Here is a 144,179-nt window from a genome sequence, read left to right as displayed (position 1 = left end):
TATAATTACATATCATGAATGTCCACTGATTCATATACACACTCCCACGCTAAAATTCTGCAAATAACCTAACGTTTATCCTCAACTTTCATGAAAAAACACCGACTGAACACGATCACAACAAACCAAAACAAACCCACGTTTCCAACAAATTCGGCTACTCGATTCGCCATCTTTGAGCAATCGAGAGTAGCATTAAGGTCTGAGGATTGGAGTCGGTCTTGCTCGGACACTCCCGGCACTAAAAGCCATACGCCATTTCATTTTTTACAGTCACCAGAATTTAGATTGATCAAATATTTTAAAGTCAATTTTTACTTATTTCATAGCAATTTTCTATAAATTTAATGACATTTTACTGATCATTTTCAGTTATTTTAATGCTCAAAACATTTCTTAGCGGACAAAGTAGGTCACATTTCTACAAAAAACGCAAAATTAAGAATTTTTCTCAATTGTGCCGAAAGTTGAAGAGCTAAAGGCCCCGAAAAAGTTTCAAATTGTGAGTCTTGAATAGCTCTATCAAGATAAAAGGACGAATTTCGAAAATCACTTCCGGCCTAAATGCAGTTCCGGAAAAACAGCCTAAAATCGCTTGTTTCTTTACTCTTTTTCTTCTTTATTCAAATCCTAGCCAAATTAATTTATTTACATAATTATTTCTGTAATGAATTCATTGGTTCATTACCCTCAGCTGTTTTTTTAACTTTTTTGAAAAATGCCCACACCGAATGTAGTTACAAGGGCTTGAGTGAAACTCTGCATTGACTCACATTAGCGCTCATAGTGGTAGAAAAAGGTAAACTGCTCATCTAATCGACCGGATAACGATGATTAAGAAAAAGTTTGCAATTTTTAGAATTAAATAAATAACATATTCTCATACGTTATTATATGTTTTCGGGCCGATGACCTTCGATATTAGGCCCCTTTAAACAACAAGCATTATATGTTATTTACGTAAAATTCGTAGCTCATATCCCTAGGACATTTCCAAAATAGAGTTGCCTGAAGACTTTTTTAGGTCAACGACATCCGCTCCCCCAGTCACGAAGAACTCCGTAAGTCTCGCGAATCCTACTATCGTTAAGATCAGAAAAAGACGAACTTGTCAAAGAGAAGACAGGTAAGAATGATGACGCAGAACAATCCGGCACGAGTAGAAGTAGTTCTAGACTTAGCTTTGGTCAATTTTCGTCACTGCACGTCTCACGAGTGCCCTTGATGCTTCAAGTTCCCGTCATGAATCGACGACAAACAACAATAAAACCGCAGCTGTTGAAATAATAACAGGAGCGAACTGGATAACCTCTTTGCATTATCTGTTGATGCTGACCCTTGAATGAGGTCATATCTGCGCATTTCATGCCTTATTTTCTGTATCTCAACAGGCTGTTTCAAAAATCTTAACATATTTGAATTCGATGGATGGGCAGAGTAACGAAAGATGTGGTGTTCGCTAAAGCAGAGGAATCGAGATGTCTTTGGTGTTAGATTCAGATTACACGAGACCGACTGGTCTGCTGCGCCAGTAGCGGCGATTGGGAATTTAAAAAGTGGGGGTAAAAGAACATACAGACAACAAACAGTAGCCGGGTTTGTGGGAAATAGCGGGCGCGGGGTGGGGGCGTATATATATATATATATATCAAAACTAAAATAAAGGCTACAAAATGGTAAGTTTTTAATGCTCTCTCATCGAACTTCGACAGAGAGGTATCGGTTGACAGTTTACCAACTTAGGTGCGGTAATAATAATTTTCCGAAATTTGGATTCAGCACTGTACAATAAAACATTCACGAAAGGAACAATATTTCACATTTATTACAATTAAAAATAAATACGGCGTGATTATACAATTTAAATCATCCATTTGACTTCACACTAAAAAACTAACAGACGCTAAAGAGACAGCCAGACAGAGGAATGCGCGCGCGCGCGGCATACCCCTGCTACCCTTCTTCACAGCATAGGCAAAGTCTCCACTACTTGTTGTGGCGCTATACAAATCGGTTAGCCGGGACGAACGACATTTTGTGCGTATTTTCGCAAAAAATGTGTTTATGATTCAAGAAAATAAACGAAAGAATTAGCTGATAAGACAAGAGGGCTTGTACAAATTGCTTTTTTTAAATAGTTTCTTCTGGCTAAAATGGAAAAATATGTAATAGTTTCTTCTCAAAGTGTGGGGGCAACTGCCCCCCTCGAATCCCCCTAATCACCGCTACTGAGCTGCGCCATGACACGCTGATAACAGGAGCGGAGGGTTGCATACACCAGAAGAAGGAAATCGGCAAAGAAGGCCGCATTTGGAATACATGGGCCAGATATGAAATATACAAACAACATGGAACAGAAAAGGAAGCCCGAAAGAAGAGAAGAATGGAACACTGCTGCATATCAACCTATCGGTTGAGAACCGAAGAAGAAGAAGAAGTTGTTGTAGAACTACTGCTCAGGATTTATGAATTTGAACAAAATGTCCTTAGAATGACAAGGTATTCATAGAGTCACGAATTAGACGTTCAGACATGTACAGGTTGGACCAAGACAACGTGGACCGGGCGTATGAGCATTAGGCTCATTTCACAACGCGCGGTTTCGGCCGTGCGGCAAAAAAACCGTACGGCTCTTTGCCGTGGAGAAATGGTTTTCACCCTGCAAAGGTTTCTTGCTGTTGTAAGCCCAGTGCATGTCTTGATGCCAGTCGTACAAGAAAGTATTGCAATGAACAAATAATTGTGTTATGGTTATTTCATTGTTGTCGAAAGAGACACAGACGAAATCCCCATCTTTGGGTGCATCGTGTTAATCAGAGGACAGAGGAAGCGGGATTATTTTACAATCGTTTCTTAAGATCTCATGGACAGTGAAAAATGTCTAACTGCTTCCGAATGTCAGTTCCCACAGCACACGTCTGGCTTGGACCAGAGTATTCAAAACTTGAGAATCAACATCAGCCATTTTACAAAATCCAATGCCGGACTGAGTGGCTCAGACGGTTGAGCCGCTGGCCTTCTGACCCCAACATGGCAGGTTCGATCCTGGCTCAGTACGGTGATAATTGAACGTGCTCAAATACGTCAGCCTCGTGTCGGTAGATTTACTGGCACGTAAAAGAACTCCCGCGGGACTATTTCCTGGCACCTCGGCGTCTGCGAAAACCGTAAAAGTAGTTAGTTGGACGTAAACCAAATAACATTATTATTAACAAAATCCAACAATAAATCCAACAAATCAAACCACTGAACATTTTACCAACAAAGTATAACACTACGCTTCTGTGGTGTACTGGTTAGTGTGATTAGCTACCACCCCCGGAGGCCCGGGTTCAATTCCCGGCTCTGCCACGAAATTTTAAAAGTGGTACAAGGGCTGGAATGGGGTCCACTTCATCCTCGGGAGGTTAACTGTGTAGAGGGGGTTCGGCTCCCCATCAGCTAATGTGAGTTTTCAATGAATTCCCACTTCTCCTCCAGGCAAATGCCGGGATGGTACCTAAATAAGGTCACGGCAGCTTCCTTCTCTATTCCTCGCCTACCCCTTCCAATCTTCCCATCTCCCCACAAAGCTCCTGTTCAGCATAGCAGGTGAGACAGCCTGGGCAAGGTACTGGTCATCTTCCCCAGTTGTATTCCCCGGCCCAATTTTTCATGCTCCAGGACACTGCCCTTGAGGCAGTAGAGGTGGGATCCCTCGCCGAGTCCGAGGGAAAAACCAACCCTGGAAGGAAAACAGATTAAGAAGAAGCAAAACACTGCAATATTTATACCAGGTGGCTCCCGAACGCCATACTTTTTACTTATAAATGTCCCGCATGCACAAATGATGAATGGGATATCTACGAACTGATTTTCACAGGGGCACCACTGCCAGCGGACAGATTACGTCAGATTATGAAGAGATAAGAACAGCACTGTCACTCGGAGCATGTTACTCGGCGCTACCCGTCTAAATGCACCCCTTTTATTAGTAAGCCTTGTTTTCCACCGCATAGTTTTAGGCTGGTGTATGGTACAGCCGCACTACATTTGCTGTCTGCATATCGGCAATGGCTAGTGTGTTCAGCAGCGACGAATACACAGACATTATTTTAATCTGGACAACCTGGTCGGAATGCAGCGGAAGCTCCACACGTATTTCGTCGAACAGTATTAGTTTTTGTTTCATACAAGCAATTCTTTTTTCGAGTGGAATGTCTACACGTGTATAAATTAATAAGTTATTAAATTTCCTTTTCTGCATCTTTGGCGTGTTTACAAACAGTAGCGGCGATTAGGGGGTGGGGCGAGGAGGGACCGCCCTCCCCCCTCCACTTTGTGGAGTAAACATTACATTTTTATTCCACTTTAGCCAGGTGGAACTAGGAATTATTCTTAAAAATCTACTTCGTACAAGCCTTGTTGTATTGTCTGCTAATTCTTTCCTTTATTTTCTTTAATTATTAACATAATTATTGGCGGAAATACGCACAAAATGTCGTTCGTAGCAGCTAACCGATTTTTATAGCGCTACGGCAAGTAGTGAGGACTGTGCCTGTGTTGTGAGGAAGGGTAGTAGGGGTACATATTTTTTTGCCGAGGTCGTGGACACTGAGTTATAATTCACCCGCTTGCTGCGCGCATTCGTCACTCTGGCAGTCTCTTTAGTGTCCGTTAATTTCTTAGTGTGTATTCAAATACTACATGATTTTTAATTGCATAATCATGCCGTACTTTTATTTAAGAGTACCGGGCGAGCTGGCCGAGAGGTTAGGGGCGCGCAGTTGTGAGCTTGCACCCGGGATATAGTGGTTTCGAATCCCACTATCAGCAGCCCTGAAGATGGTTTTCCGTGTTTTCTCATTTTCATACAAGGCAAATGCTGAGGCTGTACCTTAATGAAGGCCACGGCCGCTTCCTTCCCACGCCTAGCCCTTCCCTGTCCCATCGTCACCGTCCTATCTGTGTCGGTGGGACGTAAAGCCAATTGTAAAAAAAATATATATATATATATATATATATATATATATATATTTAAATGTAATTGCAATATCAACGGGAGTAATACCAACCTTACATTCATCTCCCTAAATGATTTCATTTGTGTTATGTTATTTATTATGTAAATGTAATTAACCTGCCCCGTGGTTTATTTGTAACAGGTTTTTTTTTTTTTTTTTTAGATTTTGATTCAATGCTGTATATTAAAATTTTCACCATGTCTCACAAACAAACCACGGAGCAGGTTAAATACATTTGCTTACTAAATAACATAACATAAAAGAAATCATTTAGCCCGGTAAAAGGAACTTTGGAATTATCTCCCACTGATATTACAATTACAATTGCATATTTTATTTACAAGTGGCTTTACGTCACACCGACACAGATAGGACTTATGGCGACGATGAGACAGAAAATGGCTACGCGTGGAAAGGCAGCGACCTTGGTCTTAATTAAGGTACAGTCTCAGCACTTGCCTGGTGTGAAAATGGGGAACCACAGAAAACCATCTTCAGGGCTGCTTACAGTGGGATTCGAAACCACCATCTCCCGGGTACAAGCTCACAGCTGCGAGCCCCTAACCCCACGGCCAGCTCGCCCGGTACAAATAAATATAAATACGGCATGATTATGCAATTAGAAATCATTTAGTACTTGAATACAAACTAAAAAACTAACTGGCACTAAAGAGACTACCAGACTGACGAATGCGCGCGGCAAGCGGGTGAATTACAACTCAGTGTCCACGACCTTGGCAAAAAAAAATATGTACCCCTACTACCCTTCCTCAGAGCACATGTAAAGTGCCCACTACTTGCCGTAGCGCTATACAAATCGGTTAGCCGCGACAAACGGCATTTTGTGCGTATTTCCGCCAATAATTTTGGTAATATTTAAAGAAAATGAAGAAAAGAATTAGCAGATAAGACAACAAACCTTGTACAAATAGCTTTTCAATAATTCCTAATTCCAGGCGACTAAAGTGGAATCAAAAAGTAACGTTTACTTCACAAAGTGGGAGGGGGTCCCTCCTCGCACCACCCCCTAATCGCCGCTACTATTTGTAAACACGCCAAAGATGCAGAAAAGGAAATTTAATAACTTATTCCTTTATATAGACCGAGCTCGATAGCTGCAGTTGCTTAAGTGCGACCAGTATCCGGTATTCGGGAGATGGTGGGTTCGAGCCCCACTGTCGGCAGCCCTGAAAATGGTTTTCCGTGGTTTCCCATTTTCACACCAGGCAAATGCTGGGGCTGTACTTTAATTAAGGCCACGGCCACTTCCTTCCCACTTCCAGCCCTTCCCTGTCCCATCGTCGCTATAAGACCTATCTGTGTCCGTGCGACGTAAAGCAACTTGCAAATATATACGTGTAGACATTCCACTCGAAAAAAGAGTTGCTCGTATTAAACGAAAGCGAATACTGTAAGGCGAAATACGTGTGTAGGGCCTATAAGGCATACGTCTGTTTGGAGCTTCCGCTGCATTCCGACCAGGTTGTCCAGATTAAAATAATGTATGTGTTTTCGTCGCTGCTGAACACACTGTCCATTGCCGATATGCAGACAGCAAATTAGTGCGGCTGTACCATACACCAACCTAGAACTATGCGGTGGAAAACGATGTTTACTAATACCAAAGACTTTAATATTACTTATCTAGACTCACAGAGCGCGCTGATACTATGCGGAATATTGAACACTTTCGCGCATCGCCATGTTGCGGGCGCTTCAGCTTCGAATGCATGGCTAGCACGTGGTAATGTTTACAGGCCCTGACATGTTTTCGATTTGAATCATGCCTGTTAGTGGATCTGTTTTAGTATTATATGTGACGGAGTAATAATAAATATTGACAAATATTTTCAAGGAATGTGGGAGCTGATACATTACAGCAGTTTCGGCAATATTAGGCCCAAAGTTAGGCCTTACTTGTGGACTGGAAACATATTCACGAGGGTGAATTCGTGTGCAACCTTTATTTGTACAGGTTGCTATCGGAAGGGATCTGGTATTTCTTTTCACATGTGAGTAGAAAAATGGAACTGTTATAAAATAACTTTCAATTACTATAATAGAGACCTAAGCAGGTTATAGGGTGGTTGATTCAGAGAACTCATGGACATGAAGTTTAGAATATTTTGGCTTCTTTTTTTGTGCCTTTTTCCAATTCATCGGAGATAATTGTTTAGAACTAAATAGCTGTTCTGAAAAAGGCTACATATTTTTCACACAAACTGTGTTGCGGTATTACAAATTTGATAAAACTGGGCCTAGAATTCGTAATATATGATTGATACAACTTGATAAAACCTTTTAATATTAGGGTAAGGTATTGCTTCAAATTATCAATTATCTGAAAAATGATTTATTAGTTTCGTATGTCTTCATTTCTCCAATTTTTTCCCATTTGCTTTATAATAAAAGAATACAATTGTTAATACGCTATTCCAGAAAAATCTGACAATGTAAAGTCTAAATAAAGCTCATTACAATCTTGTCAATCCTAGTCTGCAGTAGAAAACACTAATCAAAATAACTGTTCACTATGATATTAATCTTTTTCTTTGTAAGTTGTTTTGGTGCTCACATTAGAGAAAAATTAGAACGCACTTTCAATTTTTATGTGCTCAGATAATATTAATTCAGAATGAGTTTGTAAAACCAGTATTATTTAAGAATATAATAATATGAGGAGGGTTGTACATCTTAAATGATAACATTCGTACTTAAGCCTAACCGGGCGAATTAGCCGTGCGGTTAGGACCGCGCAGCTGTGAGCTTGCATCCGGGATATAGTGGGTCCGACCCCCATTGTCGGCAGCCCTGAAGATGGTTTTCCGTGGTTTCCCACTTTCACGCCAGGCAAATGCTGGGGCTGACTTTAATTGAAGCCACGGGGTCTTCATTCCCATTCCTAGGCCTTTCCTATCCCATCGTCGCGATAAGACCTTGCTTATCTGTGTCGGTGCGACGTAAAGCAAGTTGGAAAAAATAAAACTTAAGCCTAAACCACGCAGAGAAACTCAAACTAGCCATAGACATTCAATTCATTTTAAGAAATACACAATAGAAGACTAGCACCAGTGTAACAAATGTCAGGGAGCATTTTCATAAATCCAAATAACTCAATAATGATAACTTAACTTCTGCTCATCCAATTACGTTATTTCATATCCAAATCAAACCAAACCCCATGGCACAACAGGCCCGAAAGGCCATGGCCTACCAAGCGACCGCTGCTCAGCCTGAAGTCCTGCAGATTACGAGGTGTCATGTGGTCAGCACGGTGAATCCTCTCGGCCGTTATCTCACCGTCAGATAGCTCCGCAATTGTAATCACGTAGGCTGAGCGGACTTCGAACCAGCACTCAAATCCAGGTACAAATCTATGATCTGGCCGGGGATTGAACCCGGGGCCTCCGGGTAAGAAGTAGATATGCCACCCCTACACCGCAGAGCCGGCATTTCATATTCAGAAAATGATAAATATGTGTCTGATTGTTTTAGAAAGATTTCTGCAGTCATGTACTTTTTAAACAGTGTGTTCAGAGAATTGAGTGAAATTTCCTGTAGGCCTAATGACTTATCAGAGAGGAATCGTAAGCTATGTTACCTTTCATAGAAAGATTTTATTTCATAGGTTTCCTTTTTTGTTGATATTGAAGATTATTGTTATCGGTACAGGAGTTTGTAAATATTTAATTTATGTGTTCTCCAATCTGCTGAGAGACAGGCAATTTTTATCTCACGATATGTAATCACACTTAAGTTGTAGCCTGTTTTTTGAACATGTCTTTTGATTTTCAATAGAGCGAAATTGTAGAGTCTAGGTTTCTCAAGAAACAGATTGTCACGTGATCCTCGTCCTTTGAGTCTGGCCTTCTTGCCATACATACAATGTTCAAACACATCAGTTACAAACATACCCTTATATTAAAGTGAGCGACATGATCTTTTTCGAGGTACCGCTAGTGTATTTTTGTAGTAGTGTATTTTTCAGTTTTCTTATTCAGTCTGCTAAAGGGTTTTTTTTAAGTGCGCCACCTATGGGCTATCCAAAGGATTTGTGTAGATTGTTCAGTTTTTTTACAGAAATATATTTTAATATTACCACAGTATATTTATTGCGTGTGTACACGGTAGTCGGTGTAGGCTGTCATTAATTTTGTAGGGCGGATGTTTTCATGTGTGCGAAATTTAAGTTAAAACACGAATTCTATACTATCTCCGCGTCAAGCTGAGGAGCGCCCGCAACATGGCGGTACGCGGATGGACATGTCTTCTCCAGTCACACGCTTCTGCGCAGCCAGCGGTGTGGGGCCTTGACTAATACAAGGAGTGGATTTGACCTGTAGGGCTGAGTAACATGCTGCGAGCGACAGTGCTGTTCTTATCTCTTCATATTCTGACGTAACCTGCCCGCTGGCAGTAGTGCCCCTGTGAAAATCAGTCGGTAGATATCCCATTTAACACTTGTGCATGCGTGACATTTATAAATAGAAAGTACGGCGTTCGGGAGCCACCTGGTATATGCCTACAAACTAAACTAAACACAAGTTATATCTCGCGTGCGACCTCCTCTATTGTTGGTGCACGATTATAAACCATACAGTGTGAAAGCACGCATTTGGTTACGTGCGCCACTGAGTCAACGGCAGCCGTCCCTTCCAGTGGCAATGCACGACTGTTACTGAAAGGTGTAATGCTCTTCTTCACTCCACTACAAGAATATCACTTTAGAGGGTTGATCATACGAGTACTAATAAATCATTTGAGAAAATTGATTCGATATTTCGCGCCGTTGTCATTTTAACGGCTGATGAATTTAGCCAATGAGATCACTCCGCAGGCAAATTCAAATGGGCTTTGTGAGGCGGTGTTGCTATATCTGCACGTGGCTTAAGACCGGCTTGAGAGTCAAAATCAGATACTCGTGGGATTCAGCGGCTGTCATCATAGCGTGCGATCCTGTCAGCTCCCCTGGAGAAGTTATTTTTTTCCATTGGTACTCTCAAACCAGTTGAGCAATATAGATACTTCGGCTCCCTGTTCAGGGAGTGACATGCTACCTAATACCCGTGTTCGTGTCGGTGCGAGCTGGCTGAAGTGGAGGAAAGTTAGTGATGTCTTCTTTGAGAGCAGAATATCCCCCCACCCCCACCCACCTGAAGGCCAAGGTTTACAGGAGGACCGTCCTCTATCGCTATGAATGCTGGCCAGCATCCGTTAAACCAAAGACTTTAATATTATGTGAACAAGCCGTGCACGTCACGGAGATGCGCAGGCTGCGTTGAGCGCTCGATCTGACGCGACTCGATCGTATCAAGAACTGTAACCCCGGGCGATGATGCATGGGAGCTGCAGAGGCTCATCTACGAAGGGTACGTTCATGGAATTCCACAATGTAAGATAGACTGGTGAGGAAGCAAGCCGCCTCTTTCACCGAACAAGTATGTTCCGATAATGTAAGCCTGCTTAGTTCCGCAAAAATATGCTTTAGCTCATTCCATGTTAAGAAAGCAATATTGCTCTTGTGGACCTACAAGGCGTGAACTCACCCCCTCTTAGACACTCATAATTCCTTGCGATTAAGGAATATTATAATGCACATAATGCACTTTATATTGTGTTATAAAAGAAAGAATGGATGAGACATATTTTTGCCCTTGATTTATAAAATAATTACTTAACGTTCTTTATTTAATAAATACGTTCGCAAGGAGGGAACACAATGGGGGAAACACCCATCGCTTTGTTGCCTTCCTCTATTTCCCTTCTGAGTTGCTCTGGTACGGTACATGTTACTCGTAATCCGTTACGCTGTGAATCGCCGGTAGCTTATCTCTCTTGTAGAGAAGTCATCTATTTATTTATGTGTATGTTCTAATATTCTTGTACTGTACGGCAGTTGTCACTGAAGATGCTGAAGCTGTGGTGTGCAGCGATACATATGGCATGAGTTGTAACCTACTGCAGTGGCGGTTCGTGACATTTTACTCTGCCAAGACTGTGCCACCATCTCTTTCCCCTCCCCAGTCGGTCGAGTTTTCACTGACCAGCACCACGATACTTTTATGTGAATAATAATAATAATAATAATAATAATAATAATAATAATAATAATAATAATAATAATAATAATAATAATAATAATAATAATAATAATAATAATAATAATAATAATAATATTTAATATTTACCGGGCGAGTTGGCCATGCGGTTAGAGGCGCGCGGCTGTGAGCTTGCATTCGGTAGATAGTGGGTTCGAATCCCACTGCCGGCAGCCCTGAAGATTATTATTATTATTATTATTATTATTATTATTATTATTATTATTATTATTATTATTATTATTATTATTATTATTATTCCTTTCAGTATAGCTCTTTATTATTTATTTATTGAATTCGCTTATACTCCAGGGTTGGTTTTTCTAGCGAACTCAACGGGGGATCACACCTATACCACTTCAAGGGCAGTGTCCTGGAGCGTGAGATATTTAGTCGGGGATACAACTGGGGAGGACAACTAGTACCTCACCCAGGTGGCCTCACCTCCTGTGCTGAATGGGGGCTTTATGATGGCTGGGAAGATTGGAAGGGATAGGCAAGGAAGAGGGAAGGAATCAGCCGTGGCCTTAAATTGGGCACCATCCCGGAATTTGCCTCGAGGAAAACTGAACTGAACCCTCTCTATTCAGTTGACCTCCCAAGGCTCAGTGGATCCCGTTCACGTCTCATTTTTAAAAACCATCCGCATGTTAATTTTGACAAATCACAAACACTTGGAACTGGACACCTCGGGATTCTTTTGAAATTCACTCGGAGTTTTAATTCGATAGGCCTAATACGTGCTTCATCAAATCGACCGCGTTGACAGACCGTGCTAGATGAAAATATTTCTTAAATTGAAACATGGGTTAGAGTTCTGAGGATCCAGGGGTCCTGGCGGACACAATCACCGCAGGTTCACAGAGGCTTGCAATCTTTGAAAACTCAGAGCAAGACTAGTAATTAGACAGAAATGAATAAGCCGGAATTCACAGGCTACAAACAGGACGAGCGAAAACGTCAAGTAGTTGTTTTGCTCATGAGCGTCTTAAATTACTACCCGGTACCAGTTCCGAGAAGCAATTTACTTCTCACGCCGCCGCAGGACATAGTACAAGTTGAGCAGCTCGAAAAATATCTCTGCATTCTTCCAGGCTTTTATGCATGTCATTGTGGACTTGGAAAGTGATAAAATTGTATTCGCAAGCATGTTGTCGTAATTAGGGGCTTACTAAACTAATGGGGAGAACTCATAATTGTGGACATGGATCAAGCGAAAACAAGGACATATAATTGATTTATCGTGCAACTGTCCGCCTCCGTAGCGTAACGGTTAGTGTTATTAGTTGCCGTCCTCGGGGGCCCGGGTTCGATTCCCGGTACTGTCAGGAATTTAAGACTGGCAGGAGGGCTGGTATGTGGTTGAAATGGTACATGCAGCTCACCTCCAATGGGGGTGTGCCTGAAAAGAGCTGCGCCACCTCGGGATGAGGACACGAGTTTACGTTTTTATCGTCCAACTAACTAATTTTACGGCGGGGTGCCGAAATGTTGTCCCGCTGGAGTTATTTTAAGTGCCAGTAAATTTAACTACAAGAGCTGGCATATTTGAGACTATGGAGTGGAACGTGGTACACTGGAAGTGAGATTTGTAGATCCTAATAATTGGGTAGAAGACAGGAATCTAAGCTCAGACGGCCTTCAGTTGAAGGTACGTATAAGTTACGAGGTTTGTTTGTCTGTTAGGTCATCAGCCCAGAGGCTGGCTGGATCCTCAAATAGCACCACCAAAGGTTATGCGGTTATAAGGAAACCGCAAAAACCAATGGCAGCACCAAAATGAGGCGTACTAGGCAAGACGAGGAGTGAGGTTGTTTGCCGTTGCTTTCCTCACTGGGTCAGAAAGTGCTATTGCAGCACGACTGACCCTATGAGCAACACCTTTCATAACACTCAGATGGACTAGTCGTGCTCTGAATGTCATTACTCAGCACCACCCATACCCCAGCAGCTTCCATATTGTCACAGCCATGGATGAGACTGGGACTTCGGTGGAAGCTACACTTTACTCTGGCCTGTGCTAAGAGATGGATACAAAAGTACTGCATCCAAGGAGGGTTAATTATAGGGAGGCATGTTCATGGAAATGGAGAGGGTTAGGGATCTGTATTAAGGAATATGAGTACAGGGAGATGGAAGTCAGAAAAGTGACAAAAAGTTGTTAGTGGTCGACTGTAGAAGTAGTATATAATATATATAGTATATAGTATATAGTATATAAAATATATAAAATAAGAGTTTTGTCTGTACATTACTCAGAATTTTAAAAGAATGGTATTTCTGTATCGGTCATGTCCACAGTAACAAGGAAATGCACGTTTTACTTTTCCGTAATGTCTGTCTGTCTGTCTGTCTGTCTGTCTGTCTGTCTGTCTGTCTGTCTGTCTGTCTGTCTGTCTGTCTGTCTGTCTGTCTGTCTGTCTGTCTGTCTGTCTGTCTGTCTGTCTGTCTGTCTGTCTGTCTGTCTGTCTGTCTGTCTGTCTGTCTGTCTGTCTGTCTGTCATCTCCGATAAATAAGATTGCTGCTGCGTACCGAGTGTAATAGCCTGTCTGAATATTGGCGGGAAATAGCTGGGGAGTTAGATTACTTTCTTCTTAAGCATGCCATTCCTCTGGTTCATACATTTTCTGATACCGTACTGCTGGTACATAACACACTGGCTCATCATAGTATTCCAGCTTTTCGATCCCTACTCTGACGCGCTGATTGGAATGATCAGTGTTCACACTTAACGGAATAATGGCAGAAGCTCACTTATGACCTGGTCTAGAATTACAATTTTGGTCTATTCCAAATTATAGCACCACGATTTACTAAATAACTCAAAACGCAACCCTGAAAGATGATGATGATGATGATGATGATGCTTGTTGTTTAAAGGGGCCTAACATCGAGGTCATCGGCCCCTAATGGTACGAAATGAAATAACAAAAAATTCAAATTCATCCATAATATAAATAATATAATATAATATAATATAATAATATAAAAAATAAAAAATGTCATGAAGAATGAATGGATGGACATGAACCCTACAAAAAAAAAAAAAAACAGTGGATCAGACTCAAAAAGAAGGTAGTTAATTAGAGTATTACTGACCAAGGGACCATTTATAAAGCACAATGATGTTTGATGTCTGAAGGGATGCTAGATCCACGTCTAAGGCTCCACAGAATGGTACATGTCGCGAGTAAAGTAGAACCATGGTATTTGTCATTTTGGGGTACTGATCAAAAGTAGCGAAGACTCACGGTGGTCCACTCAAGATGGTACTACTCACAAGTATTGCAATTCGTACAGGGAACGCAGACCTATGGTGTTTCTCACACAATGGCGCCACTCATAGCCAACGCAAACCGGTAAGGTTCCTCACCTAGGTGTACTAGTCACGGGCGCCGGTATTCCCGTGGTGTTCTTCACATAGTGGGTACCAATCAAAGGCAACGCTGACGCACGGTGCCGCTCATATAGCGGTACAACTCACAGGCTACGCCCAGACCCGCGGTGTTGATCACATGGGTACAACGCACGGGTACTGGAATCCACCAGGCCAGGCTTTTTACTGCAACTTATCACAAACCTATTTCGTACCAATTTAGTGATACTACTCGCAAGTACATGCAACCCATGGTGTTCCCCGCATGGTGGTACGAATCAAGAGTAGTTTCATGGTTCTAATTCAATCATCCCTTGGCCGCCCCTTGTAGTCGCCTCTTACGACAGGCAGGGGATACCGCGGGTGTATTCTACATGTGCGTCCCCCACCCGCAGAGGGTAGTGTGTTTGGTCCGCGAGAGGTATTTTATTTCCCTCAAGTCCGCCGGAAAGCCGGTTAGGGCCCCCCTATCCGCCACCTGGGACGCGCCTCGTGGGGGTATCACCTCTCCCCGTGCTACGCCTGCATAACAGGTTCGTGGCAACCCTGAAAAGAGCCGTTTCTTAAGAAAACCTTTTTCCTCTTCACTTTTATTAAATTCTACATCCATTTTCTTACAAAAATTAGCAGCGACGAAAGGGTTTCTCCTCTGGCTTGGAGGAAAAATATGCCTCCAAGTCAAATAGTTTTTCCTCTCGCCAGTGTAGTGAATTGAGATTTTCCGACTCATCGGGTACTCCTATTAAACATATGAGGAAAAGGGCACAGATTTTGTCCTGGGACTCTACACTATTCACATCCCCCCCTCCGAAATTAAAGAGTGCTCACGGCTGTCTGTGGCCTGGTCATTCCAGCTCTGGAACTTTGGACTGGTTGATCGGCAGCGTAGTACTGTTGATTAAAAGTGAAGAAAAGTGTGGTTTTTCATTTGATGAAGTATTTCATATGATGGCATTACTTTCAATCGCGACATTCCTAGTAGCGTCATTATAATGACCTATGTCGATTTCAGTTGGGAAAACCACTAAGACAGTCTTTCTGAGGATGTAAAAAGGCCGTTGGAGAGTGAGTGTATGCCACATAATGATAACTCTCCAGCGTGATTGTGATTGGTGGTAGGCAAAAGGACCTACCATTGCAATGAAAATTCCCTAACCCAGTCTTCACATAAGGAAAGACGTTTGGTGACTTCCCCATCGCGTTTCCAGGGTAACGTTAAGAACTACAACCTTTAAAAAGTATATTAATGACAATATTAGAATTGTCTGCTAACATGGTGAAATGTTTGGTCACTTTTGCCGGAATCCAACTCGGTCCCGTCGCACGAAAATATTACGTGTTACACAGATTTTTCCGTTATTTTCCTATTCAGGAGGTTCGACTTAGTTGAAATGACCAAATGTTGAACTTTACTGACCAGTGTAATGTTTAATGGGGTAGGGAGAGACTGAAACCTGGTATCTGCACATAGCCTACTCCTGTCTCCATCTCTACTTGACAATATTATGCAGATTTGTGTTATATGGATACCGATTCATTTATATATATATATATATATAAAGCAAGATGTCCTGACTGACTTACTGACTCACTCACTCACTAACTGACTGACTGTCCTCACCAGGGGTGATGTCGCGGCCAGATAGATTTAGGATAGATTTAGTATATATTCATGTAGTAAAGTAGTTAGTTTAGTTAGGTGGTGTGTTGCATGTGGAGCTGGCGATCCGCCCATGTGCAAGATGCTACAAAGTAGATTTAGAAGTAGTTAAGTAGTAAGTAGTTAGTGCCTAGCTATAAATAGTCTGTAACTGACTGACTGACTGACTGACTGACTGACTGACTGACTGACTGACTGACTGACTGACTGACTGACTGACTGACTGACTGACTGACTGACTGACTGACTGACTGACTGACTGACTGATAATCAACGCACAAAAGATGACCACCTCCCATATGTAAAGATTGAGGGACAGGAATGTCAAGAAAGAGGGTCACAGCAGAATTTTGAGGGAGCAGCACAGAATAAAAATATGAAATCATTCACTCTTCTCTTCTCTTCTCTTCTCTTCTCTTCTCTTCTCTTCTCTTCTCTTCTCTTCTCTTCTCTTCTCTTCACTTCTGTTTCCGCCTTCCTTTTCTCTTCTCTTGTTCTGTTTCTTGTTTTTTCTTTCTTCTATTCATTTCCCGTTTCTTTCTTTCTTCTGTTTTCTCCTTCTTTATCTATTTTCTTTTCTTCTCTTCTCTTCTCTTCTGTTTCCGTCTTCCTTTTCTCTTCTCTTGTTCTGTTTCTTGTCTTTCTTCTATTCATCTCCCGTTTTTCTTTCTTCTGTTTTCTCCTTCTTTTTCTCTTTTCTTCTCTTCTCCTCTCCTAGACATAGAACTGGTTTTACTATGTAAAGGTAATAAACTACAAAAAAACAAAAATGAATGTTTTACTTATAAGCTTACTAACAAATATTGTTGTTTTCATTTCTCACTTACGAACTGTAAGTGCACAACGGTTTCTTAGTTTTACAAATACTTCCTGATTTACTCTCCTTATCGCTAGCATTATTTTCTTTGGAACTAAAGCCATCAGAATATTTTTGTGCGTCCATTTTCACAAAATTATAGCATTGACTGAAGCGTTAGTTTAAATTTTACAGTGCCGAATGCCAACAACACCACTGTGCTAACTAATGCCGCCGACATTAATATTTTGATCATATATCCATATGGTGAATTTTTCTACTCTATATTGTAGCACTGACAACGTATTTTCATCTATTATCGAAACCATCGAATACCTTCGATAGAGGTAGGCACACGCGGGTAACTAAAAATGAAAATCCACAGGCTGTTTCCAGCCATCTGACAGGATCAGAAATGGAATAAATGAAGCCCCATCTAGCGGCGAGGATAGGAATTGTGTCGGCTGCCGAAGCCTGTCGCTCTCCTCTAGGGCAATGATTAATGACTGTTAGATGAAATGAAATGATATTGGAGAGTGTTGCTGGAATGAAATATGACAGGGAAAACCGGAGTTCCCGGAGGAAAACCTGCCCCACCTCCATTTTATCCAGCACAAATCTCACACGGAGTGACCGGGATTTGAGCCACAGAACCCAGCGGTGAGAGGCCGGCGCACTCTTGGCTGAGACACGGAGGCTTCACGCGAAGGTAACTATAAGTTGTAATTAACTGAAAGGTTTCGCCAAGGCTGCGGCCTTCTCACTCATCTTAGATCGAATAACCAGGAAGGCAGGGGAGGGGAAACGTAGATGTTGAAGACAGCTCCCTTTGAAGACCTGGCAGCAGCTGTCGGGCTTAAGTTGAATGCTGCAAAGACAAGGGAGATGAGAATCAATGGTACCGCAAACAACCAGCTCACCATATCCGACACGCAAATAGAGGAAGTTAGTTCTTTTGTCTACCTTGGGAGCACAATGACGAAGACTGGCGTGCAGAGGAAGACGTCAAGGTTCGACTATACCGGTACCCTATTAGAAGTAGAACGCAGCCCGGAAGGCGGTTTCGTTGCGCAGAGAGAGACAGAAGTATGAGGTGCGGTGATGCCAATGTGGCTACTCATAACAGCATGTATGTGTAAACATTTTTTTCATCCAGTTATATCTTTAATTCCAAAGCGATGACCTATACTTTTTTGGGCTTAAAAGTTTCCTGAAAATCCAAGTTAATTTTTAACATCAAACCCCGAGAAAGTGTTGAGGGTAATTTTCGAGATATTAAAGAAGTTAAATGGAAGTTGAGAGAAATGAAGGCGAAGTGCAGAGAGCATAACAGCATTAATGTGAAATCTACTAAACGACATACATGAGGCACTAAGGCACAGAGGAGGAAAATTTCACGTTGTCTTCATTGATTATACGAAAGCCTTCGATTTCCTGAACAGAACCAAGTTAATAAAGAAGCTAGAACATATGATTGGACAAAACAACCCTCTGGTCACTGCAATAAATAATTTGCTAGCATTCAATTTCGTTGAAATCGAAGACGGTGTATCAACCTCGTCCCCCATCACACAAACCAATGGGGTCCTCCAGGGTGATCCAATAAGCCCAATCTTATTCAATATCGCCACAGCAGATGTAACGAAGATAATACAGAATTCTCCAGTCGTGCTATACGCCTATGCTGATGATATGATACTAGGCTCAAGAAACAGGGAGGTCCTCCAGGAAGCAATGGACAAGTTACAGATCTGGGCTGACGAAAATGACCTACAATTAAATAAAGACAAAACTGTTTACATGACATTTCGAAAAGGAAGAAGAGTTGCGGCACAAGACACAATCACGTTTTCAGGACAGACCTTGAGAAGAGTAGGAAATTTCCGATACCTCGGCATCACTCTTCAATCTAATGGTACCTCTTACAGAATACACATAAGAGAAAGAACGGCAGCAGCCATACGAGGGATCTACGACATTGAAAACCCCACCATGATCTCACTAGAAACAGCAATGCTTCTCTTCCGCAGCAAAATTCTCCCTACTCTCACCTATGGTATTCATCTCATTTGGGACCACCTTACTAAGACCGACTTAGAAACCCTAGAAAGAGTAAAAGCCAGATTCCTGAAAAGAATACTGGGGATAGCAAAAACAGCGCCGTCAAGACTAGCGTATATGCTTGCAAAAGAACGCTCTTTCATAGAAGATATGAGGTACATCCTACAGCTACCATCTACACCACAAGCAGAAGTAGTCCTTAGGAAAAGAAGGGAAAAACAAGAAGAAATATGGCCGGAATTTTTCACGACAGAAGCCATGCTAGACAGAAAATGGAGTGAACCAAACCAGGTTTTGCGTAGTGCCATTACTAGACTAGATGTACATGGATGTCATCATAAATTGTGCATGAAAACATACTTCCATGACCCAGATGAAGACTGCTTATGCAAACTATGCAACAAAGTGTGTGAGCGTAATCATTTTACAATTTGTACACAGAGACACAAGACTCTAAAGGAATACAGCAAAGAATAGTGTATTTTGTATCTGTTTGATCAGTGTATACTAATTTTATGCACGTTTGTGCGCTCTTTCCTTAATAATAATAATAATTAATGTGTAAACATTTTTTCATCCAGTTATATCTTGAATTCCAAAGCGATGACCTATATTTTTGTGGGCTTAAATGTTTTCTAAAAGCACAAATTAATTTTTAATATCAAACCCCGCGAAAGTGTTGAGGAAAATTTTCGAGATATTAAGGAAGGTAAATGGATATGCCGTAGGATATTCGCCGTTTTTATACATATCAAATATTGTTGTACGCAGAACATTTTTAATGAAATCATCGACGACCGTCACTGGCTTCTTCCTCTAAGGGTTCTTCTCTGGCGACCTGAACACCGCATTATTTTTATTTCCGAAGCTTGTTTTATCCTCTGCACTGTTTACAGGCCGATACCACACGCGAGTGCTGTCTTCTTTTGAAGCGTGGCAACATGGCGTTCCTCACCTTCTCCGCCTATGAACGCCTGCTGCTGCATGCTTACCAAATACAAATACTATTTCCCTCGCCTGTCGACGGAATACTTGTCTTTTTGCTCTTCCTGGATCTATCGTACACACGCAAATAGTTCCCTAAATTCGTTGATTATGATATTTACAAATAAAACTCGAAACATTCACTCGTGACCCGCACAAACAGGCACCTCTTACTGAAATGATTCTATTGGCTCAGCGGAAAACACGTCTTCTTCTTCTTCTTCTTCTTCTTCTTCTTCTTCTTCTTCTTCTTCTTGTTCTTCTTCTTCTTCTTCTTCTTCTTCTTCTTCTTCTTCTTCTTCTTCTTCTTGAAAGGTGTGGTTGGACTCATGTGTTATCGTCCAGTCACGAAAAGATTAATTACTTTAACACTGACACATGTATCACTCGTATTGTACTTTAAAATGTAAATGATAGAAAAAACATACCATACGAGTCACACAAGAAACGATGATAACATATAGACAGAGGGTAAAGAGATTTATATCCTACCAAAATTATGATAAACATTTTGCAATGGAAGAGTGAGCATAAAGAGACTGTCAGAGGATTATAATATAATATGTGCATCATCAAGAAACTGATTTATGCTGTTCACAAGAGTAGGAGTTAGAGAGGATAATAAACACGAAATACTTGTGGGGAAGGGGATGCCCATGTTAAGCAAAGAGGATAGGAAGCGCTGGCGGGGAACATCAAAAGCAGGACATTGTAACAGAAGGTGATTACTGTCAGTATCAGACAAGCCACAAGCACATGAAGTTAGGGGAGGAAGATGAAAACGATTTTTATATTGGGGAGTAAGGGCATGATTAAAACGTAGACGTATTATAGATGTGATATGGTGCCGAGAGTACGTACCATAATAAAACCACGGTTTAAGAGGAATAACAGGTTGTAATTGATGATAAAAACATCCCTTTTCTCGTGACGTTTCATTCCAATCGGACTGCCAAAGTCGATATGCTATATCCCGCACTTCATGAATGAGATCAGAAGGGGGGATCGCAAGAAAAAGAGGGGGGATTGTTGTGATGCTCGTTTAGCTGCCTGATCAGCAGTCTCATTCCCCATGATACCAGAGTGACTGGGAACCCAAACTAGAGTTATATAAACACCAGAACGAGTAAGGATATATAAGAGATAATTAACGCTATATACGTACCAATTAGGGGAAGAGAGAGGCGAGCATAAGGCATGCAGAACATTTTGTGCATCCGTGAAAATCGTAACCTTATCATAAGCATGTGACCTGATGGTAATGAGGGCTTGTCGAATAGCAAACAATTCGGCGGTAAAAACAGAAAAGGCAGAAGGGAGGGAAAACTCAGAGAGAGTATACGGTTGGGGGATATAAAAGGCTGCTCCAACGCCGTGTGCTGATTTTGATCCGTCAGTAAAAATACTTACTTCCCTTATGTAGAGGGAAAGTCGAATACGTTTAGTTGCAAGAGGTGAAAGAGGAGTAGAATGTGTTAGACAAGAAAATGATTCAGAAGAAGATATAATTACTCGAGGACAAAAGGACTGACTGTCATAAGGGATATAGTATAAAGGCAATGTGGGTAAACGGAGGAGCTCAAATTCTCTTGGTATAAGAGAACGAAATGCGGTATATAAAGTAGGGACACGATTTACACGGGGAGATTTGGAAGAATAATAAGAATGTAAAAGTCGTAGCTTGGGGATAAGCTGAGACCGGGTGACAGTAAAATGTTTGAGGACATACTTAGCGGCTATGGTCTGTCGCCGAATCTTTAAAGGCTGTTCACCGGCTTCTATTAATAAGGCATTGGTTGGTGTAGTTTTAAGTGCTCCTAAACAGACACGTAGTGCGCGGTATTGTATTGCATTGTATTTAAACGTGCAAGGGTAGTAGCAGAAGCGGTGTCGATAAAAAGAGCACAATAATCTAGTAAGGATCGAATAGTTGCTCTGTAAAGGAGAATAGCTGTAACGGGGTCAGCGCCCCAACTTCGACGGGTGATCGTACGTAATATAGAAATAAAACGATCAGTTTTACGTTGAAGAGAGACCACATAAGGAGTCCATGATAATTTGTGGTCCAATATGACTCCAAGGTAGGGATGTTGATTAACAAAGGGGATGGTAAGACGATCAAGAAGGAGAGGAGAACGGTTAGGTGCGCGAGTATGGGTAAATAGGATTGCAGCACATTTGGAAGGCGAGAGTGAGAAGCCATGTTCATGTAACCAGAGAGCAACCTCATGAAGGACACACTCTATTTTTCTCCTACACACATCAACACTATCATGTGATACGTATAAAACATAGTCGTCTGCGTAAGCTAAAATTCGTGCGTTCTTTGTAATTATACGTTCTAAATCTCGCATATAAAGCGCAAAGAGGATACCGCTTAGTATATCACCCTGTGGGACTCCATGCGAAACGTGTCTTCCTGGAAACGGGGGGTAGGGGGATTTGAGAATGAGAGTACGAGAAGTATATATGCGTTCTAATAGAGAAATAAAAGCAGAGGGAAAGCCAAGCGAATCAAGGCAAGACCATAATAGGTGTAAAGGAACGGAATCATAAGCTCCTTGAATATCAAGAAAAACAGTAATAGTGCTATGTTTACGATGTCTAGCTAGTAGAAGATCAGTCAACAAAATATTGAGTGGATCTTGTGTGCTACGTCCTTTAAAAAAGGCATACTGATATTTAGGAAGGATCTGATGTTTCTCCATAACCCAGAGAAGACGCCGTAGTAGAATTTTTTGAAAACGTTTCCTAACACAGGAACTTAAAACAATGCCACGTCATACTACAAAGCACGCGAATGTTACTGCGCAACCCTCTTCAAACCGCCTTCTCGGCTGCGTTCTACCTCTCACGGAAAACTATCAGGCTTTTCAGTATAAACGTTATAAACGTGAAGTCCGTTTTCTCTAAAACTGTGAATCATGGCCACCAAACAAATCACACTCCAACTCCAGTTCTGCGGCGTATCATCAATATAAGATGGCCGGATGTGATGACGACGAGAACATGTGGAAGGAAATAACTACATACTCATTGGCGTAGAAATAATGAAAAGAAAGTGGGAATGTATAGGACACAAATTAAGAAAACAGGACATAACAGTTGAAAAGTCGGTCTTAGAATGGAACGCAAAAGGAAAGCGTGGAAGACCGAAGAACAGTTGGAGGCGAACAGAAACTCACTGCTAATGGGAAAACATGACATGAAGTAAAATATCTGACTTCAGAACGTACCGAATGGAGAGCTTCCCTGCATGTCCTTTGCTCCACAAGGAGAAATAGGAATTATATTTGCCGAGCAACCCGTGGAAAAATGTATGGAATTATGGAACTGTCCCGAAATTGATGGGACCATGCAAAATAAATTTGCAGCAAAACAGGCTTCACCCACGAAGAGAAAAAGGCCTCGTCTGCCTGCTTGGTGGCAGACATTCTCCCGCAATCAGCACTAGCGATTTGATACGCAGTCACAGAGTTAGAAGAGATATTTTATCTTAACCACCCGTTATCTAAATATTTCTCAATATATTAATATATTTCCTACAAGTCCTCTAAGTAATCTTTCCTCATAGTGTACTTTATTAGCAACTCTAACACAAAACGGCCTTGAGTTCCCCTTGTAAACAGGCTCCCAAGTTTTGCCGTTGACTACGTCAACATACAATCGAACCTGAGAGTAACGAAAGCATGTGATCACTTTTTGGTTTAAAGTTTCAGAACTAAAGATTCGATTCAAATGGTTGAGGTACCGTTTGGTTGGAAATATGACACTTGATGGGCCTCAGTTAAATACACAGGATACGGACGGCTTTAAATAAAGTGACGACTTTTATGTACCGTCGAACCTGCCCATAACGAAACCTAGATTAAGGAGAAACCTGTCTTTATGGGACTTTTTGAGGTATGGAAATTGTAAATTAACTTTGATTAAACAGAAACGACGTAGAAACAAAACGTAAAATCGGACATCAAATCATCATCATCATCATCATTATCTGTTTACCCAGGTTCGGTTTTTCCCTCGGACTCAGCGAGGGATCCCACCTCTACCGCCTCAAGGGCAGTGTCCTGGAGCTTCAGACTCTCGGTCGGGGATACAACTGGGAGTATGACCAGTACCTCGCCCAGGCGGCCTCACCTGCTATGGTGAACAGGGGCCTTGTAGGGGGATGGGAAGATTGGAAGGGATAGGCAAGGATGAGGGAAGGAAGCGGCCGTGGCCTTAAGTTAGGTACCATCCCGGCATTCGACTGGAGGTGAAGTGGGAAACCACGGAAAACCACTTCGAGGATGACTGAGGTGGGAATCGAACCCACCTCTACTCAGTTGACCTCCCGAGGCTGAGTGGACCCCGTTCCAGCCCTCATACCACTTTTTCAAATTTCGTGGCAGAGCCGGGAATCGAACCCGGACATCCGGGGGTGGCAGCTAATCACGCTAACCACTACACCACAGAGGCGGCTCCCTACTATTGTTACCGCACTTAAGTTGGTAAACTGTCGACCTTTATACAGAATGAAGCGAAATTCGCGCACTTGGGCGTTGCAGCGCGACTCCTCACATGCCAGCAATAAAAAAATGTATCTCACAAAAGTTCGTTTTGCGAGTATATCCGGGAGAAAAAGGACGTTGTTGCGTGGCAATCTGGCAACACTGTAACCATAGGTAGGGTAACTATCTCTGTCAACATTTAGTACTCGTGTTGTACAGTTGGTGCAGTGGATAGAGTTTTGGGTTAGTGTGCAGGAGGTCGAGGGGTCGATCCTGGGTTGAGGCGTATGTTTTTTATTTCGTGAATGTAGTCCAGGTGGTATGGTATCTGGCATCTTAATCGTCAACAGCGATTGCAGTGGGTCCTCTAGAAACCATTTCCACTTACATACTACGATCCTAGAAATGGATGAACATTCGTATTCATTGGTCAGCTTTGAAAGACGCCCTTTCCACTTCGTGGACGTGAATTTATTTGCACCACTTCATCTACTGGATGCGTTACAACGTGTTCAGCGTTACTAAATTTTGTAAATGTAGGGCACATGTGACCTAAGAATCGGTGTCTTACTGTATTACAGTATGTAATGTCCGATGGAAATTAGCAGACCCGGGTGGTACTTTTTGTTGTCTGTACATTTTTGTGCCTCCCCACTTCTTATTGCCAATCGCCACCACTGCTGATCCCCACGCTGCAGTCGCTTAAGTGCGGCCAGTATCCAGTATTCGGGAGATAGTAGGTTCGAACCCCACTGTCGGCAGCCCTGAAAATGGTTTTCCGTGGTTTCCCATTTTCACACCAGGAAAATGCTGGGACTGTACCTTAATTAAGGCCACGGCCGCTACCTTCCAACTCCTAGCCCTTCCCTGTCCCATCGTCGCCATAAGACCTATCTGTGTCGGTGCGACGTAAAGCAACTAGCTGATCTCCACGAAGTACTTTCACCCCATCTACACGGTAATTAAAATTGTTGAAACTTACAACCTGACTTTTCATCCCGTTTAGCCAGCTGCCTCTGTGGATCAGCGGTAGAGTGTCGGCCTCCGGATCCCAAGATAGCGGGTTCAAACCCGGCAGAGGTAGTCGGATTTTTGAAGGGCGGAAAAAAGTCCATTCGACACTCTATGTCGTACGATGTCGGCATGTAAAAGATCTCTGGTGACGCATTTGGTGTTTACCCGACAAAATTCATTAAATCTCAGCCATAGACGCCCAAGAGAGTTTCGGTTTACTCGGTCTGCCATCTAGTGGGGACCTAGAGTAAAACGGAACGTCGAAATTGACGAGCAGACAGCCAGATGGCGTCAAATTGAAATGTCTGCACACGGTAGCTGAGGCCATACGATTATTATTATTATTATTATTATTATTATTATTATTATTATTATCCCGTTTAGCCTATCATCATCATCCAACATCTCCATCTCACAACACTGTCATCGATTTCTTCTCGGAATACAGCAACGCATGGTGAGCCATCTGGTGACGAACGACGGTATCATTTCATCAATAGAGCACGCCCGAGAGGATCCCTCGCTGCGCTCGGAGCTAGCTAAAGCGACGCATCAAGTCGGCCGTGAATAGATCAACGGTTCAAACATTTCATCATTAATAGAACAGGCGCTATCAGGTGAGTTTCTATTCTGAGAATGCGGAGCGAAGATTTCGCGAAGCGTAAAGATTTCTACAGTTTGCCTCTTTCACACAGCTGAAAGTCAAAAGATATTTCTTCTTCTGTTTACTTAATTGTCATCTCATCCAGCGAGAAATACCTAGAAGAAATGCTGTCTTAATTCGCAGCTATTTTCACAGGGGTGGGGATTTTTATGTTAAGAGGAAATACAACTTGTTACAGTATTCTTTTCAACTAATCGGAGAGAAAAATGGAAGGTCCGTCTCTTTAGCTGAATGGTCAGCTTTCAGGCCTTCGGTTCAGAGGGATCGGGGATTTTAATCACTTCTGATTAATTCTTTTGGCTCGGGGATTGGGTGTGTGTGTTTGTCCCAACACTCTCCTCTTCATATTCAGACAACGCACTACACTACCACACACATTGCTTTACATCGCACCAACAGATAGGTCTTATGGCGACGATGGGGTAGGAAAGGGCTAGGAGTGGGAAGGAAGCGGCCGTGGCCTTATTCAAGGTACAGCTCCAGCATTTGCGTGGTGTAAAAATGGAAAACCCCGGATAACCATCTTCAGGGCTGCTGACAGTGGAGTTCGAACCCACTATCTCCCGAGAGCAAGCTCACAGCTGCACGACCCTAACCGCACGGCCATTTGTACGGTACTTCGAAGAATGAAGGTATCGGCAAAAATAAGGTAAGGGCCACGAAGGGCATGTAAATGAAAGACCTCCTAAGATTCGAAAATCTAATACCGTCGGCGTCGGAAAAGAACAAGACTTGACCAAGCGAGGTCGGATAGGATAGGTGAAACTGAGGAGCTTGACGCAATTAAGTGGGAAAATGCCAAATTCAGCTAGATGCTCCGTGGTCGCCAACACACGCTCCCACTTCTAGAGCCTCTGGAGCCAATTTTAGCCACCTCTTACAACAGGCAGAGAATACCGTGGGTGTATTCTACTGCCCCAGCAACAGTGGTGTTTGTGTTGAAGGGTAGTAACGACCTGTCGAAACCTCCGAATTGTTGTTGTTGTGCTATTTGTTTTACAGTACACCAACGCAGTGAGGTCTTACGGCGATGACGGGATAGGATTAGGAAGGAAGTGACCGTGTCCTTAAAATGTATACTCTCTGGTGTGAAAATAGGATATCATAAAAAGCCACTATCAGGGCCGCCTACAGTGGGGTTCAAATCCACCATCTTCCGTATGCAAACTAGTAACTACGTGACTCAGACCGCGTAGGCAACTCTCTGGGTCCACAGAAAATCAACTTTTGCGGTACCAAGAGAAACACCAAACTCAAGAAGTCACTTGGATACCGTGGAATTACTTTATATTTATTTTTTATTTTACAATGTGCTTTACGTCGCAGCGACAGATGGGTCTTGTGGCGACGGTGGGCTAGGAGTGAGATGGAAACGGCCTTAGCCTTAATTAACGTTGAGCCCCAGCATTTGCCTCGTGTGAAAATGGGAAACTGTCGACCCATTATCTCCCGAATAGAAGCTCACAGCTGCGCGACCCTAACCGCACGGCCAACTCACTCAATACGATGTAATGAGATACCCCTTTATGTTCAATGGAGTATCACGCGGTCAAAATGGTGTAGCTATCATCCTTCGACTTTCTGAACTAGTTCCACTATCACACAGTACCTCGACTAGTCCCAGGAGGCTAAGCGAATGCTATTCCTTTAATCGAAAACCCTTGGATGAAACTGGAATTGAATCCGGAGCCTCTGGGTAGACGGCTGCTACACCGACGGGTTAGCTACTGTAAGGTAAAAATTTCCGCTGCGGACAGGATTCGAACCTGTGCGGGCATAGCCCATTGGATTTCGAGTCCAACTCCTTAACCACTCGGACACCGCAGCGCCGACAGCGCAGAGTTCGTATCTTCACTCACTCAGTACACATACCATTCATTTGGAATTCCCGTTGGATTCAATACGTCACAGTCTTTACCGGTACTGGGAGAAGTCCTACTACAGTTTCCGACGCTGAGACTGGAATATCACCGACACTCTTATGTTCTCCAGAAAAGCAAGAAGAGGAATTTCTGAAACCGGGCGTATATATGTATCTCTATTGCTATGTACAGAAAAGTAATGCGTGCATGGGAAACAAAACATACGAAATCTATGTCAAACTAAAAAAACGTTCTTTCTTTACCTACTTACCCTCCAGGGTTGGTTTCCCTCGAACTCGGCCAGGGATCCCACCTCTACCGCCTCAAGGGCAGAGTCCAGGAGCGTGAGACATTGGGTCGGGGGATACAACTGGGAGAATGACCAGTACGTCGCCCAGGCGGCCTCACCTGCTATGCTGAACAGGGGCCTTGCGGGAGGATGGGAAGATTGGAAAGTATAGGCAAGGAAGAGGGAAGAAAGCGGCCGTGGCCTTAAGTTGGATACCATCCTGGCATTTGCATGGAGGAGAAGTGGGAAACCACGGAAAACCACTTCCAGGATGGCTGAGGTGGGAATCGAACGCCCCTCTACTCAGTTGACCTCCCGAGGCTGAGTGGACCCCGTTCCAGGACTCGTACCACTTTTCAAATTTCGTGGCAGAGCCGGGAATCGAACACGGGCCTCCGGGGGTGACAGCTAATCACACTAACCCCTACACCACAGAGGCGGACTTACAAACTGTACATGACAAAATATTGCTTAAAGATCAATCAATCACTACCGATCTGAATTTAGGGCAGTCGCCCAGGTGACAGATTCCCTATCTGTTGTTTTCCTACCCTTTTCTAAAATAATTGCAAAGAACTTGGAAATTTATTGAACATCTCCCTTGGTAAGTTGTTCCAATCCCTAACTCCCCTTCTTATAAACGAAGAGGAGAGGCTTGGGAATGGTAGGGAAGCGGCCGTGGACTTAATTGAGGTACAGCCCCAGCATTTGCTGGTGTAAAAATGGGAAACTACGGAAAACCATCTTCAGGCGTGCCGACAGTGGGATTCGAACCCACTAGATCGCGGATACGAGCTCACACCTGCGCGCCCTTAACCGCACGGCCAACTCGCCCGCTTCAGCGTTATTTAAAGATTGTTGGTTACAAGGATAATGTCCAGATAGAGAAGGTAACTAATACTAAAGAAGTATTAAAATTTAGTTATGATAACAATAACATTTAGAGTAAGATACAAAAGTTGAAAACTAGAAAAAGCAGCTGGAATTGATAAGGTTTCGGGAGATATACTAAAGACAATGGGTTGGGATATAGTACCATATCTGAAGTACTTATTTGATTATTGTTTGCTTGAAGGAGCTATATCAAATGAATGGAAAGTTGCTATAGTAGCTCCTGCGTGTAAAGGAAAGGGTGATAGACACCATCATCATCATCATCTGTTTACCCTCCAGGTTCGGTTTTTCCCTCGGACTTAGCGAGGGATCCCACCTCTACCGCCTCAAGGGTAGTGTCCTGGAGCTTCAGACTCTTGGTCGGGGGATACAACTGGGGAGTATGACCAGTACCTCGCCCAGGCGGCCTCACCTGCTATGCTGAACAGGGGCCTTGTGGAGGGATTGGAAGATTGGAAGCGGCCGTGGCCTTAAGTTAGGTACCATCCCGGCATTCGCCTGGAGGAGAAGTGGGAAACCACGGAAAACCACTTCTAGGATGGCTGAGGTGGGAATCGAACCCACCTCTACTCAGTTGACCTCCCGAGGCTGAGTGGACCCCGTTCCAGCCCTCGTACCACTTTTCAAATTTCGTGGCAGAGCCGGGAATCGAACCCGGGCCTCCGGGGGTGGCAGCTAATCACGCTAACCACTACACCACAGAGGCGGGCCGTGATAGACATAAAGCTAAAAATTACAGGCCAGTCAGTTTGACATGCATTGCATGTAAGCTGTGGGAAAGCACTCTTTCTGATTATATTAGACATGTTTGCAAATTAATAACTGGTTTGATAGAAGGCAGTTTGGGTTTAGGACAGGTTATTCCACTGAAGCTCAACTTGTAGGATTTCAGCAAGATATAGCAGATATCCTGGATTCAGGAGGTCAAAAGGACTGCATCGAGATTGACCTATCTAAGGCTTCCTTTTCGCGATATTGTGCAAAATGAGACTGACCCCATCGCTTACATTTCGCTTTAATCATTTCTTAAAGTTATTCGTCATCATCATCATCATCATCTGTTTACCCTCCAGGTTCGGCTTTTCCCTCGGACTCAGCGAGGGATCCCACCTCTACCGCCTCAACGGCAGTGTCCTGGAGCTTCAGAATGACCAGGCGGCCTCACCTGCTATGCTGAACAGGGGCCTTGTGGAGGGATGGAAAGATTGGAAGGGATAGACAAGGAAGAGGGAAGGAAGTGGTCGTGGCCTTAAGTTAGGTACCATCCCGGCATTCGCCTGAAGGAGAAGTGGGAAACCACGGAAAACCATTTTTAGGATGGCTGAGGTGGGAATCGAATCCACCTCTACTCAGTTGACCTCCCGAGGCTGAGTGGACCCCGTTCCAGCCCTCGTACCACTTTTCAAATTTTCGTGGCAGAGCCGGGAATCGAACCCGGACCTCCGGGGGTGGCAGCTAATCACGCTAACCATTACACCACAGAGGCGGACGTAAAGTTATTCGTAAAAATTTAATTCGTGAGATTTGTGAATTATTTGAGTGAAAGATAGATAAATAAAGAGAAGCATGATTGATAATCATTGACTATTCCTTATATAGTCTTGATTAGAACTATAATATAGCCCTAATCAAGATTACATAACAATTACCCTTCCACCCTACATGACCATAGCTTTCACCCTATATGGCCATACTATTAAGAGATTTTATAGAATATTAATACAAAGAGATGCTTCTGTCGAAATGAGAAATCCTTATTCTGTCTTCTATTTCCCTTCACACACGTTATATTGGAATAGAATTTCAAGATCGATAATTTCCACGAATTTCGCTGCATTTTCGCACTTATCACAAAATAAGTAAATTTTGTTTTAACATGGCCTTTTCGCTGTAATTCGCGAAAACAAATCGGTAATTTCTTAACCAGAATCATGTGAATCGTTAAGATATTTCAGAATCGTTTCAAAATATCTTTGTGGCGTTTGTTATTAATGCGAAACACTCATACCTCTAATCATGGGAGACTACTGGCAAAAATGAGTGCAATTGGACTTGACAAAAGAGTGACTGTTTAACTCAGAGAATTAGAGTAGGCGAAGTATCTGTCCCTGTAATAATTAAGAGGGGAATTCCTCATGGCAGTATTATTGGACCTTTATGTTTTCTTGTATATATCGAAGATATGTGTAAAGAAATGGAATCAGAGATAAGGCTTTTTGCAGATGATGTTATTCTGTACAGAGTAATAAATAAGTTACAAGATTGTGAGCAACTGCAAAATGACCTCGATAATGTATGATGATAAACGGGGTTAACAGTCAGGCTGTGAGTTTCACAAATAGGAAAAGTCCCTCAGTTTTAATTACTGCGTTGATGGGGTGAAAGTTCCTTTTGGGGATTATTGTAAGGAAGATCTACATTGGGGCAATCACATAAATATGATTGTAAATAAAGGGTACAAATCTCTGCACATGGTTATGAGGGTATATAGGGGTTGTAGTAAGGATGTAAAGGAGAGGGCATATAAGTCTCTGGTAAGACCCCAACTAGAGTATGGTTCCAGTGTGTGGGACCCTCACCAGGATTACTTGATTCAAGAACTGGAAAAAATCCAAAGCAAAGTAGCACGATTTGTTCTGGGTGATTTCCGACAAAAGAGTAGCGTTACAAAAATGTTGCAATGTTTGGGTTGGGAAGACTTGGGAGAAAGGAGAGGAGCTGCTCGATTAAGTGGTATCTTCCGAGCTGTCAGTGGAGATATGGCGTGGAAGGACATCAGTAAACGAATAAGTTTGAGTGGTGTCTTTGAAAGTAGGAAAGATCACAATATGAAGATAAAGTTGGAATTCCTCTTTTTCTTAATCTGTTTACCCTCCGGGGTCGGTTTTTCCCTCGGACTCAGCGCCTCAAGGGCAGTGTCCTAGAGCTTCAGACTCTGGGTCGGGCAATGAGCTATAATTATTTATTCTAGCTGGAATTCAAGAGGACAAATTGGGGCAAATATTCGTTTTTAGGAGAGGGAGTTAGGGATTGGAATAACTTACCAAGGGAGGTGTTCAATAAGTTTCCAATTCCTTTGCAATCGTTTAAGAAAAGGCTAGGAAAACAAGAGATAGGGAATCTGCCACCTGGGCGACTGACCTAAATACAGATCAGTAGTGATTGGTTGAGTGATCGACGTAACACACTGGTTCATCATAGAATTCCAGCTATTCAATCCCTACTCTGAGGCACTGACTGGAAAAAGCGGGGTGCATATTTAACGGAATTATGGCGGAGGAGTGTTCACGACAGTCTGGGGCCTGGTCATTCCAGCTCTGGAACTTTGGTCTGTTAAATCAGCACCGTAGTACTGTTCGTTAAAATTGAGAAAATATGCCTTTTTTCTTAGGGACGATTCACTTCTACCGATGCTTCATGAGGAATAAAGTCTCACGCCAGGCACTGTTGAACGCTCTCCTAAAGGGAGCAAAGAAGAAAGGTAGGAGTGAAATCCACTGGACGGAAGAGACTGTAGTTATTGATGATGGTTATGTACTTAAATGAATAATAGAAAAGGGATGGTGTATTTATTGTTTTGTTGTTGTTGTTGTTGTTGTTGTTGTTGGAGAGGTTATGGGCTCTTATATTTCAGCCAGCCACTACACTTATTATCGTAATATTACACTTAATATGCGAAATCACACGCAATTATTCACACTACGAAGGTCACACGCAATGAGTCTCACTACAAATGTCACAAGAACAAAGTTGAGCATCATGTCTATGTACACATCTTAAATAGCGCATAACATAACAAAGGTAGTGCATAGAAGTAAAAAGCAGTGGAAGCAGGAGTATGTAACCGAGCGAACAATAAAAAGACAGTAATTTACAAATGAATATAAGAGTCATCCAAATATTGATTGATAGCATGTATTATAGCAGTAGACATATCGGTAAGCAAACAGGAGACATTGGTGGGGAGAGCTTTCTGAAGACTGATAAGACGAGAAATAAAAGCCGGACGAAAAAAATCATACACAGTGCATTGGAATAATAAATGATTTACATCAGCATTCGGAGTAGCACATAGACAGGAGGAATGGGGGGGAGGTTAAAACGATGTTTATACAGAGGAGTAAGGGCATGATTAAAGCGAAGACGAATAATGTTGGTAATGTGACGGCGAGAATAGTTACCCTTCAAATACCAAGGATAGGGAGGAATACAAGGCTGAATATTGTAATAATAGCGACCTTTATAAGAAGCTGATCGAGTCCAATCTTCTTGCCACTGACGATAAGCGGAATGTTTAATAACAGGGTAAAAATCGGGTAGAGGAACTGCAAGTTTAAGTAGGGATTTTCCATCACGAGCAGCTCGCTTAGCAAATAAATCCGCCTGTTCATTCCCATAGATACCTATATGACTAGGGATCCAGACAAAAGTGAGAACCACCTCAGATTGATGCAAGGAATAAATTAGACTTCTAATATGATACAAATACCAGTTAAAAGAAAGGTGAGAGGACATGATCGATTGAACGGCACTGAGAGAATCCGTATAAATAGCTGCTTTAGGTATACAGTAGAATGATGCTTAATGTACATGAGAGCTTGACGAATAGCAAAAATTTCCGCAGTGTAGATAGAAAAGTCACTGGGTAAACGATAGAGTTCAGCAACATTGGTATTGACAATATAGAACGCTGCTCCAACACCAAAAGAGTTTTTTGAGCCGTCTGTATATATGTTGACACCACAATCACTTAGAGCAACACGTAGTTTTTTAAAAGGAGGGCCAGTCAACGAAGAACCAGGAATAGAAGAGGAAAAAGAAGATGTAGGGGAGATAATGATAGAAGGGACAAAAATTAAACAGTCAAAATGTACTGAATAAAAGGGAGAAGAAGCAGTGCGTAAGATAGTATTTTTATAGGAGAGAAGAAATTGATATGCATACAACAAAGCAGGCATCTTACGACGGCGAGCCTGTGAAAGAAGAGAGTATTCATCTAATAACTGCAATTTAGGAAGCAATGGGTGTTGAGCCAGGGCAAATCTTTTTTAAGTAAATATTTAGATGTTATCATTTTACGGCGAACTGGAAGAGGGAGCTCACCGGTCTCGACAAGGAGAGCATTAGTAGGGGTAGACAACAATGCTCCAACACAAGTTCTCAAGGCTTTAAATTGTAAAGTATTTAAGTGGTTAAGAAAAGAATCCGGCGCAGTATCTATAACATGCGCACAGTAGTCGAGTCTAGAGCGAATAGTAGCGGAATATAACAACTGAGCTGTGCCAGGGTCAGCACCCCATGATCGTCTAGTAACCGCTTGGAGAATTTTAATATGCGTATCAGAAGAATTAAGTAACTGAGTAATATGATGTTTCCAAGATAACGAGCGGTCTAGCATGACACCAAGGTATTTATGGGAGGAACAAAAAGGAATGACATGAGAATCGAAAACAAGTGGCTCAGAGTTAAACCTATGCTTAGAGGTAAAAAACATTGCACAGCATTTGGAGGTGGAAAATTGAAGACCATGAAAAGTAAGCCATGTAATGACTTGCTCCATTAGCTGATATATATGGTGACGACACACATCGACATTACTATGAGAATAATAAAGAACTATATCATCAGCATAAAAGAGAATGCGAGTTTTTAGTGTAACCAATTGTTCAAGATTACTCATGTACAGGGCGAACAGCAGACCACTTAAAATGTCCCCCTGAGGAACACCAATCAATCAATCAGTCAATCAATACTGATCTGCATTTAGGGCAGTCGCCCAGGTGGCAGATTCCCTATCTGTTGCTTTCCTAGCCTTTTCCTAAATGATTTCAAAGAAATTGGAAATTTATTGAACATCTCCCTTGGTAAGTTATTCCAATCCCTAACTCCCCTTCCTATAAATGAATATTTGCCCCAGTTTGTCCTCTTGAATTCCAACTGTATCTTCATATCGTGATCTTTCCTACTTTTATAAACGCCATTCAAACCTATTCGTCTACTAATGTCATTCCACGCCATCTCTCCGCTGACAGCTCGGAACATACCACTTAGTCGAGCAGCTCTTCTTCTTTCTCTCAATTCTTCCCAACCCAAACATTGCAACATTTTTGTAACGCTACTCTTTTGTCGGAAATCACCCAGAACAAATCGAGCTGCTTTTCTTTGGATTTTTTTCCAGTTCTTGAATCAGGTAATCCTGGTGAGGGTCCCATACACTGGAACCATACTCTAGTTGGGGTCTTACCAGAGACTTATATGCACTCTCCTTTACATCCTTATTACAACCCCTAAACACCCTCATAACCATGTGTAGAGATCGGTATCCTTTATTTACAATCCCATTTATGTGATTACCCCAGTGAAGATCTTTCCTTATATTAACACCTAGATACTTATAATGATCCCCAAAAGGAACTTTCACCCCATCAACGCAGTAATTAAAACTGAGAGGACTTTTCCTATTTGTGAAACTCACAACCTGACTTTTAGCCCCGTTTATCAACATACCATTGTCTGCTGTCCATCTCACAACATTTTCGAGGTCACGTTGCAGTTGCTCACAATCTTGTAACTTATTTATCACTCTATAGAGAATAACATCATCCGCAAAAAACCTTACCTCCGATTCCACTCCTTTACTCATATCATTTATATATATAAGAAAACATAAAGGTCCGATAACACTGCCCTGAGGAACTCCCCTCTCAACTATTACAGGGTCAGACAAAGCTTCACCTACTCTAACTCTCTGAGATCTATTTTCTAGAAACATAGCAACCCATTTAGTCACACCGACAGATGACAGACGACAAGGAAGAGAAGAATAAGTGGATTTAAGTGAAAGTTTCCGATACGTAAACAAATTACGCAAGATGTGGAGAAAATGAGCAGGAAAACCTTTCTCTGCGAGATTAGTCCAGAGAAAATGAAGTGGTATGGAGTAAAAAGCTCCTCGTATGTCCAAAAAAATAGCAATACAATCCTTACGAATTTGCGCTAATAAGATATCTATAATTAAAATGTTAATAGCATCTTGAGCACAACGACCTTTAAAGTAGTCGAATTGATATTTGGGAACCAAATTATAATATTCAAGAGACCTCAGTTCACCTTGAGCCACCGGCGAGTGCAGACGTACGGAGTGGAGGGTCCCTGGAGTGGGAGAAGGTAGTGTAAGTGCGGAGTGCAAGAAGGCAGCGAGGTGCTTACAGGCAATGATTGGTGTAGAACAGTACAGGACGAGCATAGGAGGTTGGGAGGGAAGAAAGAAGAAAGAAGAAGTGAAGACAAGAGGATGTAAAATAGAACTGGATAAAATAGGAGAATTAATGCTTTCTGCAGTGGTGATTTTGATATTGCTTTGGATAGGTGGAGTAGAACTGAACTCAGGTCCGACTTCCAGGGGAAATTTGAGCTGGGAGGACATGGAAACAATAAAAGAAATCGTAAAAGAGGTGATCGCGGAGGCATGTCCCTTCGAACAAATCAAAAACATGATCAAGGAACAAACGAGGGAGTTTGAAAAAGTGAAGGGGTGGTTTCAAGAAAAGGCAGAAGACACAGCTTCACAGGTGAGAAAAAATGGCGCGGAATTTCAGCATTAAGAGAGGAGATAGGGAGATTAGAAGAGGAGATGTCGAAACTGATAGCCGAAGTAGTTGCTAACACTCGAAGTCGCAGAAATAAATGCCTATTTATATATGGAATACAAGAGGGGAAGAAGGAAGATAAGACGAGTATAATTTATAAAGTAGTGGACATAATTCAGGGGAAAATGAAAATAAATTTCAGTGAAGTGGACACAGATGATGTGACAAGAGTGGGAAGATTTAGGGGTAGTAGGCCTATCAAAGTGCAACTATTTTCTACATTGATGGCCGATACAGTGGTGCGTAATGCAGGTAACGTGCAGAGGGAAAAATATGGATAAGGAGGGACATGGGAAATGAAGCGTGGAGGAATGAAAGAATTCTTAAAAAACACATGATACGAGCCAGGCAGCAGGGGTTGAATGCAATCATCAGAGGACAGGGATTAGTGGTGTCAGGCAACAACTGGAGGAGAATATGGTCGGTGAATAGACTGATGGACCTGGAACGGAGGATGAAACAAGATGAAGAGGCAAAGAGAAGTGTAGAGAATAATGGGGAAGATAAACGAGTGAAAGATAATAGGCAAATGAAAGATAACGAGGGTAGAAGTGTAATTATCGGAAGTAGTACTGAAAAGTGTCAAGAGAGTCAGAGAGAGGTGCTAAGTGGAAGTGAGTGTATGAACAACGACAAGGAAAGAACAGTGGACGGACAGTGCAGTGGAGAGGCTGAAGAACAAACGGGTGATGGGGACAAGGAGAGTGAGCAACAAGAAGCTGGGAGAGCTGAGTGTAGTGGTGTAGTGAGCAACAGAGGTGCCGAGAAGATTGAACAGCAGGAAGGTAAAACAATCATGAGTAAAGGAAGAAATAAGAACTCAAATGACTTCTGGGGAATAAATACAAGGAGCAAGAACAGAGGGAGAGACTTAGAAGAGAGAGAGGGAAAGTTATAACTATATTGGAAAATAAGATGTGTGAATATTGAGGGGGTAATGAATAAATTAGGGAATAAAAAGGTACGGGAAGTAATAGAAAGTTTCGATATTGTGGCACTCTTGGAGACGTGGCTGGATTCAGGGAGGGAGATTTCATGGAAGGGGTTTGTGATAAAATATAAATATAGAAGAAAGGAGAAGAATAAGGGCCGCGCCCCAGGAGGGATGATAGTTTTAATAAGGGAAGAAATTAGCGATTTGGTAGAGGATATAGAGACGGATATGAAAGAAACTATATGGCTGAGATTGAATATGGGAAGGGTTGAGGGAGAAAGGAAGAATATAAATCTAGCTTTCGTTTACTGCCATCCTAGTAGTTCACCATATACAACTAAAGGCTTTTTAGAAGAGTTATTGGTGGACATTAGTAGAATAAGAGGAAAGTTCCCAGGAGAAGAGGATATGTTGTTATTCGGGGATTGGAATGCGAGAATAGGGGAGCAGAGCCCTGTATATAGTAGGGAGGATGGATTGTGTATGCGGAAGAGTAGGAGGAGTGAGGATAAAATTATAAACAGTTATGGGGGAAAGCTCCTTGAGATGTGCGCTGTGGGGAATTTCTTTATTCTGAATGGATGGATGGAGGGTGACAGTGGGGGGAAATTGACATATGTTACTGAGAAGGGTGGTAGTGTGATAGACATGATCGTTCGGAAGGAGTGATTGAGGATATTGTGAGAATGGAAGTAGGAGACTGGATAGAGTCACACCATTTCCCAGTGTGGGTTATGTTGAAAAGAGGGGAAGAGAAGGGTACAAGGAAGAAAGCTGGGACGAAGGATAATCACGGGAGTAGATATAATAAGTACAAATGGACTGAGGAAATTGGACGGGATTGGGATAGGGTAGTAAAGGACGAAGTACAACTTCTGAAATATGGGTGGGACGGTGCGTTAGAAGAGAATAAGATTGATAAAGCCTTAGAATTGCTACTACATCCGATAATGATGATAGCGCAGAAGGTGCCAGGTGGAAAGAGAAAGAAGAAAGAGGGAGAAGCATGGTTTAATAGAGAGTGTGAAGAAATGAGGAGAAAGGTGATGAGTGCGTTAGGAGAATACAGAAAGGTGGGGCCAGGAAAGGGAGACTTTCTACTATTTGAGGAAGGAGTATAAAAATAAAATTTGTGAGGTAAAAAAGGCGTGGTTGAAGGAACAAATTGAAACTATTAATAAGGAGTGTAAGTCTAACAACCTTGAGAGAGTATGGGATAAGATTAATAGAATAATTAAGGGTGGAAGGAATATAGAGAGAGTGAGTATAGAGGATGTTCAATGAGTGAGGCACTTTGAGGAATTACTGGGGGAGAAGGGGGAAGGAAGATGGAGAAGGGCAGGGGAAGAAGTAATCTGGAGATATAGGAGAGTGGCAATATATGAACTGGACAAGGAAATTACAAGAGAGGAAATCCTGGGAGTTATAAGTAGAGTTAGAGGAAAATCGGCAGGAGGATGTAATGGGATAAATAACAAGTTCTGGAAAGAAATTAACAAAAATGAGACTATGATAGAGGATATAGTCAAACTATTTAACAAGATCTATGAGGGAGGTAAGTACCCGAAGGAATGGGAAATAGGAATTGTATGCCCAATATATAAAGGCAAGGGTAGTAGGAACAGTGTGAATAATTATAGAGGAATGTCTCTGTTAGACTCCATAAGTAAAATATACAATGGGGTGTTAGCGAACAGATTAAGCAGGTGGGCGGAAGAAAATGAACTATTGACAGATTTCCAAGGGGGATTTAGGAAAAAGAAGAGAACAGTGGATAATATAATGATAGTGATAGTGATGACTGTCTTAGGAAAGCACAAGAATATGGCTAGAAGTGCGGTTTATGTGGCAGCAATAGATTTTGAGAAAGCGTTTGATAAGGTGAATAGAGAGGCCCTAATACAGAAATTAGGCAGGTTGGGGATTTCAGACAAGATGTTGAAGGCAATAGAGGGTATATATGGGGTTGTCAGGTTTTGTGTAAAATTGGGAGATGAGAGGCTGAGTAGACCCTTAGAGTCCAGGGTGGGTTTAAAGCAAGGTTGCAAGTTATCGCCTATATTATTTATTTTATTTGTTAACGATATTTTGGAGGGGCATGGGGCAAACAACTGGGCTGTGCCGGTAATTAATGGCCTAGAGGTACCGGGTCTGATATTTGCTGATGACGTGATATTGATGACTCTAACTTCAGGGGGGATGAATAGGGCTCTAAGTGCAGTGTCGTTGTTTGCGAGAAAATGGGGCTTGAAAATTAAACTAAATTAACTAAAATATTAGTTGTTCAGGGAAACAAAGGAAGAAAGATAGAAAGGAAATGGATACTACAGGGAGAAAGATTGGAACAAGTTAATAAGTTGGAATATTTAGGTGTTATTTTTAACAGTAAAGGAACGTAGAAAGACCAGATTACAAGGATGAAAAATAGAGGTTTGGCAGCCCTAGCCTCAGTCAGAAACTTGATAGCCAAATATCCGAGTATTACTTATAATACTTTGAGGCTAGTGTTAAGATCGGTTATTTATGGGAGGGTATTGTATGGCGTGGAAGTATGGGGGTTAGATGAGAGAAGAGGGGAATTAAGAAGTATTATCAGTAGTTTTGGAAAGATAATAATGGGTTTACCAAGGTGCACAGCTAATATAGGGGCGGAATTGATGTGTGGAGAGGATTTAGAATCAGAGGGTGTGAAAAGAATAGTTAAATACTGGATGAATTTAAAAAGACAGGAAGGTGGGAGGGTATTACAGGCAGCGTATGAACAACAAAGGAAGAGCTTGTATAAGGGTGGATGGCTAGATAAAATTAAGGGATATTTGGAGATGATAGGATTAGGGCACCTGTGGGGGGAGGTATGGATGAAGACAGACGTTAGAGGGGTGAAGATCCTTGTGAGGAGGATCAGAGATATAAATAGGCAGAAATTAATAGGAGAAAGTAGACTGAGAAATTCGTTGAATGTTTTGACGAAAATAGAGGAGATAGTAGGGATGAATATTAGATTCCATGGTAGGTCAAAAAGGTATGGGATGATTTGGTGGATTTTAGGATTGCATAGAAATAGGGGGTAGCTGCAAGGGAGGGACAAGACTGTGTGTATACTCTGCGGGGCAGTAAATGATGATTTTCACTTATTAAGTGATTGTGAAGAAATGAGTAAGATAAGGCAAAAATTATTGAGTGCTGAGCAGAAGGAACTATTGGGAAGGGGGGATGAGCAATCAATTCTGAGATGGATTATTCAGCAGTGGGAAAGAGGGGGTGAGTGCAACAGGTATTTATGCGCGGTAAAAAAGTTATGTGAGAGCAGATTGAAGGAGGGTGAGTTAGAGTGATGACAGAAGTTGAAAAGGGATGAACAATGTGTAGTTGGTGGAGTGTTATGTATTGATGAAATATATGAGTGTTACGAGGGAGTAGAGTTAGGTATGTGGAGGTTGAAATGTGGTGATGGAGAAGTGATGTTGTAATTGGAAGTATAATAAAAAATAACCTGTGGAGTGTTATTTGTATTGAATGTTAGTTGGTAATAGCTTTTGTGTTTTGTATGTTGTTTATTTAATGCTAAATAAGTGAGTGTTGAGAGGGAGCAGAGTTATGATGGTGGAGGTTGAAATATGGTGTTGGTGAAGAGATGGTATATGAGTGTTTGGTATTTTGAAGAGAAGATGGCTTAGTATCTAGATGGATTATTTATGTCGGAATGTAGTGTGGAGAAGTGGTGTCATTTGGTATATTTAGGTTTGGGATATGTTGAAATATGGTGCTAGAGAAGTATAGAAAAGTGGTGGTGTATTTATTGTTGTAATAAATGATTAAAGAGTGAAGTTAAATGTGGTATTGGAGAAGTGGTGGTATAAGAGGGTTGAAATGTGGTGATGAAAAAGTGATATGTAGAGTTATTGAGGGCTTGGTATTTATGATTATGTGTTATGATTAAGTTATGATGTGTCATATTGCTGAAATGAGGTGGTGGAGAACTGGTGTTATAAAATGGTTGTTGAGGATTGTGTTATATTGCTGAAATGTGGTGTTGGAAGTTATTGAGGGCTTGGCATTTATGATTATGTGTTACGATTAAGTTAGGAGGTGTTATATTGTTGAAATGTGGTGTTGTAGAAGTGGTGATATAAGATGGTGGATGGTAGAAGGTGAGTGTTATTGTCGAAGAAGTAGAGGTGGTATATGTTGAAATGTGGTGTTGGAGAAGTATGGAGAAGTGGTGGTTTACTCATGAGTAAGTTGTAAGTGAAGGCGGATTTGTATTTAATCTGATTATTTATAACTGAATTTTTTGGATATTGCTGAAATGTGGTCTTGGAAAGGGCGGAGATGGATAAGTTATTGAGGGCTATTGCTGAAATGTGGTATGGGAGAAGTGGTGGTATAATATGGTTGAAATGTGGTGATGGAGAAGTGATAGGTAGAGTTATTGAGGGCTTGGTATTTATGTGTTATGATTAAAGTTATGATGTGACATATTGCTGAAATGAGGTGTTGGAGAAGTGGTGGAATAAAATGGTTGAAGTTATTGAGGACTAATGTAGAAATGTGGTGAGAAGTGGTGTTATTTTGCAAATTTTAGAGTTTGTAAATCTTGATTTGGTGGTGTATCTGAAATGGAAACTGTGTCGAGTACTTAGTTAAGTATGTGGAGTTGGGTAATGATTTGGGATTGCATGAAGGCAAGGTCTTTCTGTTTATGTTAGAGTTGGTTGGAATGCAAGTGCTGAAATGCTGAGTGTTGTTGTTTGGAGTATTGATTTGGTGTGCTAGTGCTGAAATGCTGAGTGTTGTTGTTTGGGGTATTGATTAGGTGTAGGTCAGGAACAATAATGTGACGCAAGTGCAGTGCGCAATAAGGACACTTGATGAGTATGTTTGAATGCTATCATATATATATATATATAATTATCTTTATCATTATTTCTTTCTTGATTCTGGGGTTTTAATTCAACGGAATGAGGGGCATGGCACGAGGTTCTGAGGATGACTGCTGTGGTGACTCCATTTTGGGGGTTGTACGTTTCCAGAGTATCCAACGAACCTCATGGCATGCCCAGGGGATACAGTAATTTCTTTCCTTACCCTTTTTTGTGATAGGAGTTGTCCATTATTATTATTATTATTATTATTATTATTATTATTATTATTATTATTATTATTATTATTATTATTATTATTATTATTATTATTATTATTATTATTATTATTATTATTATTATTCTTATTCTTATTATTATTATTATTATTATTATTATTATTATTATTATTATTATTATTATTATTATTATTATTATTATTATTATTATTATTATTGAGATTTGATTATTCTATTTATTGTTGTGAACGTTGTGGCTTACGATTAGGATTGGAATGGTGAGAGGGTAAGCATTGTAATCTGGTTGGATCTTGGGGCCTTCAGGAGGTCTCCGCGGGAAGGGCCGGTCGAGTCATCATTGGGTTGGCGGCCTTCCTCTCACCAGGGGTGATGACTCGGCCGGACGGTAGGTTATTATGTGGTGTTTGTTCTGTTTGTGTTTGTTTATATGGTGGAGTGTGGTGGCTTAGGTTGGATTATTTTATTGTGAACATGTATTTGGGGCTGAACGCCTGTTATGTTCATGAATAAATGAATGAATGAATTCAAGAGACCGCAGGATTCGTTGAAGGAGAATTTTTAAAAACGTCTTGCGGATACACGAACCAAGGACAATCCCTCGAAAGCTGTTAGCGTCAGTGTGAAGTTGACCAGGTTTGGGGATAGGCACCAAAAAAATTCATTCCAAGAGGTAGGAACAGAAGTAGTCATAAGTATATTATTATAGAGAGCTAATAAATCTTGTTTAGCACGTAGAGGGAGGATCCGGAGCATATCATATGATATATAATCAGGGCCTGGAGACGAACCCTTTGCGTTACACAAGGTGGCCTCAAGTTCAGAAAGGTGTATAGGTTGGAGTAATACAGAAAAACGGGAAGAGCATGGAGACAGGGGGATAGTAAAGTCGGGCACAACATAATCAGGAGTGAGTGAGTTAAGAAAGATAGATAGAATCTGTGGAGGGGTGACAGAGGGTGGAATGTATTGAGAAGCTCGGGTAAGTGAGCGAATTGCACTTCATAAATGAGAAGACGCAGTGCGAGCGTTTAGGGAGGAAATAAAGGATCGCCAGGCAGCACGGCGTTTAGAAAGAAAAACTCGTCTAGCGTAAGCAATATGTTGTTTAAGACGGAAATAATGATGGGGGGCTAGTGTTTTCCTATATATCCGGAATAAGCGATGTCGTTTAAGAACCACATTATGGCACTCTGAGTCCCACCATCGTAAAAAGGAATAGGGACGAGAAGAGTGAGAAGAAATAGGTTTATAGGGATGGTAAAGATCGAGATAATCTTGTATAAATTGAAAGAGAGTAGAAAAGGACAAAATAGTATCCGAAATAAGCTCAATACGATGGGTAACATAAGAAATAAAAGATACCCTATCAAAGTGACGGAGGGAGCGAACATTACTGATACATGTAGGAGTGGAAGAAGAACTAGGAAACCTACCAAGACCATACGTAAGAATAATAGGGAAATGGTCGCTAGAATGTGTATCAGAAAGACGATACCAAGTTACAACCGAAGCCATTGCAGGACGACATAATGATAAATCCACAGCACTGGGAGGAGAGCCGGGGGAAGTGAGGCGCGTGGGAGAACCATCGTTTAAGATGACAAAGTCGTGCGATTGGGGAGCAGTGAGGAAATAAGAACCCAGGGAAGTATCACTACTGCTTCCCCACATAGAATGATGAAGATTGAAGTCCCCTAAGAGGAGAAGCTCGTTATGAGAAGAAAATTGCTGCAAGAATCGACACCATTGAATATAAGAAATAGAAAGATTTGGAGGGCAGTAAAGGTTAATAATGGAAAGGCGATTATATGAGATACCGATAACAAACGTATGGGGTAGACAATACGAGATATGAAGACGTTGATAGGATAAACTATGGTGAATAAATAAAGCAACACCACCATAACCAATACCATCACAACGCTCAACAATAAAGCCATTTAAATAAAACTCAGAGGATGGGGAAAACCAAGTCTCCTGTAAGGCTATAATGAAAGGGGAAATTTCGTTTATAAAAAATTGTAACTCATTCGGTTTAGAAGGAATGCTCCTAGCATTCCACTGCAGGATACGTAGCATCTAAAGAGAACATAGTGTGCACACAGTCACGAAGCTTATAAAGTGTATGTGCAACATGTGGCTGGTCCCCAAATAATTAAATAAGTTGTAGAAATAGTTGATGAATACCACTTTGGAGATGCGCCTTTTGGCGTAGCACAGGGGAACTAGACGATTGAGAAGAAGCTGAAGGCAAACACCGAGAATTAGGGGACGTAGACGGAATTGGGGACGGGGAGGATGAAGATGAAGTGGATGGAAAGACCGAGGTATGTGAAGACACTGGAGTGGGTCTGATGAGATTAAGATACCCAGACTTATCAAAACCAGGTTTTGGAATGGGACGGGACTCCTTCATAACCACCTGAGTAAATTTACGTTTCCTGGGGGTTTCCACAGGTGAAGAGGAACTAGTAGAAGGAAGAGGTGGAAAATGATGGGTATTATTGGACATGTCAAATTGGGTCGAGTGTTTTCTAGCAGACGCCTCGGAAAAGGATAGATTCTCTGTACACATAAGCATTTTAAGAGCAGTTTGCTGTTGATGAGTAGGGCAGTTTGATGAGCCAGTATAATGTTCCTGCTGACAGTGAACACATCGGCGAATATTTTCCTGACACTCAGATGTAAGGTGATGTAACGCACAATGCCCACATCGGGGATTATTATTATTGTTACGGAGTTATCCGTGGTAGTTAGAGGTGAAAGAAGGTGCTGGGATGAATAGGTCTCAATCTACGAAATTAAAGTTAATTTAAAATTTAACAAGGTTATATTTTCCTTTTAAGATCAAGAAATAACAAATATAACAGGTACTCAGTAGCCTAGCAACAATTCGAGAATGTACATTTACAGTGTTACAGGATTTGGGCTCCGAGAGCCAGACACACAATTCTTGAGCAATTAGCCCAACATTACTTATATACAAGATTCCACAAAGGGGCAGAACACCCCAATCATGCCCAGGAGCACTTGCTCCCCATTACACGGTGAAGCCTCCTCGAGGCACACAGAAACCAAATTTTAAGAAAGAGCAACTCGCTCTCAAAGTTCAAGCCCATCAAAGGCCACACCAAACTCCACATTCAAGCTGTCCTCCAAGTACAATAACACAGGGGTAAAAGTACCCAACCTACTGTGGCCTATTAAGTAAAGAAACAGGTCAATGACATGGCCCCAAAATACCAATTTGAGTGGAGGCGTACTTGCACTACTAATACACTTTATTAAAACCTAATTTGGCCCTAGGCCGCTTATGCAAGGGCTAATCCCATTCTACGGAGGTGACGCGATAGAAAACTTTATGACATTACGAGTAGAAGGGAAACTGTTATGAAAACGTAGTCACCTCAAAACAAAATGAATGGGAGCTCGAGAGGGTTAGGCACACTCTATCCCAATTTGTAGTTGAAAGAGACAGAATTTATACCAAGAGTCTTTTACATTTTAGAGGAAAGTTACATGGTAAAAGGTATCGAACCTGCCCCTAGAGTTAAAACTGCTGAGCTAGCAAGAAAAGAAGTTATTAAAAGGCCATTACCTTATTGAAGAACCGCTGCCCGACGAAAGAGGCGCTTCCCGCCCCCTGCTACATAATTTACACTATGATAGATGTTACTGAAGTGGCGCAGAGACCCGAAAATCAGCAGTTTATATACCCTCGCGGAACATTCGAGACCTTTCATGAATGATAACACCCGCCCACAAGCATTTTATGGGACGACCAAAAGATTACATGTCCAGACTGAAGAAGAAAACCAGGATTGGTGGAAAATTAATTACAAAAATTACTCATTGGTCGAATTCAAAACTGGCGGAAAGAGAAGGGTTATACAGCCAACCTAAACAATGACTGAAATAAATTTAACAAAAAACAAACTTATGAACACAAAATTTCTCCAGAAAACAGTTCTTTCACTTCGCACTAGGGTGCACAATTGTAGTCCTTCAGTAGTGCCACCTAGAAGAGAATGTTCACACTTCTTACTACAGGGAAAACAAAAATACATCGAAAACGACCCAGTTCAGAACACTTCAAAATTTACAAGTAGGGACATCTTCTGAGAAACTTGAGAATTAACACGGTAGTTAAAGTTCAGGCTTCCTCCAGTAGAGGAGTTTCAACTGGCGCAATGTTTGAATTAGCGGAGCGGAGGTGTACCGCCCGGTACAATTATTATTAGCGTATGGTAACGTACACAAAACAATACAAAGATTAAATATAAATGAACAGTAAGCACAAACCATTATATACATAATTATAAGATATACACATAACATTGAAAACAATCATGCAAGCAAAAGGGTTCAAAGATTTAGATCTAAATTCTCTAGCCATTGTATGGCCTCAGCAGAAGCCACCACAAAGTCCTGGCTAGATCCACCGAATGCCCTTCCATTGCATTCGGTGACGATTTTTCGATAGTCTGTTTAACTGCACCACAGTCACAGGCTGGGGAAGATCTCATACCCCATTTAAACATCATTGAACCACATCTCCCGTGGTTAGTACGGACTCTGTTGAAGGCTACCCATGTCTTGCGGGGCAAATCAAAGCCAGCTGGAAGATTCTTATAATTGAACAATGCCCGCCATTGAGTCGGAGCTACGCTGTTCCACTCTTGTTGCCAATCTGTTTTTGGATTGAAATCCCTCCTAACAAGTTCCTGTGCTGTTTGAATAGGAGGAGATCTTGATTTGCGGCGGCTGAATCTGACGATAGCATCTTCATGGATGGGGAGATCAGGATTGGTTAATATCTTGCTGTATTCTCTAAACAAGTTGTTCAATCTTCTAATTCTAGGAGGTTCTATGTGGCTCAGCACTGGCAACCAGAAAAGAGGAATAGAATTTACTGTGCCACTTATGACACGCATTGTTTCATTCAGGACCGTGTCCACCTTTTTAGCATGAGAGCTGTTGATCCATACGGAAGAACAGTACTCAGCTGTGGAAAGCACCAGCGCCATAGCTGAAGTACGCAAAGTAGATGCAGAGGCTCCCCATGTGGAGCCAGCAAGTTTGTGAATGATGTTGTTGCGTGACCTTAATTTGGCTGCTAGGTTGGTTAGATGTTTCCTGTATGATAGCGTTCGGTCGAGAGTAACTCCAAGATATTTGGGGTTGGCATTGTGAGGGAGAAGACTTCCATTAAGTGACACTTTCAAGGTGATATTCGCTTGCCGGTTATTTAAATGGAAGAAGCAGGTTTCCCTTTTACTAGGGCTTGGTTTCAAGCACCACGTTTTGAAGTATGTGCACAAAACATCCAGATCTGCATTTAAAGTTCTCTCTATCACATTAGCATCCACATGCTGACTAATTATTGCCAGATCGTCGGCATAAGCAAACTGACGAGAGCTCGTGACAGGTATGTCTGCAATATACAAGTTAAACAGTAATGGAGAGAGAACAGATCCTTGAGGTAAACCATTGTTAAGTACCTTTATTTTGCTGTGATTTGTATGCATGACTACCTGGGTAATTCTGTTTGAGAGCATATTGTTAATCAGACGCGACATTTGACTGCACTTTGTCAGTTTAAAGAACTTATACACAATACCTTCTCTCCACACTGTATCATATGCAGCTGTTAGATCAATAAACACTGCACCACTCTTTAATTGCTTTTCAAAACCTGTCTCAATATGTGTTGTCAATGCAAGCACCTGATCTTCACAACTACGTTGAGGTCTAAAACCAGCCTGTTCGATTGGAATGATTTTAAAAATTAGAGGACTTATTCTATTGTAGATAAGCCGTTCCAAGAGCTTAAAGCAGACACTCATTAAGGCAATTGGTCTATAGCCTTCGACAGAATCCGTAGGTTTACCAGGTTTTAAGATAGCTAGTATCTTAGTTCGTTTAAACTCTGAAGGGAGTTGACTTGTTCGGAGTATGTTTGAGAAAAACTGCACTAACCAGTTCCTTACATTTTCTCCACAGTGCTTCAAAAATTCTGCGTGTATACCATCAAAACCCGGGGATTTTCCATTTTTCAATTCATTTAAGGCAAGCAAAAGCTCTTGCTCAGTAAAAGGAGCAGAAATGTTGGAAGAAGTAGTGTACTCCTTTTTCAAACGAAACAGTTCGTTTTTTATAAACCTTTTGTGTAATTTGTCTGGCTTGGATTTGGACAAACTGGCAATGCGACTGGCAATATGATTAGGTGAAACCTCTGGTTTCAGCTTTGGACTGTGAGGTATTCTTCCCAGCTTCTTTAGAAGGCTCCAAGCTTTTCTACTTGAGTATCTGAAGTCCAGTGTATCTATGGTTTCCTTCCATCTGCTTCGTCTAGCTTCATCTAGTTTATGAAGGAGCTCGTCAGCTACATCTTTTTCACCACTCTCCTGGAAATCCTCATAAAGTACTTCACAAGCCTCATCCCACCCTGGAATAAAGTCCTTTCTCACTCCGCGGGGAATATGTCTTTTAGCGCATGTTAGAGTAGCTTTCACAAACCTAGAGTAGTTACTAACCTCAGGAGGAATCCATCGTATGGTACTGTCAAGATCAGCTGAATAGCTCTCCCAACTAGCTTTACTAAAGTTCCAACGAGGGAGAGAAGATCTTATAATAGGAATCTGCATTCCAGTTTCCAGAAGGACAGGTCGATGTTGACTATGTGGAAAGTTCATAAGAACTTTACGAAACACAGGTAAGCTGGATCCCTGACAATCACAAGAAGCAAAGCACAAGTCAGGATTGGTTTCTGAGTCCCATCTTCCTGACTTGAATGTACGTTTGTCTTTTGGATTGAAAGTCAGTTGCATGTTACAAAGCTCTGCCCACTCTATAAGTTTTCCTCCACACTGGTCACTATATCTATAACCCCACAGAGTATGATGACTATTGAAATCACCCACATAGATGGATGGGTGAGAGATTGTTTGAAGAACACTGTTAGGCCACTGAATTCCTGGAGGTTTATAAATATTTATGATTGATACATCATTAACTTTTGTAGTGATGTTGAAAATGCCTGAATCAGAATTAGCTGAGACTAAATAATAGCAGGCGATGGAATTTCGAACAAATTTTGCAGTTCCATAAGACTGATGATAAGTAGGTCCCAGTAACTTATATCCAGGAATGTTTCCTCTTGAACGAAGCTGAGATGGATCAGAGGCATGAGTTTCCTGAATGCATATTATATCAACATTATTTTCCGATGCCAGTTTGGAAAGGTAGTCACTTTTAGATCTACTGATTCCTTCGATGTTGATTTGAAGGACTCTCAGAAGAGTTCCCAAGGGCTTTGCAGATTGGCTCTGAAAAGAGCTAGTATAGTTCGTTTCATGTACCATTAGCCAGGAGATCACAAGTGATAGTCTGGCAACCAAAAGCTGACGTTCAGTTCAGTACTGGCAACACAGTTACCTGTACCTATCCAGGGGCACCACGGGGAGGAATCAGCATCACCCCCACATCGGGGAGACTTAGCCTGACAGTTTTTGATCGTGTGTCCATATCGCTGACATTTTGAACATATAATCGGAGAGAATATGAAAGGGTGAACTTCTAAATGCACTTGAAACAAAGAGACGTATTGAGGAAGAGTCTGAGAGCGAAAAACAATCTTAACTGTTCCAGTAGGAACGTACGTCACTCCACTGGGCTCCACAACCTTACGGTTAAGCCGCTTGACCGATTTGACCCGAACATCAGATTTGAGGTATTTAAGAATGTCAGAATCAGAAATATTATTTTCCACACCGCGTATAAGTCCAACACGAAAGATATTGGAACTGGGAATATATGCTTTCAAAGAGTGAGTTGCAAGTATTGAATAACGTAGAAAGGAATTAGCTTGGATCGCGGAACTAAATTCCACCAATAATATATTTCGTCCTTTGGGCGTTATACCTTTCACAAAAATATCATTATCGTAAAACAGACGCCCAAGCGCCATGGGATGTAGCCAACCAATATTTTTCGACTTAGTTTATTCAACAAAGACAATAAATGGACCAAAATGAGCCTGTTGATATACCTCCAACTCTTCAGGAGGTGGAGGAGGTGGCTGAGCGTCATTAGACTGTTGAGGTTGTAAAGGCTGCTGTAATGAATTCATATGTGAAGTGAGATGAATCAAATTGGCTTGCATCGGCACAGTTTCTTCACGACCAACATTGCCATTGGATGAGGGATCCGGTGCCTTATCTCCTCCACTATCAGTATCCATCGCCAAAGCTTACACAGACACACACTCGCCAAACGTTCACACACTACTTATCACCGCAGGCAAACACCAGACTACAACCAAAGAACGATCCGCACCGTACAAAACACACGGACGGACTTTTCTTGTATGTTGTTGGGCTTAGTTACTATTATTTGTGATTTATTTGAGAGAATACTTTTTCGCGAATATTTCGAATATGGCTGCTGAACAACAATCATTTATGTGTTTTAATTAACACTCCGAGTATCGTGGGGACGAACGTAAAAACATGAATAATAGTCAGAGAGAATATACACTCATGCTCATAAATTAAGGATATTGAAGTGCCAGACAACGTGGCACTACACAAAACTGGCCCTAATAGTATAGGCACATAGTGAACACAAGCGAAACATATTTCTAAGTCCACGGTATTGGGGATTAGTTGAGAAAATCGTCCCAAAACACATGTGCTACAAAACGACAATGTTTCCTGCGCATGTACCCGGAAATCAATATGGGATATGATCACCATTCACACGTACACAGGCCGCACAACGGGTTGGCATACTTTGGATCAGGTGGTCAAGCAGCTGCTGGGGTATAGCTTCCTATTCTTGCACCAAGGCCTGTCGGAGCTCCTGAAGTGTCCTAGGGGGTTGAAGACGTTCAGCGATACGTCGACCGAAAGCATCCCAGCCGTGCCCGATGGGGTTTAGTTATGGAGAACAGGCAAGTCACTCCATTCACCTGATATCTTCTGTTTCATGGTACTCCTCCACGATGGCAGCTCGATGGGGCCGTCCGTTATCATTTATCAGGATTAAGGTGGGAACCACTGCACCCCTGAAAAGGCGGACATACTGGTGCTAAATGACGTCCCGATACACCTGAGCTCTTACAGTTCCTCTGTCAAAGACATGCAGGGATGTACGTGCATCAATCATAATCCCACCCCACCCCATCAAACCACTACCTCCATACAAGTCCCTTTCAAGGACATTACGGGGTTGGTATCTGGTTCCTAGGACCACTGTTCCAATGACCATGCACTGTATTCTTGACACCAGGCTTTACGGGCTCTCCTGTGAACAGGGGTCAGTGGGATGCACCTTGCAGGTCTCCGGGCGAATAAACCACGTCTGTTCAGTCGTCTGTAGACTGTGTGTCTGGAGACAAGTGTTTCCGTGGCTGTGGCAAGTTCCCGAGCAATGCCGTCTGCAGGCACTGATGGTGAGATATCGGTCTTCTTGTGGTGTTGTATACTGCTGACGTCCCGTACTGTAGCGCCTGGATACGTTTCCTGTCTGCTGGAATCGTTGCCATAATCTTGAGATCACACTTTGTGGAACGCGGAGGGCACGAGCTACGACCTGCTGTGTTTGACCGGCCTCCAGTCGCCCTATTATTCTACCCCTCATAAGGTCATCAATATGTGTTCGTTGAGCCATTTTCACCATGCAGTCACCATTAGCACGTCTGAAAACATCTGCACACTTACTCGCTGCACCGTACTCTGACATGCACCAACACACCTCTGCGTATTTGGACTGCTGCCAGCGCCACCGTGCGACAACCGCAGGTCAAATGCACCACATGGTCATACCCTGAGGTCATTTAAAACCGCAAACTGCCCACCTTAGCGTTGTTTCACCATGTATCAGCATTATCCTTAATTTCTGAGCATGAGTGTAGATAATATTAGAAGCACAGAACATCAATATATATAATTCTTCGAAACATAACAAAGTTCAAGGAGTTTATAAACATATATGAGTTTATACACATATATTAATACTCGAGGCCGCCACACACTCCCTCCGCAGTGACAGCGTCCATGTATTTTCGAGGGAAGGTGACCCTTGTTGCGGGTGTATTAGGTTGAGTGCTGCCTATCTTCTTGAAGGTTGAAGTCTTTGGAATGGAAATCGACCGAATGTCCAGAGTAGTTTCTCCAGATATGTCTTCCTTGTTGTCCGATGATTGGTCTGCCGGAAGGAAGGCAGGTTTCAATTTGTCAATGCTAATAGTTTGTTTCCCTGTTGGCATGTCCACCTCGAAGTGTTTGTCACTGCGAGACAGGGCTGGATATGGGCCGTCATATGGTGATTGAAGAGGTGTTCTGACCGCATCATGTCGAACGAAAATGAACTTGCTCGTCATCAGCCGTGTGTGAACAAAGATCTTTTTGCGGTCGTGGTGTTCTGTTGGGACTGGTCTTAGGTTCCTCAACTGTTCCTTCAATTTGAAAACGAAGGTTGGGATGTCAGTTACTAGTTTCTGTTCGTTGAGAAATGCTCCTGGTAACCTAATTGTTGAGCCGTAAGTCATTTCCACTGGCGAGGTGTTGACTTGCGGAATTATGTAGGAACGAAGTCCTAACAAGATCAGAGGAAGCTTCGAAACCCAATCATCAGACATCTGTGCCTTCAAAGCAGATTTTAATTGACGGTGCCAGCGTTCAATTTTTCCATTTGCTGCCGGATGATATGCTGTCGTTTTAATGTGGACGATGCCCAGTGTGCTTGTGAGGCATTTGAAAAGTTGACATTCAAACTGCCTTCCGCGGTCAGTAGTTATGATATGAGGCACGCCAAAACGAGATATCCATGATGAGACAATGGCAAATGAAACTGCTTCTGCTGTGATGCCAGCTAATGGAACTGGTTCTGGCCATCGGGAGAAACGATCAATAATTGTTAGTAAATAGCGATATCCTTGTGATGGAGTTAGTGGTCCAACTATGTCCACGTTAATGTGACTGAATCTTGCTGCCGTTGGAGGATAATGTCCCACTGCACTGTTAATGTGTCTCCAGAGTTTACATCGTTGGCAAGGAATACATGCTGATGTCCAGGTCTTTACGTCCTTTCTTAGTGATGGCCAAATGAAGTACTTTTTTACTAAATTAGTGGTTGCTTGAATCCCAGGGTGAGCTAGATTGTGTAGTGAGTTGAAAATTGCTTGTCGTAGTTGTTGAGGTACATATGGGCGAATCATATCTTCAGTCATGTCACAAACGTGTCCTTTACCATTGGGCAACACTATTGTTCGAATTGCAAGTGACGTATTCTTAATGTGTAGAAGTTCTTCGTCACATTGTTGGCTTTCTGCTATTTCTTCCATCGTAACAGTTGGAGGTATAGTGATTGAAGCAATTCGTGAACAAGCATCAGCTGCGATGTTCTCCTTCCCAGTAGTGTAACGTATGTCTGTAGTGAACTGTCCGATGAAACTAATGTGTCGGATCTGACGTGGAGAAGCTTTGTCTGAACGTTGCTTGAACATGAAAGTGAGTGGCTTGTGGTCGGTGTAAATCGGAAAATTACGTCCTTCAAGCACGTACTGAAAGTGCTTCACAGCTGAGTAGGCAGCGAGGAGTTCTCTGTCGTAGGTTGAGTAATTCCTCTCTGTATTTGTCAGTTTCTTGGAGAAGAATGCTAATGGTTGCAGATTGTCTTTGATTTGTTGCAATGATGCACCAATAGCATAATCTGAGGCATCTACCATTAAAATTAGTGGTAAATTTGAAGATGGATGAGCTAGAAGTGCTGAATCGGCCAAGCTATTTTTAAGTCATTAAAGGCTTGTCGAAGATTTTCTGTCCTATTAATTTTTCTGTTGTCATTTTTCTTAGTCTCGTGGAGAAGGTTCAAAAGCTCTGCCTGTTTACTGGCTGAATTTGGCAGTGCTCTTCGGTAAAATTTAATGAGGCCAAGAAATCGGCGCAGTTCTTTTACTGTTGTGGGTAGCGGATAGTCAACAATGGTTTGTACTCGCTCTGCTAGTGGTCTGATTCCTTCTGCAGATATCACATATCCCACGAAAGGTACTTCCGTTGAACTGAAAGTGCATTTGTTCAGATTGATTCTGATGTTGAACTTACTGAGGCGTTCGAAAAACATTTGAAGATGCTTCTTGTGCTCTTATTCATCTTGTGATGCCACTAGGATGTCATCTATATAACAGTACACGAAATCGAGGTCTCTGAGTATACTGTTGATATATCTTTGAAAAGTTTGAGCTGCATTACGGAGTCCAAATGGGAGTCGCAAAAATTCAAACAAACCAAATGGAGTTATCACTGCTGTCTTAGGTACATCGTCCTGATGTACAGGGATGTGATGATAAGCTCTAATCAGATCTATTTTTGAAAATATTCGTTTTCCATGTAGTTGGCTGTTAAAATCTTGAAGGTTAGGAATAGGATATCTGTCAGGCTTGGTGATGTTGTTGAGAGCACGGTAGTGTCCGCAAGGTCTCCAGGATCCGTCTTTCTTGGAAACTAAGTGGAGAGGACTTGCCCAGGCGCTCTTTGACGGCTGGCAGATTTTCATATCGATCATTTGTTGGAACTCTTCTTTAGCTGCTTTGAGTTTATCTGGTGGTAGTCGTGGTGCCTTTGCTGCTACAGGATGTCCTTCTGTGACAATGGTATGAAAAACAGAGGTATCTGGGATGTCGAAATGGACGTTTTCATGGAGCAAGTTGGGAAATTTCTTTAGAATGTCAGCATGTTTTTGATCTGGTGGCATTACATAAACTGTTTCTATGCCCGAGACTTTAATCAATGGGCCAGGTGTTTCTGCTGACGTTAATGGGTCAGTGAGTCCCCTGTTCTTTAGATCTACTATAAGGTTGTAATGGTGAATGAAGTCGGCTCCGATAATCGGTGATTGCACATCTGCAACTACGAAATTCCATGTGAAATTGCGCCGTAAGCCAAAACTGTGTACTAGTAGACGTTCTCCATACATATTAATACCAGTGCCGTTTGCTGCATAAAGTTTAAGATCTGTTTTTTTTGGGGGGGGGGGCTATCACTATCCGAAGGCGGAATCACAGAAATGTCAGCTCCGGTATCGATTAGGAAACGACTTCCGCTACTTCTGTCTGTGAGAAATAGGCGGCGTGAAAAATGACTCCGATCACCTGCCGCCGCTAGTGTGGAGCGTTTTAGTTTGACTGCATGTTGGAATTCTGAGCGGAAGGTGGTTGATATGAGCATGGACTCTGACATTTCTTTGCTCTGCTGCGATATTTAAAGCGATACCAACATAGTGTTCCATTAAGATTAAAAGAATGGACTGATCGGGACCTGTCTCGTGACCTGCTTGGTGAGGAACGAGATGATCGTGAGCTGCTACTTGAAGAACATGACAACGTTCTCAATTCATTGATTGCCAGTGTTAATTCAGCGATCTGTATTTCTAGTCTTCAGATACGATCGCTACTGACATCATTTATTTTATCGACTGCAATGGTGGGTGGTGCCTGCGCGGTTTGAGCAGAAACATTTAATCCCGGTTGTGAAATTTCAACAATTTTGTCGGCCATAGTGGCTATGGTGTCCAGATCATCTCTACTCGTAGCTAATATAGAACGTGCGGTACAGGAAGCCTCTGCATAAATATGGTTTTCAAGAAATCGTCCTTGACTTGCATACCGACTAAAGTTCGCATCTCACGCAAGAGCTGAGTTGGATTCTTATCACCTAATTCTAATTCTGTTAATAATATCGTCACTTTCCTATTCTCTGATTCTTCAAATTCCTGAATTAGTCTTGCTTTAAGCTCTGTGAACGGAGTGGTAGATAATGGTCGAGATAAAAAGTCGGAAATTAATTCCATAATATCTGCTTCTAATGACGAAATAACATGATTAAATTTCGTGGTTTCGTTAGTGATACCCAACGTAGTAAACTGTGTTTCAACTTGAAGAGACCATACCTTTATGCTTTTCTTCCAGATGGGCGGAATATTCACTGAAATGCGAGCAATACCCGCTTCGTTCCATACTGTTGTTGGCGGTGGATTTGTTTCGTTGCTGGCATCGGTCATTTTCACACTTGACTAACCGCAAAATGTGTTCCGCGCCGTATTTTAATATCACGTCGGGAGTCACCAATGTAGTTATTGATGATTGTTATGTACTTAAATGAATAATAGAAAAGGGATGTTGTATTTATGTGTTTAATTAACACTCCGAGTATCGTGGGGACGAACGTAAAAACATGAATAATAGTCAGAGAGAATATAGATAATATTAGAAGCACAGAACATCAATATATAAAAGCCTTCGAAACATAACAAAGTTCAAGGAGTTTATAAACATATATGAGTTTATACACATACTCGAGGCCGCCACAAGACTACTACTCAGTTCGAACAACGTAAAGAAGGACTAGTAAATGCTGCACAATTTGTCGATGCCTCAGATATCGCTGCTGGAGCTGCACTGCAATTATGAGATGGACACGACTGGCAGGTATTAAAGACAATGGGGTGGTACATAGTGCCTTATTTAAAATTTCTCTTCGACTATGTCATAAATAATAGTGTAATACCAAAAGAATGGAAGGAATCTATAACAATACCAATTTAAAGGAAAGGGTGATGAAAGGAAACCAGAGAACTACAGACCAATCAGCCTGACCAGTATAGTTTGTAAAATACTGGAGAGTTTAATAGCAAAGTACATCAGAGGGATATGTGATGATAAAAATTGGTTCATGAGGAGCCAGTATGGATTTAGAAAGAAATTTTCTTGTGAGACACAATTAGTAGGATTTCAGCAGGACATATCTGATCAGTTGGATTCAGGAGGCCAGTTAGATTGCATAGCCATATATCTTTCCAAAGCCTTTTATAGAGTGGAACATGGAATATTATTAAAAAAATTGGAGTGAATAGGATTGGACGTAAGGGTTATACGTTGAATAAAAACATTTCTAAATTCAAGGGTTCAGAAAGTCAAAGTAGGAAATAACATATCACAGGAAGAGAAAGTTTGGAAGGGAATTGCACAGGGTACTATAATCGGTCCGTTACTTTTCTTAATATACACAAATGATTTAGAGAACAATATAACATCAAAAATAAGATTGTATGCAGATGATATAATTGTTTATAGGGAAATAAACAACATCGAGGATTGTTCAGAATTACAAACGGACCTTGAGATTATCCAACAATGGGTTTAAGAAAATAATATGAAGGTTAATGGAGGCAAATCAACTGTTACAACTTTTACAAACAGGAGCTTTAAAACTGAATTTGAATATACTTTGGATGAGGTAGTTATCCCAAAAATGGCAAGTGCAAATACTTAGGTGTGAGATTTGAAAGTAATTTGCACTGGAAGGGTCATGTTGATGACATTGTTGGGAAAGCATACAGATCGTTACATGTCATAATGAGGCTACTTAAAGGATGCAGCAAAGAATTAAAAGAAAAAGTTACTTAAGTATGGTTCGTCCATTATTGGAATATGCAAGAATACCTAATAAAAGAAATAGATAGTGTGCAGAGGAAAGCAGCAAGATTTGTAACAGGGGATTTCAGGAGAAAAAATAGTGTATCAGATATGTTAGAGGAACTTGGGTGGGAAACTTTAAGTAAGAGAAGGGAGAAAACTAGACTTACAGGATTATATAGAGCCTATACAGGAGAAGAAGCATGGGGAGAAATCCGTGAGAGGCTTCAGTTGGATAATAATTATTTCGGCAGAACTGACCATAAGTATAAAATTAGAAGGAATTTTTGCAGAAGCGATTGGGGTAAATTTTCATTCATTGGGAAGGGCGTGAACGAGTGGAACAGTTTACCACGGGTAGTGTTTGATCCTTTTCCAAAATCTGTACAGATATTCAAGAAGAGAATAAACAGCAACAGGGAAAATAAATGTTAGAGGGCATTCGACCAGTGCAGGCTATTGTAAATAAAAATGTGTGTGAAAAAATTAATTCCATGTCCTGGTCCACGGAGTTTGGACAGCCAAAGTAGGGAACTGCCTGTAGGGGTGAAGTACAGTGGAGAATTCGAGGCCCTGGGACCGCTACGGTAGCTGTGAAGGCCGTTCAGGAACTCTGAAAAGTGGTGGCAAAAGGGGCTCTGGTTAAGATGCAGCAGGTCGTTATGCTACTTAGGTTCCAAAATGGGTAAAAATGTAAATAAATGCAATGTAATTTTTAATCTTATACCAGTTGCATAGTATTATTTGAAGTAATTCCACATACTGTGTATGAGTTGACTATGTTTGTAAGTATAGGAGATATTATAAGTAGAATTTTGTAAAGAATATACATGAGCTGTTTGTTTAATAGAAAAAATTGTTAGCGTAAATTGTATATTATTGTATTCTAGAAAAGTTTCCTTCTTCTCTTGTTAATTTAAAATTTAGTGCTTGACAATAATGTATTTTAGTGTACCATTTGCCACCGAGGTTGACATCTCATTTACAAATAAAGAGTTTTTGATTTGATTTGATTTGATTTGATTTTATTTGATTTTATTTGATTTGATTTGATTTGATTTGATTTGATTTGATTTGATTTGATTTGATTTGATTTGATTTGATTTGATTTGATTTGATTTGATTTGATTTGATTTGATTTGATTTGATTTGATTTGATTTGATTTGATTTGATTTGATTTGATTTGATTTGATTTGATTTGATTTGATTTGATTTGATTTGATTTGATTTGATTTGATTTGATTTGATTTGATTTGATTTGATTTGATTTGATTTGATTTGATTTGATTTGATTTGATTTGATTTGATTTGATTTGATTTGATATAGAATTATTTTCAAAGAAATCTAGTAAAGCTCAAAAGAATTACTCTACTTACGATCGAGAACTTTTTGGTATTTATCGTGCTATCGAATATTTTAGATACCTCTTAGAAGGTAGACCATGCACAGTTTGCACAGTCGATAAGCAAAGCAAAATAATGAGAAAGCATCGCCAAGCCATTGAATACATTGACAATTCATCTCTCAGTTCACAAATGATTTTCGTCATATTTCGGGGAAAATGAACCTAGTCGCCAATCATCTCTCAAGAATAGATGAAACTGCACCTATAGATTATGATGAAATTGCTAGAGCCCAGTCGAAGGAAGATGAGCTCAATATTTTTCGTTGAAGCCCTCATACTTCGCCGAATTTCAGAACTTTCATAACCACAGCATGCAGTACATTATGGTGTGATATTTCGACAGCTACATTCGTCCATATATTCCAGAAATGCACAAACTGTCTATATTCCGCCACTATCACAATTTTTTTCACATCCAGTAAAAAGAGAGCAACTGTGAAACTGACCTCATCAAAGTTTATAGGGAAAAATATTAAGAACGATGTTGCACTGGGGGTAAGAAATTGTCTAGCCTGTCAAAGAAGTAAGATATCAAGGCATACAAAATCTCCAATCGGGTCTTTTCCTCCGGGTGATGAGCGGCTCAAGACTATCCATATTGACTTAACTCGAACTCTGTCACAATCCAGTGGATTCTCATATAGCCTGACTTGCATAGGCCGATTTTCAAGCTGGACAGAAGCAATTTCACTTCAAACTATCACGGCAAAAACTCTGAGAAACGTTTCTTACGAAAATTGGGATCACAGAATTTGGGGCACCCATGCAGGTGCTAACAGATCAAGGAAAATAATTTCAGTCCTATTTCTGTCGAGCATTGGTGAAGATTTGTGGATGTAAACTTGCACGAACCACTAGTTACCATCTTCAGACTAAAAGAAAGTCAAAAGATTCCATCGGTCACTGAAAGCGGCAATCCGCACTCTCTCTCCACCATAAAATGGACTGATGTTCTACCGACCATTCTCCTAGGAATGCGATGCACAGTGCGGGAAGATTCTCAGTCTTGAGTAGCCGAAATGGTTTATGGAAACCCATCAGGTTGCCAGGTTATTTCTTCGTGGAACATCACACTAAACTGGACCCAGATCTGTCGTCATTTCTCATCCAGCTACGCCGCAACATGAACATATTGAACTCCATCAAGCATAAGCACAACAAAAAACTCACACCATTTGTTTATAAGATCCGCAGGTCTGCAGCAGTCTAGACATGTATCCGTGAGAGTCGACAGGGTGAAGTCATCACTGGAGATATCGTATGATGGCCAATATTCAGTGCTCCAAAGGTCATCAAAATACTTTACCGTGATCATCAAGGGTAAGAACGTCAGCATTTAAATTGATCCTCTAAAGCCTGCCTACATACTGACTATCGGAAGTGAACAACATCATCTGGAATTACTAGATCCTCAGACGAACTCCCAGGCTAAGCCAGCAGAGGGCAACCTGCAACAGAAGACTACTACTTTTGGGAGAACTCTCCATTTCCCTTCTCGATATTTAGATGTTCTGAAGGGAGAGTTATGTGAGAAACCCCATGCGATTTGGTAAATATTCATTTTGTAGGTTGACATCACAGCTAAGCCCTATATTCAACTTAGTAGTGTGGAAAGAAGGACCAGTGAAAAGAGAACAGTTGAAAGTCTTGAGTTAAGTCAACGATTCGTTATTTGAATTGTAGTATAATATTACGAATGAAGATAACATATTTCTGTAAATAAAACAGGTACCGGAATTGTTCACATCGGCTATACTTCTTTAGTTTCACTTCGTCAAATATTAATATTCATAACGGTTTGAGAAATGGCACTGACTGAATGATCTGTCTATCGTACGGCTTTCAGTGCCGGGAGTGTCCAAGGACATGGTCGGCTCGCCTGGTGCAGGTTTTATTATTTGACGTCCATAGGTGACCTGCGCGTCTGGATGTAGGAATATGTTGTTAATGAAGTAGGGAAAAGGTAAAATCCGTTGCCGGCACATAGCCTACTCCTGTCGAATAACACCAAGGGGACTACTCAAAGCTTTTCATCCCCATCCGACTGATGAATCACCATTAACAGGATCGTATTCCCTCACTCCATATGAACACTGCGAGTAGAAGATTCTCATCATAACGCATGACTTTTGAACTTTTAGTATTACACTTCTTCAGTGTGGTATCAATTATTATCTTCTGTTTCCTACTTAGTCTTTCATTAGAAGTATGGCAGCAACAGCGTGTATCACAGAATTTTAATTGTACTCCAGCGATCTCTTTGGGAGGAGAGAGTGTTCTTTGTTTCTGTGTGTAATCTTTGTATCAATCCTGTATTTTAGAAGATCTGTTCATGTAGATTAAATAAAAAGGATAAAGAGGATATCTGATAACTGGTTAATCGTAGGATTCGGGGACCGTGACAGGACTGAAATGGGATCGTAAGAGTGACAAGCTCAGTCTAATAAATCAGTTGGTGGGAGAAAGCTACTCAGGTGGGCTGTCTTACAAAGAGGAACGTTATCTCCACGATACAGAGAATATTCGACCCAATTGGCTTTAGTGGACCTGCAACTCTGAGTTTGAGGTTGATGTTACAGAACATATGGGGGAAGAAATTGGACTGGGACGACCCTATAGATGATTAAAACGAAAAGATATTTAAAGCTTGGCTTCGACAAGTTCCTCTGCTTAAAGTAATAACCATCCCTCGAAATATTGGGACGTCTCATAATCGTTCACTGCACTTTTTCGATGACGCAAGTTACGAGGCGTATGCTGCGTGCGTATCTTTGCACAGTGAAAGTGAAGAGGGAGATGTCAAGGTCAATTTGGTGCTGCCTAAGTAGAGGGTTGCGCCATCCTTGAAAATTATGATGTTACGATTAGAGTTGATGGCAGCTAACATGGGGGCGAGATTGCTGAATTCTGTTCGAGATGCCATTGGTTAGACCACCGAACCCATTCATGCATGGAGTGATTCGAGCAAGGTGCTTGCCTGGATACGAAGAGAAAAAGAGTGGTCTGCCTTTGTCAGGAATCGTGTCAAGGAGATACGAAAATTAACTCAGGGGGTTGAGTGGAAGCACATTCCTGGACCTTTGAATCCAGCTGACCCCCCTTCTAGAGGATGTACAATTGAGCATCTCGTCGCTTTACATTGGTGGGATGGGCCCCCATGGTTGAGACAGCATCACGATTCTTGGCCTCTGTCCTCTTGTACATACGTTGAGGAAGAGGTGATCAGTGAAAGGCTTAAGAAAACTACTGCACTCCTCGTTGTGCACAGTGACCACGGCTGGTTGTATCGCTACGTCAGCAAATATGAACAAATTGTTCGCATGGTGACCTGGATTTTTCACTTCAAGCATAATGCCCGTTGCCGGAATGAGAAGAGGCATGGACCATTGTCAGCAGAAGAAATTCTATTCGCTGAGAGTACTGTTAGGAGATTTGTACAAGAAGTAACTTTTAATTCAATAGATGACCACAGGATCTGCAACCTTTCTCCCTTCAAAGGATGAAGCAGGTCTGATACGTGTAAAGACGCGGTTGACGCAGGGATGATGCCTGCTCATTTGCCACTCCTGTCGTGATTCCTCATGACCACCCTATTGTGAAGCGTTTCATTCTCCATCACCACATAAAGGAAAAGCATGTTGGTGCTCTTAAGCTGTGGTCAACTTTAAGAGAAAATGTGTGGATACTGAAAGGACGTCAGGCAACACGTCAAGTAGTGAGAAAGTGCGTTATCTGTCGTCGCCATGCTTGTAAGAATTTCGACACTGATTCACCGCCACTCCCTGCATCCAGAGTAAATGACGCCGCAATTTTTGAGGTGTGTGGGATAGATTACGCCGGTCCTCTCATTCTGAAAGGCGGCCAAAAGGCATGGGTAGCCCTGTTCACGTATGGAGTCTACAGGGCGATACATTTAGAGATTGTCACGTCTCCAAGTACCGATTTTTTAGCTCTGCGGCGATGTATTGGTCGTAGAGGAAGAGCGAATTGTGATTTACTCTGACAATGCAACTTGTTGAAAGGATTCAATGGAAATTCAATCCACAGACTGCCTCATGGTGGGGAGGATTCTATGAGAGGATGTGTCAAACTATTAAGCAGGTTCTTCGACGAATCTTGGGGAGAGCATCATTGAACTTGGATGAGTTGTATACCGTTCTCTGTGAATGTTAAAGCATTGTCAATTCCAGACCAATCACTGTTTCATCGGAAACCAATCAAGATCATGTTGCCTTGACACCGGAGATGTTCCTCAAATACACTGACTGACAGTGACAATGCAACACCAAGGAGGAGTGGTTCGAAAGGGATGAACGTTGGGGAAAAAACAGAGACGGCACGGACGAATAATTGATGTTTATTTCAAACCGATATGCAGGTTACACAATGCGCATGGCATCGACACAGTAGGATGTAGGACCACCGCGAGCGGCGATGCCCGCAGAAACACGTCGAGGTACAGAGTCAATAAGAGTGCGGATGGTGTCCTGAGGGATGGTTCTCCATTCTCTGTCAACCATTTGCCACAGTTGGTCGTCCGTACGAGGCTGGGGCAGAGTTTGCAAACGGCGTCCAATGAGATCCCACACGTGTTCGATTGGTGAGAGATCCGGAGAGTACGCTGGCCACGGAAGCATCTGTACACCTCGTAGAGCCTGTTGGGAGATGCGAGCAGTGTGTGGGCGGGCATTATCCTGCTGAAACAGAGCATTGAGCAGCCCCTGAAGGTACAGGAGTGCCACCGGCCGCAGCACATGCTGCACGTAGCGGTGGGCATTTAACGTGCCTTGAATACGCACTAGAGGTGACGTGGAATCATACGCAATAGCGCCCCAAACCATTATGCCGCGTTGTCTAGCGGTAGGGCGTTCCACAGTTACTGCCGGATTTGACCTTTCTCCACGCCGACGCCACACTCGTCTGCGGTGACTATCACTGACAGAACAGAAGCGTGACTCATCGGAGAACACGACGTTCCACCATTCCCTCATCCAAGTCGCTCTAGCCCGGCACCATGCCAGGCGTGCACGTCTATGCTGTGGAGTCAATGGTAGTCTTCTGAGCGGACGCCGGGAGTGCAGGCATCCTTCAACCAATCGACGGGAAATTGTTCTGGTCGATATTGGAACAGCCAGGGTGTCTTGCACATGCTGAAGAATGGCGGTTGACGTGGCGTGCGGGGCTGCCACCGCTTGGCGGCGGATGCGCCGATCCTCGCATGCTGACGTCACTCGGGCTGCGCCTGGACCCCTCGCACGTGCCACATGTCCCTGCGCCAACCATCTTCGCCACAGGCGCTGCACCGTGGACACATCCCTATGGGTATCGGCTGCGATTTGACGAAGCGACCAACCTGCCCTTCTCAGCCCGATCACCATACCCCTCGTAAAGTCGTCTGTCTGCTGGAAATGCCTCCGTTGACGGCGGCCTGGCATTCTTAGCTATACGCGTGTCCTGTGGCACACGACAACACGTTCTACAATGACTGTCGGCTGAGAAATCACGGTACGAAGTGGGCCATTCGCCAACGCCGTGTCCCATTTATCGTTCTCTACGTGCGCAGCACAGCGGCGCATTCCACATCATGAGCATACCTCAGTGACGTCAGTCTACCCTGCAATTGGCATAAAGTTCTGACCACTCCTTCTTGGTGTTGTATTTGCTCTGTCAGTCAGTGTATATTCGCAATAGTGGAACCGGAGATATCGACGAAATTAAAAAGAACCATTTCGAGCGTCGTTTACGTTATCGACACAAACTCAGGGAGCAGCTGAGGGCTCGATTCCTTTCAAAATATTTAGGCTCACTGAAGTGGATACATCGCAAGAAGACTCGTCTGCCCTCAGTAGGAAAAATCGTGTTAATTGGTTCAGATGTTGTTTCAGATGATACCAAAAGAATCTACTGGCCACTTGCACCAGTAATAATTCAGGGACGTGATGGTAATATACGAGTTGTTCAGTTGAGAACTGAAAAGGGAACAATGACTCGCCCGCTACAAGGTGTGTTTCCTTTGGAGATCGAAGGCCAGTCTAACAAGGATAGTGAAGAGTGTTGGACCCTGTTGCGGCTTCTGTTTCGTATTCTAGTGATCATACTGAGTCACCCAATGTCGTTCAGATACCGCCAGGTTTCAGTACTGACCCTCGAGTTACTCGATCTGGATGACTGGTGAAAGTGTCGCATCGTTTAGACTTGTAGTGAAGGAAGATGCCTTGTCACTATGTTCAGTAATTTTCATTTCAGAAAATTAGGTGCGAGGATATGGCAGCAAAAGCATGTATCACAGAACTTTAGTTGTACTCCAGGGATCTCTTTGGGAGGAGCAATCATTTTTGTATCAAACCTGTATTTTAGAAGATCTGTTCATATAGATTAAATGAAAAGGATAAAGGGGATATCTGATAATTACTTAATCGCAGGATATATGACAAGAAATATTTACCTGTTTATTAGATTATTGAATTTCTTGAAGTCCCCTTTCTAGTTCAGTATTTTAATGTTGAAAACATCTCTTAGCAAAGTACGTGTCCCCATACTACGAAAAACGTAAAATTAAGCAATTTCCTCTATTGTGCCGAAAGTTTCCGGTAAGGTTTCAAATTGTGAGCCTTGGAGAAATCTGTCAAACTAAAAGAAAAATTTCGAATATCACTTCCTGTCTAAAATCGTTTGTTTCTTTACTCGTTTTCTTTTTTATCCAAATCCTAGCAAAATTAACCAATTTACATAATTCGTTCTGTAATGTGTTCCTTGATTCGATATCCTCAGGCGTTTAGGGATATTTTAGTCGCCTTGACAAAGAATTCTGCAATGTATTCGAAACGTCGGCAAACTGTACGTAATGTACAGAAAACAACAACACGGTTCAACCCGGGTAATAAACTAAATAATTCTACGCACCGTGGAAGCTTCACCTCTAAAATAAACATTCATTTTTGAACTGGTGAATGGAGCTATTTGTTCATCTTCCCAAATTGATATTGGTGGCTGATCAAAGGTAAGCTTGGTGTAATTTCTTTCCTGGGCTTTACTTATGATTTTGGCATTCTCTTTGACAACAGCATTTGCCATGACTCTAATCTGACTGAAATATGATGTTAAGGGTACTATCACTTAAAGGCAGATCTTCACGTGGGATAGCGTTCGACCACTTTGGGAACAGAGTGGGATGTTTTGAGGGTGGAAATAAATGTCGTATTTCATTCAAATGTTTATCGTATCCCGACTTAAAACCCGGGACATAGCAAGTTGTAGGCATATTCACATGCGGTAATAAATTGAGGCATATTCGGAAGTGTACGTACTGTTTCTCAAATGCTTAATATTTTTCACTTTTCAGTTCACGAGAAGTTAACACCAGATATTTTGCACGTATAAAGCTCGAGAATGTATAAAACTACCGAAAAATACCACAAACTGTTTACACACTTCCACATTAAGCCGAAAAGATGCGCGCGCAGTTGGACTTTTTATCGACAGCAGCGCTGCAGGTGGTGGAGAACATGTACACCGTGTCTGTTAAACTATTCATTTCTATTCGTCCTGGTTATATAGCGAATTTGACTGTAAAAAATCAACTCGTTTTCTTACGCCTTCCATGAACACGCCCCCTATGCACTGCACTGCCGTTAGATTTCATTCATTGTTCATCGAGTGTTCTGGAAGAGTAAGGTTCTCGTGTGTGTGAGTGTGTATTGGAGTTTGGAACCATACTAGTGTCCTATTTATTTCTGGCATTTGATTTGTGAAACAGAGCCCTTCTGTGCTGTTTTTAGAAGATGGATTCCGAAAGTGGAGGTGGTGCGACCAATAGACCGCCGAATCTCGTCATGGAACGCGAAGAAGTAGTAGATACCAGTTCTAACCTCAATCCCACTACCACGCCTCCTACTAATAATTTAAGTAATACTGATCAATCTATCAATATGGATCAAGAGAATAATCCTCCAGATGTAGAACCGGAAATCTATCCCCGCACGCATTTTTGTCCTTACTTGGTACATGTTGATTCCACGGAAAATAAAAAAGTTGCCGGCCTACATCCCATGGCATTAGGAAAGCTCTTTTACGATACTAAAATTCCTGGCATTAAAATGATTGTAAGGAAAGGGCGAAATAGAGCCAGGTTGTCTTTAAACATGCTAATCAAGTAAATGAGTTTCTAAATCACCTCATATTACGTACCAATCATCTCAAAGCCTATATTCCAACCTCAAATATATTGAGGGTTGGATAAGTAAGAGAAGTCTATAAATCCTTGACCATGCAAGAAATTCAAGAGCACATTGAGTCGATTTTTCTAGTGAATGAGTCCAACGATTAAATCGCCGAGTTGTCACTGAAAATGGCATTGAATATTTGCCAGCGGGTTCCGTGAAGGTGACCTTCCTTTCTCAAAAATTACCTCATATTTCCCTTTTCAGTGTCGTTTTGGACGTCCAACCCTTCATTTTCAATCCACTAATATGTCAAACTTGCCAACGTAATTGGCATTTGGCTTTGCATTGTAGAGCAAAAACCCCTCGATGTGAAAGATGTTCCTCTCCACACCTCACTAAAGAGTGTCAACAAGACCTACTACTCTGCCTTCATTGTCAGGGTAACCATAAAGTAGGTTTTCTGGAATGTTCTATGCATGAATATCAGGTCAATGTAAAGAAACTCATGTGTACAGATAACATTTCCTTCAAAGAGGCTAATGAGAAATTACATCCTTCACCGTATAACACCCAACTCCACACCCAACACTTCCCACTCCATTCTGCACCGGACCCACACTCATCATTTGAAACCCCTAGGAAAATAAAATTGACTTCGGTCATCGTTCGGGAACCTCGGCCAGTACCCTGGCCAGGTTATGATAGAGAGGGATATCTAAGCACCCTTCGTGATAATAAACAACATGCATCCAATGCTAGTAACCTAGTGTCCTCTGTTAACAAAGTAAATCCCACATCTCCTAGAGAGGCTTCTTCTTCCACTCAATCTGTTCCAAAGCCTACCAGAGTGCCATCACCCTCATTCTTGAAACAAAACACTGATATTCAAACGGAAATCACTAATACTGTATTACAACTATTACAACTTCTAGGGCCCAACAATCAGTGGTCCCATATGTTCTACAAGCTAAGGGGTAATGTAACTAGTTTCATCCAATTATATGATAAAAATCCTTCAGTGGAATAGTAGAAGTATCCCCCCAAAAACTGAATTACTCTTATTAATACCAGAATATTTACCAAATATCATAATCTTATAAGAGACATGGTTTCATCCTACATCACATTTTCATCTTCATGGCTATAATATTGAACGACTCGATGGCAATGGCTATGATGGTATAACCACTTTGATAGCATCTAATTTGTCATATCAGCTCGTCTCAGTCCAGCATCATATACCCAATTTGTATGTCTTCGCTGTCAATCTTTTAAATATGTGTTTGGTAAATATATACTGTCCACCTGACCTTTACCTCACTAGACTGCAGTGGAATACACTTCTTAATCAATTTGCAGATTATCCATCCTTAATCATTGCAGGAGATTTCAATACACACCATACTTCCTGGGGTTGTGCCTTTGACTCCTCTAAAGGTAACAATTTACTTAATACTGCCTATGACCACCAATTATTAATATTGAATGATGGTTCACCCACAAGGTGAAATGCTCCTCCAAGTGCAGTAGATTTATCCATGTGTAATATATCATTAGCTCATAACATATCCTGGAAAGCCATCAAGAATGCCCACCTGAGTGATTATTTCCTCATCCTACTCACAGTCGAAGTCAGTAAACCAAATCATATTAAAGTGTATCAATCATATAAATCCTATCATCGAACATTCAAAAACGTTAGTCCAGATACTTTTCATAATTATATTTTGTGCTGTATGCCACATTATGGGGATGCCCCACTAGCATATATTCAATTAATGACCCTCATCAAACAATACTTAGATCTGTATCATCCTGTAGTGGTGAGTATACCAAAATTTGTGCATACCACAACAAAAATACATTGGTGGGATAATCAATGTCATCAATTACTTAAGATGAGAAAGCAGCTTTTTCAAGCCTATCGTTGTGACTTACCACCGCAAAAGTATTTCGCTCTTAAGAAACATACTGCCTCCATGCGACGAATTTCTAATAATAACCGGCAAGAGGCTCGGAAATCCTACATTTCCAATTTAACAGTGGATACAAATTCCAAAGTAATATGGCAGGCCATAAGATCCTTATCTCATGTTCATCATAAAAATGGAACAGCAATCTGGATCAAGAAACCCTTCAGGAGCCCTATCATCAGTTAACGCCAGATACAATTCTTCATATTTCCCCGCAAACTCCTCAGAAATGTAGTTCTCAATTTAGCACAATACTGCAACACACTTCCTTACGGGAATGGGAATTGTGTATTGCTAAAAAATCGACAGCCCCTGGTCCCGATTATATCACTTACTCTATGATACATGCCTTGCCTCTACAAGCTAAACAAATTATTGTAAAGTATTTCAATCATATTCTGGTTACAACTCTGACCCCTCCAGAATGGAATTATTTCTTTTTACTTCCCATACAAAAATCAAATATACATCCCATGACTCCAAGCAAGTACAGGGGAATTGTTTTGGGTTCTTGTCTCAGAAAAGTGTTTTTGAAGATACTATTAAATCGTCTATTATGGTGCCTGGATTATTACAATCTATTATCTAAATATCAATATGCCTTCATACCAGGGCGAAGTACACAGGGTGCCTATAATATTTTTATTACGGAAATTCTGCTTGCAAAGTTTAGAAAAAATAATTTAATAGCAAGTGTTTTAAATGGACAAGGGGCGTATGATAATGTTATGATTGACCTTCTCTTACGAAAACTCCATTCTCAACACCTACCCAATTACTTCCTCACCGTAGTGCGCAATTTATTGATTGATCGCCGATTAATTGTCAAAGCACCCAGCCTTCCAATGCAAACTAGGTCTACGTCACAAGGCCTGCCTCAGGGAGATATACTGAGTGGCCTATTTTGCATTGTACTTGCAGGACTTGGAACGTTTGGTTATCAGCTAGAATCATCACACATGTAGCCACAATTTAACGGCCACACTACGAGAGGTCAATGCCTGATTTTTGGATAATGGTTTTCAGCTTTCCCCTACTAAATATTCCTCGCATGTCTTTAAATATCACAGACAGTATGATACCTCTCCTATCATGATGGATAACTTAGAAATTGCGATTGACCGGTCTAAAGCATTTGATAGGGTGGATCATGGGAGACTACTGGCAAAATGAGTGCAATTGGACTAGACAAAAGAGTGGCTGAATGGGTTGCTATATTTCCAGAAAATAGATCTCAGATAATTAGAGTAGGTGAAGCTTTATCTGACCCGGTAATAATTAAGAGGGGAATTCCTCAGGGCAGTATTATTGAACCTTTACGTTTACTTATATATATATAAATGATATGAGTAAAGAAGTGGAATCAGAGGTAAGGCTTTTTGCAGATGATGTTATTCTGTATAGAGTAATAAATAAGTTACAAGATTGCGAGCAACCCCAACGTGACATCGATAATGTTGTGAGATGGACAGCAGGCAACGGTATGTTGATAAACGGGGTTAGAAGTCAGGTTGTGAGTTTCACAAATAGCAAGTCCTCTCAGTTTTAATTACATCTCCCAATTGGTATGTTTACAACGTTAAACAATTAATTTATGACATTGAAAAGGCTGGGCACTATGTATCACTGGTTTGGATACCGGGACATAAAGATATTATTGTTAATGCCATCGTTGATCAATTGGCAAAAGGAGCGGTCTCCAATACAGCTAAATAATTGACATAGCCCAACCTTTCAGTGATTTACTAACCTCAATTAACCATGACAGGAATAAGCAGTGGAATAAACTTTGGCGCGATAATACCAAATATATGGGTCACTATTATTATGAACTTCAATCCTCTGTCGGCACGTAACCTTGGTATTACACTGGGCATTATTCCCGTCGCCATATAACAAATAGTATCCGTTTACGATTTAATCACGCACTTACACCACAATATAAACACAGGTTCCATTCCCAAACCTCTCCTATGTATTTATGTGGCGAGGTAGCGAGTGACGCAAATCATTTTTTACTTGCAAATGTCTTGATGTACCTCAAAAATATTTGTAATAGTTATTACAATTACGCATTCCGTTTCCAACGAGTATAACATGTTTGCTACATCAACCTTCTACGTCCATCGTTAATGTAATTAATCACTTTCTTGACCAAGCTCAGCTTATCGTTTAGTTAGGTACTACCAAATACAGTAGATATAATACGCAGCACGTGTATTTGTGTGTGAAGTTTTTGGTGTTATTTATGCGTTTTCAGTGAGTTGACATAATTAAATAGTAGGTAGCGTGTGTCATTCCTTGATATCTCCTCTCAACATGGGAGAAAGGTATGTGCTGTGTTTGGCTGCAGTAACTATGAAGCAGAGAAGAATGCGCCATCTTTCTTCCGTTTACCGGTACCTCGTGACAAGAAAATGTAAGTAATATTGTGTTTGCATATATATTCTACCTGTAACAAAGAGATTTTTATAGTACTTCATAATCGTCTGACCTGCTCGACCCATATTTTAACTGGCTTAAAATATAATACGCATATTTTATTGTATAGTGCAGCAGTTAACCTTCAATACCGATGTGTTGTTGTAGGTGTGATATGTGGGTTTTGAAATGTCACAGAAGTGATTTGGATAAGGTGTACAAGAAAAAAAGGACATTGCGCTTATATAAAAATTATAAGTTATGTTCAGATTATGTTCAGCCCAGCGACTTTAGAAATCCTCGACTATACAGTCAAGGGTATGTTATATTTTTACTCTAATTGTACGTAAATATTCCTCAAAGCATCACTATCGACAACATTTTCATACTTTTCTTTCTTTTATCCTTCTTCTCAGATTAAAGCCGGGATTTTATAGATTTCTGCCAGTAGGCTTCATGTTAAGAGGAAAATTGTCCAGCTTTTAAATATTAATTCATTGCATCATGTGTATAAGGAATGTGCCGATATTTTATTGACAAGTGTCTTACTGTGATGATACACTGTTTTTAAATGAGAAAAAAGACAAATGTAGCCGTAAAAGTTCAGGGAGGAATGCTAAAGCAAAAAAATAATGCATAAATGAAATGCATTTCACATCTTGTTTATACGTCTAATTTCAGTCTTTGAATAATAATCTTTTAAATAATTCTTCATTAATTTATCCAGAATTGCTTTAGAAACTTCGAAGTTAATATCTCAAAATACTTTCTTTCTAGACGTAATTTATTTATCCATTTTCGTATATGCATTTCCATTGATATTTGAATTTAGCGCTACTTTTCAGGTCAAGTCACTAGGAGCGCCACCGTCGAATTGTCTCCCATTTTAACAAGGCTAAATCCGTAAGTGTTGCGTATTGTCTCTACTGTATTTGGTGCTACCAATATACCGACAACAAATAGCTAAATACATAAGGTGTTTTTCGTCATAGCGGATTTATAAAGATCCCTTGTAGAGAGGCTCTTCACCGTTTTGTTTTATATTTCAAGAGAAGGTCCTCGAACTTCTCACACTGGTTTTTCATTATATTGGTAACCCTTTATTCCGCCTCCATGTTTTGATATTTTCCTTCAGCATCTATCTCCCATCATTCCTCTCTTTTGTAATATCCTTTATATGTCGATCTGGTCCAATTTGTTAAGTAGAAAGACGCCGAGACGGATCACTCTGGCGTGAAGATTTGTACCCTGTGTCCCTGTATTACCTTGTGTACCCCATTCAGATTTTGTATTATTCTCATCCCTAATTGTCGCAATGACAACACAATTATGGTCTACCACCGGTGTATATTGATTGTAAATAGTCCGTGTCTTACGAGTATTTATCCTTATAGGGAGCGTGCACGGTACTAGTAACAGAGCGCTCTGGCGGAGTTCCTAGAATTAATACGGTGAGAGTGCGTTCTGCTGAAGTGAAGACTTTCGTCATATTTACGGCAAAAAATATTGTTGCATCTTGTCGCCAAGATATGAAATAGTGCTATAGAAGTTGTAATACAATATGAGTTTGAGTACATGCACTTCCAAAATAGTCGCAAATCAACAGTGAATAAAGCGCAGAAACTAGTTGACAGTGGCCATGTGTTACAGTTTTACGTTCTTTATTATTGGTGGCAAGAAATTTGCTAGTACACAAGTTACGTAAATAATGTCGATGATATACGGAAACAGATCTTTAGGAATATTTTTCAAGATTTTTAAAATTTTCACCCTCTGTACGCATCTTTCAACATAAATTCGCACACTTGCTACACTCTGAGTTTGTAACACTTCATCTTCTGTAAATCTCCCATTGTAAAGAAAAGGCGCCATAACAAGTAAAGAATGCGGTAACTGTGTTTTAATACCTGGGAATTTGTCGGCTAATATAACGTCCCCTTCACTCAAAAGATTTAGGAAGCCTGAATTGTTAACAATAAAAGTACGGTATCACTAGTTCCGTTTGCGGCCACAGCTAATAAAAATTTAAATGTATGACATGACTTTTACGAAGAATGCATGTAAGATCTCTCCTCTATTCTTGTTGACGTTTTGATTTCATTTCTGTGCAATCTATTATAACTCGTGCGTCAGAATAAAATATTTTAAAAGCGCGAGGCAAAGTGTTTTGCCCGGATAGTTTGCTAGGCTAGAAAATAAAATTAGAAGTGCGTTTCTTGGCTACTCCGCGCAGCAGTAGTTCTATGTACATCAAGTATGACTGCCAAGGCAGCAAAGGTTATACCCAATTTTATTTTCATTAGAAAGGGTAAACAAACATCGTTATTACTTATATGGATACTTCAGAAACAAAGAAAGAAAGTAAAACATTGAATGTTTTAAATGAAATACTTGTTAAATCCTTCAACTATGCTTCACATTTTATGCTCTGGTATCCATGAAATCCTCTGCATATGTCCAAGGGGTTGTTGGGAGCACAGCTTTTATCCACCTACTCCGAAATAGTTGGAGGTACTGTGTTTGAGTTGCACTGTGTGCATATATCATTCCCACAGAAACACAAATGAATTCGAAAGTCGTTGCTTCAATCTCAAATGCTGCTTGCACCGACTTATGTAGTTTTCTCACTCATTTTTCAGAATAAATTCATGCGTTTCCTGATTAGAAGGTGTATGCATATTTGAGCATTATTCCGCCTGAGGGTATATAAGTTGCGGCTTTTCAAGTTTCCTTGTCTCTTGATCGTCGTCTTTCTGAGTGTGTGTGTTAAGGCATGAGGCGGGACGCCTCATTCTTCGGCAGGCAGTACATCAGCCAGGTAATGGCCACCTAAATTCTCCTATCTGTAACTACCTCCGCAGACTTACCCGAGGGAGAGATCCGAATTCTTAACTATGTAACAAAACTTTTCTCAAATGTAAATTTTCTTTTACTCGCTCTTTCAAACCGGGATACTTCACATTTTCTTCACCCTTTCGCCTTATATCTCTCGTGAAACACAGATGGTATACCTCAACTCCGCACATCAAAATAAGCGCCTTAATGAACTCCTCTACTGACCAAAATGTGAAATTGCTACTACATAAAGTTGAGACTTTAATCAGAAGATGTCACTACTGAAATATTAAGTAATTGTATTATTGTGAAGTTTCCCAAACTGATTGGATTTCTCTTGGTTTTTGCCGTACATCAAGAAATTTGGACATTTGTCCACTGATATCACTACCAAAAACTATAGTCATGCATTCTGGTGCCAGGTAAAGGAAATTGTTATTGAAAGAAATTTTGTGTTTATAGGTTTTCTCAACTTTCATTTGTTTCTTATGTAATTCTAGGTTTGCAACACTTCTGTCTCATTTCGCCAGTTTTGAATCTGGCCAATGAAAATTTTCTTTAATTAATTTACAGCCTATCACAGGCTTCTTGATCGGTTTTGAGTGTAACTTTTGGGTTCAAACAATAAAAATGAGAGGGTGTGTCCGGATTAGCCCAGAATCCTCTCGAACCTTCCCTGAGGGTATATAAGTTGCGCCTTTTCTCAAGTTTCCTTGTATCTTGATCGTCGTCTTTCTGAGTGTGTGTTAAGGCAGGACGCGGGACGCCTCATTCTTCGACAGGCAGTACATCAGGCAGGTAATGGTCACTTAAATTCTCCTTTCTGTAGCTACCTCCGCAGACTTATCCGAGGGGAAGATCCGAATCCTTAACTATGTAACAAAACTTTTCTAGAATGTAAATTTTCTTTCGGCTAATGTAAAACTTCATAAAGTCTTTAACTGTAAGTTGGGGATAGAGAGTGAGTTATCCTCTCGAGCTCCCCTTCATCTTGGTTTGAGGTGACTACGATTTCGTAACTGTTTTCTTACTGTAATGTATTAAATTTATTTCCATGCGAGTCACCTCAGTAGCTTGGGACTAGCCCCTGTTTCGCCGGGCCCCGAGCCCTGTTAGTGTTTTAATATTTCATTATCTAGGAGCGCAAGTGTACGCCTCCATTCAGTTTGTGTTCGGGCCATTTATTTAACCTGTTCTTTTTCCGCAAAGGCCCAGCAGGTTGGGTATTAGGTACCCCTGTGTAAAATGATTTCCATTTGTAAATCGTGCCTTGTGAGGTTAGAGAGTCTAAGACTTGAATGTAATGTTGCCTTGAGTATGCTATAAGAAATTGAGAACATGTAAGCTCTTTCATAAGTTTTGGTAATAGTTAGGGGTGTCTCTGGGAGGCTAGAGATTGTAATTTCTGGAGCAAGTGCTCTTGAATTGGGGGATTTCTGCCCTTGACTAAATTATTCCTCATTTTGAATTGTAAATTTTGTAAACTTGAGCTTGTAGCTCAGAACTTGTAAATCGAGAATTTGAAGCCCAAAATTGTTAAATTCCCAATTCTGGGATTTTCCATCCTTGTTTGGCGTTGTACCTGAGATACATTGTTATTTTCACCAAGTGAAAAATTGTTAAGTTTGTTATTTTTGAAGAAATACAACATTCAGTTCAAATTTGTAATTACTTTTGGTATTGTAGATAGACCCATTCACCCCAGCACCTTCTTTCACCTCTTTCTGCTCCACGGATATCTCCGTAACAATTATTTATTATTATTATTATTATTATTATTATTATTATTATTATTATTATTATTATTATTATTATTATTATTATTATTATTATTATTATTATTATGATTATTATTACTATTATTATTATTATTGTTGTTATTGTAAATATTCGTCGTAGTGAAGACACGTGCACATGGAAGGACATGAATGTAAACGTACGAACCTGCTACAATGCATACTTGAAATGAAATGCACTAGGTATTTCAAAGTGTACTTAAATGAAAGTGTTCTTGACTTGACATACCTGGTATGTTTGAATTGTATGATATGAAATGTGTTTCTTACGCCGCAAATGTAATAAGGTACTGTACTTACTTTCTTCTTCCCACAGCCGAAATCCACTTCCTGCGTCTGTCCGATTCCCATGGACGACCAGGAAATATGTGAAATGTAATTCCTTTTCCATGCGAGTTTCTTTGTGTGGTGTAGCAGTTCACTGCACAACAGTTTCTATTTGATTTTGGCATTTTGATACACTACTACTACCACAATTTCACACCCACAGTTACACAGCCTGGACTGACCGGTCAAGACAGGATCACCAAGACGTTGCCGATTTCTTCCACTAGAGGCGCTAAGAGCGGCCGTGAACGCTTCCTATAGTCTTGTCGATCGAGCAGAGTATCAGTGGACCCAGTCTACCATTCTTCTATTACAACTATACGCAGTGATTTAGTTGGAACAAAATATTTACAGGAACTCACCTTATTAATTCAGCAATTTCCAAATGGACTCGTTTTGGGTGTCAACATCAGCGGCCTCATGTTTCCGACAAGTTGTTTCATCAGCCGAACGTCTCCCCACATATGGTTGTGGGTTAAATATATGCACAGGAGGTCCAACGCTCCTTATGAAAATAAGTCCGCTTGATCAGTCCGCTTGATCTTGCAACCAGGAGCCTATTTCTCTTTTCGGTGTGGATCTCATTCACGGTACTGAAAGCTATTTCAGCTTCTGCTGAAGAGATGGAAATAGACTGTGGTACAGTCTTGATTAAAGGCATCAGCTCCACTGGAATTTCCTTTCTAAATGCATTAATGTACCTCCTCTTGTATGACATGTGGAAAAAGTCACAATGGTTGCCAACACTCTCATCACCATAGCAGATATCCAAAGTAGAAGTGGAGGGCCAGTTATTTTTGTATAGTACCTTTGAATCACTGCTAACTTTTGTCATTCTCTCATGTCTCTGCTGACTAGAGCTGGAACGATGATGAGATGATGTGGACACATTTTCCATAAGCCTGTTATTTAAACTGTCCACAAGACTTCTAAAAACTGCTTTCTGTTAATTTTTACAACTTTTTTAGAATCATGTAATCCTATGTTTCTAAACTTTTTTGTTTTCTGCTGCACCCATGACGTTTCAGCGCTATGTACAGATTATAAGATTTTCTTACTGAATTTAAAAATGTTACGTCATTCTAAAGCGGGTAAATATTTTCCGGAACGGCGTTCCGGTCCGTTCCGGTTCAACTAAACCACTGACTATACGGGAAGGTAATCTAATCTAATCTGTGTGCATGGTCTAAAGAAAGAAGAATACGAAGAAGAGGAAGATGAAGAAGTGCTAACATTTCTAGTGATCTCATAATGTGATACTACCCTCCTGAACACCCAACTTACAGTTATAGATCATGTGCCACAGTTTATCCCTTTATCCTCATATACCACAGTTTACCCCCTTTATCCAGGCTAACTTAGGGTCGTATTCATGAACGAGACTTTGACTTCGACTTACGTAAGTTTACTTAGTTGAGTTTCGTGGAAGTCTGTTTCATAGACGCAACTTTTACAAAGTAGACTCTGGCGTAAGTAGACTTTAGTAAGGTACGATGTGAAGAATTAGATATGAAGTTGGCAATGAAAACAATGGAAGAGCACTGTAGCATCTCCCATCACTCAATGTTTTTTCTTAATAAAGAGGCAGAAGAAGAAGAAATTCAGCTGTTTCCTGCGTTATAGATCGCGTTATAGACTCTAAACTCAATCCAATCCAGTTAATACAGTTAATTTTTATTTCTCGACGATGGATGGAAAGAAAAAAAATTGCCAGCCTTCAACAACTATGAAAGGGAGGTGTTACTAGAACTAGTGAAAGAGAAGAAAGGTAGCCTATAGTTGAAGTCGAAATCAATAAACTTCATCTCGTGGTTGACTATGCCCTGACATTTGAAACTAAAAATCCCTTTCCTATTACGGAATACCTCAGCATGGTTGCCACCTGGACTTATTATTGGTATATGGGTGCAATCTATAGCTCCAACCACTCCAGGGAAACGGGATCTTTCATACACACGTCGCGCATTATTTCGACATTCAGCTTCATTTGGGAACGAAACAAACTGTGGTCTCTTTCGGGCAGTCAGGATCGATATTCTTCTGATTATTCTACATACTGAGGGCTGGCTTACTCCTCGTAAAGCAGCGGAATCAATTTGGAATTTACCTGAAAACCATGGAAGTGTGTGAAAGGCTATTGTATTTACCATAAGAATGCATTAATCTGTACTGATCATCCCTTAACCTAACTAGATAACACGATGAGTAGAAAGTGCAAAAACTGTGCGCTATAGTAACAATAATTTTACTCTTACTTGTAGCATAATATCTTAACGACTGGGCGATTTGTCCGTGCAGTTAGGGGCGCGCGGCTGTGAGCTTGCATCCGGGACATAGTAGGTTCGAATCCCACTGTCGGCAGCCCTGAAGATTGTTTCCCGTGGTTTCCCATTTTCAAACCAGGCAAATGCTGGAGGGCTGCACCTTTATTAAGGCGACGGCAGCTTCCTACCCATTCCTTGGTCTTTCCTATCCCATCGTCGCCATAAGACATCTGTATCGATGTGACGTAAAGCAAATAGCAAAAAAAAAAAAAAAAAAAAATCTTAACGAAATTAGCAACTGTATCATTGGAGGTATGAGTGATCCTCGATTATTATGTTTCTGTAATTCGACTTCAAACATCGTTAGTACATCTAATACTGTACGTTTATCGAATCTATATCGTTTTCTGAACTCATTTTCTGTATAAAATTGAACTGGGTTTCGTGCATCTCTTATAATACGCCGAGGATTAGGCACAACGTACTGAATAATTTCGTGGATCTCTTCAATTTCGTCTACAAAATTAACTGCATCGGCAATATATCTGCCATTTTATTATTTTTCTGATCTCAGAGTCTACTTAAGTACGGAACATCGGCGACTTGGAAGTAAAGTCGCCATCTAAGTTTACTTACCTCCAAGTAGCGATCATGAAATGGAAATGGCGACTTACCGCCTTCTAAGTCTAAGTCTAAGTCAAAGTCTCGTTCATGAATACGACCCTTACTGGGCAAAATAAAATTAAAGCCCCATCAACTTCATCAAGGAGAAGTTCATTCTTGGAGACCAAAGGCAACTCCTTGTGTTCTTTACTCCGTGTGGAGTACATTCCAAGATCCGGAGACCGACGAACAAGCCCGATCCTTTTTTACTATAGATCATTTTATACTCTTTGCTGCCGATGGAATGCAGTGCGACTTTTGATGGAACTATAATATAGTGTATAAAGTCCGATTTGTCTGCTGAAGAGGAAATTTATTGGTAGTTAATAAAAGCCTATTTACTCAATTTATTAGGACTGTTCGAAGTTTTATGAAAAATGGCATTATGTATTCGGTAAGGAATATCAATTATTTATATTTGGACCTTACTCATAGTCTCTATAGCGGTTAGGATTTTATTTTTGTATTTCCAGTTGAATGCCAGCTGGTGAATAAAGATGTTTTGTTTGATAATCTTGTTTAAATAACGATTTGAGTAATTGCACTTCGTATCCTTACTTGTTGCAGATTACTGAGCCAGGCACAGTTAAATGGTCGTATCTTCAGTAGCTTGTACCCGACCACGTATGTATTTCCAACTAATTTGTAATGGTAAAAAAATAATGTTCAGTGCTCCAGTAAAATAACGCACAGCAAATTATAACTGAATTTCATTTTACCAGTTTGAGCATGTTCACTCATTTTATCTTACTCAGTGAACTTTGGTAAGGATGCAGTGATGGTAACCCTCGAGAACTTCTGAAATAGACTTTAACACATTAATACATCAGCATAGGTTTGATTTGTGTCAGCAGAATGAGTTTTGACTGTTTATTGCCACGCCAATAAGATATTGAGAAGGAAAAAAAAAATCTGTAGACTATATTATTCTATACATGCACTCTAAGAATGAAATATGCTTGCAAAGAAGGGTTTTTGATGGGGAGAAATGGTTTAACAGAGGTTCATCATCTTTTTCCAACTCCTGTTTCCTTGGTGTGGTGGTTAAAAGAGGTTAAAAAGAGTAAATTATGTAACAGCTTAGGCTTTCACTGCTTTCTCAAGGGGTGTTTTGTTTATAAAGGTCAGTAGTGGGCTGTGAATTCCAAATGCAGTTTTCAATAAAACATTTGGAGAGTTTCAGACCTTGCTGGATCACTACCTACAAATCGAGAAAACTCTTATCAAAGTAAGTTGTGTGTTCAAGGATTTCTGCTGGTGTGATATAGAAAGATCACTACCGCATCTATATTGGAACTTTGAGTTTGCTTTACTCAAATTTGTGATTTTCTTCTTGTATACATACACATCCGAGCTTGGTACGGCAGGTAAATCTGTCCCATTGACACCAATGAAATCCATACAGTTAACTTATATTATGACATATATATTAGGCCTATGAGGTGAAAGTTCCCTTTGGGGATCATTGTGGATCAAGGCCAGAATTCGCTGGCACAGCTATGACGACATACTTACAGGACCTCCTGGGCAGGAGGGGTTTCGGGTGGGGAGAACTTAAAAGATACTGAAGAACTTTCACCTTGTATTTCCTCTCCCCTCACTTTCTTTCAGCCCCCGCCTGTACTTCACCGGCATCCATTTAACCTATTTTATACGTAGTTATTCCACTTATATATTCGCATACTAATCTAATTTTACTTACCTGTTATAAATTCCTGGCGACAGGCCGTGTTGAACCAGCGATCTTCAACTCCGTAGTCCATCAGCTTATCCACTCAGCTAACATGTTACTTGATAATTCGAGGTGTAAACGATGTATATAAAGATACATATAGTACATTACCAGTAATAGAGATGGCATTGCAATGTAATTGATATTTACCCCAAAAGATGACTCTTTCGTCTCTCTGTCTGAACTGTTGCTAACTTAACTTTTATGAGGAACAAAAATACACTGACTGACAGTGACAATGCAACACCAAGGAGGAGTGGTTCGAAAGGGATGAAAGTTGGGGAAAAAACAGAGACGGCACGGACGAATAATTGATGTTTATTTCAAACCGATATGCAGGTTACACAATGCGCACGGCATCGACTCAGTAGGATGTAGGACCACCGCGAGCGGTGATGCACGCAGAAACACGTCGAGGTACAGAGTCAATAAGAGTGCGGATGGTGTACTGAGGGATGGTTCTCCATTCTCTGTCAACCATTTGCCACAGTTGGTCGTCCGTACGAGGCTGGGGCAGAGTTTGCAAACGGCGTCCAATGAGATCCCACACGTGTTCGATTGGTGAGAGATCCGGAGAGTACGCTGGCCACGGAAGCATCTGTACACCTCGTAGAGCCTGTTGGGAGATGCGAGCAGTGTGTGGGCGGGCATTATCCTGCTGAAACAGAGCATTGGGCAGCCCCTGAAGGTACAGGAGTGCCACCGGCCGCAGCACATGCTGCACGTAGCGGTGGGCATTTAACGTGCCTTGAATACGCACTAGAGGTGACGTGGAATCATACGCAATAGCGCCCCAAACCATGATGCCGCGTTGTCTAGCGATAGGGCGCTCCACAGTTACTGCCGGATTTGATCTTTCTCCACGCCGACGCCACACTCGTCTGCGGTGACTATCACTGACAGAACAGAAGCGTGACTCATTGGAGAACACGACGTTCCGCCATTCCCTCATCCAAGTCGCTCTAGCCCGGCACCATGCCTGGCGTGCACGTCTATGCTGTGGAGTCAATGGTAGTCTTCTGAGCGGACGCCGGGAGTGCAGGCCTCCTTCAACCAATCGACGGGAAATTGTTCTGGTCGATATTGGAACAGCCAGGGTGTCTTGCACGTGCTGAAGAATGGCGGTTGACGTGGCGTGCGGGGCTGCCACCGCTTGGCGGCGGATGCGCCGATCCTCGCGTGCTGACGTCACTCGGGCTGCGCCTGGACCCTTCGCACGTGCCACATGTCCCTGCGCCAACCATCTTCGCCACAGGCGCTGTACCGTGGACACATCCCTATGGGTATCGGCTGCGATTTGACGAAGCGACCAACCTGCCCTTCTCAGCCCGATCACCATACCCCTCGTAAAGTCGTCTGTCTGCTGGAAATGCCTCCGTTGACGGCGGCCTGGCATTCTTAGCTATACACGTGTCCTGTGGCACACGACAACACGTTCTACAATGACTGTCGGCTGAGAAATCACGGTACGAAGTGGGCCATTCGCCAACGCCGTGTCCCATTTATCGTTCGCTACGTGCGCAGCACAGCGGCGCATTTCACATCATGAGCATACCTCAGTGACGTCGGTCTACCCTGCAATTGGCATAAAGTTCTGACCACTCCTTCTTGGTGTTGCATTTGCTCTGTCAGTCGGTGTACATCAAACTCAAATCACGAGTTTCATTACCAGCAGTGTGATTATTGTTTGAAGAGGGAGTACAACTAGACGAAAACAAATCAGTCGTGTGTCCAGCTATGTGTTATAGTATTGATTGCTATCTTAAGAGGAAGTAGGCCTACAACTAGACGAAAAGAATCGAGTTGTGTGTCCAGCTCTGTCATAGTCGTAATTATAGTTTTAAGAGGAAGTATAACTAGAGAGAATCTGTCGAGTCGTGTGTCCAGCTCTGTGATAGTCGTGATGATTGTTTTAAGACGAAGTACAACTAGCCAAAACAATTAAAACTCCCATTCAGTGCTGCATCCATACTAGTAATTATTATTTCAAGAGGGAGTACATCTACGCAAACGTAAGAAGTCCATCTACTGTCTACTCATGTGCCAACTTTTGGTGAGTACCCATAAATTCATATCCTGTCTCAGTGATTGCAATATACTCGTATGTATAGTGTTGCTTTCCCATTCGTGATGTCATCACCAAGAGTGGGGTACGATGCGCATTGGTATCACCCAAATATCACTGTAAAATTTGTCACAAATGGAACATAATAATTACTTTTACACATATCAAGTGAAAAATCCCTGGCAAATTAAGAAATACCGTCGTTATTTGAGAAATATGAAAACATACTTAAGGCTAGTAGACAGGACTGGTTTATGACGTACTGCGCTGCTGGTGCCGTCTTTTGTTACTTTCTTCAGGTCCAGGGCTAGCTCCGTGGAATGGGAGTGCTATGTCTGTAGATTCTCATTATCTTTGCCCATATGACTAGAGCGGCCATGGTTCAAACAGCAAAATGGAGGTTAACAGAAAAATAGCATGATCCCTGGACCAATAAATATTTTTATTTCTGTTCGAACGAAAGTAGCTCGATCCCTGGACCAATAAATCACTAGTCCACTGAATTTTTCTTATGTACATTGGCCATACCATTTTGTCGCCTATTAAATATTGCATATCGCGATACAGTTCATGAAATGATGATGTTTGACAAGTGAAGCAATGAAACGAAAGCAAAGAAAAAGCAAAGAACTTCAGTGAACACAGATATCACACACAAAATCGTTGAAAGTGTAAGACAAAAGACATACGTGTGTCGCTGTGAGCGCAACACCAAATGTACTTGTAAAGTGGTAAAGTACGCATACATAATATTCTCCAAAAATCAAATATTTCTTAATTTGCCAGGGATTTTTCACTTGATATGTGTAAAAGCAATTATTATGTTCCATTTGTGACAACTTTTATAGTGATATTTGGGTGATACCAATGCACACTATACCCCAAAAGTGTACTTCCAACAACAGTCACACCTAACTTAACGTGTCACTACCAGTGGTTTTCAGTGGATCACAACCTAACCTGTCACTATCAGTGGTTGTCGGTGGATCACAACCTAACCTGACACTATCAGTGGTTTTCGGTGGATCACCCCGCTAAATTAGTAATGCTGTCGCACCTAACCGAACCTGTCACTAGCAGTGGTTTTCGGTGGATCACAACCTAACCTGTCACTATCAGTGGTTTTCGGTGGATCACCCCGCTAAATTAGTAATGCTGTCGCACCTAACCAAACCTAACCTAACGTGTCAGTACCAGTGGTTTTCGGTGGATTACAACCTAACCTGTCACTATCAGTGGTTTTCGGTGGATCGCAACCTAACCTGTCACTATCAGTGGTTTTCGGTGGATCACAACCTAACCTGTCACTATCAGTGGTTTTCGGTGGATCACAACCTAACCTGTCACTATCAGTGGTTTTCGGTGGATCACCCCGCTAAATTAGTAATGCTGTCGGCAGCCCTGAAGATGGTTTTCCGTGGTTTCCCATTTTCACACCAGGCAAATGCTGGGCCTGTAGGCCTACTTTAATTAAGGCCACGGCCACTTCCTTCCCATTCCTAGGCCTTTCCTGTCCCACCTATCTGTGTCAGTGCGACGTAAAGCAATTAGCAAATAAGTGGTTTTCGGTGAATCACAATTGCTTTCGTAAGGGATGCTAGAGGCTGTTGGCCGCTTCGCGGCCCTAACCTGGGGGCGTATGCCCTCAGGCCCCCTTTTGCTTGTCTCCAGACTAATGGTTTTGCCACTAGCCGGACTTAACCAAACCAGATCAGTGCTTTTCCGACTTGCCGGACGTACTTAATATTCGTAAAGTTTTTGCGAAATCAAGTCAGCCCCATCATATCGCGCCGTTAATATCTATTTCACTTTACAACTAGTCAAGTTTTAACCCAATCTAGTGCCAATCTAGTGGCTGTGAATTGTGTTACGCAGTCTCAAACAGCTAAATATACCAGACCATTAATTGATACATTTAGCGGCTGCTACAAGTTCCTTCGAATTATCCGCCATGTTTGCAAACATCAACTCGCTAAACACGTCATACATGACATCATATAGACACACGAGCAGCAGCCGCAGAGCCCGTGCTTGCCCGTGCCGGCGGATCTTGGACTTATACCATCATTGTAAGTACGTAGGTGTTAATATAAGGAAGGATCTTCATTGGGGTAATCACATTAATAGATTGTAAATAAAGGGTACAGATCTCTGCACCTGGTTATGAGGGTATTTAAAGGTTGTAGTAGACGTAAAGGAGAGGGCATATAAGTCTCCAGCAAGACCCCAACTAGAGTATGGTTCCAGCGTATCGGACCCTCACCAGCATTACTTGATTCGAGAACTGTAAAAAATCCCAAGAAAAGCAGCTCGATTTGTTCTGGGTGATTACCAAAAAAGAGTACCATTACAAAAATGTTGCAAAGTATGGGCTGGGAAGACTTGGGGAGAAAGAAGAAGAGCTGCTCGACTAAGTGGTATGTGATAAAGATGTTGATTCCCATAGGGAACCTGAAATATTTGTTCCAAATGAGTTCCCTATGGGAATCAACCAGTCGTCTTTGAGACAGCAAGGAGTGCGGATGTGCTGAGTAGTACCAATATAATGGTCCGTTATTGGACATTATAAATTTTCCAGCCTGCGTTTCGCCCTCGTGTGCTAAGTTAGGCTCGTCAGTTGGGACTTAGCACACTACCCAAGATGCAAGGCTAGTTAGCTAGTTAGGACAAATATTTTAGGTTCCCTATGGGAATCAACATCTACATCATGTGCTGAGTAGTGCGCGGAGCAATGGGTAATACATTGACACAGTACAGGATAGCGATTGGTAGATGGAACGGCATAAACGGAAGTAAAATGGAGACAAGAATGGAGCTGAAAAGTGAAAAAAGAAGGATGGTGGCTACTCTACTGGTGGCGGCGGTGGTGATGGTGCTGTTGATAATAGGAGGAGTGGAAGTTAATCCTGGCCCAGGTCCAGTGGGTTCCATTGGATGGGAGGAATTTGAAACGATAAGAGAGACTTATCAGACGGAGCAAATAAAAGAAATGTTTCGAGAGCTATCCAATGACTTTATGGACCTAAAGTTGAGTATTAAGGAAGACGTAAAGAGGATATTAGAAGAGGAAGGATGTAACAAAGATGAGTTGGACGTATTGAAACAGAAAGTAAGAAGTTTGGAGCGGGACCTGAGAAAAACTAAGAGACCAGTAGAGAGGGGCGTGCAAGATAGGGTGAGAAAGAATATTTTTATATATGGTGTCCAAGAAGAAGAAAAAGAAACAAAAGTGGAACTAGTATACAAAGTGGTTGAAGTGGTACAGAATAGGATGAAGATCAATTTTAGTGAAGTCAATATAGACGATGTGCATCGCGTGGGGAAAATTAAGGGAGAAAGGCCTATCAGAGTGAAATTATTATCCACGCTGATGGCTGACATTGTGATAAGAAATTCGAGCAATTTGAAAGGAGAGAAAGTGTGGATAAGAAGGGAGATAAACAGGGAAGCCATCGAGAAGAACAGGATCCTGAACAGACACTTAAGACGCAAAAAAACAAGGCCTTAAAGCATATATCAGAGGACAACAATTGGTGGTTGGAGACGGAAGATGGAATCGTATATGAGGGGTAAGCCAGCTAAAAAAACTTGATGAACACCAACAGCAGCAGAAGGAGTCCTTGACGGCAGAGGAAGTAGCAAGGAAGGGCACAAGTGGCAGTGGCGTAGTGGAGAGTGATATTACGGAAGTGAGCGAAGTCCACATCATATCAGGTGCAGAAAGTAGAGAACTGCTGAACAGCAGAGCCAGCAAACAGATGGTCGGGACTGCAGAGATCTTGAAGAGTCAGCACAGTGTAGAGATGGAGGAAGCAAGTAATGTGTCACAAGTGGTGCAGAGTGAAGTGAAAAGTGCAATTGAAGACAATAGGAAGCAGGGTAAGGATTCATCCTCTCCGAATAAAAGGAATACAGAAAATAAAATGGAGAGAAGACAGGTACTAAATAAGGAAAGATCATTAAGTTTGAAGGATTTATGGGGAAAGAAAAAAGGCGTAGGCACGGAGAAAGGGAAGGAGGAAGAGGAGAGAGATGGGGAAGACTTGCAAGAAAGAGTGACAAGGAGTAGGGGTGGAAGTGGAGAAGTACAGAAGCAGAGAGGGGGAGGGAAAAAATAACTAGATATGACGATAGGGTTGTGGAATATTGAGGCGTGATGGGGAAGCTAGGAAATAAAGAAATTGAGAAATTAGTCAAAGAGTTTGAGATCATTGCCCTAGTAGAGACTTGGTTAGGGAAAGGGATAGAAATTGAATGGGATGGGTATAGAGTAGTCAACGTCACAAAGAAAAAAGTAGGGAGGATGGGAAGGAACCCTGGAGGGATAACAGTCTTAATAAAAAATGAGATAGTAGGGAGAGTAGAGAGAATACAGGATGAGGTAGAAGGGGTGGTGTGGTATAGAGTTAAAATGGGAAGTGAAGAGAAGGAGGCAATTTGTTTAGCTCTTTTGTACAATCATCCTAAGGATTCAGTTTATGCGAATAACATTTTTTTTAAAGAACTGATTGAAGAAATAAATAAAATTAAAGGTACATATGTGGAAGATGAAATGATATTAATAGGAGATTGGAATGTAAGAGTGAGCAAGAGGGTACCGAATTATGGGAGGGAGGATACCAAAGTGAGAGGGTACAGAAGAAGCAGTAAAGACAAAGATATAAAATAGTAATGGTGTAAAGTTGCTAGAGCTATGTGCTATAGAAAAATTATATATTTTAAATGGATGGATGAAGGGAGACAGTACGGAGAATTGACATTCATCACATCGAAGGGAGGGAGTGTGGTAGATATAGGAGTAAGCTCGGAAACAGCTTTAAGGAAAATAATTTTTGAGGTGGTAGAATGTGGGTCAACAGATCACATGCCCATTAGGATAAAATTAAGAGAAGAAAATGGTGAAGTAAAGAGAGGGTTAGGGAAAAGGGTGAAGCATAAAGAGGGATGGAAGTATATTTGGAATGAAACTATGATTGAGAAATTGAGATTGGAGCTAAGTGAGAGGGGAGATAGTATAAGGGTAGAAGCTGAAAGGGTGCTGAAAGAAGAGGACATAGATAAAGCTTTAAAAATAATAGAATGCCCTGTATGGGAGGTGGGAAAGAAAGTGAAGATAAGAGGGAGACAAAAACAGAACCAAGGGGTGGTTTGATGAAGATTGTAAGAGGGAACGTGAGGTAGTTATGTCAGCACTAGCAGAGTTTAAGAAAGGAGGGAAACAAGAAAAAAAGAGAGGAATATTGTAAATTAAGAAGAGAATACAAGAAGTTACTGAACGAGAAAAAGACATGCTGGAAAGAGACGGAAGCTGAAAGAGTGAACAGATATTGCAAAGAGAAAAGATTTGAGAGGATATGGGAAACCATAAACAAACTAAAGAGAACTAGGCCTACGGGGAAGGGAACAAGCATAGAGGAAAATGAGTGGGTAGGATATTTTACAGGTCTTTTGAGTGAGAGAGGAGACTGGCATGGGGAAATAAGTATGACATTTATCCTAAGAGATTTACAAGTAGGAGTACAGTTACTAGATGGGGAAATAACAATACAAGAAGTAATTAGTGTGTTAAGTAAAATAAAAACGAACGCAGCGGGTGGGGTGAATGGTATTACTAACAGAGTATGGAAGGAAGTATGGACAAAAGAATCGATGTTGAAGGTGATGGTTAAATTTTTTAACAAGATATGGGAATCGGTGAAATTCCCTAGTGAATGGAGAAAAGGAGTATTATGTCCTATATACAGGAGTAAAGGGAGTCAAAGTGATCCTAATAACTACAGAGGAATAACACTCCTTGACTCGCTATGGAAGGTGTATACAGGAATTTTAGCCAATAGGATTATAAATTGGGCAGAGAAGTATGGAAGGATTTCGGAGTATCAAAATGGGTTTCAAAAAGAGAGAAATACTGTGGATAATATATGGATTTTTGATACCTTAAGTACGAAATATGTCAAGATAGCAGGGATGAGATTATATGTGCAGCAATAGATTTGGAGAAAGCCTTCGATGCAGTGAATAGGGAGGCGTTGTTTACTAGATTAAGGGATATTGGGTTATCAAAGAAAATGAGGATGGCAATAGAAGGAATATATGAGGAAGTAATGGTGGTGATTAAATTACAAGGGGGTGAATTGAGTAAGTGTATTGAATCCAAGAGGAGTGTAAGACAAGGCTGTAAGCTGTCACCGATATTATTTTTATTGTTTATAAACAATATATTAGACAGACATGGAAGCGAGGGCTGGCAATGTCCTTGGATAAGGAAACGGGGAATACTGGGACTGCTATTTGCGGATGATTTATTGATTTTGGCACTGACAGCAAGGGTGTTGAGAAAAGGGCTAGAAGATGGGCACTTAGAATAAATGTACAGAAGACACAGATAATGGTATGCAGGAAAAGGAAAGAAAAGAAATTTTGGATAGTAGAACAGGAAGAAATCAGACCAGAAAAAAAATTGAGTATTTAGGAGTAATAATTAGTAGAAACGGAACATGGAAGGAACAGACCAAAAGAGCTAAATTAAAAGGGAGAGGAGTACTTGCAGTAGTGGGGGTATTAGAGAATAAATTCCCGGATATTAAATACAAGATTCAGAGAATGGTGTTCCAATCAATGGTTAAAGGAAAAATGTTACATGGGGTAGAAGTGTGGGGATTGGAGGAGAATAGAAATGAATTAAACCGGGTGGTGGAAAAATTTAGTAAGATTATGATGGGGGTTCCTAACTGTACTGCTAATGTGGGGACTAGATTAGTATGTAAAGAATCGATAGATATTACTATAGCAAAGAGGGTAATGAAGTATTGGAAGAAGGAAAGGGAGGAGATTTATTACAAGAGGTTTATAGGTTCCAGAAAAGTATGGAGAACGAAGAGTACTGGGTGAATAAGTGCAAAAATAAACTACGAAGTATAGGGTTAGGAGAATGGTGTGAAAGATGGGGAGAGAGGAAAGAATGGGTATTGAGAAAGGTGGAAAAGAGAGTGGCTGATATAGAAAGACAGAGTTTAATAATGGAATGTAGGGAAAGAGACTCATTATCAGTATTAAACAAATTAGTAGAAACTACGAACCCGAGAACCAAATTTGAGGGTAGGAGGGGTAAAAGAGGATTATACTGGTGGGTTATGGGAATTCCAAAAAATATAGGATGGATAGGTCGAGAAAATAAGGATAGATGTATTTTATGTGGAGAGGGATGGTCGGATATGCATATATTTTCTAAATGTAGTGAATTAGAAGAGATGAAAAAGAAAGTGTTGAATAAGAAAGAAAAAGTAGAAAAGGGTCATAAGATGACGGCATGGCTATGCAGAGAATGGGAAAGAGGAACAGATATATCAAAATATTTAAATTTGGTTAGAGCTAGGTTTGTAAAGAAATTAAGTGAACAATAGGAAGGTGTTATGTTCCAGATAATGAGTGACAGAAGGAAAGGATTGTAGAATAGAGTTGGAAATATAAAGAATGTACAAGTAGTGAGTGATATTTAGACTTAGAGACGCAGATAAGAAAGGAAGAATTGTGACTAATAATTCTAGGACATAGGGTTGAAAATAAGAAGTGTGCTAACTATAATGGATAAGTTACTATAAGGTAGATTAACAAGTGTAAGTGAGAAGAGAGCTGAGTAGATTTGGAAAAGAGAGGGGAGCGGATATAAGAGATAGAAGGAGGGGCTGAGTCAGACCCATCTCTAGGTGAAGATAATAAGGGAATTGGTAATGTATAGAAATGTGTAATAGTGAGTGGTTTTTTAGACTAAGAGATGTAAATAAGAGTAAAGAACTGTGATGAGTAAGAGAACTGTTGAACTGTTGGCAAGTTCGGTGTTTAAAAAAAAAAAAAGTGAAACAGATCAACACTAGGACATAGTGGATGGAATAAACAAGCAGGGTGTAAACAGGTGTATTGAAATTGGTAATGTAAAGATATGTGCAATTAATTAGTGGGTTTTTTAAGACTAAGAGATGTAAATAAGATGAAAGATCGGTGAGGAATAAGGAAACTGTAGAACTGTTGACAGTTCAGTGTTGTTAAAAGGTGTATAAAATATTAACTCTAAGACATAGTGTTGACAATATAGTGGATAAGTTACTATAAGGTAGATAGGTGTAAGTGAACAAGAGAGATGGAAAGATTTGGAAAGGTGGAAGGATGGGGTGCGTAAGACCCATCCCTAGGTGAGAAAAACAAACATGTCCGCACATAGAGATAATGGAGGGTCAAGATGGGAGCAGGCAATGTGTATCAGACGACTCAGATTAGTAGGCAGGACAATAGACAAGAGCGTGACGAATCGCATGACGGTCTGGTATCCACCTCTGCGATTCGCCACGCAAAGAATGGGAGGGAAGCACATTGCCATAGAGGTTTAGGTGGGGATGACATCTGACCCACGGGTGTGGGTGATAGCGGTATCATTGGTGGAAGGGGTTCCCTCATTACCAGGAGATACCGCGAACAGCCAGTTGTCTCTTTTTTCTATTGTTAGTTGTAGTTAGTAGAATATTAGTTTTAGTGAAGGGTGGTGCAGCTTATGGTCTGGAAATCCGCCTCTGCAGTGCCACCAAATTAGTTAGAGTATGGAGTAAGTAGTTTTATAGAGCTAAGTAGTTTTAAAAGATATATAGTAGATTTTGTTTGTTTAGTGTAGGGTGTCGCAGCCCACGGTCTGGTGATCCGCCTGGGCGACGCCACCAAATTAGTTAGGGTATGTAGTTAGTAGTTTTAAGAGACATAGATTAGATATTGTTTGTTTAAAGTTTTGTTTTGTTTCTGTGTGTTTTGGTGTCTTTATTGCCTGTAAGCCGATGGTGTATACTAGGGTAGGCAATAAAGAGACGTTTACCTACCTGTGGGAATCAGCATCTTTATATTCTGATGGCCAGGCAGGTATCAATTTTTGAAAATGAGATAGTTTCTCATAGTGCATTGGCACTGCTGGTGGTTCCATGTAGCCTACACAGTGACCTCCATGGTATGCACTAGCCATGCATCTTGGTGGGTGTGCCATTTACCAACTGATGAGCCCAACTTAGCACACTGGGGCGAAACGCTGGCAACCATGAATGAGTTAGCTGGAAAATTTATAATGTCCAATAACGAACCAACTATAATCTGCGCACCTTTTAGTGATATTTCTTTGTACAGGGTGAGGAGGAAGGAGGGATCTCTCCCGGTTCCGGTAATACTGCCAACTGAATGGAAATGAAATCTGAATTGAATCTATAATATGATTGTTCGATATGAATTTTCTAAACCTTTATTATCTTAAGCCAACAACTGTGTCATACACACATTATATAACTTTTCTCAAAATGAATCTTGTTCCTAGCATAAATTATATCGTTTGGTTTTGCTGTGTAAACAACAACAGTACTAGTACGTAAAAGTGTACGCCAGATGTCGCACAGCGAAGCATAAGCGATTCTTAGTTTGTGTTGAAAGGTTGCCAATACGAATCTCGAAGATACCGGAGGTCGACCAATTTAGCACTAGGGTGTCCATGCATCGCTAAAAGGTGCGCGTACTATACCTATATTGGTATTAAGTGGTATGTTCACAGAGTTCGATAGCTGCAGTCGCTTAAGTGCAGCCAGTATCCAGTATTCAGGAGATAGTAGGTTCGAATCCCACTGTCGGCAGCCCTGAAAATGGTTTTCCGTGGTTTCCCATTTTCACACCAGGCAAATGCTGGAGCTGTACCTTAATTAAGGCCATGGCCGCCTCCTTCCCACTCCTAGACCTTTCCTGTCCCATCGTCACCGCAAGACCTATCTGTGTCGGTGTGACATAAAACAACTAGCAAAAAAAAGTATGTTCCGAGCTGTCAGTGGAGAGATGGCGTGGAATGACATCAGTAGATGAATAAGTTTGAGTGGTGTCTTTAAAAGTAGGAAAGATCACAATATGGAGATAAAGCTGGAATTCAAGAGGACAAATTGGGGCAAATATTCATTTATAGGAAGGGGAGTTAGGGATTGGAATAACTTACTAAGGGAGATGTTCAATAAACCAATTTCTTTGAAATCGTTTAAGAAAAGGCTAGGAAAACAACACAAAGGGAATCTGCCACCTGGGGGACTGCCCTAAACGTAGATCAGTAGTGATTGATTGATTGACCATAATAGAATATAGGCCTACTGTATTAGCATTTATTATTTGACATATATTTGATAAATTCAAAATGTGTACACAGCTGGCTAGACTTTAAACTAAAGGAAAGGTCCTAGTCTCTAATTGTGTAGTATTTAAAAGAAAAACATACAAAGCTCAAAAATAACCGCTAAGTCTTGGATTATGATATACATGCTGTGTTTTTAAACAATTTGTTATACATTCCTCGTTTGCCTCTGAAATATATTTCTCACTCGCTGTTGAACAATTTTCATTATTATCGCCTTTTTTTTCCTTCCCTTTTTAAAAAAAATAATGTTCACCCACAAATTATTTAGATCAAATTTTGAAAATAAAGTTGTACCCAAATTAGTCATTAAATTAATTGAAAATATTCCATGGGCCTATTTTTTTAAACTTCAGTTTTGGAAACTTCCATCCTCCTGTAAAATTATCTAGGGAGGGTCCAATGATTGTATGTTCCTCTGTGTGATCTCCCTATTCAGACATTGTACCACATTGTAACACTTGAAAGGAACACCAGTAGCTTTTTACTTGTGGTTCTTCCTTTAAGTGAACATTTTCTGTTACAGGGTGAGATGTGTTACATTAAAGGCAGTTCCTGCACAACCTCCGTCCTCTGTATGTTCCTCTGTGTGATCTCCCTATTCAGACATTGTACCACATTGTGTCACTTGAAAGGAACACCAGTAGCTTTTTACTTGTGGTTCTTTCTTTAATTGAACATTTTATTTTACAGGGTGAGATGTGTTACATTAAAGGCAGTTCCTGCACAACCTCCGTCCTCTGAATCCTACGATGAAAAAAATGCCAGGCTCAAACGACCTCAGTCTCCACATCTTACCATTTACAAACCACAACTTACGTCATTAATGTCCATAAGTCACAGGATGACTGGCATGGCTTTGGGAGTTTACATGAGTGCTCTGGGACTTGGTGAGTGATTTTCTTGTTAGGTGTAGTGAAAGGAGTTGGATAACTACAGCAGAATCTGGCAAATTCAACTCCTGATAACTCTACATTCCAATATAAGTTGATGAGCACTATTTAAAAAAAAAAATCTAAGTGATTTTTGCTTGTCAAGCACAGCAAACTGGGGAAATAAATGATCATATGTAATGTGTTTAGTCATCTAAAGATAAGGATGGCCATAAAGAAGGATACAATGATCCTGCCTTGTCAAGGTAAGGGATTTAAGAATGAATACCTGTGCTCCAGAGCAATTGAACTCATATTACAGTCTTTATGTTCTGTTTTGCAGATAAGTTGCACAATAGGACTTCAGCTATCTTTGCTGCCATTTCCATTTTTTGTATTCCTATCCCATGAATATGCTCCTTACTCCAATTATTACCTAGAGGTAGCCTACTGAGCGAGATTATAGTTGCCCACATGCAAAGTATTTGATGTTGGTAGTACAGAAGTTTGCAAATTTTGTATGATTTAATGAGTGAGTTGGAACTGTTTAGTTGAAATTCTTGTAAGCCTTGAACAGTACTGGAGAAATCCTAGGTGCCCGGACACCATGACAATCAAAGACCAAAATTTTAAAAATTATGATTGCTAAATTCTAATGAGAGGGCAACACAATATTTTGAGGGTTTTTTTTTTCTTTCCACTCTAAAAACTTTGCTCCAGCTTATCCCAGGTATTTCTGGGGTCGCTGGAGCCACCAAAGCTCATTTTATTCTTCCTGACACCACAAGAGTTTTAAGATGAAAATCTCCAAGGACTGACTGAGATTCAACCCTCAGCCTTCTGGGTGGGAAGCCTACAGCTAAGTCACAGAGCTGTTCCTCCCTACATTCCTATTCTAGAAATAACAATTTGGTGGCATTTTAAAAATTTCAACAGTGAAATTCATAAAAAGATAATGGTAACTGCGCTTCATGATTTTGGTAATGAAGGTGTGAATTTAATGGTTTCTGAAGAAGAGGAACATGTATTGGAAACCATTGTTTTTGATTGATTTTGAAGTAAAGGAACTTGGTGCCTTCAATACTTTATTGAATTTCATAATGATGCGATATCACAACTTGATGACGGGCATGACTGTTTCATGCGTAACCAGTTTTTAACAATACATAATTGTCCGACAAATCGGAAATAGGCTCGGAAAGTGCCAACTTCAATTAATGAAATAAATTTATAAAATTAAGTCTCTTCATAACATTTTTCCCCCCTTGAAAGGAGGTCTTTTAACTAACTATTGTAATCTTATACCTATTGTAAAAATACTTAAATATTCTTAACATATGCATTAATACAAAACTCTATAGGCCTACATACATATTTTTTATGATTAAAAGAAAATAATATTGAAGTTATATCTTTGATGAAAATAATACAAAGTTAGAGGTATCACAGGAAATCTTTAATTCAGTTCTCCTTGTCATCCCTTTCAATGGGAAGATGCTTGATGCTTCGGGTGAAAGTTCCACTAGCTGTCCGAACGGTGACAGCCCTCACCTCACCATCTTGTCCAGGGTGAACTTGAACTATCCTACCCCTAGGTCACTCTAGAGGTGGGATGTTGTCCTCAGTTAACACCAAAGAATCAACATCAATACGTTGATTGGTATTATGCCACTTGACACGTTTTTGCAATTCCTGCAAGTATTCTCGCTGCCATCACTTCCACAACTGCTGCTGAATTTTCCGCAAATGCTGCCAACATGACAAGTGGTTATCGGGTTCTCTCAACAAATCCCTTTGTACAGGTTGCACAATCGAGTCACTTAGAAGAAAATGTACTGGTGTTAGGACTTCTAAATCATTTGGATCATTTGGCAAGAGAGTAAGGGGACGTGAATTTAATACAACCTCTATATCGCAAAGAATAGTGTAGGTTTCTTCGAAAGTTAGCACGCGTCCCTGTATTTCAGTCAGCAAATGTCTCTTCATCATCTTTACAGCTTCTTCCACTCTCCCTCAAAATGGGGTGACTGGGGAGGAATGAAACTCCAGTGTATCTGCTGCTGAGCAAGAGAGGAGGTAATGGTCGTTGACCTCTTTTCCAAAAAGGACTGGATATCTTGTAGTGCGTTGGCTGCTGCAATGAAATTCTTCCCATTATCAGGGAAAAGCTGCTTGCACAAACCTCTTCTCACCATAAAGCGTTGTAGTGCAGCTAAGAAAGCTTCGGTCGTTAGCTCCAACACCAGCTCCATATGCACTGCCTTGGTACTGAAGAATGTAAATACAGCTACGTAACTCTTGTAAGTATGAATCCGGCCTTTTTCTGTGGATTTCTCTTACAGATATTGGATCTGCATAGTCCACTGCTGTGGTAACAAAGGGTCGAACAACTAACCTAACCCTTTCTTTTGGTAAATCTGCCATGCGTACCTCCAGAACTGTAGGATGGTAACAAAAGCACTTCAGACACCTCTTGACAATCTTTTTCACTTCTCTTCTGCCGCTGATAGGCCAATATCGTTGTAGAGTTGCATGTAGCAGTTGCTCTGGGGGACAATGCTTCAGACGACGATGTTCATTTTCCATTATCATCCTGGTGATGTGATGATTTGCTGGTAGAAGCACAGGATGTCTCTGTTCTGATGTTAGCTCCGAAAAACGAAGCCTTCCTCTAACCTTAATCAGTCCATCACTATCCAGAAACGGACTGAGTGACTTTAGAGAACTCTTATTTGGGAGGTCTTGATTATTAATTAAGCACTGTAGTACTTGAGGGAATGCTTCTAATTGTGTCCATCTGACTACCTGTTTCTCTGCTTTACAAGTTTCTTGTATTTCTAGTGAACCTTTTTTCCTTTCTGGCAGTTTGAGTTTGCAATTATAAATGAATCTTTGACAATATGCTACTGTACGGCATAATTTCAGAAATGAGAATTTATTCAGTAGAATGCTGGTTGATGTTGCTGTCAACAACTTCCCTTTGATCAGTCCTGGACCCACGAGTCCTAGTGGATCAAAAATCTGTACGATTTTGGAGGCGACTTCTCTTTTGGATCTTGGTGACTGCTTTGCCAGTTCAACTCGAAACTGAAGGCAATCTTGTGCTGAGTCCCAGAGGAGTCCAAGAGTCTTACTAGCTTCACCTTTGTCTAAAACCAGAAGTCCCTTTGTCGCTTTTGCTCTCCAAATCCTGCAAGATCTCTTTGCTGTTGGACCTCCATTTCCTCAAATGCATTCCACCACTCTTGAGAATATTTTGTATTTGCCGCCGAAGCCGATCACGTCTTCTAGAATGTCTTCTCCACGTACACAGTCATCCATATAAAAATCATCGCGAATAGCCTTTGCTGCTGCTGGAAATTCATTTTCATGAAGAGTAGCCAATTCATTTAGGCATTTCATGGCATGGTAAGGTGCTGATGCTGTTCCATATGTTACACTATTCAACTGATAGATCCTCACAGGGGCTGAAGATTCCTCTTTCCACAAAATCTGCTGTAATGCTCGATCTTCAGGATGGATGAGGATTTGCCTATACATCTTTTCCACATCTGCCGTCATGACGTACTTATGGCTGCGAAATCTAAGTACATTGTGAAAGAGATCTTGCTGTAAATTAGGTCCTGTCATGAGTTTGTCATTGAGTGATGTTTTTGCCGAGGCATCAAATGCCACTCTGACCTTTGTGGTGTCACAATCTGGACGTACCACTGGTTGATGGGGTATGAAGTATGAATTTGGTACATCTTGATTTTGGTTTGTTTCAATCAAGCTCATATGCCCTAGATTTTCATATTCATCCTTGAAATCTGCATAAGTAGCCTTGAGTTCGGGGTGTCTGCTTAATCTCTTGACTAATGATTCCATTCTGTTCAGTGCATGTTTTCTTGATTCTCCGAGGATAACATCTGGCTTGATAGGGAGCCTTACAATGAACCTGTCGGTTCTCTCGAAACGGTGTCCGTGAACTGTCTTTCACATATTCTTTCTTCTGATGTGTAATGTTGAATCTCTGGAGTAGCTTCTTGTTTCCAGAATTTTTCCATCTGATCTGATCTGATAATTGTTGATTGCTAATTTTCATGCATGTTGTTGTTGATCCTTGTTTGTTCTCAAAATCTTCGCCGCCTATAATCCAGCCTAATCGGGTGTTTTGCAGAGCTGGTTGTCCTTCAGCTTCATTCTTGGGTGGACCTATGACTACAGTATTTTCCAATGAAGTCCTGCACCAATTAATATGTATTTGTCTCCAGGCTTGTTGAATGTGGGGTCTGCCAAGTGAATGTCCTTTGGAATAATAATTTTGTCCTTCTTGATCTCCAACTGTGGCAATTGTCCTGTTATCATTGGCAAAACTAGAAATTCTGCTTCCACCTCAAATCCGTCATTCCTTAAAGCGAGGTGTACTTTCGTAATCCTTTTTGTTTCCACTTTGAAGCAATCTACTCCAGTGATGTGTGCGTTTGTCTTGACATTCGGTAAACCAAGCTTCTTATACAGACCTTCTTTCATTAGATTCAAATGAGATCCCGGATCCAATAAGGCTCGGCATGTCATTCTTCTTCTATGAACATCTTTCACATCAATTAAAGCTGTTGACAAAAGTATTTGCGATGTTATTCCTTTCACCAAGCTCACATTGAGCGAAGCAGGTGAATGCCGAGATTCGACACACAGTTTTATGGGCACTTGATTTTCTTTAACATTTTGTTTCTGTTTGTCATCTTCCTCAGCATGTAAAAGTGTGTTGTGAAGAAGTCCACATTTCTTGCATTTTGATCCTCTGCAATGTTTTGCAATATGTCCTGGTTTCAAACAGTTATGACACTGTCCTTTTTCTCGGAGCAGTTTTCTTCTGTCTTCAAGTGATCATTTAATTAATTCTTCACATGTAAAAATGGGGTGACTTCCACCACACAGATTACAGCTTGCCTGAGTCGTCGTCATAACTTTCTTGCTAGGTTGTTTGTCCTTCGGATTTGTCTTCGTGTTCAATGCCTTGGTTTTGTTGTGATTTAACATCATATATTATTGGGAATGCTCAGTTACAAATTTCAAGAAATCATCCAACGTTGGCATCTTTGGAGTGTTGCCTTTCACCCTTTCCTGCCAGTCTCTTTGCTCAATGAAATCCAGCTGCTTCTTTGCTAGATGAATAACCAATGTATCCCAGTATTGTACCGGTTGCTTCATTGCTTTTAATGAAGCCATGTGAGTTTGAATATGAAATTGTAATTGCCTGAGTGATTCAGATTTTTGTTCTCTTTCAAAACTGTAGGAAACTTGAAAAGTTCATCTAGATGTGTTTCAGTTATCATTTGATTATCATATGTATCTACAAGCAAGCTCCAAACACTTCTGTAGTTTTCTTCTGAAATGGTAAAACCTTGAATGACTTTGCGTGCCTCGCCCTGCAGAAGACCGATCAGATACTGACATTTTTTAATATTTGTTAGTTGAGTATCATCATGACTGGTTGACTTAAAAAGCAACCATTTTGTGAATTCGGTGTTAAATTCTGGTAATTTATGTATTCTTCTGTTATGATTTTGTGGAACTTCCTGTTGATGATTGGCGTTCTTTACTGCTGTGTTCATTTGAGCTAGCAAATTATTTTGAACATCCTCTGCTTCATCTATTGTCATTTGCAGTAGTGTAACTGCACGGAAATAAATAGATTCAAATAGCTCTTGCTCTCCCTCACATTCCTCTTCAAACTGTAGTGCACCGAGCTCGATAGCTGCAGTCGCTTAAGTGCGGCCAGTATCCAGTAATCGGGAGATAGTGGGTTCGAGCCCCACTGTCGGCAGCCCTGAAGATGGTTTTCCGTGGTTTCCCATTTTCACACCAGGCAAATGCCGGGGCTGTACCTTAATTAAGGCCACGGCCGCTTCCTTCCACTTCCTAGGCCTTTCCTATCCCATCGTCGCCATAAGACATATCTGTGTCAGTGCGATGTAAAGCAAATAGCAGTAAATAATAGCAATAATCTGTAGTGCAGCTATTTCATCAGTGATCTCTTGTTTTCTCTATTTTCATTTGTACTTCAAAACCACATTTTTTAATTCTAACCTTTGCTTCTGATTTTGACATGTCAGCTGTAATCGACTTTATTATTCTTGTTAACGTGCCTTTTACTCGGCCACACGATTGTTTCAATTTCTTTAGTTGCAGCATATTGAAATTAAGGTTATGCTGTGAAAGTTCGAAGGGATTGTGCGAAGGTTATGTGTAAGTTCAAAGGAATTGTGTTGCTGAATTGAGGTTATATGACAAAGGAAATTGGATCTTTTATATTTATGACAACAGGAAGAACAGTGGAGTTCAATTATTATTTTCTTATTATTATGTTGATCAGTGATGTTTATGTTACGAAAACATGTGCTAAGGGAAAGAGGCTAGAATCTAAAAGTATGCATAGCAAGGATGGTGTATACGTCAGAGAGACTAATGGTCTTGCGGAGATTCTTGCATTGAGCGGTGAGAATAATGTAAATCTTGATTTGTCTTTACTTCTTTGTATGCACTATGTACGTAACCTTGAATCGTACTTGCCTGATTACTGATTTATGCTGCACTCCGTTGAAGTTGTTGGCCTCAGCGGTCTGATTTTTGTTATGAACGAGAGTGCAATATCCGTGAATGATTCCATGAATTCAAGATGTGTTGTATTTTTATTCCGCTGCTTAACCCTCTACTGCATACTGTTGCCTTTAGGCAACAAATAACTTTTCACCTGTATAAATGGATAAATATTGTACACAGAGGTAGTTTTACGGCACAGTAGTAGTAATGTTCGGTCTTTGAATGTTAAAAGCTTAGCGTAAAATCGTGAAAAATCGTATATATATTCAACTATGGCAATCCACGTCACATATGAGTGTTAAGCTATTAGCCTCAGTTAAGAATTGCTGGTACATGTAATACACTGAGCGTATGTTGAACATTAAAGCTTGAAATTTTCTTCACCAAACGAAAACGAAAAATAATTCATGCAGTAGAGGGTTAACCTCAATTGCGATGCATTGTTTTCACTTCTGCATTTCACTTTTCATGATCTTGGTTGTATTGAACATCTCAGGTTATTGAGAGACAGGAGCAGCAAATAAGAAAGCAGCGATGATGGCTGAAGGTAATGAGATCAAACTGGTTAAGGCTATTGAAGTAAGCAATTCTGCAAACTCCTAGGTTTTTTTCTGATTTGGCCAATCTGTCTTGAATCTGCTTTAAAATATCCAAGATTCAAACTTCTTTGCAGTTTAGCTGTTGGTCTTTAGAAATAAAGAGTATTTCATTCTTCCACAGCCCTGTGATAGAGGTTTTTCTCTTAAAACAACAGTCGCCACCCACATGGTGGCAAAAGCATGGACACAGGTAGACAGGTATGAAAGTTAAAAACCTTTTTTAAATATGTAAGTAACTCAGTGGTTCCATGGAAGGAAATTATCAAAAATAAATTAGTAATAGTAACTTACCTCTTGAGCCTCTGTGGCTCAGGTGGCAGCACGCCGGCCTCTCACTGCTGGGTTCCGTCGTTCAAATCCCGGTCACTCCATGCGCGATTTGTGCTGGACAAAGCAGACACTGGACAGGTTTTTCTCTGGGTACTCCAATTTTCCCTGTCATATTTCATTCCAGCAACATTCTCCAATATCATTTCATTCCATTTGTCATTCATTAATCATTGTTCCAGAGGAGTGCGACAGGCTTCAGCAGCCAGCACAGTTCCCTTCCTCACCACTAGAGGGGGGCTTCATTCCATTCCTGACCCGGTTGAATGACTGGAAACAGGCTGTGGATTTTAATTTTCAGTTTACCTCTTCCCACATTCTTAGGAACATTTTTATCATCTGCCTGATCTTGCCTTCCCATCATTTGTTCTTACCCAAAAGATAGCATGATAGTAAGTAGCCTGTACGCTAACCAAAGGTATTAGCTATAAGCTTACCAAATTTGAGCACCATCAGCCAAGTCGTTTTTACATTAAAGAACAGACTGGCAAACATACAAACTTTTGAGATTTATTTTTGCTGCCATGTTTTCCTTAAATCACGATTCTTGCAGGAACCCTTTGATAGTCTGGGATGATGCATAGCTTCTGTTACCTGGAATGATATTATCTTTTAAATGGTGAAAGAAATTTGAAAATTGTTGTTTGGTAGTTTCTGAGATTACCCATTACATACAAACTCATTCTCTATATTATAGATTAAATCTGATACTATCAGTCTGTGCCAGTCTCTGAAATGCGGCCATTTCTTGTGTTCCTTTTGGGTGCAGGGCAGTTCCTACTCTCTCCGATAGAGCTTGCAATATGTGTGGTCCACTGCTACCACATTCCATTAAAATGATGAATCCGTGGAGTTTGAAAGTGACTTGTCGTTGTGTGTGCTGTATCCCCAACGTAACTCTCCAGTGGTCTTGTCACTAGCCATTACTGCCACAGGGGATACAGGTCCTTGGGTTACTTTGCGGCTCTAACCAATCCAAACCAATGGTCTTGTCACTAGCAACCACTCCAGACCACTGCTCTTATCACTAGCCTGTCCTAAGTTGACAGCCTTGTGTAGTGCACTGCGATGACGTATGAGTCGCACCATGTTGGATTCTTAACCTATTGCAAACTAGTTAGTCAAACTTTACTGAAATTTGTAGCAATATTTATTTTAAATAGTACAGTAAAAAGATTGTGAAATCTGTGTTTCATGTTTTCAACCTTTTTTCTGGTTAAAGTAGTTAGCTCTGACTACAGTAGAAGTCCGCTATAACGAGTATTGCATATAATTGACAGTTTTTGTCTGTTCCTTCAAAATTCCTATCTTAAACAGCGTATTATCCTTCAGTTACAGCGAGAGCCCTATCACTGACACATCCGTTATTACGAGCGATTAAGCATGCACGATTTTTTCCATTACCAACCTTTATGCCCCCCCCCCCCCAGCGATTATATTTCATGCCGGTCAATCATCTTCGGTATATTTCCTCTCTATGTCCATTAGCAAGCGCTCTCGTCAACATTTGAAGGTGATGTCTGAGTTGATTTGTAATACCTGTCGACTGCATTTCCGTAAAGAAAATTAAAAATGAAATAGGAAAACATATGTTCATACATAATATGGCGTATGGCTTTTAGTGCCGGGAGTGTCCGAGGACAAGTTCGGCTTGCCAGATGCAGGTCTTTTGATTTGACTCCCATAGGCGACCTGCACGTCGTGATGAGGATGAAATGATGATGCAGACGACACATACACCCAGCCCCCGTGTCAGTGAAATTAACCAATTATGATTAAAATTCCCGACCCTGCCGGGATTCGAACCTGGGACTCCTGTGACCAAATGCCAGCAGGCTAACCATTTAGTCATGGAGCCGGACATGTATTCATAATAAATGCGTAAATAACATGTCCGATAGCAGTTGTTAACTCTTCAAAATAAAAGCTGAAGTAAACCATCACTTAATTTTAATGATAAATACTGCAGTAAAGTAAGAATGGGACACACCTCAAGATATGGTAGAGGGCATCATTGATATCAGAGGTTAGTTTTATATTTTCTACTGTCTGGTTAAATTTTGGAAAGTCTATCGTCATGTAAATTTCTTGCAAGAGATTTTCCTTTTATGTAAAGTTATAACAAGAGGGTTATCATTTCTCTTCTAGAGATTGATACAGTATATATTTTCATGGTAGGCCCACATACGTGGTTAAGTTATAGGTGACTCTGTTTGAACAAGAAAACTGAAGCGTTTGCCACAGAATGCGACCTTCGGTATTGTTTCCTTGCTGTGTGCACTTGCGAGCTCTCTCGCAACTGCTGTTCTTTAAAGAAAATTAGTTATGGAAGAGGAGAACATGTTTTCGTAACAAATACGTAAATAACGCGGTCAGTTGCAGTTGTTAACTCGTTAAAAATAAAGGGTAATTAAACAATTGCTTAATTTTAAATACTCTACATTGAAATTAAGTAAGAATGCGATACACCTCAAGACATGGCAGAGCGCATCACTGATTTCTGAGGTTAGATTATATTTTCTCGAGTCTGGTTAAATTCCAGTAAGGCTGTTCCCATCTAAATTTATAAAGAGAAGGTTATCACTTTTCTACTGGCGCTTCATATATGTTTTCATGGTACATAGGGTTATGTGACGCTGTTTGAATAAGAAAGCTCAAGCGCTTGCCACAAAATGCGACTTTTCTCACTATGCACACTTGCGAGCTCTCTCGATGACATTCAAATGCGATGTCAGAGTCGATTAATAATACCCGTCAGCTGCTGTTCCGCAAAGAAAAATTAGAAATGAAAGAAGGTAACAGGTTTCCATAACATATACTCGACCGGGCGAGTTGGCCGTGCGGTCAGGGGCACGCGGCTGTGAGCTTGCATCTGGGAGATAGTGGGTTCAAATCCCACTGTTGGCAGCCCTGAAGATGGTTTTTCGTGGTTTCCCATTTTCACACCGGGCAAGTTCTGGGGCTGTACCTTAATTAAGGCCACGGCCGCTTCCTTCCAACTCCTAGGCCTTTCCTATCCCATCGTCGCCATAAGACGTAGGCCTATCTGTCTTGGTGCGAGGTAAATCATTTACAGCCAAGAAAAGTAAGGGAAGGTCCAATATGCGATAACCTCAAATTTTGTGCAGTGAACACATGACTTCTAGCCTATAAAGATCTATAAATTGTACATGTTAACATTCAACACTATTCTTTAACAAACTTACGAATGTATTCTGAGTTTTACTGGCTATTTTTGTAGGAAGGCAGTATTTCTAAATTTAAAATGAATAAATAGTGAACACAGGACTTTTAGGCCTACATATTCTCCCCAAAGATTGCGTAGGCTTTATTGGCCCGAGTTACGAGATATTAAACGATCACTTTGTTAATGATCTCACCTGCTATATTAACAGCAACAACCTTGAATATTTCTTAACTAAAGTAAACTCATTTCCTCATCCCGAGGTGGTGCAGCCCCCAATGGAGGGGAGCTGCATGTACCATTTTTACTGAATATCAACTTTCCTGCCATTCTTAAATCTCTGGCAATACTGTGCCAGGAATCGAACTCAGGCCCCGAGAACGGTTGCTTATTGTGCTAACCATTACCGTGGCGGACATTCTTAACTACAAAAAACAGACATATAGCATGACTGATGCATGCTTTAATTGCGTAGGTCGGACACAAAACTATTCTCCTATTTGTGCAACGTCCTCAGAGCTGCAGTAGGCCTACGCTGCGGAGGCTACATTTCTTAACTACGAAACACAGATGTACCGCATGACTTTGGCGCGTTGTCATTGTGCAGGTCATACGGACGAAACTATTCACAAATTTGGGTGATGACATTGGAGCTGCAGTAAGGCTTGTACCCGCTTCGAAGCAGAATCGTTGTTCTCTGACAAATTACGTTGGAGGGTCTTGTATGCAAGATTTATTTTTTTCATTTTCTTTGTCAAAAGAAGCCAGGGGGTCTAATACACGAGTAAATACGGTAAATAACATGCTAGATAGCCATTGTTAACTCGTTAGAAATCAAGGCTAAGTAAATGAATGCTTAATTTTAATACTCGACATGGAAATTAACTAAGAATGTGATACACCTCAAGATATGGTGGAGCGCATCACTGATTTCTGAGGTTAGTCTCTATTTTCTTACTTCTGGTTAAATTTCGGAGAGGCTATGCCCATGTAAATTTTAATGAGAATGTTATGATTTCTGTACTGGCGCTTAGAATATGTTTTCGTTATACAAATAGTACTGTGCCCATTTACATCTCGTAGACAGCTTTCAAAATGGCGCCGAGTGAAGGTATGGCCCATCTGATCTATAAGATACAAGGAATAGATATCTAATGCGATATTATAGAAGGCCATACACGTCACGGAGCGGTCAAATATTGAAGGCACTACGGACAGTGGACTGTCAAGTGAATTGTTTTACAAAAAAATAGAAGACAACGGATTGTTAAAAAAAACTCCATCTTAAAAATTTTCATCAGAGAGTGAAGACGCAATTGGCGAACGCGCTACGTAATTTGAAGAAGACGGAAGGATTTAGAAGAGGTACTTGAGAAAAAGGGATCGCCATAGTAAAAGAAACGACATAATTCACCAACCGACGAAGAAGAGCTGATTAAAAATATAAAAATAAGCAAGATACGACGAAATACGCGTGGGAGAATCTCGACAGCAACCGAGCTACATTCTACAAGGAAGAACCAAGTGAAACCTAGGAGAAAGGTTTTCTTACGGGAAGAAGACTACCTTGGTCTTGTTTCGAGAGAAGAAGAATAAATTTTCGAGTTTTGCAAGAAGCAGCCGATATAGATATATATACGCAGAACTTAAACCCGACGAGATTAAATTCACATCTCTGAGAGCAGCAAAAAGAAATAACAATTGAGGAATTATTATTGTCGAATGGATCATACCATGGCTACTTACGGCTCTGAAATCTGCATTTTTATTGCTAGCAGAAGTAGGATGATGATGGCTTGCTAAATACGCATGATGGACCGAGCTGGGGAGCAGTACATCCTTACCGGAAGACCAACCCATGATGAGGAGGCCGAGGACCTACCAGAAGACCAACCCATGATGAGGAAGGCGACGGGAGACCAGAAGTCAACCCATGATGAGGAAGGCAACGGGAAACCAGACGACCAACCCGTGATGAGGAGGCCGAGGATCTACCAGATGACCAATCCATGACCTGACCGCAGAGCCAACTACATCCGAGTGGAGGCGGAACAGCTGGACCAGATGTAACGATAAGCGAGCTAAGTCATTTATATTATTTAATTACATAGTTTTTGGTTCGCGTACGCATGTGCCTTTGGCATGTGCCTTTGGCATGTGCCGATAAGTTGGTTATAGAAACCGTGGAATTTGAAGTGCAAGTGAATAATGAAAGTGAAGTGTGAGATATTTAAGTCCATAGTAATACGATTAAGCAGTGTAGAATAAGATTCTTGTATGTTATATATATACATCACCGCATATTGGTCAGAATAACTTGTGAGTAACGAGAAGTTGAAAGAAGTGTCTTTAATAACAGCTGATAGTAATGACACATTGAGGAATTGCAATGAACTCGTATTGGTTATGCCGATTTTGAATTCATGACGGAACTGATGTACATAACTTAACATTATATTTATTTCCTTTTTCTACGAGCCAGCGCTGACTCTGAACTTTTACCTGTAAATAATACCAGAGTAAATACTACCCCAAATCAGATTACATTTTCATAGGGCATCTGTTTATTCAATAAATACTATTATTGTGCTTTTCTATCATTTGGTGTGTTATGAATTCTTTCATCTTGACATAGTTGATAAGTTAGTTGGTAAGATAAGCTAACTAACGACTGGGTAGATACCTGATTTGAATATATTGAGTTCTCACGCCGTTGGTACCTTAGTTAGGAGAAATAATTGATTGATATTATGTCTATATCAAATGACCGCACATAAGTTTACCGTGGACCGGCATTCTCTTCGACCTCACGTAAAGCGAAACCTGATGTAAGATCTCCAGATTTTACTTGACAATCAGATACCCTGAGAAGAAATTGAACTGCTGGGAAAAATGTCCGGTCAACGACCGTGTCCAGTACGGTTAAGTTAGGTTAGAATCAATCTAAGGCATTTATAGTGAGAATTGGTGGTAGAATGAGTTCTTGATTCAGGGTACTTACAGGGGTCAGACAAGGCTGTACTCTTTAACCTTTGTTGTTCGTAGTTTACATGGATCATCTGCTGAAAGGTATAAAGTGGAAGGGAGGGATTCAGTTAGATGGGAATATAGTAAGCAGTCTATCCTATGCTGACGACTTGGTCTTAATGGCAGATTGTGCAGAAAGGCTGCAGTCTAATATCTTTCAACTTGAAAATAGGTGCAATGAGCATGGCATGAAAATTAGCCTTTCGAAGACTAAATTGATGTCAGTAGGTAAGAAATTCAACAGAATTGAATGTGATATTGGTGATACAAAGCTGGAACAAGTAGGTAACGTATGTGGAGCTTGCTTTTTATCCTGATCTCTAAGTTTAGAATACTTAAAATACTGTTCTTAATACATTTAAGTAACAAAAGTGGAACGGAAAAGTGAAGAAACAAAAAGCCTGAAAGATAGAAAATAGAGAACGCTCTCTCACTGACAGGTGTTGAATGAGGGAGTAGCAGAAAGGAAAGAAATCTATCTCTTTACAGGCCATGAAAGCCCTTGATGGAGTGGAAGGTAAAGGCTTCCGTATTCGTAACATTGGCCCTATATCCGACTGCCTTTGCTCCCAGGAGTTAAGATACTCAGTTTTAGGTTAGAATGGTTAGCTTATGGTACATAAGCCTCTTCAGAAGTGAAAATCTCATTTCTAAATTTTCAATTTCCAGGCTGGGAATCAAATCCACGGTTTTCTTGGTCAACCAAGCCTGCGTTTACTGCCTCGGCTAGGCAGTCCCATATCATCGTAATAAATTATGTAATATTACTTTTCTGTCTTAACAAGTATGAGCCCAGAACTAATGCACCACATTTTTTGCTTCAACAATTATTTTTTGAACACAATGAAATTTATACACGAGAAAGAATGTTCCTTCTACACTCCCTATTTTTCCATGTAATCTACTTTCTGTTCTATGGCCTTCCTCCAGTGAGACACAAGAGCATGCATGCCCTGTCGGTACCACTCTTTGTTTTGTTCGCGAAGCTATTTCTTTACTGTCCATATCACCTCTTCGTCATCCCCAAAATGTCTCCCACGAATGGCATTCTTCAATGGCCCAAATAAGTGAAAGTCTGAGGGAGCTAGGTCAGGGCTATACAGTAGAGTGGATGGGGTAACACTGTCCGACTCGGTTTCGTGATGTGCTCCGATGTCCTTAAACTTTGTTGAAGCAAACCTCACCTGGGTTGTTTTGGCATCCATGTTGCTGGAAGCACTTCTTGAGTTTGGTTAATGTGTTCACGTGCCTCGGATTTAATGGTGGTGCCTCTCGGCATCACATCAATGAGTATGACACCATCACAGTCCCGAAACACAGTGATCAAAACTTTGCCAACGGAAGCAGTTTCTTTGAATTTTTTCTTCTGTGGAGAGTCAGGATGATGCGATTTCGTCGATTCCCGTTTTGTTTCGGGCTTAAAATGGTGAACCCAGGTTTCATCACCTGTCACAATCCAGGACAAGAAGGCTTCCACCTCAGTTTCAAAATGTTGCAGCAACTCAGAAGAAATATTTTTTCTGAGAGTTTCGCATTCCTACGTAAGACAGCGTGGAACCCATTGTAAATACTTTTTTTTTGCGTAATCAAGAGCACTGATTACACCCACACTTCCTTTGCTGATTGACAGCTCCGCGCCAACTGCCGCGTTGTTCTGCTTCTGTCCTTGCGAATGAACACATCAGCACACTGCATCTTGTCACGTGTGACAACCTTGGGTGGCCTCTCCAACCGCTTTTAATCTTGGAGCTCTGCTGAACTGCTTTCAGATGGCCTCACCCTCTGTGCCCAGCGACTAACCGTACTTCTGTCAGCTGCTGATACTCCATAAACTGAACATAAATGTTTGTGAAAGTTTCCAGCCGTTTCCTGGACTGCAGTGAGAAGTTCAATGACGCCACGCTGCTTGTAACGTACAACACTTACAGACGCCAAGTTGAACCATTGCTGCAAGTACGCTGTGCCCATTCACACGTCCGCGACAGCTTTCAAAATGGCGCCGACTGAAGGTATGGGCCATGTAATCTATAGCAAGCAAAGAATAGACACCTGTTGTGATGACACAGAGGGCCATATACGTCATGGAATGGTCAAGTATTCAGAGTGAAACGGACAGTGGACGGTCTGCTGTATTGTTTTAAAAAAAATAGAAAAAATTTGATTATTAAAAAAACTTCATCTTGAATTTTCACAACGTAGAGAGAGGACGCAATTACCATCTGCGGTATAATTCTTTTAGGAGTATCAAAGGATCTAAACGTATATTAAAGGAAAAAGCATTGAAAAGGGGAAGAAACAAGTCAAATCACCGGAAAATAGCATAATTGACTCCAGATATTAAGAAGGAATCACTTACAAGAGCTACGAGATACGCATGGGTGGATACTCAGCGCAGCGATCTTCAGTCTGCGAAGGAGACCAAGGCAACATAAAAAGGATCACATATAAGAAGAGAAATATCTCCAACAGTTGAATTAGAATAAAAAATAAGTTTTCGTCAAGATCTACAAGAAGTGCAGACAGAGAATAGACACATTGAACTCATTACCAACGAAATCGCGGATACGTCGGAGAGCCACGAAGAAAAAAAAAATACAATTAAGGATTACAGACAACAACAAAAAAAAGAATTGTATAATGGCTGTGCACTGCATTATAATCATCAGTTTTGAGACTGACAAGAAGACCATGAGGATGATGTGCTAAATACACATGATGGACCAACCTGGGAACAGTGCATCTTACTATACGACCGAGCCATGATGAAGAAGGCGACGGGAAACCATCCGACCGAGTCATGACGAGGAAGGCGACAGGAATCCAGACAGTACTTCCATAATGAAGAAGCGGATGATGTACCAGATGTCCAACCCATGACCTAACCGAAGACCCAACTACATCCATTTGGGAACGGAACAGCTGGACCGGGGACAACCATGAGCGAGCTGTCATTCACAATATTTTATCGCATAATTTTTGGTTTGCCTACACATGTACCTTAGGTATGTGCCGATGGGCCAATTGTAGACCGATACATAAGAAATGCAAGTGAATGTTACCAACGAAGTGTGAGATATTTAAGTTCGTAGTTACGATTTAGCAATATAGCAGTAGTTTCTGATGTAATGGATATATACATCAACGTATATCGACCAAAATACTCGTATGAAGCGTGAGGTTTGAAAGAGAAGTGTGGAAACAGCTGATTATAATGACATACTGGGAGATTATAGAGACTTCATAGAGGAAATGTTACAAGTTGACGTCACGAATGGTTGTGCGCGGTGTAGAAATAAACAAATGGAATCACGCATTGTTTACTTCATAGGAAGGGCATTGAACTCAGTCATAGGTTATGAGAAACTGCGACTTTTAAATGTTGTCTTAAGAAACAGTGTGGTACTTTGACGTAGTCGTGAATTTGGGAACGCGATGAGTTATTATTGAGGCTACGATGTTAATATATTAGATGGATGTTGTAAGAAGGATACGATTATGCTAATTTGAGGAAAGGTTCGAGTTATATATTTAGTGATATGAGAAGTTTTACTCTCACGATGCAGGGCCATCGAGTACTTGCAAGTTAAGATATGCCACACTACAAGTTTATTTTTATGATTCGTTTACGTAAGATTGCCCACACCGCTGGAGCGACCCAAGCCAAGGTATGAACAGGATTTACTATTGTAGATGTATGCTCGTGACGTAATCGTATGTCAATGTAGATGAGTTATAATGAACATCGGAATACTACGATACTTTGAATAGCTGTATTTAATCAAATGCATTTACGACACCGATGTATATGAGAGTATGTTACTGAACCCCGCGGCATAGCGCTTCCATAGTAACTGCGTAAGAATAAAGTAACTTGCATTGAAGTAGAATGTTATGGAATATAACGCAGGAAAGGGACATTGAACCTAAAAGGACATGTGTATGACAGCCAAGGATTATGTTGAAATTAGTTAGATAGCTAGATGGATTAATATTCTCCGTTTGAACGTACATTTTTTTTTTAACGAACTACAGCTAAGGAAAGGCTAGAGTAGGAGCCGTATTTATCAGGCACTAGGAACGAATGCCTTAGTTCGTAAGTAGTTATCCATGCACTACGAGAACGTAGCAACAAAAACATGACTTCGGATTTAATCAGATCTATTTTGATTTACTCAGATTTATTCAGATTTATTTAGATGTATTCAGATTTATTTAGACTTAATTTATTAGTGAATTTGAGATACACTTCGGCTTAACATTGTGTCTAAGTGAGACTTGTTTAATCAGACTAAAGGAAATGAACTATCGTAACAAGTTAATTGTGTTGGTATTACACTTACGTCTCAACTGCAATGTGGACCTCAGATGTCCAGTGATCTATTGTAAATATGTAGATACTTAACTTTTACTTCACAAAGGAACTGATCTTCATAATTTAAATACTGGATATTATTTTCGTTTTACGAGCCAGCGCTGACTCATTATCCATACTTATTTTACGCAATTTTAAATAATGCCTCGCATAATATGCTAATTTAATAATCCAATATTTTTTATCAATAAATATCTTATTTATTTTCTACAATTGTATGTGTCATGAATTCTTCCATTACTGTCTAGTTCATAAGTTAGTTGATAGCTAAGAGAGGTACTGAGTAATTAAGTGTTCCATTTAATCATGACAAGTTCTCTCGTAGTCAAATATTCAGATAAAAGTTGTCGACGATTACTACTATTACGTCGTGAGTGTCTGTAGGTGTCATCCGTGAGTTGCTAATCTCTTGAACTCACGTTAAGCGTATTCTATAGTAAGATTACATGTCTTACTTGCCATTAGAAAACCCTGAGGTATCCGCTGAGCGACTCCATTTCGTCTAACTAGGCTGCCCAATGACGAGTAAAATGGATGTATCGGGTAAAGAATGTAATCATCGACTTCGACCATTACAACGCTATCTGTCGGAAGAAATGGAAACTTTGCGCGCGCACTCCGAAAACTTCAAAGAATTTGTATATAAAGTTTTGCATACGTACCATTGTTGGGGGCTGAGAAAAAAATTGCGGTGCATTATTTTCTGGGTCACCTTTGTGTGTGTGTGTATGTATATATATATATAAAATAAGAGTTTGTCTGTACATTGCTCAGAATTATAAAATAATGATATTTCTGTATCGGTTGTATCCACATTAACAAGGAAAGGCACTTTTTATTTTTCCGTGATCTCTGTATGTATGTATGTACGTATGTATGTGCATCACGAGAAAATGGCTTAAAAGAATTTGGTGAAAATCGGGAAATGATGCACTATAATCTCGGCTATAAATAGTTTTATTTATGCTGAGTAAAATGGTAATTTAGGGGAAACCAAAAATTTAATTCTCAAGTAGCCTGTCTATGTTATTAGTGGTCCTATCGATCAGTACTACATTACTAAAGTTATATAGAATAACATTTTCGATCATTTATGTATTATACATTTTTATCGTACCAGCTATGATAACAGAGATATTCATGAATTTCAATATTTGTTGCTAAGTCCATATCAACGCTGAACCATAAAAAATGGGTGAACAGAATTTAATGAAAATCATTATGGAAAGTTGGAATAAATCGCCACAGTCATTTTATTAACGCTAGATGAAATCGTAGTTTAGGGGAAGGTGCCTAAAATTTAATTTTTAAATAATGTACCTATATTATTGGTCCTATCGAAAAGTACTGCATAACAAAAGTTACGGAGAATTCAATTTATGATCATTTATGGCATACAGTTTTACCATACCTACTATTATAACAGAATTCATTAATTTAAACTTTCATTGCTTACTCCATATCAACACCGAGCATTACTATTGTTCAGTCGTGTTAAATGGCGATGGTTTTAGTCATGATTGTCTTAAAGTGTTCTGTCATCTGTTCATATCGACAAGGAAAATTGTGAAGATGATTATTAAAAAATGAGAAAGAATCGTAAAGGAACAATCACTTGAAAAATAAGACAAGAGGGATCATGACAGGAGGAAGGACTGCCTTTACATTAGATGTTGTAATATCACAGTTGGAAGAAAATTAAATGTGAAGGCCTACAATATCGGAAGCCCATAAAATGATCAGTAATTGGGAATTAGAATAGAAGGCTTTGGTGTATGACCTTGACTCTTTTAGTATTCGCGTGTGTAATTGGTGTTATCGTGAGTCAATATAAATGATTGGCTGTTTAGTGCAGTTCAAATATTTACCTTTAAGTGGGTTGGTGTTGTCAAGATCTAGTTTGCTAGTTAAATGGTGATTAGAAGCATTTGGTTATATTGAGGATTTGTATTAGACCCGCCATTTTAATATTTGGCCCAAGAAGTATTTGCCAAAGAGCAGTCATTATTAACTTAAGATATAAAACTCCATTGGCTATCTTGGAGTTTATAAATACTCATGACACACTTTACAAGATCCTTTTATTATCACTAAGGAGTAAAGGAAAAGAGAAGTCAAGGCAAGACAGGTTCTCAAATAATATAGTACAGATGGCAGCGGGTAATACAGACTCGGTCATATGTAGTAGTTGCAGGAAGAAGGAAAGCCACAGCAATTACGACATCTGCCCCATCTGCGAACGTACAGTTAACGATGAATATGCAGTTGTGTGTGGCGGTCTTTGCCAAAGATGGCACCACCTACAATGCGCTGAACTACAACGGGGCCAGTTTAACACTCTAAAGGCATCAAATAAAAAGAAATATAAATTACTATGGCTATGTTTTAATTGTGAACACGGCTTTTTAACGTGCAAAGCAGGGAAATCCATGCAGGAAGAGTTAAAATCTCTAAAGACTGATATACACTCTAAATTTAATGAACTAGTCTCCATCATATACAAGACAAGGGACCAGCCTTCAGAATTAGTACGTGAAGAACCCACAAAGAATGAAGGTCAGCAAGCACAAACAAATCTCACCATTGAGAAGGAAGAAAGTAAACGTCCAGTACAGAATATCTCTCAGAATAGGAAAAGAAATGGACAAGATACAGGGACAAAAGGAACAAATGTCATTGAATTACTTGGGGATACTCTGTGAAGTAACTCACCAGACAAAGAGGAAAACGTACATCTCAGTGAGGGTACAGCATGCCCATTAAGTTCCCCAAGTAAATCAAACCAGCAAGACAATACCCTAACTACATCAAACAGACACATATACCCAAAGTATGGAATAAACCATAGACATCTTCAAATTAACCCAGAAGGAAAGCAGGATCAACTTGTCCAGATAGAGGTAGCAGAAGAAATTGACAGTCATAGATCGATGGAAGCATGACCTGGAAGAAAAGGACAACAGAGAAAATCAGTGATCGGCACTAATGCAAATAAGGAAGACCTTCAAGCAGCTAACAGTCATGGAACGACAGAAGCACGACCTGGAAGACAACAGAGAGAATCAGTGATCGGCACTAAATGTAATGAGGAAGACCTCCAAGCAGCAGAAAAAAGAGCCTGGCTATATGTAGGGAGATTGAAAGAATCAACTTCTGTAGAACTGAGATTACCCCAGGGGGACAATCCCCCGTCAACCAAAGTTGACGCAAGCAGGCATTCGGATTCTGGAGGACCTGCCAGAATGTGCGAATGGGAAGAGTCGGAGCTCCCAAGAACCTCCAAAAGGATCAAACGAAAAAGATTTTCAGGATGGGGACCATAAATGTACAGACAATGACAAAGACTGGTAAACTTAAACAGGTAATAGATGAGATGAGAGAAAGAAACATTGGAATACTAGCCATGCAAGAAACAAGATATAGTGATGAAGACACAGTGGAGTCAGAAGGCTTCATAGTGCTGAAAGGAAAACCAGGAATCAGAGTGGGAAAAGGAAGACACACACCTACATGCTTTGGTACAGGATTCATAATAGACAAGAGGTATGAGGATGGCATAATTGAAATGAAGAGTAGGTCTGAAAGGATTTCCACGTTATCAGTTCGAGCAGGGAACAAAAAGTATACCATAGTAAATGGACATGCGCCTACCAATGACAAGAACAGAAAAGACAAGAAAGCTGTAGACAGTTTCTGGGAAGAACTGGATGATACACTGAAAAGCATACCACACAGACAAGTAAAGATACTTGTAGGTGATTATAATGCACAGGTAGGGAGGGAGAAGCAACATAAGGGGATAGTAGGCGAGTACCCAGCACACAAGAGGACGAACAAAAACGGAGAAAGGTTAATTGAACTATGTCGAGAACACAGAATGAGACTTATGACAACTCACTTCAGGGCCAAACCGAATAAGAAAAAGACATGGGCAAGCCCATGCACCCACATTGGGGAATTCCAGATTGACCATGTGGCAATCAATCGGACAAACACTAAAGAGATTATGAACACAAAGGTCAGAAAGAACACAAGAATAGAATCAGATCACTATCTTACAGAAATCAAGTGCCTTTGGATTCCGCACAGGGGTAGACTGCCACAGACAAGTAGACCAACTGGAAAAATAAATATAGACAGAGACAAATTACGGCACAATCGATCCAAATACGAGGAAGGAATAGAAACTGGCAATGGATGGGATGACATGAAGCTGAATATGAGGAAACAGGCTGAAATATGGGGAAAGGAAGAAAAGAAAAAGAAACACTGGTGGTGGAATACGGACTGTGAGGAAGCGGTTGAGAATCGCAGGAAAGCCTGGAGAGACTGGAGCATTAAGAAGAACCTGGAAAAATGGGAAGTTTTCCTACGAGTAAGGAAGGAAACAGCCAGAACCATAAGATGGACCAAAAGACAGAGGATGAAGCAGGAATTGGATGAAATTGAAAACAACTTCAGGAAAAACAATAGTAGAGACTTTTTTGGGAAATTCAAAAAGAGCCTGAGTGGATATAAAGGCAGAGAACTCTTTATAAGAGATAAGAATGGGGATCTGGCAGTTAGTGCGAAGGAGAACTGTAGGATACTTGCAGAATACTTTCATGACCTGTTAAACTGTGAACCACCTGAAGAAGAGCTGGAGCTGGGGACAAACACAGAAGAGAGAGAGTCATGTCCTCCAACTAGAGATGAGGTCGCGCAGGCCATAAGCGATCTAAAGAATAACAAAGCAACCGGAGAAGATGGAATATCAGCTGAGATGATTAAGTGGGGAGGTGACAAGGCAGTAGACAACATGACCAACATCATCGGCCAGATTTGGAGAACAAAGAAGTTACCAGAAGGATGGAAGAATGCGATCATAATACCAATACATAAGAAGGGAGACAAGAGGGATGCAAACAACTATAGAGGAATTTCGCTACTAGAGATTGGCTATAAGGTGTTGTCGAAAGTCCTGCTCAATAGACTGGAAGAACAGTTAGAAAGTACAATTGGAGACTACCAAGCAGGATTTAGGAAGGGAAGAGGATGCATAGAACAGATATTTATACTGAAACAACTGATAGAACATAGGGCCTTAAAGAACAAAAAAACGGTGGTAACCTTTGTAGATTTCACTAAGGCATATGACTCCATCGACAGACAAACTCTTGGAAGAATCCTGAAGAACAGAGGATTAGATGGCACTACACATGAACTCATAATGGAAATTCTATCAGACACAAAGGCAAGGGTGAGATTCAGAGGAGTACTCTCTGAAGAATTTGATATCAACACTGGTGTAAAACAAGGAGATGGATTATCACCAATGTTGTTCAACATAGCTCTGGATGAAGTCATCAGACAGTGGAGAACAATGAATGAGACAATGGGAATACCAAAGACGCATGTTGGGGACAAAAAGGACAATAGGGCCCAAGTAGATTGTCTAGCCTTTGCGGACGACATAGTTATAGTAAGTGAGACAGAAGAAGATGCAAAGACACAACTCAACAACTTAAGCAATATAGCCGGAAGGGTAGGACTGAGGATCGCCTACAACAAGACAAAGACATTGAATACCACTGAGGATTGGACAACACCGGAAGGCACCGTGCAGAAGGTGGACAAATTCAAGTACCTAGGAGAATTTATAACAGGAAGGAATAGGAGCAATGAAGGAATAACAGAGAGGATAAAAAAGATGCGATCAGCCTTCTGTATGACCAGAGATATATACAATAAAAAGAATATATCTACGGACGCAAAGATCAGACATTACAAGGCAACGGTGAGAAATGCTGTATTATATGCTGCTGAGACTATAGCACTAGGAAGAAATGGTGCGGAACAACTAGAGAAAGAAGAGAGAAAAATATTGAGGAAAATACTAGGCCCTAAGAGAGGAGGTGAGAGATGGATGAGGAGACCCAGGGAAGAACTATACCGGAACATGAGGACAATCTCAGAAGAAATCAGACTGAAAAGAGCACGGTTTGCGGGACATGTAATCAGGATGAATATGGATAGAATGACGAAAAGAGTATGGGAAACAACAGCGAGGACACGAGGAAAGACAGGAACCAAGTGGGTAGTTGAACTCCGGAAAGATTGGTCAGAATTGGGGATCAAGGTGGAAGAAAAGGAAAATTGGAAAAGGAAGTACATACCGACTAATATGCCAGAGATCAACGATAGGGATGGATACAGGAAAAGGATTGAGAGTCACCAGTGGAGTAGACAAGAGAAGAGGATACTGAATATCTCGGAAGAAGAGCGGGAGAGAAGAAGAGAAAGGATGAAGAGGTTCTGGGAGGAGAAGAAGAAAATGCAATCCATGAAGGAGCTGTCCGTGGTCCTACAGAGGCCGTAACGCAAGAAGAAGAAGAAGAAGAAACATAAAAAGATTTCTTACAAAAAAAGGGATCACAGAAAACATTAAGTGTGAAGAGCTTGTAACATTAGGAGAGAGAAAAGCATTTAAAATAGGAATACCTTTTACATTCCTACGTGCAACTTCAACTCTTGATTTTTGGCCTAAAGGAGTAGTGGCTCGGCGATTTCGCTTCTCCTGAAGACAGCAGATATGAAGGCGCCTCCCTCGCCTAAAGACAAAGTGCACAAACTACTGCTGTGGAATATAGAAGGCCTGAAGAATATGGTAACCCTTTTCTTACTGAAGAATGGAGTCGCAAAGACCTCTAAAGCATGCACAAATTTGCGTCCCACGGACCTCTAGGAAGACCTAAAGGTGGCATTACCTGCATGGTGAAAGCACTCTTCTGTCCACATAATATCCCATTGAAAACAGCAAGATCATAGTACTGGAAATATCTATGCTTACTATAGTAGCCATTTATTTTCACCATAATTCAAAGAAATCAACCTCATTGATGAATTAAGCAATGCATTCAGGGTAATAAGGACAAACGTACCCTTCATTTTAGCAGGAGACCTGAATTGCAGAGTCGATGAAGACACCCCAAATCAAGAGCTGTCTTGAAGTATTTAGAAGAGGAGGGCCTTTCTCTCATCAGTACGAGGACGGAACTGACATACATTTCTCATAATGCGGGAAGCGCAATAGACCTGGTGTTCACAAACTACAATAACATCCACGTAATATATTCGGACATAAAAAGAACTTGCCGATAAGGAAGCATGTACCGGTAGAGATCATCTTCGACACAATACCAAGCCTTACTTCAAGAGCTACACGATAAAAAAGCTAATATTTGGATAGATTTCTACTGAACAGATGCCATGATGACGTCAGAATGGAAGAATTCTGGATATGACCTGCGACACACCATGACACACTTTGCGCTCCATGGATTTCACTCCAAAATGTGCAATAGGAAGTACTTCCACTAACCAGATGGAAAGTGTGTTTGTGAACTGTGTGGAAAAATTTGCCAATGGTATCACGCAGAGCTGTGCTCCAAAAGAACAGTATCTTTTGTTGAACTATGCAATTAACATAATTTATCTTTCCTATATGCACATTGTGTGCTATCCTTCTATAATAATAAAACTGATCAACAATAACATTATATTGTCCATTGTTGTGATGTTTTTTGTCCCTTCTGTTGCCACTTATCTCCGATAGATGGGATTACTTCTGCGTCGCCAGTAAAGAAGCATTCCTTAATATTGGCGGAAAGTAGCTTGAGAATTAGATAACTTTGCACATGCTATATGATTGTCCCGTCAACGATGGGTACTATACCTAGCTACAACAAGGAAAATTGTAAAGATGAGTGTTGAAATGAAAAAAGGTAGTGAAAGATGGCAATGAAAGGGTGAAGACTCCCTGTACATCAGATGCCTTAATATCACAGTCGCCGGGCTGAGTGGCTCAGACGGTTGAGGCGCTGGTCTTCTCACCCGAACTTGGCAGGTTAGATTCTGGCTCAGTCCGGTGATATTTGAAGGACTCGCTACCTCTTGACTGCACAACCAGCCTGTGTAACTTAAAAAAGTAAAGTAAGAGAATGCACCGAACATTTAATAAGTGGATACTAGGTGACTGATCAATGAATAGTAATGAAGATTTTTGAGATGCTATCTTAAAACTCTTTTTCCTTAAGACCCCTGTTTATCTTAACAAACATAAATCCAGGTGTTCTCCTTCATGACCCTTAACAAAAGAATGTTATTCCAAATTTAACAATTATGTCTTAGTTAAATCAGTTGCATTTAAAACTTTTATCACTTTGCAAGCTAAAAATAAAGAAGTGAGGGGCGAGGCGGCTCTAGTATAAGGCCCATAGGATGGAAATGACCAGAGGAATAAATGGAGGTGGATCGATTAAGAAACAACCACAAAGCTGTTTACCATCTGGAATATTTCAGTAGATACATTTACAATAACATAAGTACAAATCTTTACAGCAAAGTAAATACAAATGAAATTCCTGAGTTCTGAATGTAGCTAAAGCACATAAATGTAAAGGGAAAAATATGTTCTCGAGGAACATTCATTAACAGAAGCATATTGTCCCACCAGTATCCCCAAACAAATATTAATGTTGTACTGAACATACCGTACTTTCAAATAAAGCCATACTGGTAATAAGGGCGTATGAGCCACACACACAGAAGGCACATTAACACTTACTCCATTCTTACGGCCAATTGCTGCCACAAGCACCAGGCTTTCATACTCAGAAGAAACTTGCACTCGAGTGCTCACAGCCCACCAGCCTTGGGTTTGGGAGGAACCCATAACTAAACAAGTCAGCTGTCAGAATAATAATGAGGACGCGGCCAGCCACCGAGCCTATGTTTGTGAAGGGAAAGAAACGGGAAGGGAAATGGATACATGACACAATCACTCGTAACACACAAGAATTTCTCAGATCTTCACGCAGGCACACTTCAAGCTTCTATAGAATATCTTTGCGATATAGATAATACTTCAGATGATATGTTTGAAAATATCACTGTCGTGGAAAATACATCCCAGATAGGGTAAATGCTGAAAATGTTCACATTCTGCTATAATTGTATCATTGTTTCTGCAGTTACATGTGGTATCCAGTATTATTCATATAATTACATATTGAGGAAATCTGTATGTGCTACAATGAAAATCGGCTTTTGCTATATAAATTGCCTTTTCAACAAGATAGGAGAAATTAGTGTTGTTGAAAATCTCGGACTGAGTAATCTGGAAGATTCTTGAATTTGATCCATAATGTTTCAATTCATGTTGTTATAAGTCAAGCTGAATTATTGCTGTTACTATAAAGTTTTAAATCTCTATGCAACATGATGTTAGCAGTTGTTTATTTTCGTGTTCTTGAATGACATATTCTGTAGTTCTAGTGTTATCGATAACATTATTGTATTCTTCCGCAGGTGCATTGGTGTCTCCTGTTGATATGCCTGCTTTGATATCAGATGTTGCAAATTTGCATTTGCCGTCGGCTGTTATCATAGGAGGAAAAACAATCCTGGCCTTTCCTCTTGCGTATCATCTAGTCAATGGAGTCCGCCATCTGGTAAGTTGTAGGTTTCTTTGATAGCGTTAAAAATATTGATTTGAACTGAGCATTATTGCAACAAGTTGGGTTTTTTGCTCATAAAGCAATGTTTATTGAGAAAGCTGTTTAACTTCAATATAACTCAAGTTTTGAGGACATCCTGTTATTTTCCATTCAGACTTATTGGATAGGATATATTTGTTAAATGTTTTTCTTAATCGTGGAAAAGGCTTTAGGGGATAGCTACTGTTAAATCGATTGTGATTCTAAGATTAAGAGCTGAAAATGTAATCATGCTTGGACCACAAACCTGAATCTGTCACACATTGGAAGGGTATATTAACTGATCCTACTGTGGCTTCCAGTATGTTGAATTGGGTATCTTTGGAGGTTTCTAGTCCTTGCTTGGTAGATATTCTAAAGACAGCTGGTTCAACTTCATTGCGGATAAAGAAAAATTTGCTCATCTCTCTGCAGTATAAGGATTTCTGGTCATTTAACGTGGACTTCCTTTCCTGCTTCATTGAGCATATGCATGGAGTGAAGAATCCGTCATTAGATTTGCCTCTCAGTTTCATGTTTTAACTGAACTATATATGAGCAAAACATTTACTCCAGCAGTGATCACTGTAATTTGCTAATCAGAAGCAGAAGATATTTGTTTTCTATTTTTGAACAAAACTTCAACCGAGATGAGTGGCTCAGATGGTTAAGGCGCTGGCCTTCTGACCCCAACTTGGCAGGTTTGATCCTGGCTCAGTCCAGTGGTATTTGAAGGTGCTCAAATACTAGAGATGGGAGTTACATATCGTAACATGATACTGTATTCTAATCCATAACAGTAAGCTGTTCCAGAAATATTATATTCCTCCGGACACCCTAATACTAAAGTAACTGTCTCAGCGAAACCAAGGGAAGGGTAGGGAGTTTCTGATTAGCTAACAGGTATTAGGGAGCATAGCAGCTCGCTTTAAGCATGCACTCCTGCACAAGCGCGAGCGATACCTTTGCAACAGTTTAGTGGCAATACTGATATTCCTATCCTGTTACTTGCAGGTGGGTTACAGATATTCTTTAGTTATTCGAAGTGCTTTGTATTAGGCTTATCGGTGGTAATGCATACAGTAGCTTAGTTTCTCGGAACAGTTAAGCGTGGTCTTCCCACCTTGCATCTCGAGTTTCACTCCGTGTTCTGGACAATGTGTGAGTGGGTGTAATATTAAATCCGATACGATTTCTGTGGACAAAAACTCACTTACAGGAAAACGGTTTCTTAGAAATGCATTGAAATAAAAGTACCCAATAATAATAATAATAGTAATTTTTAAAAAATTGAATAAAAAATTCTGCCGGTTCTTATAGTTCTAATAATGTAAACGGTACTCAAATATTAGGTCTTGAAAAGCTATCACAAGTCCCATCACGTGAATCTTTGCGCCTTGAAATTTTGTCATTGACTGCAACCTGTGAGGCAGTGCAGCAAAAGCTGTTATCATAATTTTTACCAGAGCAAAAGAGGAGTGATATTATAGAGAGAAGAAAAAGGCGACACTGGGCAAGCCACTTACACTGTTGTTTACTAAATATCCACAACCTTCTGTATATGACTAAATACAATTTTGGAGCCTTTAATACTGAATTTACTGAGTGAGTTGGCTACACAGTTTATGTTACACAGCAGTTAGCTTGTATTTGGGAGATGGTGGATTCGAACCCCACTGCCGGCAGTCCTTAAGATGGTTTTTGATGGTTTCCCATTTCTACATCAAGCAAATGCTGGAACTGTTCCTCAGTTAAGGCCACGGTTGCTTCCGTCCTAGTCCTGTCATATCCTATCCCATCATCGCCGTAAGATCAGTCTGTGTTGGTGCAACGTAAAAAAAAGCGAATAACAAAAAAAGGACTGGATTAAACTCTGTTGCCATTGATGCTTTCACGGCCCGTACTTATAGACATGATACTGTATAGGCTTTTGGGCTTATGCCATGTCAAGAAAATAAGGTGAAATTCTTTACGTTTCCCAGATAACTGTGCTCTGCGTCCTCAGAAGAATTCTCGACTGTCCACGAGAAAGGCTTCTTAAACAATGACTCTTTAAAATTTAGACGTTATAACAGAAGTGGAAATGGTACATTCATTCACCACCAGATAGCTCCCAGGATGTGGCACAACGCTAGCGTTCGAAGCAGAAGCTGACCGAACCATAGAATCAGTCTAAGCCGTTCATATAACGTGTGTACGTAGCATATGACGTTGACAGGTGTATAATATAGACACAAGCCTGGAATGAAACATCTGGTGACGAGGAACGTACGAATTTGGAAAACACCGAGACGAAATAACAACAATAGTGAAAGGACAAGGAAGGGAACTACCTATGTAAATTCTTAATAGCTGGCAACCAGGTATTACTTAATTGATAGCCAGTGTCCCTCTTGAAATTGTTAGGATTTCTGCGTATTTCCACAGCTTCCCGTTTAATCCTGGACCTGTAGTGTCTAGTGTGGGTAAGAGCTCGAGCATCTTGGAACATGACATCATGACCCGATGATAGAGCGTGCTCAGCTATTGCTGATTTGTCTGGTTGGTTGAGACGAATATTATGTTCGTGTTCTTTTATACGGGACCAGCATGTTTGGCCGATGTATACCTTACCGCAAGTACAGGGAATTTCGTATACCCCAAGACAATTTGTCCTTGGTTCTACTCGGGCTGTGAGCAGTTTTAGTGGCGATGCCAAGCACTGTTTTTATATTGTGTTTGCGGAGGACCTTGGCAATTCGATCTGTGTTGTTGTGAATGTAAGGCAAGTAGGCAGTTCCCTTCACTTCCTTCTGTGAGCTTTGCTTGGTCATTTCTCTGGGATGCAGGGCTCTGAATCTGCAAATCGCTGTAACCATTACCCTTGAATGCGACTTTAAGCGTGTCCATCTCCACCTGGATATGTGATGGCTCAAAAATTTGTCTCGCCCTCTTGGCAAGTGTTGTGAGAATGTCTTGTTTTTGTGCTGGATGGTGATGAAAATCTGCATGAAGATAGTGATTTGTGTGGGTAGGCTTACGATAGATGGTATGTCCTAAGCAGCCGTTCGGTTTCTTTCTTACTAGAACATCCAAGAAAGGAAGGCATCCGTCCGACTCCATCTCCAGAGTGAATTTTATTGAAGGATGTTGCTGATTTAGGTGGTTTAGAAATAGATGAAGTTTCTCAGGACCTTCTTTCCAGACCACAAATGCATTATCAACATACCTCCACCATATCATAGGTTTGACGGGTGCCGAAGCAATAGCCTCCTCCTCAAAATGCTCCATAAAGAAATTAGCCACTACGGGCGAAAGTGGACTTCCCATAGCCACTCTGTCCGTCTGTTCATAAAAATTCCCACCCCACAAGAAATAGCTGGAAGTCATGCAGTGGTAAAATAGCTGAGTAATGTCCTTAGAAACAGGTGTTCAATGAGAGACATGATAATCGGCACTTTAGTGAACAAGGACTCCACATCGAAACTCGCCAAAAGTGCATTAGGTTGAAGGGTTGTGACTGACTGATAGCATTGTGAAATCTGATTTTATTTACTTTATTATCAGCTCATATAATTTGATAAATATTTTAACCTCCATCAATACAGTTGAATTGTTTTTTACTTTATTATCTTAATATTTAAGATTGTTAGGAGCTTACACAGTAGTTTCATGGTTATTGATCTTCACTAATGTGAACATCAGATTATACTTTGAGGTCACTAGATTCAGGCCCCTTACCAAACTTTAGGTTAAGTTTATTATGGCTGAAGATGCTTACGACAGAAGCGAAACATGTCCCAGCTTATAACACCAGTTGTAGTTATTGTATCCTAAATATAAGGATTGATAAGTATTGGAGAAGTGGTTTAACTTATTGTTTTCAGTTACAATTTTTATAATAGCCGATGGTCAGTATCTAGGCACTCGCTGGGTATGACTTTAACATCTGTAACATACTTACCTGCTTTTCTATCAGTGATGATGAAGTCGATCATAGTTTTGAGTTTTTCATCCCAGCTGTATCTCGTTATTTTATGGCTCTCCCTCTTCTTATACCAGGTGTTCTGTATTCTTAAGTTGTTTCGCACACAGAAATCAATCAGGTTTTCTCCTTCAGAGTTTCTGTTACCATAGCTATGGAGGCCAACAATGTTTTCACAACCTAGTCTTTCTTTACCAACTTGGGCATTCAGATCACCCATAATGATTGTATTCTTCTGTTATTTGTTCCTCAAGTTCGATAAGGAATTGCTCTTTCTCTTCTGTGGTACATGCTGTCTGTGGTGCATATACTTGCAGAAGAGTTTGATGTGCATTACCAACACTGTCTCATCTGGATGATCCTATCTCTCACATATTTGACATCTGTCTGTGTGTCTATATCTTTATGAAGGAGGAAGCCAACTCCATTTTTGGATTCATTATTGTTCCCACTCCAGTACACTCCAGTTAAAACACTAATGAAAGAAAAATGTTGAATGGTACACAAAATTAGCTGATTTCAGTGTTTAGGTCTTTGCAATGATATTCTTAATCTTTTGAATTGAAGCAAATACGATAAAAATCTGTGCATTCACTTAATTTGAGGTGATTTGCTCTCTCTGCCTTTTTTTTTTCATGGCACTTGTAGGTTATAAGACATCTGAAAATTGTGATTCAGATGTTAACATGCTAAGGAGACTTATGGTGGTGATCAGCTATAGGTGGGCCGGTGAAAATTTGCACATAACCGCTGTGCAAAATATTGGTCATATTGCAGTAGCATCCAAAGCGATGTTGACACCATAATACCAGTTGATTGCACGTTACGGTGAGTTTTTAGAAACATGGCAAAAATACTTTCAATTACATCACGATAATATGCAATACAAATGAAATTGGCTGACAGCAATAGTATTGTAAAAACACAGATTAAGGTAATGATAACATATTATCACACAAAATGATACTAGATACTACGAGGTTCTTATTGCAATGTTACAAAATACAGAAGAAATTGTTAAACAGATAATTATTTTAAATACATCAATAAATGTTACAATAATTCAGTCAAGCCTGCTCTAACGGAGTCCTTTATTCGGTGGACACCTCCCAATACGGACATTTTTCCACGGAACCGATTTTATTTTACATAAGACACATCTTAAATAGGCCTCATTTAAGCAGACACCTTGAATTCCGAACAGCGGACATTGTCATTAGCCTCATCCACTTGTCTTAAGCGGACACTTTACACGTTCCAGGACACTTTCTTTACACAGGGCTATGTCACTCTTTCCCTTAAAATCATTCTACAGACATATGGGAACTCCTTTTGAATATTTGTACTGTTTCATGTCCAAGGAAAACAAAGAAAGGTACATAGGAATGCTGAATTATGATACAAATGTTGATTCCCATAGGGAACCTGAAATATTGTCCAGCTAACTCATTCCTGGAATGAGGAATAAGTTAAATTTACTCATTCGGGACAAATATTTCAGGTTCCCTATGGGGATCAGCATCTGTATCATCTGATGGCCCAGCAGGCATCAATTTTTGGTAAGGAGACAAAGCCTCTCATAGTGCATTGGCACTGCCAGTGGCTTCAAGTAGCCTATGCAGTGGCCTCCACGGTAGGCACTAGCCATACGTCTTGGTGGGTGTGCTAAGTACCAACAGATAAGCCCAACTTAGCACACAGGAGCAAAATGCTGGCAACCAGGAATGAGAGCTGGAAAATTTATAAATGTCCAATAACGGACCATTTATATTGGTATTGATGCTGAATTAGCCGTGAAGTTAATTGTTCTGCACAGGGCTCTTTCCAAACATTTTGTTAGGGTCGTCTTGTGTTCTAATTAGTGTACCTTCTGATAATTCTTGTTGCCCGGAAATGTTACCAGTGACTGCTTACTCACAAGTTACCAAGGGATTTTCCAGCATATCTTGCATCATTCCAGTCATAACTCGGATTGTCACTCATGTTCCATTAAACTCAACTATGTCTAGTGACAAAGTTTTAAAATCTGCAGGAGTCCAGCATTCCCTGAATACAATTGCCTGTTCTGTCTAGCATGAATTCAGTTTGGGCTGAGCTTATGCGCTGATCCATTGTTGCTCAGCATCTAAACTGCTCTCATCCCTCAAGGTGACTTCAAAAAATTTAGGTTATTAATTAAATTACTTGATTAAACCTTGTCCTGTTATGTAGATAATGCAATGATTGTTCGTACTGCTCCCCATTGGTACTTCATTGTGTTCCGATGGTAAATAAAGATATACGATTGTTTCAACATACATACACTGATATTTACTGGTATGTAACCATCTGCACCAATTCCTGATTTGTAGAAAATGGTGTAATGTGTGTTAAAGTCTAGATAATGATTTTTTTTATTATTATTATTATTTTATTTTATTTTTTAAATAGACAATGAAACGTTAGTGAGTTAATTAACATGTTTTCCCACTTAGCACGACATGAATTCAAGTCCCGATTATCATCATCATCATCATCATCAGTGTCCCACTCCAGTCACCCAGGTGTGGTTAACAAGCCTCCTTCACTCTTTTCTGACCTACCTCTTTTCCTGCTCCATTACTTCTGCCACGTCCAATCCAGCTTCTCTAATGTCCTTCCAAATCTGATCCATCCACCTTCTTGATCTTCCAACTGGTCTCCTTCCCTTAACTTTTCTTTCCAATTCCCTTCTTGCTACCCGTTCCTTTGCCATTCTCTTTACATGTCCGAACCATCTTAGTCTTGCTTTCTGTATCTTCTGTACTAACGGTTCTATACTTAGCTCTTCTCTGATTTTAATATTTTGAATTCTATCTCTTATTATTTTTAACTGATGTTCTTAAACATTTCATTTCTACTGCTTGGATCTTACTATCTTGTCTCTTATTAGTTACCAGCGTTTCTAGTCCATATGTTACAATTGGTATGAAATACTGTTTATATAATGTTAATTTCATTCTCTTGGGTACTTTGTTATCCCATAAAAGCTCTCAGACTTGATAAAATGTTGTACCTTTACTTAGTCTGTTGTTCAATGTTTATTTTATTACTTCCTTTAATAATGCTATCCAGATATGTAAACTGTTCTACATTCTCTAACTGTTCTCCGTCTATGTTCACTTGGCTTCTCTTTTTCTCTTTTCCACAGTGCATGACTACAGCTTTCTTTTTACTAATTACCATTCCAAACTCCTTCAGATTTTCTTTCCAAATGTCCTGTCTCCTTTGTGCTTCCTTTTCTCCCTTTCCCCAAATCACCACATCATCTGCAAATACTAAAACATTCAGCTTGTTGATGCTTGTTGTTTAAAGGGGCCTAACATCGAAGGTCATCGCCCCCAAAACATTCACTTCATCACTACTGATACTCTGTTTTACATGTTTTATGATTTCATCCATCAATATAATAAACAATAATGGCGACAGTGCACTCCCTTGCTTGAGACCTTTTTTTTTTGTATACTTGTACACTGCTTTTACTCTCATGATACGACATTTTTATCTTGTTAATTAATGATTTTGGTACATTGCTTTTCAGTAGGCATTCGCATACATGTTTTCTCTTAACTGTATCATAAGCTTTTTCCAAATACAAATATGATTTCTTTGTTCCTTTTCAGACGTTTTTCCATTATCATTTGCACTGTAAATATCATGTCTATTGTTGATCTATTCGATCTAAAGCCATATTGTTCTTTTCTGTGTTTCTATTATATCCCTCGGTCTTTTGTCTATGACTTTCTCCATTATTTTTAGCCCATGTGATAATAGGGTTATACCTCTATAATTTTCACATTTCTTCCTATTTCCTTTTTTGAACAGTGGTACAATGCTTCATTGTTGCCAATCTTCAGGTATCCTTTAGTCCTTCCATATGGCATTGAGGGCTCTGTATAGCCACTGTAGTCCAATGCTTCTGGCTGCCTTAATCATATCAGCATTGAATTAGCCTTTTCCATTTGCTTTACCTTTGGTCATTGCTTTCACTGCCCTTTCAAGTTCCAACCATGTTATTGGGTTCTCTTCTTTTTCTCCCTCTATTATTTCCTTTTTCTTATCTCCTTCTTCCTCCAAGCAGTTATCCTCATTATAAAGTTTTTCAAAATACTTTGCCATCACCTTCTGAAGACCCTTTTTGTCATGTACTATAGATCCATCTCCTCTCTCTAATGCCTTGATTTATTCTTTTCGATTTTATTACTCTGTCTAATAGTTTCTGATTTCCTTGACTATCTTGCTCAATTTTGTTGGTAAACTCTCCTTGATACTTGTATCTTTTGTATTCCACATGTAACCTTTCTATCTTATTCTCATCCCTCTGATATATTTTTTTGCTTTTCCTTATCCATTTCTTTCTTCACCTTGTTCCGTCCTTTTATTTCTTTTTTTATTTTGTCTGTCCACCACCGTGTCTCCTTTACCTTAACCTTTGCATTTGTTTTCCCGCATACCTCAATTGCTGCTTCCACAAATGTATGTCTTAAATTGTCCCATTCTTCTTCTCCACTTCGTATTTCCGTGTTAGGCAACTTCCTTTTTATACAATCTTGGAATGCCATTCTTTTATCCTCCTCCTCCAATGCCCAAATCCTGATCTTTGATTTCTTCTGCAATACAATTTTAGGGATTTTTACTTGTTTTAATTCCACGATTAATAATCTTTGATCACCTTCTTTCCCCTGGGGATTATCTTCATATTCGTGAAGTATCTTTCCCATTCTCGGTCTGTTATAAAATCGATGAGTGTTCCATACTGTCCATCCCAACTATATTGGCTGATCTTATAGGTATTCTCTTCATAAACCATATGTTCTTTATTATCAGGTTATTTCTGATACGAAAGTCCAACATTTTCTCTCCATCTTCATTTCTATCGCCATACCCATGTGGGCCCAGAACATTCTCATACCCCATTCTATGTGTTTCCAGTTCATTGAGGAACTCTTCTTTGTCTTACATATATGTGCATTATTATAATTCTTTCATTTACATACTCAACTCAGCTATTGGTTCAACATTCTGATTCACTACAAATCCCACTCTATTTCTTTTCTCTTTACTGTTACGCATCCAGTACAAGGTGGACCCTTTTCTTAGTTTCTTCATTCCTTTCCCTTTCACTCCACTTAATCCCAGGTTGTCGAGTTTTCGTCTCTCCATTAGGTCATTCAATTCATTTTCCTCCCCATTGAATGTTAAAATATTTTGTTCCAAATCAGGTTTTGCTCTCTGATCTTAACACTTGCATGAACATCAGCATTACCATCATACAGTGCAACTGTATTCAGGCTTGTCAATTCCATTTCCATTTTTAAACTTCCATCCGAGGCTTGTATTGTAGTACAAATACAAGCACAAATTTAATCATCTGCTAACCTGCTAAGCCTAATGCATCTGAGAATTTTGTTTCGGAGTTTACTCCCTTAGCCTTTGAAGATCCCTCTTCTCCACAAGGCAATGGTTTTCTCTCGTAATTTCCCCCAGAGAGGATGGGTTGCCTCATCCACCATCTTTGCCATTCTGAAGGTCTCCTTCCCTGCCTAAGATGCTGTTAAGATCTTCACCCGTAACCCTGAGCATGGGTTCCACATTATACCCCTTGAGACGGGTCCCTGCCTGAACTTAGCTCTCCTTCACACTGGCCTACTGATGTGGAGGATACCCACCCCCACAACGTGGATGCGCCAGACAATAATTATTAAAGTGAAGGATAGGGAAGATGACCCTATATCCCTTGAGCCAGGTTAATGGTTGTGTATGATGCCACAACCAAGGGCATCATATTAAATCTATATAAATATACCTCGTTTATCACATCATGAATTTTCACTATTACCATTTAGTACGATCACATTTTTCCTAGCCCTGAAAATGTTGTCATCTCTTGTGAAAGAAACTTGTTTTCCAACTCTGGTAAGAGCCATCACCATACTTGCTTCATTACAAGAAAAGGTCTTGAATTCCTGAACTTTAACAGGATAAGTTGTACCTTCAGGAAGCAAGCCGTTAACCTCAGGAATGTTCATTTTGCTTGCCGGTTAGCAGTGAGATTGCTGAATTACACAGTGAACTTATTTTTGCTTGTATTTTGCATTTAATTCAGAAGTTAGAAATTTATTTTGTCAGTCAGTCATTCCTCACAGTCGCACTTCGTCGAGTGTAACCTCCAATTCATTGTCTAAGAGTGTTGCCAGAAAATAGTGTTTAACCCTTAAATGCACAGCATTGCATATGTGCAAAGGAGAATTTACTTGCTTTCTATCTGCTTTACGATTTTACCTTACATACAAACTCGGTGGGTGTCGCTAGTGTATAAAAAATAACTATATAACTATATTTAATAAATTTAACTATATTTTATTCTTGCTAATCACTGGAGTAAAATGTAAACTTTAAACAGTTAAGACAAAACAAATAAAGTGTTGCTTTATGTCAGAGAATTAGTGAGCAAGAAATATCCCTAAGACTGAAGTGTGTCAGTAGCTACAGTAATCATACAGCTTTGTACATACCGATATGTGAAACATTCAAAACACTTAACATTTTGACTGATCCAAACATATTTTTTAAAAATATTTTGACAAAGTTTTTTTTCTGATAATATATTATTTCTGGAATGAAAAACAATCCTATTTGAAAGAAATAATAAATTCCGCATTTAAGGGTTAGTAACCCACTGGTCTGAAATAAAAGGCTTCTGCTAACATTTTTTTTTTTTAGAAAGAGTGTGATCTGCAATCATACTTAGATATTTTTTTGACCCTCCCCTGTGCACATGTTTCCATATTTGTTTGGTGTTTTTCACACCTTTTAGTGCATTGTTATTTTATAAGCCCCAGTAGAAAAGGTTTTCACCTCTTAATACTTTCCTCTCATCTTTAGAAATGACAGATATAGTTTTCACTGTACCCGTGGATATGCAACATAAAATGCCCTCATGTGGAAAAAATCGTATCTAGTGTTTCCATATCCCTGTAGAATAGTTTTTATTCATAAATTCCGTCTTAAGTTTTCTCGCTTAACACATTCTTTTTCCTTGTCACCTGCAGATACAACTTACTGAGATTTTACTATCTAAGCCTTTTGTAATAAAATCCAAACAATGTGTGTGTAATTATATTTAACTGTTTAGTAAGAGCCATCACCACACTTGCTTCATTTATATAGTCATGTGAAATCTACTTGAGAATTGACTGAAAGGAAAATTTTGCCTACATTTATTTGTCAGACTATCAATATATCTCGTATGATGATAATGTTGTGGATATTTATTATTAAGTTATATCTTTCTCTTGATTTCAGGCCTGGGACACTGGAAGATTTCTCACCATAAAACAAGTGTATATGACTGGTTATATTACACTTGCCCTCTCGGCACTTCTTACTGCATGGCTAGTTTCTCTTTAAGTAGGTACCGAGTGTAATCAGTGCAGCTGCTTGAACACACTAAATTGGAAGTGGAGGCCTTGGAAGTATTTCTGTATAGTATTTTGTTTTATATATGTGTTCCTTGTGAAGTACTTTTACTGTGTAATTACGATAAACTAATTTAATGCTCGATATTTATATGCAGATACACTCTTTGTGGTTTGTCTTAATATTTGGTATTTATTGCACTGTAAAATAAAATCTTGTTTAGAATGTTTGGATAAACTCATTCTATGCCAACTCTCAAGAGAGCATAGATCTAGTCTTGTTTAAATTCATCCTTGATCCATTGAAAGTAGACTTTAACCCCTTGAGCCGTTTTGACATACACATTATTTCCAGCTCAGTACGATGTTGGAACCGTGTCACATCGATGAATTGTCCTAAATACACATTCTGTGATTTTCAATCTTTAATCTTTTTACCTTTCCTTCTACCTGTGGATCTTTCCTGAAAGTTCTGAAAATTTGACCAAAGTCAAGCTCTATGTGCAGTCAGCATGCAAAAGTGCAAGCTAAGTTTCTTATCTTGAGTGATTTTTCATTACCTACATATGGGAATCCCAGGAATTACAGTGTTGAGACCATTCATGCTCTTGGGAATCTGGAATTTTCAATCTTTTGTATAGAAGAAATGGAAGAAACAGTGAGGTGTTATTAGAAGAAGAGTTACAGTGATTCTTTCCAAAGGAAGATGAAGGCAATAATTTAATGCCAGCACATCCAGTGACAAGAGCCATTGGGTGACGGTTACAGTGGACATGTCACGACAAAATACCTGCAAAATACCATTTGCAGAACAACCAGGGCTGCAGTACAACTATGACAACGTTACATCACAGTCTAATATACACAGTCGCGAAGCTCCTTAGTAATGAAATGGCATCCTGTTGCCAGGCGGAACGACACTAGCGCTCGTAGCGGCCAGCAAGCTCTAACTGTCCGGAACAATTCTCTATCCAACAGCTGAATGCACATTTCCACGTAAATTATAAACTGTAACCACCTCGACAACTATATTAATCGCACATTTTAATAAAATACGTTGATACACTAGACTAGAGCGAGGTAATAATACCGAAGGAAAACAACAATAGTTTATTTTCGAAGGAACAGCTGATCATACCACTGTAGTTAAGGTCTTAGACATTTTGAAAATCCTATTATTGAACTGAATTTGGTAATTTCACATAAATCATAAAAATAGTAATGAACTAAAAACAATTCAAATAATATTCAAACATCTCAGGAATCTAAATGGCTGGATTTTGAGCTTTTTTGTTTTGTGACACTGAAAACATTCATTGCAAAATATCACAAGGTAATCTAATCTTAGTTTCACAAATAATTTCAACACTAATGACTTAGTACCTTCAGAGCATTAATGTAGGAAATCAGGTATTAACATTAGGGAATTAATAGTATACTACATCGAAGTTAGTGAGCATACAGCCCACGTTCTCTCGGCTCCTCTGACAAACGGGCAAATAGCTGGGCGGCTTATCAGCTTACATTTCGGAGAGTGGGTTCGAACTCCACTGTCGCCAGCCCTGAAGATGGTTTTCTGTGGTTTCCCATTGTTAAAACAGTCTGTACCTTAATTAAGGCCATGGTTTCTTCCTTCTCGCTCCAAGCCCTTTTCTATCCCACTGTTGCCAAAAGACCTATCTGAGTCGGTGCAACCTATGACTGTGTGTTGTGCTCCTTTGAGACGAGCTAATCATCTCTTATCAATAACTTTCGGTTCGAAGAAATCTGCGGAGTTTCCATACTAATTCTTCTCTGCTGACATAAACTGGCTATCTCCAAAATGATTGGAACATAACGTGATGTTATTGTACAAATAGTTCACATTTTTCTTCAATAAATCATCCCCCCTACTATTTACAAGCAATTTTCTTGTCTTTCTTCTTTTTTTAATCCATTTACCCTACAGGGTTGGTTTTTCCTTCGAACTGAGTGAGGGATCCCACCTGTACCGCCTCTAGGGCAGTGGCCTGGAGCGTGAGACTTTGGTTTTGGGGGATACAACTGGGGAGGAGGGCCAGTAGCTTGCCCAGGCGGCCTCACCAGCTATGCTGAAGAGGGGCTTTGTGGGGGATGGAAAGATTGGAAGGGCTAGACAAGCGAGATGGAAGGAAGCGACCGTGGCCTTAACTTACGTACCATCCCGGCATTTGCCTGGACAAGTGGGAAACCACGGAAAACGACTTCGAAGGTGGCTGAGGTGGGAATCGAACTCCCTTCTACTCAGTTAACCTCCCGAGGATGAGTGGACCGTTCCAGCCCTCGAACCACTTTTTAAAATTTCGTGGTAGAGCCGGGAATCAAACCCGGGCCTCCGGGTGGTGGTAGCTAATCACACTAACCACTACAGCAATTTTCTACACATTGAAAATCAAAACACCGCTACGTGTTAAAGGTTACGGTTGTGTTGAAACGTTATTTAAGTTCATATAATTGGATGGATTTCACTATGAGTTACATTCCTGAATCAGTGATGAACGAAATGCCTACTTATCTGAAGTTAAATTTCTGAATCTTCACAATATTGTTCTCTTATCCGAAAATGTAAACAGTAATTAAGGCTTTAATGTACAGGATCTTTAGAAAGCCTAAAGAATGATAGCTCTGGTGTCTTCTTGTAACTGAGCAATTTATTGAGCCACACACACCTTCTTTCGTGCATACCATGTCAATTTAATAGAAAACCGATCATCTATAATGTAATTACCTCACGCTTACCTCGCATAACGTATACAACTTACACATCCCAGAAGACCGGCAGCTTGCTGGCCACGTGGAGCGCTGCAGTCGCATGGATGAAAAAAATAAGCCGAGCTTCGCGACTGTGTATATTAGACTGTGGTTACATGCCATTCTATTATTTTAGATGATGTTTCAGATAGTCTGAGGCCTACACCTCTTATGAAACTCTACCAATCAATCAGTCACTATTGATCTGCATTTAGGGCAATCACCCTATGTTTTATTTTCCTAGCCTTGTCTTAAATGAATGCAAAGAAATTGCACATTTATAATGTCCAATAACAGACCAAATACAGTAGAAGTCTGTTATAGCGAGAATTCATAATGGCAAAAATTTTACTCGCTATAGCAGATTGTCGTTATATCCGATTTTTTGTATAAGTCGGGAAAACCCCCATACACATTAAATTCAGTATGCAATGGCAATCAGTTTGTTCAAAATTTGAGTTTTCGCGGATAATATCCAGGCTGCGGCTTACTTGTATGTTGTTTTTGAAATTTGATACAACGTGAAAGTGTGTGTGTTTAATTTCATTCTGAAAAATATTATATTACCGTATTTCTCCGAATCCAAGATGGCTCTCACTTTTTCTTTCAAAAACATTAATCAGGCTTAAAAAGTGCTTTGTAAAATCATATGAATGTCTTTCCTTATACAGTACGCATTTTTAGACTGTAGACACCGAACACTGGCTTTAGTTATGCCGTATTTTTTACGGCTGTACAATTATTGCTTTATTTCACTGGGTTTAATAACCATTAACTTAAAATTAGCATCATAATATCGAAGGGAACTCGTTGAAAATTTGCCGGCAATACACATTCCACGTGCGTCTACAATACGACGATCCACCAGGAAAATATTCTAGCTTACTATAAAACTGTTACCGGTACTTTCACTCAGCGTCAGATATAACTGGCTGCCGCTACATGCACGTCTTGCTTGCCAGATTCGGCCAGCTTCAGCGGCTAGCGATGTATAGGTCTTAATTGCGGACTTTGAAAGTCAACGAGCAAGTTTATTGCGCCGCGGTACGGCAATTCCGCCCATGCATTTTTGTGCACGTACCTCACAATTTCATCTTCAACTTCTTTAAAGCGTCCTTGTTGCGGGCCACTGAATGCATTTTTTGTACAGTACGCATTTTTAAGCTATCTTTGTCTTCACGGTAATGCCGAATATGGCCTTTAATTAGGCCTATGCCGTATTTTCCTGCAGCTGCACAATTATTGAACATTTCTGAGTGTTTAATGGCCTTTAACTTAAAATTGGCGTCATAACATCCACGAGAACACGCTGAAAATTTTCCAGCAATACCTGTTTCACGTATCTTTACAATACTACGATCCATCACGAAAATACTTCGGCTGTCTATAAAACTTGATTTTACTAAGCGCAAGGCACGCGCGGTTAGGGGGGTGAAAAGAAACAGTGTGGTTTGGTTACTGCGGTGGTTGCCAGTGCTGTTCATTACTATCAGGCCGCGAATGCAAAACGACCCTTGATTTTTCACACGATATTCTGAGAAAAAAACGTAGTCTTGGATTCGAAGAAATACGGTATCACTCCAGAGGATTCTGTGGCAAACATTTCAGTTTTCTTTTTCAAACGGTATCACCTAACCTAACCGTATACCTATCATGGAAACCTATTTGAAAAAAAGGAAGAGAAATGATAACCTCCTCGCTAAAAATTGACATGGGAATAGCTTTACGAAATTTAACTAGGCGCGAGAAAATATAAACTATCCTCTGAAATCAGTGATAGTACCCTGCCATATCTTAAGGTGTATCACTTCCTTACTTAATTTCAGTATACGGTATACCATTAAAATTAAGAGATCGTTTACTTCAGCCTATATTTTTAACGAGTTAACAACTGCTATCAGCCACGTTATTTATGCATTTATTACGAAAACGTCTTATCCTCCTTCATTTCAAATTTTCTTTTGAGAACAGCAGTTGACGGGTATTATTAATCGACTCCGTTATCGCCTTCAAATGTTGACGAGAGAGCTCGTAAATGCACCTAGCACGAAAACTACACTGTACCGAAGATCGATCGCATTTTGTGGCAAACGTTTCAGTTTTGTTATTCAAATAGTGTCACATATCTTAACATATCTGTACTATTGATGGTTATGAATTTCATGTTTTTGGTTCGTATTGAACAATATATAAGTAATAATAATAACTTAAATGTTTCCACCTTTTCAATACAATATATTCACAAAATTACAAAATTATACGGTACTAGTTTCGACCCATCTAGGGGTCATCATCAGCCGTATTGGAGCAAAGATCATTTGTGGCGAAATCCTAAGACAATATTATTTTAAAGAATAACATAATAAAATAATATTGTCTTAGGATTTCGCCACAAATGATCTTTGCTCCAATACGGCTGATGATGACCCCTAGATGGGTCGAAACTAGTACCGTGTAATTTTGTGAATATATTGTATTGAAAAGGTGGAAACATTTAAGTTATTATTATTACTTATATCTGTACTACATGTATGATGAAAACAAACTTCAAGCGGGAGTAGAGAAATTATAATCTTCTCGCTATAAATTTACATGATAATATCCTTTCCGTAATTTAACGGACGCGAGAAAATATAAACGAACCTCGTAATCAATGACGCACTCTGCCATATCTTGAGGTGTAGGCCTATCTCATTCTTAATTGCGGTATTTAGCATTAAAATTAAGCGATCGTTTATTCAGCGTTTATCTTTAACGAGTTAAAAACTGCTATCGGACACGTTATTTACGCATTTATTACGAAAACAGGTTCTCCTCTTTGCTTTTCCTCGCGGAAGAGCAGTTGACGGGTATTACTAATTGACTCCGACATTGCCTCGAATATCGACGAGAGAGCTCGCTGGTGGACATAGCGAGAAAACGATACGGTACCGAAGATGATCGATCGCATGTATTATAATGACTGGGTGCATAAATATTGGCAACAGAAAAAAAAAATAGAGCGCGTATAATCACTCGTTATAACGGATGCGTCAGCGATAGGGTTCTCACTGTAACCGAAGGATAATACACAGTTTAATATAGGAATTTTGAAGGGAAGAACAAAAGTTATCGTTATAACGGGGTTCTCGTTATATGCCGTACTCGCTATAGCAGACTTCTACTGTATTTTGAAGGGACGGACAAAAGTTATCGTTATAGCGGGGTTCTCGTTATGTGCCATACTCGCTATAGCGGACTTCTACTGTATATTGGTATTAAGTGGTATGTTCCGAGCTGTCAGTGGAGAGATGACGTGAAATGACATTAGTAGACTAATAAGTTTGAGCGGTGTTTTTAAAAGTAGGAAAGATCAAAATATGAAGATAAAGTTGGAATTCAATTGCAAACTTATTGGTCTACTAATGTCATTTCACGTCATCTCTCCACTGACAGCTCGGAACATACCACTTAACAATATAGTTGGTAAGTTATTCCAATCCCTAACTCCCTTTCCTATAGACAAGGATCTGCCCAATTTGTCCTCTTGAATTCCAACTTTATCTTCATATTTTGATCTTTCCTACTTTTAAAAACACCACTCAAAATTATTAGTCTACTAATGTCATTTCACGTCATCTCTCCACTGACAGCTCGGAACATACCACTTAATACCAATATAGTTGGTCTGGTATTGGACATTGTAAATTTTCTAGCTAACTCATTCCTGGTTGCCAGCGTTTCGCCCCATTGTGCAAAATTGGGCTCATCAGTTAGTAAGTAGCACACCTACCAAGTGCCAGTGGCATATACTTACGGCTACCAAGGCTATTATTGTGAAATATTGCTCCGTTTACAAAGCTTCAAAGCAGTGAGAAAAACTGTTGCACGTATTTCTGAGAGCAAGGCATCTGAAACTGATATTGCAGCCCAGACTGTCTCCCCTCGACTTGCCACACCCGGCTTGCTGCTGTATATCGGATAAGAGTGGGGACAGGAGGGATAGGTATGCTAGGCTTCGGTCCGTCAGATCACCACTGCTATCAACCATGCGTTACTCATCGTATATACTGTACTTCCTCACCTCATACTTCTGACTTAATTATATAGATAACAGTGCGCTAGTATTTCACTCCCGTTTACTTCCACATCCTTGTAGGAAGACACTGCAGGGCTGCTGTTATTTTCTTTTTATTGGTAGATCTGCTAAAATGAAATGCCATCTTTCAGGTTTAGTGTTCTCTTTTGTTGGATGGAATCAAATCTGTGATCATGGGTCGGACACCACCACCAATCTCCTAAGGAAGCTAATTAAGTAGTGAACGATGCGTATGACCGCTGTAAAATTCAACATTTTAATTTAATAAGAAGAAGAATGGCAAATGCACGCCTCCGAGTACCTTGCGTAGTCTTAATAGGTTTATTGCATATATAATAATATGAAATGGGGTATAGCTTTTAATGCCAGGAGTGTCCGAGAACATGTTCGGTTCGCCAGGTGCAGGTCTTTTGATTTGACGCCCATCGGCGACCTGCGCGGTATGATGAGGATGAAATGATGAAGACGTTACATACACCCAGCTTCCATGCCAGAAAAATTAATCGGTGATTGTTAAAATTCACGACCCTGACGGGAATCAAACCCGGGACCCTAGACCAGCACGCTAACCATTTAGCCATGGAGCCGGAAATGCCGTAATAATAATAATAATAATAATAATAATAATAATGGGGCATGGCATATGTATGGGCTTGCTGGTGACCTAATGAGGATAAATTGATGGCGAAGACATTATAAACACTCAGTCCCCAAGCCAAGGAATTAACAGAATGAGGGAGTTGATTCTGAAAACTGAACCGGGGCCATCGGACTAAAGGCAAACATGTATCCATTTAGCTACAAAGCCGGACTTTCATCTCAACTAATCACGGGTTGAGTGTTGATAGCAGCAGAGATCAGGGCAGTAGCTTGGGAAACTGCAAGCAGCCTTGACAACACAGCAGGCTTCTCGGTTGGCTACTGGCTGCAGCTCAAAATGCTGAAGGCTTGACGTTCACTAAACCAACCTTCGAAGTGTAGTGGTAGCCCATATCTTAATCCCAGCATACGCCACTGGCTTGTGCTGCTGAGGTTATTTCATTCCTAGTAGCTCTTTTGCCTTTGATTTTTGATTTATTGATACTTTGGCTTTAAACGTGGTTGTATGTGTTGTACATACGTCATTATTTATTGTTGATTTGGCGCAGAGATCGCCAGACCACCAAGGGGAACCAACCCACGGAGAGGACCCGCACCACACTCCCCCATAGTCTTCCCTCGCTAGACCCCGTTTATTGAATTCTTTCTTTGTATATTTACATATATTTACATTTGGTAATTGTTTCCTTGAGCTTCTTCTTTGGTTAGAGTCTTTAAGTCCTTCTTGCTGATCGTATTCACTACATATGTATCAGTTTACAATAATTACATATCAAGCACAAGTTATATATATTTTTTTTACAAATTTTTAAAGGTAAATTTGTTGTTTCGTGGAGCCTCTTGCTTGGCTATAGTTGTTAGGTCCATTTTGTTTTGTATTGTAACATATGTGTTAGGTAATATGATCCATTTTGTATTTCACAGGACCGGGCGATTTGGCCGTGCGTGTAGAGGCGCGCGGCTGTGAGCTTGCATCCGGGAGATAGTAGGTTCGAATCCCACTATCGGCAGCCCTGAAAATGGTTTTCCGTGGTTTCCCATTTTCACACCAGGCAAATGCTGGGGCTGTACCTTAATTAAGGCCACAGCCGCTTCCTTCCAACTCTTAGGCCTTTCCTATCCCATCGTCGCCATAAGACCTATCTGTGTCGGTGCGACGTAAAGCCCCTAGCAAAAAAAAAAAAATGTATTTCACAGGTTACATTGTTTAATATTTATTTATACAGTGGTTTATACTACTTAGTACGTCTCTTGCGGGGTATGGTCTTTCTTGTCTTGGTGTTATTTGTTTGTTTGGAATGTCATTCATAGTCGTGGTGGTCACTGTGTTAATGGGTCAGTCAGTGTTGTCAACAATGCGGTAGTAGTAACTGTGTGTCCATTGTTGGTTTGGTCTCGTCTTGTGGCGGTTTATATTTTGAATTCTTATCTTTGCATAGGATGGAAATAAAATATTTTAGTAAATTAATAGTAATAATAATAATAACAGTAATTTAATAATGATAATGATAATTATGTTAACTGAATGTTTATGTTGTCCGTTTGGATATTATTATTGCTATCCAGGGAAGTAGTGATAATTTTGATTAATAGCCATAGTATGATAATAATAATAATATTTTGAAAAGCGATAATAGTAATAATCTTTTAGTAATGATAGTGGTGATGTGATATTATTCATTTTCACGTATATAATTTGAAACTCTCACATGGTAAATTCACTGAATTTTCACTATCGTTGAGAATTACTAGAGATTTCACTTCACTTCACTTTCACTTGTTATCTGTGACAGCACTTGTGGTGCCTAAGTCGGCCAGTACACTCTTCTGGTGATGTGTCACCGTGGTCAGGAGCATCCTTTCAATTATGATATGCGATTGTTGAGCATACTGTGTAGGCTACTTGGAGCCACCGGCAGTGCCAATGCACTATGAGAGACTTTGTCTCATTTTCAAATACTGATGCCTGCCTAGCCATCATATGATAAAGATGTTGATTCCCATAGGGAACCTGAAATATTTGTTCCAAATGAGTAAATTTATAATACCAATATAGTTAGTCTGTTATTGGATATTATAAATTTTCCAGCTAATTCATTCCTGGTTGCCAGCGTTTTGCCCCAGTGTGCTAAGTTGGGCTCATCAGTTGGTAAGTAGCACAGCTACCAAGACGCATGGCTAGTGCATACCGTGGAGGCCACTGCATAGGCTACTATATTGGTATTATAAATTTACTCAGAACAAATATTTCAGGTTCCCTGTGGGAATCAACATCTTTATCGTCTGATGGCCAGGGAGGTTGCCCTTGCTGGCGGGACCTAGTGTTTACAGTGCACTATGTCTTCTGGTATGGGCTAGAGCAATCTTGTTACTTTCATTGATCTGTCTCAGCTTTATCCTTGGCTTTGACAAAATGAAAGTGACTGAGGTATGAGTGATGCTAGTAATGCCATTCCTTCTGCAGCCAGTCCCTGCTATGAATGGTGTGAAAATATTACTCATAGGGTCGGTTGGTGCATGCATTTCAGTGGGCTTGGCAGACTGATATGTAATAGCAACTTCTGGCTCAGTGAGGAAAGCAACGGGAAACTACCTCACTCCCCATTTCCCTAGTACGCCTCTTCAGTGATGCCTAGGCC

The 144,179-nt window shown here is 40.5% G+C and overlaps 1 protein-coding gene and 1 non-coding gene across 2 annotated transcripts; one reads left to right on the top strand and one right to left on the bottom strand.

Moving 5' to 3' along the window:
- Positions 1 to 27,895: 27,895 nt before the first annotated feature.
- TRNAS-CGA (transfer RNA serine (anticodon CGA)) lies at positions 27,896 to 27,977 on the bottom strand. Its single transcript has one exon. It is a non-coding gene; the product is annotated as a tRNA-Ser (tRNA).
- A 52,486-nt stretch (positions 27,978 to 80,463) lies between these two features.
- Positions 80,464 to 134,319, top strand: LOC136866533 (succinate dehydrogenase cytochrome b560 subunit, mitochondrial). The gene is made up of 5 exons (XM_067143592.2): positions 80,464 to 80,617; positions 80,791 to 80,847; positions 94,906 to 95,102; positions 122,527 to 122,669; positions 133,981 to 134,319. Exons 1-5 carry the CDS (start codon positions 80,601 to 80,603, stop codon positions 134,083 to 134,085), a joined length of 519 nt encoding a protein of 172 aa, XP_066999693.1. The 5' UTR covers positions 80,464 to 80,600; the 3' UTR covers positions 134,086 to 134,319.
- Positions 134,320 to 144,179: the final 9,860 nt, after the last annotated feature.

Source organism: Anabrus simplex, chromosome 3 (assembly GCF_040414725.1).
Source record: "Anabrus simplex isolate iqAnaSimp1 chromosome 3, ASM4041472v1, whole genome shotgun sequence".
Lineage (NCBI taxonomy): Eukaryota > Metazoa > Arthropoda > Insecta > Orthoptera > Tettigoniidae > Anabrus > Anabrus simplex.
The sequence above is the reverse complement of the archived record's forward strand: the minus strand, read 5'-3'. Positions and strand labels throughout refer to the sequence as shown.

Excerpts from the sequence above, each read along its gene's own strand:
- LOC136866533 (XM_067143592.2), top strand. Across the intron at positions 80,848-94,905 it reads AGTAGCTTGTACCCGACCAC|GGTGAGATGTGTTACATTAA; the intron begins GTATGTATTTCC and ends TTTATTTTACAG. Across the intron at positions 122,670-133,980 it reads TCAATGGAGTCCGCCATCTG|GCCTGGGACACTGGAAGATT; the intron begins GTAAGTTGTAGG and ends TCTTGATTTCAG.